Source organism: Ahaetulla prasina, chromosome 1, assembly GCF_028640845.1.
Source record: "Ahaetulla prasina isolate Xishuangbanna chromosome 1, ASM2864084v1, whole genome shotgun sequence".
NCBI lineage: Eukaryota > Metazoa > Chordata > Lepidosauria > Squamata > Colubridae > Ahaetulla > Ahaetulla prasina.
This window is the reverse complement of record NC_080539.1, coordinates 375,097,773-375,221,615: the sequence shown is the minus strand read 5'-3', so window position 1 is coordinate 375,221,615 and position 123,843 is coordinate 375,097,773. Positions and strand designations below refer to the sequence as shown.

The following is a 123,843-nucleotide window of genomic DNA, read 5'->3' as shown; positions in this document are numbered from 1 at the left end:
GCTTGCAACAAACGTCAGAAATAACAGCAGAAATAAAATGTCTCTGGAGATTCTCCGTCATCCAGGAGGTCATGGTTGTCTCAAAGGTGCTTTTGCTTTTCAAGAGGCAACTGGACTGAAGAGCGGAAGAGGCTTCTTGGATGAGAAGCAAAATGTCTTCAAAGAAAAACCAGAAAGTCCAGTTGCGTCTTGAAGGGGAAAAAAGCACCTTTGGGACAGCAGAAATAAAAGCTTCTTTCAACAACTATTGGCCCATTAATGGGAGAAAATGGCAAGAAGGTAACCAGCTGCAGGGCCGGACCTGCCAACACATAAACCACTAAAGAGAAATCGTCCTTGGCTCCATTTGTTGAGAAAGTTATAGTTTTATTAGTAAGGTGACCAATCGTCCTCCCTTAGAGGGGAAAGTCCTCCTTTTGTAAGTTCTGTCCTCTCTTGAAAAGTGTCCTCCTACATGTCCTCCTTTTCAATATTTGAAGACTAATCTGTAAATCTCCATATTTGATCAATGCCGATCCAATCCGTTGCGTGTGATGTGACGTATTTGTATTTGACATGACGATTCATCAAGGCTCGGTACAATGCGGTGAGATGCAATTATGAGACACATGCACTCCACCCAGGAGAATTGTTTTGAGAGAGTGGGCCACATGCAAGAGTGCTCTGTGTGGAAGTGGCTTTGTTTACTTCTTACCGAAACACGACACAGCACACCTGCACGCATTAGACTCACTTCTTTCTCAGTGAATATTCAATCATACACAGGTGAGCATAATGATTCACATTTTATTAATTCATTATCTATTTAATCATTTCCAAATATGTATAATTTTATTTACAAGTTTATTTGCTTATGTTTTTGCTTCGGTTTTAATAATTAATTTTATTTATTCAGTTGCTAATGATTTTTGGAAAAGTGAGAAATTGAGATTGAATTTTGATACTCTAGCTGCAGTACTTGCCGTAAAATTCAATATGAAAGATATTTCTTGTTCAGATATTTCCAGTATATTGTTAGAAGATGATACATTGACAAAAAATATTCATTCAATGAAAAAGTCCTCATTTAAACAATAATTAATAGGCATGTAAGCATAATTACAATATAAAATGTTATTGTTACAAATGTTTTTTATTATGCATTTATCATATAGTGTGTTCTGTATTATTGTTGCATTGAATAAAATGTTTCTTTTGTTTACGATATTTTTTTTTCTTCAATTTATTTGTGTCCTCCTCCTCATTGTAAAAAAGTTGGTCACCTTATTATAAGATATCAAATGTCTTGCAGGGGTGCAGAGCCAGAACTGAGATTTGCATGCCAAAATCCCTAAATTCTACTTTTCCCTCCCTTAATTTTTTATTTTTTATTTTGTCACAACAGTATATATAAGTATAAGCATGAAACAACTATATAACATATAACCATATATATAATGAAAGGAAACAATAGGACAGGAACAGTAGGCACTTTTGTGCTCTTTTTTTTTTTAATGAGCAATTTTTTTTAAATTTTTCATAATTTCCACAATTTAACCAGTGTACAGTACAATCACTTATCCAACAATCAATCCTATACTCAAATTATACTCAATCAGGGCTGCTCGACCGCCACTCCCTCCCTTAATCCTTTCTTCCCTTCTCATCCTTCTTCAACTTTCCCCACCATCCTTCTCCTCGCTTTCCTACTTCCCCACCTCTTTCCCACTTCTCACTACCATCCTTTCTAACCCTCTATCTTCTCCTTCTTCTCCTCCTCCTATCCTTTCTTCTCCCTCCCTTCTTTCCTACCTATCCATCTGCCTACCTACTTTCTTCCTTCTTTACTCCTCTTTTCTTACCCTTTCCCTTCAGGAGTGGTTACCGAGCAGTCCCGACTTTACACCATTCCAACTTGTTTAATTCTACCATTATTCCTGTACAATGGCAACCAATCAATTTTTAGTCTTCCCCTTCCCCCCATTTCCCCCCCCGAGACTTCCCAGAACAGAATACAGGGTATTGTAACTAACAAACATAATCTAAAATATAACATAAAACATATTCCATTTCACACCATCACACTATCAATTCCCTTCTTTCTTAAACTAATACATAGCAATTCCTAACTTCACTCAAAAACTAATTGATATTTTTTAATCTGATACTTATTTTGAATATAATCAATCCACTTCCTCCATTCCAAAATATATTTTTCTTGTGTACAGTCTTTCAAGTAGGCAGAAATTTTTGCCATTTCTGCTAAATTTGATACTTTACTAATCCATTCTCCAATTGTAGGTAAGTCTTCTTTCTTCCAATATTGTGCAATCAATAGTCTTGCAGCAGTTATTAAATTCAAAATCAGTTTTGTCTCTATAACAGTGCAATCTGGAATTATTCCTAATAAAAAAAAACTGTGGAACAAACTTGATCTTCTTTTTCAAAATGTTCTGCATAATCCACCATATTTTAATCCAAAAGGCTTTAACTTTTTTGCAAGTCCACCATATATGATAATAGGTAGCATCCTCACAATCACATCTCCAACATTTTGCTTTCACATTTGGATACATACATGAAAGTTTTTTAGGATCTAAATGCCATCTATAAAACATTTTATAAAAATTTTCTCTTAAATTTTGTGCTTGCGTGAATTTAACATTCCTCACCCAAATTTTTCCCCATGTTTCTAACATTATAGGTTGTTGAAAATTTTGTGCCCATTTTACCATACAATCTTTAACCAACTCCATTTCTGAATCAATTTCAACCAATACATTATATAATCTCTTTATATGCTGTTGACCTTGATCTTTTATTTGTTTTACCAAATTATCATCACTTTGCCTTATACCAATTTTCTGATCTATTTTCCATCTAGATTGCAATTGTCCATACTGGAACCATGTATAATTTCTCCCTTCATCCCTCAATTTCTCCCTAGATTTTAACTGTAATTCCCCTTTTTCCATAGTCAAAAGCTCTTTGTAAGTGATAACCTCCATTTTTTGTAATATATTTATATTCTCTATCATATGTCTGGGGATGGTCCATATTGGTATCTTTCCATCTAACTTATATTGATATTTTTTCCAAACCCTCAACAAAGCACTTCTGACCATATTATTCTTAAATGTCTTATCAATTTTCTTGTCATATATTACAAGTTCCATAGCTCTATATTGTACCAAAACAATTTCATCATCAACTTTATCCATTTTACTTTGAACTGCCTCAATCTTATTTTCCAATTTTAAATTAACTTTCTTTATTTCTTCTACTTCCTGCTCCAGTAAAATCACATCTGATGTCAGACCCTGTACTGCTGACACCAAACCTTCTTTGACTTCTTTATCTCCAATTTGAATTTCTAGCATCTGTTTTTTCATCTCTGACATTTCTTCTGTAATTAATTTAAACTTATCTTCTATCTGGGAAGTTTGCCAATTCATAGCATCGTTAAGAGATTCTTTCATAAAATCTTTCAGATTATCCTGAAGTGCTTCCAAATTTAGTGATTTTGTATCTGCTGTATGTGCTGGAGAGACTCCCGGTGTTGATGTTCCTGGGGTTTTTGTAACAGTTGACTTTAATTGTTTTGCTGCCATCTCTTAAAATTTCTCTTTAACTTAATGTTAAAGTGTGGGAGATAGGGAGATAGGGCGGTATAAAAGTATGAATAATAAATAAATAAATAAATAAATAAATAAATGTTACGTATAAATCTTCTAAGTCTTTTTTTTTAAAAAAACAGTCTCAGTATCTCTTCTCCCTTCTCATTACAATGTTTTAAAAAATCTCCAGCTGACCTTCAGCAATAAACAGCAGACAGTGAGAATTGTAACACTTTCGTTTTCAACTGGGTAGCTCATTAAAGAACAACCACCATTTTCACTTTAAAGTCAACTCCAAAACTTAAAAAAAAAATAACAGGGAATTGATTAATTACTTGCTTTTATAATTAGAGCTCTCCTGTTTCTGTTCAGTCCGGTATTTTCTTCTTTAAGTTAAAATTGGTCCCGGCAGTTGGTCGCGGCAATTAGGTCTGCCGAAGCAGGAAGAAAAGCCTCAGATCTGGAGCACTTTGAAGTTCTGAGGGGGCTTAACCCTTCGAGCCCCCTGGTGTCTTCCAGGAGCTCTAGGGAAGCTCTACCTCTGCTTCTTTTGCTCTCCTCCGCTTCTTCTCCCGAAGAGGGGGAATTTCAAACCACTGGACAGCAGATTGTCGCTGTCTTAGCAGTCCAACACAATCCAGAGGTTGGTGACCAAAAAGATCACCTCCATTGCCAACGGAGCCAACTAGGAAGTCCGGCACTTTTGTGCTGTTATGCACGCCCCTTATAGTCCTCTATAACAGTGGTCACCAACTGGTGGTCCATGAGAAAATTTTGGTGGTCCGCAGAAAAATTATTTGCATTTTTTATATTGCACTAAATCAGGGGTTTAGTCGCCAAGACACTTCCAATTTTACATGGGAGAAAACCCGAAAAACCAAAGACCTACATACAAACATCCGCAAAAACCTCAGAAAACATATATAGATATAGATATAGATATAGATATAGATATATAGATATAGATATATAATATAAATATATAAGTATATATTATTATTATATAATAAGGGGCATGATATATATATTTTATTTATTTTTTATTTTTATTTATTTATTGGATTTTTATACCGCCCTTCTCCCGAAGGACTCAGGGCGGTTCACAGCCAAGATAAAACAGCAATAATATACACATAAAACAATAGTTAAAAAACTTATTAGATATAAGGCCAGATTAAAACATTTAAAACTGTAAAAAAACCCATAAAATTTATATCAAATATTAAAAGCTATTTAAAATTCCTATGCCAGTCCTGCGCGAATAAACAGATAAGTCTTCAACTTGCGGCAGAAGGTCCGAAGGTCAGGCAGTTGACGAAGTCCAGGAGGAAGTTCATTCCAGAAAGTGGGAGCCCCCACAGAGAAGGCCCTTCCCCTGGGGGCCACCAGCCAACATTGCTTGGTGGACGGCACCCTGAGAAGTCCCTCTCTGTGTGAGCGTACGGGTCGGTGGGAGGCATTCGGTAGCAGTAGGCGGTCCCGTAAGTACCCTGGCCCTAAGTCATGGAGCGCTTTAAAGGTAGTAATCAAAACCTTGAAGTGCACCCAAAAGACCACAGGTAGCCAGTGCAGCCTGCGCAACTGGCGGATCAGGCGAACTTGATAAAAAGCTCTCCTGGAAACGGTCGTCAAGTGATCTTCAAAAGACAACCGCCCATTCAGGAGAACACCCAAGTTGCGCACCCCCTCCATCGGGGCCAATGATTCGCCCCCAACAGTCAGCCGCGGCTGCAGCTGACTGTACCGGGGTGCCGGCATCCACAGCCACTCCGTCTTGGAGGGATTGAGCCTGAGCCTGTTTCTCCCCATCCAGACCCGTACGGCTTCCAGACACTGGGACAGTACTTCGATAGCTTCATTGGGGTGGCCTGGGGTGGAGAAGTACAGCTGCGTATCATCAGCGTACAGCCCAAAGCCATTGATGATCTCACCCAGCGGCTTCATATAAATGTTGAACAGGAGAGGCGAGAGAATCGACCCCTGCGGCACCCCACACGTGAGGCGCCTCGCGGTCGATCTCTGCCCCCCTGCCAACACCGTCTGCGACTGGTCAGAGAGATAGGAGGAGAACCACCGATAAATGGTGCCTCCCACTCCCAAACTCCCCAGCCGGTGCAGCAAGATACCATGGTCGATGGTATCAAAAGCCGCTGAGAGGTCTAATAGGACCAGGGCAGAGGAACAACCCCTGTCCCTGGCCCTCCAGAGATCATCAACCAACGCGACCAAAGCCGTCTCCGTACTGTATCCGGGCCGAAAGCCGGACTGGAACAGGTCTAGATAGACCGTTTCATCCAGGTATTGGGGTAATTGACGTGCCACCACACTCTCTACAACCTTCACCACAAAGCAAAGGTTGGAGACCGGACGATAATTTCCCAAAACAGCTGGGTCCAGGGAAGGCTTCTTGAGGAGGGGTCTCACCACCGCCTCTTTCAAGGCAGCAGGGAAAACCCCTTCCAACAAAGAAGCATTGATAATCCCCCAGAGCCAGCCTCGTGTCATCTCCTGCGTGGCCAGCACCAACCAGGAGGGGCACGGGTCCAGTAAACATGTGGTGGCATTCAACCTCCCCAACAACCTGTCCATGTCCTCGGGAGTCACAGGGTCAAATCCATCCCAAACAGTCTCAGCAAGACGAGTCTCCGACCTCTCACCTGGATCTACCCAATTTTGATCCAACCCATCCCGAAGCTGAACGATTTTATCGTATAGATAACCACTAAACTCCTCAGCTCGGCCCTGTAAGGGGTCCTCCCACACCTCCTGTTGAAGGAGAGAGCGGGTCACCCGAAACAGGGCGGCCGGGCGGTTATCTGCCGATGCAATGAGGGAGGAAACGTAAAAACGCTTCGCTTTCCTCAATGCCACTAGGTAAGTCCTACTATAAGACCTAACTAGTATCCAGTCAGCTTCGGAATGGCTGGATCTCCAGGCACTCTCTAGGCATCTTCTCCGGTGTTTCATCTCCCACAGCTCCTCGGAGAACCAAGGAGCTGGTTGAGATCTACGCCGGGTTAGAGGCCGCAAAGGCACGACCCGGTCTAAAGCACCAGCTGCAGCCAGTTCCCAGGCCGCAACTAGTTCTTCAGCCGTGCCATGGGCCAGATTCTCAGGGAACAGCCCAAGCTCCATCAGGAACCTCTCCGGGTCCATCAGGCACTTGGGACGGAACCAACGTATTGGTCCCGTCTCCCTGTGGTGTTGAGTGGCGGTCTGAAAGTCCAGGAGAAGGAGAAAATGATCTGACCATGACAAAGGCTCGGTCACTAAATCTCCTAAATCCAGATCATTTAACCACTGTCCAGAGATAAAAATCAGATCCAGTGTGCCTCCCCCAATGTGAGTAGGGCCATCAACTATTTGTGTCAGGTCCAAGGCCGTCATGGAGGCCATGAACTCCCGGGCCGCCGTCGATGACAAGCCGGTCGATGGCAAGTTGAAGTCCCCCATGACCATAAGTCTGGGGGTCTCAACCACCACCCCGGCAAGCACCTCCAACAGCTCGGGCAGGGCTGTAGTCACGCAGCAAGGAGCCTGGTACGTGATCAACAAGCCCATCTGAACCCTATGACCCCACTTCACAAAGAGGGATATCCAGCCCCTTATTTCCTCCCATTGCTGACACCCTTAGTCTTACCCTTTGGCAAGAAAAACCAGAAGGACACACATAGACTAGGTGAAACCAGGCTTAATAGCAGTAACTGTGAGAAGGATCTTGGAATCTAAGTGGACAACCAGCTAAATTGTCAGCCCTGGAGACCATCTTTTTCTTTGGATCTTCAGGGCTGCCACATTTAGAGCTGTGGGAAACTGGGAGGGGGGAATTGCATGGAGTTGTAGAGATATCTAGCCATAATATTCTTTTCTCTGGGAGTCAAGGACATTCTGCCCTGCACTTGGAATGGTGCGACTGGGGAGGCATCTCCAGTTGGGACGGTACATTGATTGGACCATGTGATGGACATGTGAGTGCAGGAAAAGGGACTTGGACTTACTTTTGGGTGGGGAAAACCTGGAAGTTTTCAGATTCGGGTTTTCCCAGGTGTGTCAATATGACATCTCTAATAAAATGGAACTTTGAGGAACTTCTAGCCTTCATTGGGGATGTAACTTGGAACCTTGACATAAATATGAGCCAACAGTGTCCAGCGGCAGCCAAAAAAGCCAATGCAATCCTAAATTGCATTAACAGAGGGATACAATCAAGATCAAGTGAGGTACTAATACCACTCTATAAAGCCTTAGTAAGACCACACCTAGAATATTGCATCCAGTTTTGGTCACCACACTATAAAAAAGATGTTGACATTCTAGAAAAAGCACAAAGAAGAGCAACCAGGAGGATTAGGGGACTGGAGACTAAAAGATACAATGAATGGTTGCAGGAACTGGGCCTGGCTAGTCTAGTGAATAGAAGGACCAGGGAAGACATGAGAGCAGTCTTCCAATATCTGAGGGGCTGCCACAGAGAGGAGGAAGGGGGTCAAGCTATTTTCCAAGGTACCTGAAGGTCAGACTAGGAATAATAGATGGAAAGTGATGAAAGAGAGATTCAACCTGGAAATAAGTATTAATTTTCTGTGAGTGAGAACAATCAACCAATGAACAGAAGTTGCCTTTTGAAGTTGTGGGAGCTTCATCACTGGAAGCTTTCAAGAAGAGATTGGACTGCCATTTGTCAGAAATAGTGTAGGGTCTCCTGCTTGGGCAGGGGGTTGGACTACATGACCTACAAGGTCCCTTCCAACTCTATTAATCTGTTATCTGTTACCCCCACCCATGTCAAATCGAGTTGAAGCAAGATGTTTTCAGAATGGTCCCTTCAAGCATAGGCTAATATGCAGCTGCCTTCTTCTCACAGCCAGGCTAACCTTGAAGCAGCGTCTCAGGGAGATACAGAGGCATTCCCCTTCCCATCCACCCTTCCCAGAATTCAATGCAGACAGTCATCACACGGCAGCGAAACGCACAAACAAGCACTAGGTGGCAGCTGACAAAGTGAAACTGCTTAACTCATTTCTTTCATCCGTCTTTACACAAAAGAAAAAAACAACCACCAGTCCAACCTATCAAAAAATAATTCCATAAAATGCAGATTAGGAATAGAATAGAATAGAATTTTATTGGCCAAGTGTGATTGGACACACAAGGAATTTGTCTTTTATTTATTTATTTATTTATTTATTTATTTGATTTTTATATCGCCCTTCTCCCGAAGGACTCAGGGCGGTGTACAAGCAAGATAAAAACATACAATGTACAAGTTAAAATGCATTTAAAAAACTTATTTTAAATTAGCCTGAAAAAATTAAAATATGCCGTGAACTAAAAACCCCATTTAAAATTAATCAAATTTACAAAATTTAAGATTAAAATTCAATTCAAGCCAGCCCTGCGCGAATAAAAAGGTGTGTCTTCAGTTCGCGACGAAATGTCCGAAGGTCAGGTATTTGGCGTAAGCTCGGGGGAAGTTCGTTCCAGAGGGTAGGTGCTCCTACAGAGAAGGCCCTTCCCCTGGGGGCCGCCAGCCGATATTGTTTGGCGGACGGCACCCTGAGAAGTCCCTCTCTGTGAGAGCGTACGGGACGGTGGGAGGCATGTGGTAACAGCAGGCGATCCCGTAAGTACCCAGGCCCTAAGCCATGGAGCGCTTTAAAGGTCGTAACCAACACCTTAAAGTGCACTCGAAAGGCCACAGGTAGCCAGTGCAGTCTGCGCAGGAGCGGTGTTACGTGTGAGCTCCGCGTAGCTCCCTCTATCACCCGCGCAGCTGCATTCTGGACTAACTGAAGCCTCCGAGTGCACTTCAAGGGGAGCCCCATGTAGAGAGCATTACAATAATCTAAGCGAGAGGTAACGAGCGCATGAGTGACCGTGCACAAGGCATCCCAATCAAGGAAGGGGCGCAACTGCCGAACCAGGCGAACCTGGTGGAAGGCCCTCCTGGAGACGGCCGTCAAATGGTCTTCAAGCGACAGCCGATCATCCAGGAGGACACCTAAGTTGCGCACCCTATCCTTTGGGGCCAGTGACTCGCCTCCAACAGTCAGCCGCGGCTGCAGCTGGCTGAATCGGGATGCCCGCATCCACAGCCACTCCGTCTTGGAGGGATTAAGCTTGAGCCTGTTTCTCCCCATCCAGACCCGTACGGCTTCCAAACACCGGGGCAGCACTTCAACAACTTCATTGGGGTGGCCCGGGGTGGAAAAGTACAGCTGGGTGTCATCAGCGTACTGCTGGTATCTCACCCCGAAGCCACTGATGATCTCACCCAACGGCTTCATATAGATGTTGAACAGCAGGGGCGAGAGAATCGACCCCTGCGGGACCCCACAAGTGAGGCACCTCGCGGTCGACCTCTGCCCCCCTGTCAACACCGTCTGCGACCGGTCGGAGAGATAGGAGGAGAACCACCGATACACCGTGCCTCCCACTCCCAATCCCTCCAGCCGGCGCAGCAAGATACCATGGTCGATGGTATCGAAAGCCGCTGAGAGGTCTAATAGGACCAGGGCAGAGGAATAACCCCTGTCCCTGGCCCTCCAGAGATCATCCACCAATGCGACCAAAGCTGTCTCCGTGCTGTATCCGGGTCGGAAGCCGGACTGGAACGGGTCTAGATAGACATCTTCATCCAGGTATTGGGGTAGCTGTCGCGCCACAGCACTCTCTACAACCTTCGCGACAAAGCGAAGGTTGGAGACTGGACGATAATTACCCAAAATAGCTGGGTCCAGGGAGGGCTTCTTAAGGAGGGGTCTCAACACCGCCTCTTTCAAGGCGGCAGGGAAAACCCCTTCCAACAAAGAAGCGTTGATAATCCTCTGGAGCCAGCCTCGTGTCACCTCCTGAGTGGCCAGTACCAGCCAGGAAGGGCACAGGTCCAGTAAACATGTCGTGGCGTGAAGCCTTCCCAACCACCTGTCCACATCCTCGGGGGCCACAGGGTCAAACTCATCCCAAAGAGACTCAACAAGACGTGCCTCCTCTCCCTCGCTTGGATCATCCCAATTTCGGTCGAGGCCGTCCTGGAGCTGAGCGATTTTATCGTATAGATAACCACTAAACTCCTCGGCTCGTCCCTGCAGAGGGTCATCCCGCACCTCCTGGTGAAGGAGGGAGCGGGTCACCAGCTGGGGCGGCGGGCGGTTATCTGCCGACGCAATGAGGGTGGAGGCGTAAGAACGCCTCGCCTCCCTCATTGCCACTAGGTAGGTCCTAGAATAGGACCTAACTAGTGTCCGATCAGCTTCGGAGCGGCTGGACCTCCAGATGCTCTCTAGGCGTCTCCTCCGGCGTTTCATCTCCCTCAGTCCCTCGGAGAACCAAGGGGCCGGGCGAGATCTGCGCCGGGTCAGTCGTGCCGCGGGACAGATCCTCAGGGAATGGCCCAAGCTCCGTCAGGAACCTCTCAGGGTCCATCAGGCGCCTGGGACGGAACCAACGTGTAGGGTCCGTCTCCCTGCGATGGTGAGTGGCGGTTCGGAAGTCTAGGCGAAGGAGGAAATGATCGGACCATGACATAGGTTCTGTTACTAAATCATCTAATACCAGATCATTTAACCACTGTCCAGAGATATAAATCAAATCCAGCGTGCCTCCCCCCATGTGCGTAGGGCCATCATTTACTCGAATCAGGTCCAAGGCCGTCATGGAAGCCTGGAACTCCCGAGCTGCCATCGATAACAAGCCAACTGATGGCAGGTTGAAATCCCCCATGACTATAAGTCTGGGGGTCTCAACCGCCACAGCCGCAAGTACCTCCAACAGCTCAGGCAGGGCTGTGGTCACGTAGCAAGGAGCCAGGTACGCGATCACCAAGCCCAACTGATTCCTATGGCCCCACCGCACATAGAGGGATTCACAGCCGGCAATCTGAGGAACAGTGGCCTCCCTCGGCTCTAGATCTTCCTTAATAACAACCGCCACCCCCCCACCCCTACCTTGGGCCCTCGGCTGATGAAATGCTCGGAAACCTGGAGGACACAACAACAAGGGGAACCCCCCCCCCTCTGGGCCCAACCAGGTTTCCGTAATGCCCATAAGGTCCGCGGACTCCCCCTGAATAAGGTCGCAAATCAGGGGAGCCTTATTGACCACGGACCGGGCATTACATAACATCAGCCGAAGATCCAAGCTCTGAGGATCGAAGCCGCCCGAGGAACGGGTAGGGACTGAGGGGCCGGAGCACGTGATCGCTTTCAAACATCGAACACGTGCTCCCAACACTCGATACGAACCCCCCCCATATCTGTCTCTCCCACTTACTGTACAGATCGAACAACCCTCTGGTCCTGGAACAACGCCCTCCCCCCCTGCCTTCGGACCAGGTGAAGTAATGTCGCGAACTAGCACAGGGGCTGGATCCCTCCCCCCCCCAACCCAGACCCGTCAGTTTCCCTCCCCCCCTTAAAATTTCCATTAAAACTCCCACTTAAAAAACGGTTAAAACAATTAATTAAAAATCCCCTAAGCCTCCTAGATTTAGCATGCCAACTCTCGGGGTTCCAAAACCCGTCCTCAAGGTGGGCCCTCGGTAGTGAGGAGGGCCAAATCTGCGAGAGAGGGGAGTCTCGCAGGGCAAGAAGGTCCGCAGTAGAAAATCTCCGCATAATAAAATTATGGTGCGATTAGCAGCCCATCCAGATGTCATTACAGCAGAAGTTCCACGACTAGCAGAGTAGGCCGTGGCTCCAGATAAGCTAGCCACTCTCCTCCTAGCCAGTCCGTTCAGCCTAGATGTTAAAAAAGTTAATGTAGGCCTTGATGTCGAAAGACGATATGGACCAAAACTCCATACCGAGCTACTCTGGTTCTTCAGGATTTAGTCTTAGTCTTAGTCTCAGTCTTAATGAGGGCCACCGCTACCACCATCTCGGGCCAAACTGTAGAGGGTCTAAAAGAGGGCCAGCCTCGCCTCCGACTCCCTCCTCAATAGGCTGGACCCTCCAGATGACTCGTCAGACCCTCTACTTCTCCCACGTCCGATACTCTCCTCTCTGGTGTCGATGGAAAAGCCCTCCGGCGCTGATGAAAAAAAACCTTCAGCCCCCGGAGTGGGGGGGGGGAAAGTCCGCGGCCGCTGCTGCCCCCGAACCCGGAAGCCATGCCGCGACCGCTGCGGCCACCACCCCAAACAGAAGGCCAAGGGAAACGCCAAGGGAACACCATGGGAAAGTATCCGGCCATTTCCTGTCCGGCGACGCTGGAAAAGCCCGCAGCTCCTGGGGGGGGCCGCCGCCAGACCCAAAAGCCATGCCATGCCGCGGCGGCCGCCCCAGCAAAAAGCCGAGGGCAGCACCGAAGGAAACATTGTGGGGAAAGCGTCTGACCATCCACTCTCCGGCTTGGTGCATATGCTCTCAGTGTACATAAAAGAAAAGATACCTTCATCAAGGTACAACATTTACAACACAATTGATGGTCAGTATATCAATATAAATCATAAGGATTGCCAGCAACAAGTTATAGTCATACAGTCATAAGTGGAAAGAGATTGGTGATGGGAACTATGAGAAGATTAATAGTAGTGCAGATTCAGTAAATAGTCTGACAGTGTTGAGGGAATTATTTGTTTAGCAGAGTGATGGCCTTCGGGAAAAAACTGTTCTTGTGTCTAGTTGTTCTGGTGTGCAGTGCTCTATAGCGTCGTTTTGAGGGTAGGAGTTGAAACAGTTTATGTCCAGGATGCGAGGGATCTGCAAATATTTTCACGGCCCTCTTCTTGATTCGTGCAGTATACAGGTCCTCAATGGAAGGCAAGTTGGTAGCAATTATTTTTCTGCAGTTCTAATTATCCTCTGAAGTCTGTGCTTTTCTTGTTGGGTTGCAGAACCGAACCAGACAGTTATAGAGGTGCAAATGACAGACTCAATAATTCCTCTGTAGAACTGGATCAGCAGCTCCTTGGGCAGTTTGAGCTTACTGAGTTGGCGCAGAAAGAACATTCTTTGTTGTCCTTTTTTAATGATGTTTTTTATGTTAGCTGTCCATTTGAGATCTTGCGATATGATAGAACCCAGAAATTTGAAGGTTTCTACTGTTGATACTGTGTTGTCAAGTATTGTGAGAGGTGGAAGTATGGAAGGGTTTCTCCTAAAGTCTACCACCATTTCTATGGTTTTGAGTGTGTTCAGTTCCAGATTGTTTTGGTTGCACCACAAGGCTAGTCGTTCGACCTCTTGTCTGTATGCGGATTCGTCATTGTCTCGAATTAGACCAATCACTGTTGTGTCATCTGCGAACTTCAGTAGCTTAACAGATGGATCATTGGAGATGCAGTCATTGGTATACAGAGAGAAGAGAAGTGGGGAGAGCACACAGCCTTGGGGGGCCCCTGTGCTAATTGTACAGGTATTTGATGTGATCTTGCTTAGCTTCACCTGCTGCTTCCTGTTTGTTAGGAAGCTTGTGATCCACTTACAAGTCTGTTCCGGTACCTGCAGCTGGTTTAGCTTAGTTAGAAGAATGTCTGGAATGATGGTATTGAATGCTGAACTAAAGTCTACAAAAAGGACCCTTGCATAGGTCTTTGGAGACTCAAGATGTTGTAGGATGTGGTGCAGAGCCATATTAACAGCATCATCTGTTGATCTATTTGCTCGGTATGCAAATTGCAAGGGGTCTAACAGCGGATCTGTTATATCTGCTGTTAGACCCCTTATATATAACGACCCCTTATATATAACGGATATATCCGTTATATCCGCTGTTATATCCGCATTTTCATATAATGTTTTTCTTTCACTCTCTCCCATACTGTTAACAAACCATTCCTTACATAATGTCTCTGGAAGTATCCATGTATCCTGTTTTTGCCATACCATGGAAAAGCATACCAACCTAGTTGCAAATCATGTCCTTCCAAAATCAATATCTATTTCTCAGTAAAATCCATTCTTTAACCCAATTTAACATTGCCGCTTGGTGATAAAGTTCCCAATTTGGTAGGCCGAACCCTCCTCTAGTTCTAGAATCATGAAGCAATTTAAAATTAATTCTTGCTTTTTTTCCTTGCCATATATATATATCCACATCATTTTGTTCAAATTTTCAAAGTATTTTTTCTCCAACTTTATCGGAATCGTTTGAAAGAAAAACAAAATTCTTGGTAATATGTTCATTTTAATTAACGCTATTCTTCCCATTAGTGATAATAGCAAATTTTTCCATTTTTCCAAATCTATTTCAATTTGATTTCTCAGTCTGTAGTAATTGTTTTCCTTCACAATAATAAACCTTGAAGTTAATTGGATGCCCAAGTATTTCACTTTCTTCACTATTTGAATATCTAACTTGTTTCTTTTGCTTTTCTCTCATATTTTTAACTATAATTTTTGTCTTATCTTTATTAATTTTCAGTCCTGCTACTTTCCCATATTCCTCTATTTGTTCAATTAACTTTGGGCACCTTTCTGTTGGTTCTTCCATAATAAATACTAAATCATCTGCAAACGCTTGTAGTTTATATTCTTGTCTTTTGATTTTCATTCCTTTTATTTTTTTATTTTTATTTGAATTTATATCCCGCCCTTCTCCGAAGACTCAGGGCAGCTTACATTGTGTAAGGCAAGATATTTCTTTATCTTGTCTTATTTTTCTGTTTAAGATTTCTAAAGTCAAGATAAATAATAATGGAGAGAGCAGACATCCTTGTCTGGTTCCTTTTCTAATACCCACTTTTTCTGTCATTTCACCATTTACTATTACCTTTGCCGATTGATCTTTATATATAGTTTTAACCATATTAATAAACCTATCCCCAAAGTCCATCTTTTGTAGTTGTATAGTCATAAATTGCCAATCTACATTGTCAAACGCTTTCTGTGCATCTAAAAATAACAATGCCATTTGTTTCTCTGAATGTGCTTCATAGTATTCCAATGTATCCAATGTAATTCGTATATTATCTCTAATCTGTTTTTTAGGTAAAAAACCATTCTGATCTGAATGTATAAATTCATTTAACAACCTCTTCAATCTTTCCGGCATAATTGATGCAAATATTTTATAGTCTGCATTTAATAGTGAAATTGGTCTATAATTCTTTATTTGTTGTAAATCTGATTCTTCTTTTGGAAAAGAGTTACATATGCCTCCATCCACGAGTTCAGAACCTTGGCTTCTATTAATAAGTCATTAAATACTTGTAACATAATAGGGTTTCCTGCATGGGCAGGGGGTTGGACTAGAAGGCCTCCAAGGTCCCTTCCAACTCTGTTGTTGTTGTTACTTTGTTACATCTTGCAGCTTTTTATATAATTCTGCTGGTAGTCCATCTGGTCCCGGGGTTTTACCATTCTTCTGCTTTTTAATTCCCTCCATCAATTCCATCATCGATATTCTTTCTTCTAATGCCTTTTTAAATTTCTCTGGAATTTTAGGGATCATCACTTTTTCCAAGTATTGTTCTATTTTCCCTTCTGGCACCTTCTCTTGTTGATATAAATGTTTATAGTACTTCTTAATTATTATTTTCTTTTCCTCATTTTGATAACATATCTTTTCGTCTTGATCTAGTAACTGGTTTATCAATTTCCTTCTTTCCTTCTTCATTTTCTATGCCAGCCACCTTCCTGGCTTATCTGCATTTTCAAAAAAAATTGCTTTGTTGATTTTATTTTATTTGCCAGGTCTTCATTTTCTATTAAGTTCGATTTATGTTTTTGCAAGTCCATCAAATTTTTAATTTTTTTGTCCTGAGGACTTTTTTGCAGATTTCTCTAATTTCTTATATTCCTTCTCCAACTTCTTTTGAGTTTGTCTATTTTGTTTGTTCCTTTTTCCTATGTATTTCATTGCCAGTCCTCTTATATATGCTTTACTAGTATCCCATATGTTTTGTAATGCTGTATCTTCTTTTCTATTTTCTGATTAATTGTTCTGTCAGGAAATTTCTCCTTAGTTCCAGGTTGTTTCTCCCCTTGGTTAGTTTCCATCTGTTGCTTCTTGTCCAGTTATTAATCCATCCAGTGGTGATGTTGTTTAACCCACATTTTTCTATCTTATCAAGTTGTAGAATGTGGTCTACTTAATTAAGTGCCTTATTGAAATGGAAGTAAATTATGTCCACAGCATTTGGCTGGTCCGCTAATTTTGTCACTTTGTCAAAGAATGCAATAAGATTTGTCTGGCATGATCTGTTTTTGACAAACCCATGTTGGCTTTTGGTTACTACTTTGTTTGCTACTAGATGTTTGGTGATTCGTTGCTTGATAATCTTTTCCAGAATCTTCCCAGGTATTGAGGTCAGGCTCACTGGTCTGTAGTTTTCTGGGTCTGTTTATTTCCATTTTTGAAGATGGGAACTACATCAGCTCTTTTCCAGTCCTCTGGCAGTTCCTGGGATGCTCCAGGATCTTTGAAAGACAAAGTTCAGTGGTTCTGATATATGTCTGCCAGTCCTTCAGAACCTTTATTTATTTATTTTATTTATTTATTAGATTTATGTTGCCGCCTATTTGCCCATGGTGACTCAAGGCATCCTACAGAATATAAAAAACCACATTTAAAAAACAGTAAAACTCATTTAAAAAATCAAATAAATTAATGTAATAAAATCACCCCTGACCCCCACCTACCCAGGCCCGCTGGCAGAACCAGGTCTCCAGCACCTTCCGGAAAAGAATTAGGGTGGAGGCCGTTCTAATCTCTGGGGGAATGAGGTTCCAGAGAGAGGGAGCCACCACGGAGAAGGCCCTTCTTCTGGGTCCCACCAGGTATATCTCCCTTGGGGATGGGACCCGCAGCATTCCCTGCCTCCCCACTCTAATGGGTTGGGTAGATGTGATCGGCAAGAGATGGTCCCTCAGATCACCTGGACCCAAGCCATGAAGGGCTTCAAAGGTGACAATCAGCACCTTGAATTGCACCCGGAAGCAAATCGGCAGCCAATGCAGCTCCTGCAAGAAGGGTGATATATGTGCACAAAACCGTGCAGGCTACTGCATTTTGCACCAACCAGAGCTTCCGGATGCTCTTCAAGGGCAGCCCCATGTAGAGCGCATTGCAATAGTCAAGATGGGAAGTGACTAAGGCATGAGTGACTGTGAGTAGGGATTGTTAGTCCAGGAAAGGGCGTAACTGGCGCACAATTTGCAGTTGTGTGAAGGCCCTCCTGGCCACAACCATCACCTGTTCTTCGAGCAGGAGTCGTGAGTCCAGGAGAAGCCCCAGATTACGCACAGGGTCTGTTTGGGGTAGTACCACCCCATCCAAGACCAAAGATAGCAATTCTCCCTGAGCCAATGAACCCCAAAACCAGAGCCACTCGGTCGTTCAGGGTTTAGTTTCAACCTATTGCTCCCCATCCAATCCCTAACAGCCTCCAGGCACTGCGAGAGGAGGACACGGCATCACTTAACTAAGGGTATAATCCATCTGGTCCTGGTGGTTTGAACTCAGGTATTCTCGGGTGTTCTCTTACCATTTTCTTGTTTATTTTGACTTGCATTCCTAATCTACATTTTATGGTGGTTTTTTTAATAAGGTCTATTTATTTTTTCTTTTGTGTAAAGATGGATGCAAAAAATGAGTTAAGCAATTTCACTTCCTCGCTACTGCTTGTCACCTTCTTGCCATTTTCTCCCATTAATGGACCAATCGTTTCCTTGATTTTTTTCCTTGTTTTTTACTTTGAAAGCTTTTGTTTTTGCTGTCATTTCTGATAATTTTTGCAATAGTTCATTTTGAGCCTTAGTTTTCCTGTAGGTTTGGGCTATGTGCAAATATTCTGCCTTAGTTACTTGCCCCTCTTTCTACTTTTTATACTTGTCTTTTTTATCTTTTGGTTTATCAGAGAGTTCTTTGTGCAGCCAGGCTGGTTTCTTTTGAGGTTTTTTTTTCTTCATTGGAATTATGCTGGACTGGGCTTTTATAATCTCACTTTTCAAAGTTTCCCAAGCTTCTTGGGTTGTTTTTCCCTTGAGGATTCTCATCCAATCTTAAAGTCCAAGACTCCAGTTTGATTTCATGGTCCCTCCCCCTCAAAGTTCCTGTGACTTCAACACTTGTTAGAGAGAATTAGTGAGAATTAAGTCCAGTATGACTAACCCTCTAGGTCCCTTCTCTACCTTTTGGGAGACAAAATTTGTTTGCTAGGTTTTTCAGGAACCTGTTTGATCTTCCGCTTGGTGCAAAGTTTGTCTCCGGGTTGCTGTCAGGATAGTTAAAATCCCCCATTGTGGTGTTTTTCCTACATACCTTAGTTTACTGATTAGCAAAAAGTTCATCTAGTTCCTCTGTTTGCTTGGTTTGGTGGCTTATAATATACCCCTATGGTAATATTTTTCTCCCTTTTATATTGACCCAAATCCATTCAAGATGGTTTTCATCACTGTTCTGCTGTATTTCTGTAGAAATATAGTTATTTCTCATATATACTGCAACTCCACCTCCTCTTTTATTAGGTCTAGTTTTCTTTAAACGATCTAAATTCCTCTAGCTGTATATTCCATTCATGGGTTTCATCCCACCAAAGTTTCCGTAATTGAAATGATATCATATCATGTACTTGGATTTCAAGTTCACCCTGTTTGTTCCTCATACTTTGCGTGTTGGTGTACAGTCACCCAAGTCCTTTGTGACTGACCCTGTGTTTGCGCTTTACGTAATCTGCTTTGTGTCTGAGGTCCCCTACTTCCTTACCTCCTGTTTGATCAGGGCACGTGATACGGTGAACACGATCAAAAGCCAGGCCTTCCTTGAGAGCAAAGTTGATATTCTTAACCACACAAACATTTGTGGTAGAAGTGCTGATGACCAGATTAGTTTCTTTTAGGGACAAAAATGTTCTGAATCAATTAACTCTCTGACTCTGTTATGCAGTTTAAATGTTTCTCCAGGAAACCCCTGAATTTAGTATTGAGTAAGTGAGTCTCTTTCTTTGAGGGATGCAAACATCGTGACTAATATAACCAAACCCTTCCCCTTTACAACACTCCTTTAGCCACCCCTTGAATTCCGCTACAAGCCGGCCTTTTCTTTTTTGCTCCTTATACGCGGGTGAAACCTCTGGCTAGACTGATCCCGCAGCCTTTCCTCCCAAGGGGATCCTGGCAAACTCACAAGATTCATTTCTCTCACCATGTACCATGTATACCTCCGAAGAAGACTGTGCTGTTTCTCTGTGTCATATAATATATGTGGGTAGATGCATAATTTTGAATGTATTTATTTGTTTATTTAATCAAGCTTATGTATATTGGAGGGAGAAGGCCAGACAAGGAAGAATGGATGGAAACTGAACAAGGAGAGATTCAACCTGGAAATAAAGAGAATTTTTTCTGACAGTGAGAAGAATCAACCCATGGAACAGAAGTTGCCTTCAGAAGTTGTGGGAGCTTCATCCCTGGAAGCTTTCAAGAAGAGACTGGACTGCCCTCTGTCAGAAATGCTGTAGGGTCTCCTGCTTGGGTGGGAGGGTTGGACTAGATGACCTACAAGGTCCCTTCCAGCTCTGTTAATCTGTAATCACAGTCCTTGCTGGCATTCTTGACTGACTCAAGAAGTGGCACTTGTCTCAGAACCCTCCCCTCACAGCCCCTCTTCCAAGACCTCCGCCTCCTTTCCTGAATTGGCCTCTCTTACGATTGAGTCACCAGCCAGCCTGGTGGCTGCTCTTTTTAGATCCTCTGCTCCCCTCGTGTGGCTGATTTGCAACACCTGGTTCACACCTTCCCTTGTCCAAGGTAACTTCTTCCTCCCACAGTTTCTTGCTCAGTTAAGCACAGGTAGTCCTCGACTTGCAACTGTTCATTTAGTGACCGTTCAAACTCACAACAGCATTGAAAACAGTGGCTTGTGACCGTTTTTTAGACTTACAACCGTTGTAACATTCCCGTGGTCACGTGATCATCTCATGCTTCCATGGGGAGGCCACTTAACAACTGTGTTATTAACTAAACAACTACAATGATTCGCTTAACAGCTGTGGCAAGAAGGGTCATAAAATGGGACAAAATTCACTTAACAAATTTTTCAGTTAACAAGATAAATTTTGGGCTTAAGTACGTCGAGGAATACCTGTACCACCGTCATTACAAACAGGTGAACCTGCCACCCTTGCTATCCCTATTAAGTTCAGGTTACTATGTGGTTATCTCTCTGACATCCATTTGATTGGGACGGTATAAGGCCTTCTGCTTTGGGCAGAAGTTTGGACTAGATGACTTCTAGTTCTATGATTCTAAGGGTCTTGCATCTATTATGCAGGGACATAATAGATACAAGGCGTCCTGTTTATGGCCTGCCGCTCTCACTCTGCCAAGTCCCACCATGGCCCTCACTACCCTCCTCCTGCGGGGTCTCGGTGGGAGAGGAGGCCGATAGTGGGGCAGCTCAGTAAAACATTCTGGCTGAGCGGCTTACCTAATTTCAGCCTGGAGAGCAGCACAAACTAACACTTCGACACGAGCAGCTACTCCATGTAAACTGGCAATCTGTTTACAAACAGGACAGCACCCAGACGTAAAAAGCAGACCACGAAAAACAGCTGCAAAAAAAGGCTTGCCCTGAACTAAACCAGACATTCTGAAATAAAATTGCCGTCACTTAACAAGGATGAACTCAGCGTCCTCAATGGAAGTGCATCCGCATGGAGGGAGTTTATGCAGCAGGGCATCCCAGGGCTCTGTTTTAGGCCCAGGACTCTTCAGCGTCTATATATAAGGAGAAAATTCTGGAAAATAAAATACAACAATATTTGGAACAATCTGAACTCTCTAAAGTATAAATAAATGTAAAAAAAATATAAATGTAATATAATATAATAACAACAAATAATAACAAATAAACAAATAATAACAAATATAAATGTAAAAAAAAAGTACCTGAAACAGTTAACAGAAGTGGGTAAGAGATAAAAGAATAATAAAATGGGTTAGTGGCAGAATTTTATAAACAATTAAACCCAGTGATGTTGGAAGTTTATAATGAAGTTCTGCAAGAAGCAAAAATACCAAATTCATGGATGGAAGCAAATATTACTCTTATACCGAAAGACGATTCATACTTAACAGATAAACTATAAACTATAGGCCAATATCTCTATTGAATGCGGATTACAAAATATATGCTTCAATAATAGCAGAGAGATTAAAAAGGTTCTTGAACGAATTTATACATTTAGACCAGAATGGATTTTTGCCAAAGAGACAGATTAAAAATAACATGAGAATGAATTTAAATACATTGGGGTGTTATGAAATACACCCTGGAAAACAAATGGCGTTGATTTTTCTAGATGCACAGAAAGCATTCAACAACATTAATTGGCAATTTATGTTATTACAACTAAAACATATGAACTTCGTGGAGAGATTTATTAATACGATTAAAGCACAAACAATCAGCTAAGGGGATGGTCAATGGGGACATGATGGAGAACTTTGATATTAAAAAAGGCACCAGACCGGGATATCCACTGTTCCCGCTGCTATTTATACTGACTCTGGAGGTCTTAGGAATATTTGACAAGATGAAGAAATAAAACGAAAGGAAATAAAAAAGAAATATAAGCTACAGGCGTTTGCAGATGACTTGGTCTTTATATTGGAAGACTTATTACAAACTGGACTGAAATTAATCAGAAAGATAAAAGAATATGGGGAAGTTGCAGGACTGAAAATAAATAAAGACAAGACAAAGATTTTAATTAAAAATCTTTCCATCAAAAAGTGTTGATGGAAAGAATTGATACACAGATAGTTAAAGTGAAGTACCTAAGAATACAATTAACAACAAAATGTGAAACAATTAAAGAGGACAACTATATGAAACTGATGCGACAAATCAAAGTTCCGGTAGATTTGGAGAAATGGAAAGATCTGCAACTCTCATTAAGAGGAAGAAGAGCTACTATAAAAATGAACATTTTACCAAGACTATTATATTTATTCCAAACAATTCCAATAAAATTGGGGGGAAATATTTTGAAGAACTAAATAAAATAATATCAAGATATATTTGGTTAGGGGAAAAAGCAAAAATAGGTTTGAAAATGTTGCAAGACTCCAAAAAAAAGAGGGGGCTTTGGGCTGCCAGATTGGGAATTGTACTACCAGGTCTCGGTACTTACATGGGTGAAAGAAAGGATCAATTTGAGGCATAAAAGACTATTAACTTTAGAAGGACACGACAATAAAATAGGTCGGCATGCTTTTTTATGGTATGGCAAGAATAAGATACATACTGTAGTTACTTTCAAAGAGATTATGTTAGAAATGCATTGTTATTAGAATGCTTTAAAAGAAAAGAACAACACTACTTGAAAATACCAGTCTGGCTTTCCACAATGGAAGCATTGATACATCCTAATGTCATTAATATGGAAAAAATAGTAAGACATAAAGATATTTTGAATGAAAAAGGGAAATTAAAAACCAAGCAGAAATTAGTAGTCAAGGGATGGACATCACATGGTGGCCACAAATGCAGATACAATCTCAATATGAGAAAGATGCTAAAATGTATGGTTTCAATAAAGAATTAACAAAATTGGACCAGATATTAACTGGAATGGATGAAAAACTAATAAAGAAAATATACTGTTACTTACTAGGTATTAAACTTGAAAGTGAGCAGGTAAAGGAGACAATGATTGTTTGGGCTAAAAATTTTGAATATCCAATAGAATTAGATGACTGACTGAAATTGTGGGATACAAATGTTAAATGTCAACTGCATATAAAGAAAATCTGTATAAAATGTCCTATAGGTGGCATTTTGCACCCACAAGACTGACAAAAATGTATAAAGACAGATCCGCTAAATGTTGGAAGTGCAATCAAACAATGGTTAAATGATAAAGCAGCGTATAGACTTGAAACCAGAGATATTTTTATTGGAGATTCTACTGGAAAAATATGATAAAAAGACTATGATTTTACACATACTAACTGCAACCAGAATTGTATTGGCACAGCAATGGAAGAACGATGAGATCCCGACAGATGAGTGTAATTAAGAAAATATTAAAATGTGCAGAAATGGATAGACCAACGCTTTCTATTAAGGACAAAGAAAAAACTGAATATTTTTTTATATGGGACCTATTTTATCAATAGTTAGACAATGGGGGGACATAAAAAGAATAAATGCTAAAATGGAGATTTGTTAAAGTAGTTAAATTAAATATTATGGTTATTATACTATTAATGTTAGTGTGATGAATACTATTGTAAACATTTTGATTTGATTTGGTTGGAAGGGACCTTGCAGGTCATCTAGTCCAACCCCCTGCCCAAGCACCCCCCCATAGGAAAGATTTCTGGGTCTCCTCTGGGTATGGGTAGGGATTACAAACTGGCTTTCTGCCAGGGGGGCTTTGGGGGCTCAGAGGCAGGCCCAGAGGGGCGCCCGGAGGGCTGATTTGTATCCATCCCGGGATGTGGGCCATCTTTTGTTTACTTATGACATCCTGTCTGCCCCACCTGATCAGTAGACTCCAGGCAGCTTTCCAAACTCTGTAACCACAATAAGACATTGAAGGATTAGTTTAAAAGTATCCACAGCAGCATTAAAAGAGATCTCCCAGCGCAAACACCAGGGCCTGGAGGGCAGCTGGAGTGCCAGCCTGGAGTCCCGGAGGGCCCGTTGCTTGAAAGCAGCTGGCAAAGGCAGGCGAAGATCTGCTTCTAAGGGTGGCAATTCTGGGCAGAGCTGGCAAGGAGCCAGGTGGAGTCTGGAGAGGCACGGCCTCTGTCTTGCTGGGTATCAGCCTCCCCCCCCCCCCCCGCAATCATCTATAAGTGGGGAAGGGTAACCAAGTGTCTCCAACTGGGTCCTTGGTCAAGAGGCCCTGCTGGGTCTTCTTCATCTAGCCAGGCCATCTTTCCTCCAACTGAGCCCTGGGGCACCCTTCCTAGGAGGTTCTCCCCCAATTTCCAAGAAGAGAAAGATCCACCCTAAAACCGTCCCTCCCATCCCTCATTCTTGCAGATAAATGTGGTGGTGGGCATCAGATGACGTGGAGGACAGCAGGGCTGGGTTGGCCCATCCGGATCCTGAGGAAGATCAAGGGCAGATGGGCAGGTCTGACTCTGGTCCAATCCCACACCTGGTCCTAAAGGGACCTGGAGAACCGATTCAGTGATGCCAGAAATAACAGAATATCAGAGTTGAAGGGACCTTGGAGGTCTTCTAGCCCACTCCCCACTGCTCAGGCAGGAGACCCCATACCAGTCCAGACAAATGGCTGTCCAGTCTCTTCTTAAAAACCTCCAGGGATGGAGCACTCACCACCTCTGGTTAATTGTTAGGAAATTTCTTGTTTCTCTCCTTGATGAGTTTCCATCCGTTGCAATCTTGTCCTGCCTTCAGGTGCTTTGGAGAATAGCTGTTGACCCCCGTCCTCTCTGTGGAAGCCCCTCAGCCATGGGGACACTGCTATCCTGTCAGGGTTCAGGAAGTACCAAAAGGGGCCTCTAGCGCCCGGCTTCACTGCAACACCCTGGACACCCCCTCCTCCCGCCAGAGCAATTGAGGTCTGAATGAAGGGCTGCCCCCACCAACACCCCCTGCTCCTCACAATCCTGGGAGGGGGTGACGGACTGCAGGTAAAGGAGGGGCTCCCCTGGGGTGGCCCCGTACCCTAAAGGTGAAACACAGGCTTGGTTCTTGGTGCTCTGGAGGAGGAGAGCTTGCCTGACCCTGGGGGTTTCCAGCCTGGCTCAGCCCCTGCCGGACATCGGACCTTCGTCCTCCCCTGAAGCCAAGACAGCCCCCCCTCTTTCCCCAGGAGTTGCTACAAGATATTAATTTGTGCATTGCAGACAGGAAAATGGTCAACAGATGGGGCATTTAATTATTTCAGCTATGTTCATATCTTAATTGAATTGCATATCTTGATTAAGATACAAATTGTGTATCTTAAATTGAACCAACATCACCGAGACCTTAAATGCGACTTTTTTTGTTTTGTTTACATTTATACCCCGCCCTTCTCCGAAGACTCAGGGCGGCTTACAATGTATAGGGCAATAGTCTCATTCTATTTGTATATATTTACAAAGTCAACTTATTGCCCCCCCAACAATCTGGGTCCTCATTTTACCTACCTTATAAAGGATGGAAGGCTGAGTCAACCTTGGGCCGGGCTCGAACCTGCAGTAATTGCAGGCTTTGTGTTCTTAATAACAGGCCTTACCAGGCAGAGCTAAACCGGCCCTTTGTCCTGGCTCAGCTGCATTTGGTAGTGCTACATGTGTCCAAAAGGGGGCGCTATTGTCATTTGCAAGACCCTGGAAGCTGCTTTTCAGATCTGTCTGAATTTACTATTATATTGAACACATAACATGAATTTACAGTTGCATTTATAGCCTTTTTTGAGGGGGGGAAGGATGTTTATATTATATTATTGGTTGTCTTTTATACTATGGTTTATCTATTGCTGTGTACCATCCAGAGTTACCTTGTGGTGAGATCTCTTTCTTTTTTTCTTGGAAACATTTATATAGCCGTTCATCTCCAGAGAACTCTGTGTGGCCCCCAATAAAAAGGAGGTCTGAAAAAGCGGAGGCCTGGCAAATCTCAGGGGGCAGAGGCGCTGCCCTACAAAAGGCGCCCTCCCAGCTTCCATCAGAGGGCAATGCTTGGGAGTCGGACCCAGGAGCACGTCCAACCTCACTGATCCCGTAGGATGGGCAGAGCTCCATAGGAAAAGGTGGTGCCGCAGGCAGCCTGGCCCTGGGCCACGCAGGGCTTTCAACGTAATCCCAGGCCATAGAAACAAGTGGGGCAAAGCTTCCCCTCCTCCCCCTCGGGGCATCCATTCTGACAGCCAAGGATCTGCTCCCCCTGCAGCTCTCTCGTGGGGGGAGAAGCAGGACTCTCTCTGCCCAGAGGGGAGGAAGCCTGGAGAGACAGAGGGCACTGCTCATAGGAAGAGAGGCCTTTGCCCACAGCCGGACAAGCCCCAGAGGGGACCCTCCCTGTCTTTCTCTGGCTGTAAAGGAGGCGGGGGGTGGGTAGGTGGGGGAATTGTGCTTACAGATTTGCAAGAGGCAGGTAGTTTGGCTCCCTATCAAGTGGAATTTGCTCTGGAAATTGCTAGTCCTCATTCTGTTGGCTCTTCCTAAGGCCTTGGAGAACACCTGGCTCTGTCCCCGGAGGCATCCCATTTCCTGGTTACATTCACATCTAAGTGGGTTTTTTTCCTCCAAGAAGCAACAGGACTTTCCTTGGGTTTTCTCTGAAAACATTTCGCTCGTTCCTTCGCAGTTTTAATGAAGCTTCTTGGATGAGAAGCAAAATGTTTTCCAAGAGGAAAGTTATAGTTGCCCGTCACTGCTCTTATTACTCAGGACGAGGCCTTTGGCCTCTATGTCTCTCTTCAGTTTCCTTCCAAAACTTTCCCCAAAGAGTCCCCCAGACACCCTCCTTGCTCTGCCATTTCCATGTCCTCGAAATGGCTGCCAAATAAGACGGTCCAGGTGCCTGGAGCGCTTCTCAGGGTGGAACCTGCCAGGCTTACCTTCCCAGGGGCTCTCAGAAGTCACCTTCCGCAATGCCCAGCCCTCCCCCGGATGGGGACTAAAGTCCACCTCGGAGAGAGTCACAGAGCGTAAACAGTGGGATCCGGGTCTGGGGCTGCGCCTCGCCCTCCTGCCTGCGCAAGGTAACAGCCGGGCACCTCCACCCTCTTTCCAGGCTGCAGGCTGCCATCCTTCAGGTTCAGAGAGGCAACTCAACGTGAAACCTCTCCTTTCATCCGAAGCAAGAAAGATCATAAAATAAATAACTACCTTTTATTGGAAGAGTACATAAGGACAAGGTCATAAAAGACGCAATGAAAGTGGAGAAAAGGTTCCATGGGGCCAACCTGCCACTGTTGCTCCAGCCCTTCGCTTCAGCTGAGCCCTTAAAGGGCAACCAGGAACTAGCCAGTTCAGTTGCACAACTTCTTCAGGGCCCCAGGAATGGGGCAAGGGAGGGAGGGAGGGAGAGAGATGGTGCGCAAACCAGGGAAACACCCAGATGCCCTCATAATTTCCAGAGGAAGCCCAGGTTGGTAGCACCGTTCTTATTCTTTCATCAGTCCCCAAAAGAGGGGATGGCACCCCCCAATTGAGGGTTGCCCCTCCGGAAAAGCAGTTCCCTGAGGATCAAGAGGCCCCCTGCACTTGGAGAGAAATCTGGCCAGGTTGGCCGAGCAACGCAACACCAGGCCCTGGCCTTGCTCCTGGATGGGGGACAGGCCCCGCCCCGCCCAGAGGGACCCCTGCCCAAGATAGCCTGCGCCTCCCCCCACTGGCCACGAAGGCAACAACGCAAAAGCTGTGGAGATGCACTTTCCATCAATGGGCGGATGGGCAAAGACCCTGTGGTTGTGGTTCAGCCTTCTGGTTCAAAAGGGGGCAGGGGACCGGAAGAACTGCCCCACCCCTTACAGAAGGCAAGAGACCGATGGAGGTAGAGTAGAGCCAGGTGGGGAAGCTCTACAGGGAAAAGGCAGTGTCCCTGCAGCTGGGGGCGGGGGCAGAGCCTATGCCAGGATGTAACACCCCCCACACACACATCCTCCCACAACTCTGGTCCACCTAAGTCAGGACCTGGCCCCCTCCCCAGAGCTCCTCCTGGCCTTTCCTGGCAGCTGAAGAGACTTTGCTTGTTCTCCAAAGAGGAGGGGCCCCCAACTGAGCTGCCCCCCAGACAGAAAGGTGAGCACCAGAGGCACATTCTGGCACCTGAGAGATTGGAGAGAGCAGGTGGGGACAAAGCCCTCCAGCGGAGTCTGGACACCCACCCAGAGGGGCTTTGTGGGCTGGCCTCTCTGCTACCCAGTTGCAAAGGGAAGGGGGGGGCTTGCCTTACACAACTCTGAGCAGAGTTGGCCTGGGTGGCCCCTCCGCCTGCCTCAGGAGGAAACCAGGCTGGAGCTAGAATTCCCTTGAGGAAGAGGGACCAACTAGGCACTACAATCAGTGCACATCAGTCTGACTTGAGAGGCTGTGAGGCTCACACCCATTTGTGGCTTATCTTCTGGGAGGGGGGTGGGACCCAGCAGGTGGTCATGTCCCCTCCCCCACGAGAACACTGACCCATGACCCTCCCCCCAGAGCCAGGCTCGTCCACTGTCCAGGAAGGGATCTGGGGGAGTTCGTCATTGCAGGATGGATTTGGGCAACAGGAACCGGCCACCCTCCACGGATCCTGTGGCCAGCAGGTAACGAGGCAGGGCTGCCCAATTCCCAAGACATTGCCAGCCCTGGGTTCCATGCCAGTTTTATGCCAGAGCTCCCAAAGCCTCTCTTGCATTTTGCAGGAAGGGAGCGGGTGGGGCAGATTGTCCAAGCCAAACCCCTGGTCAAAACCCCTGCAGCAAGAGTGTTTTGGGCCCTTCCAGACCAGGGCAGCCCCCTCCCCCAGCGGGCAGGAGCATCTCCTCCTCATGACGCCTCACAAACTCTGGTAAATCTCCACCTTTTTCCCGCAGACCAAGTCCGGCTGGTGGATGGCTTCCCACATCACCAGCATCTCGTAGGGCACAAACCGGTGCACCAGGAGCAGCTCCTTGTAGTAGCAGGGGTCAAAGGACTCCAGCTTGGAGGAAGGCACTCTCACGCCCACCGTCCGCATGCCTATGTGTGAGGCAGGCGCCAGCCCCGCTTTCTCCAGGCACATGCCCAGGTAGACATCGTCAATGGGGAACAGCTGGATGCCCAACGCCTGCTGGTAGATGGCGTGGCAGGTGTAGCCGGACATCAGCAGCCCCCCACCCCCGCAGTAGGGCGGGTAGGACTTGGAGGAGGTGACCTGCTCAGGCACGTAGTACTTGCTCCACTTCTCACGGATGGGGCCCACGTTGGTGATGAGGTGGCCTACAAAAAGGTGCTGGTCCCCTGCGCCGGGCACCCCCAGCAGGTAGTGAGCCATGTTGTCGGTGTTGGCGAAGACGTCATCGTCCCCGTTGAATACGAAGCGGACACCTGGGCAGCGGCTTTCCAGCCAGGCATGGAAGAGCACCTGCTTGAGGGTGAGGTTGAAGAAGCTGTCCACAAAGTGCCACTGCAGCACGTCGCCATGCTCCCCATGCTCCAGGCGCAGCAGCTGGTTGAGCTTGCGCGCCTCCCGGGCATTGGCCGCCACGCCAGACAGGAAGACGCGCCGGATCTGGACTCCGGCAAACATGCGCTCCTGTCCCCAGGTTTTGCGGATGATCTCGCGGCGCTCATAGTTGGCCGGGGAGGACTTGATGGCCAGCAGCAGGAAGACTTGGTGGGAGGCCTCAGGGGCACCGCACTTCTCAGGCAGGTCGAGCAGCAGCGGGAAGGCCCTGCAGTGGCGGTAGCGCAGGAAGTCCTTGATGTGGTCAGGCAGCTCAGCGAAGCCGGAGATGTTGGCCACGGAGGCGTTCTGCCGGCACTCGGGAAGAGGCTCTGGGGCTCTGGGGCTGGCGGCTGTGGGGGGCGCCGGGGTTTCTGCCACTTCCAGGAGGGGGCTGCTCTTGTGCGAGTGGAGGAGGAAGAGCAGGCAGCTGAACCCGACCACGCTGAGGACGAGGGTTTCCACTTTGTAACACCAGCGTCCTCGTGGCATCGTGACCTGAAAAAGAAGCCGGGGAAGAGGGAGGCTCAACCCACCGCCAGGCGTCTTGCATCACCCAGCTGCAGGACACGGTTGGAAGAGTAAAAGCATCCGGAAAAGTTCACATATATGCAATTAAGATGTCTTTAAGCTGCTAAGACACCAAATTATCATTGTCTCGATGAAAACAGCCCAGAAGCTATGGGGAGCTGACAGAGTCCCTCCACCCACAGAATTTATTGTGCAGAGAGAGAGAGAGAGAGAGAGAGAGAGAGAGACCCAGCCGCACCCGGGGCGTCTCCCAGGAGCCTCTCCTTTGCCCGGGGGCCTCCCTCGCCTCCCCCTCCCCACGGAAACCAAGGTGCAGCAGCAGCAGCACCTGCCCCAGAGAGGAGTGGGGGGAGAGCTATGCCAGTGGGTGCTGCGTTCTCCTCCTTCCAGGGACTCTCCTGGGCACCAGAAGCCACAGCCCAAACCGGGGTCCCCCTCACCTGTTCTGCTTTTTGCTCCCCGGAGGTTTCCTGGCACGGAAAGAGGGCACAATCAGCTGTGGGAAGGGGGGCCGTGGGGGAGGAAGGGGGGCTGGCTGGAGCTCTCACCTGTCTGGGGGACGTTTGGGGGGGCAGAGGTGGCTCAGAGAGAGGGGAGCAGATGGGGAGAAGGGAAGAGTAGCTGGCATGCAGTCCTTAAAAAGTAATACTTCGGGTTGGACTAGAAGACCTCTGAGGTCCCTTCCAGCTCTATTCCGACTGAAGTAATTTTAAGCCACTCAAATCCCCTGGGGGGAAAAATGTCAGCTTCATCTCATGCTTAGAGCAAAAGGCAGAACCCTCGGATTACAGCCTATTCATTTAGCAATGGTTCAATGTTACAATTTAATAAAGGATTGTATGATAAAATGGGCACAAAATATTCAAGAACCAATATTTTTGGAAACGGGAAAAACTTTGGGTTAGAAATGTTAAATTTACGCAAGCACAGAATTTGAGGGAAAATTTTTATAAAATGTTTTATAGGTGGCACATAGACCCTAAGAAATTATCATGTATGTATCCAGATATACAAGCGAAATGTTGGAGATGTAATTGTGATGATGCTACATATTTTCATATTTGGTGGACTTGTAAGATTAAGGTTTTTTGGATAAGGATCTGGTGGATTATACAAAATGTTTTGAAAAAGAAGATAAAGTTCCTACCACAATTTTTCTTATTGGGAATTATTACGGACTGTACAGTAATTGAGACTAAGTTGATTTTAAATTTAATAACAGCAGCAAGACTACTGATAGGACAATAATGGGGGGGGAAAAGAGTTATCTACAATAGAAGAATGGATATTGAAAGTTGCTAATTTGGCTGAGATGGATAAAATCTCAGCCTTTTTGAAAGACGTTACACAAGAAAAATATCTAACTGAATGGAAAAAATGGATTGAATATACGCAAAATAGATATCAGATTAAGAGATATCAGATTGCTTTTGAATGATTAGGATGTATTTATCTTTGATTTGTATGGGGGAAGTTAGGATTTGAGAAGAAGGGGCGGATTATAATTTGTGTTAGGGAAAATTTAGCGAATGATTGGTTTTTCTTTTGAACTATACCTTGTGTTTGTACTGGGAAGTCGGGGTGGGGGGTGGGGGAGGGAGGAGGTGGTTTTGGAGGGAGGGGGGAGGGGAGGGAGGAGGGAGGGGGGGAAAGGGGGGTGAAAATTTTTGTAAAAAAAAATTTAATGTTTTTTTTAATTGAAAAACGTGACTTACGACAGGTCCTCGTATTTGCGACCATCAGAGCACTCCTCCCCTGACAATCACATGATCAGAATTTGGGCATTTGGCCCCAGCCTGCCCTTACAGTGAATGCAGCGTCCCTGGGAGGTCCTGTAATTTGTGACCTTCTCGACTGGCTTCATTTAAGGACCCCATGATTCACTTAACAACTGCTTGCTTAGCAACGGAAATTCTGCTTCCAATTTCGGACATAAGTTGAGGATTGCCTGCATATGATAGTATTAATGTATCTTCATGGTTGGCCTGTCATAAGGAGCATTCCGGCTCCTTTTTTTTTTCGTTTTGAGAAAAAAACCAATATACTGCGCTTTAGCATTGTCCCAGACAGACCCAACTTGGGGCTGAAAGAAATCGGTGAGGCTGCTAATGAGAATCGGGATAGAGCTGGAAGAGCCTTGGAGGTCTTCTAGACTAACCCCTTTCACAAGGAGAGGCTCAATGAGACACTGCTGGCACCCCTGGGCCAGTCCGTGGACGCAACCACACAAGAGCTCGGATGAGGTTGGGCTGCTGCCAAAGAGCAAAAGGTTCCCTTCAGCCCCTGATACATTTCGGGCTCCATCACCAGGCAGGCGAGTGGGAGAACAGCCCCTCCCCGCCACCCAGACCCCCTCCCCTCCCTTCCTCTCCTCCGGGGCCTGCTCTGAAGGAAGGTCTGCCATTTGTGTGTGGGGGGGTGTACGCAGGCAGTCCTCAACTTATGACGGTTCACGTAGTGACCGTTCGAAGTTTCAACAGCGACTTATTGCCATTTTTCATGCTTATGACCCTTGCAGCATCCTCCACGATGGTCCCACCATCAAAATTGAGACGCTTGGGAACCAACTCCTGTTTATGATGGTCGGGGTGTCCGTGTGTGTGTGTGTCACGTGACCCCCTTTTGCCACCTTCTGACAAGCAAAGTCCATGGGAAAGCCAGATTCACTTAACGACCATGTTCCTAACTTAACAACTGCAGCAATTCATTTAATGGCGGTGGCAAGAAACGTCGTAAAATGGGCAAAGCTCACTTAACAAACGTTTCACTTAGCAACATGAATTTTGGGCTCAATTGTGGTCATAAGTTGAGGACTACATAGACACATATACACACGCACAAGCCTATATATATATGTACATAAATACATGTCTCCCCCCAGAAAGGGCTGAAGGAAGAAGGCCCACTAGTGGCCGAGAGGAGGCAGAGAGGTTCTGCCTGCCTCAACCCACAAGAGACAGGGACTCCCAGCAGAGGGGAAGACCCCAATCCTGGGCAGGAGGGCAGCTGCAAGGGGCAGCAAGGGCACCAGGGTGGCTCTGCCAAGCCACAAGGCCTGTGTTTACGTTCTGGGAAGTCAAGAGGAATCCAGAGGCACAGGGCCTGGGTGGGGGTGGGACTAGATGATCTCTCGGACACCCTCCAGACCTTCCTCCCATGAGGAGAAAGCCAAGCTCTCTGGATGCCCACAAGGGCACGGCCCCCTTTCTCTCCTTCTGGAGGGGAGGGCCTGGGTTTTGGTCCCGGGGGGGGGGCTTGAACTCTGGAGGAAAAGAGCTCTTGGGCAGAGGGCTGCGGCACTCTCCCCTCCAGGGTCTTCGGGGGGGCCTTGGATTCTCCAGGACTTTATCTCTGCAAGACCCCCGAAAGGGTGACCTAAAATCACATGTGTGTGGGGGGGGGAATTGAAGGTCGGGGCACCTGGGTTTCAGGAGGGCACTGAAGTGGAAGGCAGGAGAAACAGAAACCCCGCCCCAGCTGCCAAAGAGGCCCAGAGCAACCCAGGGAGGGGGACCAGCAGCAGCAACAGGAGGGCAGGGCAGGGAGTTGGAGAGCGGGTGCAACCCACTCTGTGTGTGTGTGTATGCACACACATCTCTCCCCCACCCACACCCAGGGGAGAGGGTATTTGATATTTTCAGGGCTGGCCCCAGTAGTGCCAGGAGAGGCTTCAAGAGCTCTCGGTCTCTGGCGTGGTGCCCTGACCACACCCTGCGCAGATGCTGCGGTTGCTCTGCGTGTCACCAGATAGCTGGGGGTGCCCCCACCCTCGCCGAAAGCCTCACCCACGAGCAGAGTTTCCACACCATGCGCAGAGGGCTCCTCCAAGCATCACCACCAGCGATGCTTGGTGGCAGAGCCGGTCTGGCCAGGAAGGCAGATGGGCAGCAGCAGCCGCCGCCGAGGGAGCCTCAGGCAGAGCACAGAAAACTTTCCACCTGCCAGGCCGTGTCTCCCCCATCCCCCCCCCCATCTGACCTTCCCCTTGGCCTGACCTTCCCCCCCCACCCCCCGGCCTGACCCCCGCCGCGGGCTGGATGAGTTTCCAGCCTGATCCAAGGCAGCCCTCGCATGGCCCTCGGGCACAAGATAAATACATCCCCAACTTCCGACCATAATCAAGCCCACAATTTATGTTGTTAAGTGAGTTTTCCCCCATTTTACTACCTTTCTTGCCACGGTTGTTAAGTGAATCTGGCTTCCCCATGGACTTTGCTTGTCAGAGGGTCGCAAAAGGAGATCACGCGACCCTGGGTACTGCAACCGTCATAGGTAAGAGTCAGTTGCCAAGCGTCCTGGGGAGGATCCAGACAGATCAAAGGGAGCAGTAATTCACCTGTGGAATTTTCCCCCTCCCCACCCCGTGAGGGAGGGTCTCCAACAAGGGTGGGACTCATGGGGGTTGTGGGGATGGGTGGGGTGAAGGCCATCTGCTGGGAGAGACCGGTGGGCAGTGGAAGGTGGGCCACGGGGAGGAGAGGCCGATGGGCTACCTGGTCCTGGGGTCCCACTCAGCTTCTCTTCTGATGTTTTGTTCTCATTTTAAAGCCAAACCATCAATATATTGGAGGGGGGGAGGAGAGTGAGGAAGGGGAAGGAGGGGGGTGCAAGGTGTTGACCTCTTTACCCCTTTGGGATTTTGTACACACACACGCGCGCACACACACACACACCCCTATCCAGGTTGCAGATTCCACCTGAACATTTTTCCAAAATAAAAGGGAGGGCTACAAATGCCTCCCTTTGGCCAATGTGCTGACACCAAGCCTTTGCATGGGGTGGGCTCCATGGCCTCAGGAGGCCCCTGCACCTCCAGCATTCTGATGGGCCGAAGAAGCCTCATTCCTCACTGTTGTAACAACTTCTCTGTGCACCTTGAAGGCCGAATGGTGCACCAGCTGCCTCCTGGGGATTTCCTGGCTCTCCTCTCCTTTCCGGCCCCCTTCACACCCTCCAAGGACAGAAGTCCCCAGCTGCCACTCAGCCCTCCCACCCCCCACCCCCAAAAAGCAGCAGTCCCTGAACCAGGAAGCCTCTGCAGCAGGGAGTGACCCAAGGAAGAGCAGAGGAGCTAGAGTGATCCCCCCCCAAAGCTCCCAGACCCTCTGCAGCTGATCTCCAAGACCTTTGGGAGACCTCTGAAGGTCAGTGGCCCTAAGGCAGATCCAGGAGCGGGTGGGGGACATCTTGGGAATGCTTCCTGCTGATACGGGCGGGCAGGGCGGTGGGGGGGAAGATACAACCCAAAGCAGGCCCCTTCCTGTGGCAGCAGGGAGAAAAGAAAACCTGTTCTGCACGGCCTACTCTGGGATTCTCATTTCCCCTGAGGATCAAAGTCCCTGGTTTTTTTTATAAAAAGTTTATTTTATAAACAAACAAACATTTAGTACATCAGTCATTCCTTCCGTGTTCCTCCTTGTCTCCCTTCTCCAAACCAAACAACTTTCCCACCGCTTCTCACCTCCCTCAAAGGAGCAACCCAGGTCTCCTGTGCAGGGGGGAGGGGGCCTCTGGGACTGCTTCTCCCCCACCCCAAAGGAAACAACTTCTAAAGCTGTGCTTTGGGGGCGTCTAACTTTGGCAAAGTTACAACTTCTGGACTTCAGCTCGCTGGGGAATTCTGGGAGCTGAAGTCCACAAGTCTTAAAGTTGCCAGAGTTGGAGACCACCCCATCCGCCTGTTCTAAAGCACAGAAGCACACCTCCCTTCTTTGAATCAATGGGGGGGGCTGAATCTGGAGTCTGGGGGAGCATTGAGCCTCTTCAGGTGTGAAGGCCAAGGCCTTGGCATGCGCATCTTGCCAATCTGGCTGCCATTGTCCTGTCCTTGAGCTGCACTCAAAACACACACAACTTGGCCTAAAGCTATTTATTGTAGAGGTGATGGTGCTGAAAGGAGTCGGAGGGTGCAACTCCACACACACACCCTGTCTTGTCAATTAGACCTTCCTTTATTTTCAAATCAGCTATTCGAATGCAAAGATTCAAATGTAAAGCCACTTCCTATTTGCAGAAAATTGCACATTTACTTGAAGAAAGTAGCAAAAGGGAAGTTGGTCAGCAGCTGAGAGAGGGGAGTTCTCCTTGGCCATTCTGCCAGGCTCCCCCGCACTTTCTTCTGGGCAGGCGCTGATGGCTGCAGGGACCCTCATCGTTGGGGCTCTGGGGAAGGGACCTTCCTGAGAGGGGACCCTGCCTTATGGCAGCAGAGCGGAAGGGACCCTGCCTCCCACAGGGGAGTCTCAGAAACTGATAGTGGGGCAGCCCCCCCACTTCACTCTTTTCTCCGCAGAACAAACCGTGCAAAGCAGCGGAAACCTGATTGCCAGAGGAAGTGTTGCAAACCTCCGAATCTAGTTTTTCTTAGTAAGACAAATTGTCACGACCAACAACAACACGCAGGATAATCTTTTCCTCTGGAACAAAACCACCAGTTGTTCTATGTTCTTAAAGAACAAAACAAAAGTAATTTGAGCTTTTCGTTATTCCTCGGGGACTTAAAACAAGGCAAAGTCACTTTTTCCGGAGGTTCGAAGGGTGGGCGAGGCCAGGCCGAATGCCACCTTCCCTCCAATTTACAGAGAAAGTGACCAACAGGATTATCTGCTCCTGATTCCAGGTTTTAGCAGGCAGACTGTGGCCCTGGAGGTTCCTGCCTGGCCCCAGCGCTGGGGTGGGGGCGGGGGCGACCGTCTTCCTTCCCATCTGGGGGGAGCCGGACCCTCCCAGACATTGGATTTCAAAGCCCATCAAGCAGCATGGCCAAAGTGGGAGGGGGGCTGGAGTTAAACAATCCTGGGGGAGGGGGTACAAGCGCCCGCTCCTTCATCGGAGGGGGGCCAGTTTTTCAGTCCTTACTCTCAGACCCTCCCGCCTCACAAGGCTGTTGTTGCGGGAAAATAGAAGCACGAAAGAGCGCTGGACACGTTTGCCCGCTTGAGTTATTTGTAAAAATAATGAAGCCTGGATTCAAACAAACAAACAAACAACCCTTGACACACAAACCACAACCTCCGCAATCCCTTCCCGCCTTTGGGAAGCATCGCAGCCCGCCCCCTCCCCGCGAAGCGCGGCTTGGCCAGCAAAAGCCCCCTCCCCTCCAGCCACCAATGGGGGGATTCAGGGCTCCGACGAGCCTCGGGTCCGTTCCGTCGATGGAGTCGGCGCCCCGCAACCAGCCCCGGGTCGCCCAATCGGCCGGTAAAGCCGGCCGGCCCGAGGGGGCTTCCGCGGCTGCTCCGACCCCGGGACGAGGGTCCCGCGCTCCGCCCACCGGCCCAAACACTCCGCTTGCCTGACCGTGCCCGCCGCCTCCCCGGCCAGAAGCCCGCCCGGCCCGCCGAGGGAAGAGCAGCCGCGGCGGGGGCTCTCCGGCAGGCGCGCGCCTCTTGCCGGCGGGGATGATGGGGGCTGGAGTGGCCGCCTTACCTGCAGGCGCCGCTCCCGCCCGCTCCCTCCGGCGCCGCAGCTGTTCTCACCTGGCAAGAGGGGGCGGGGCCGGGGCTCGCAGGTTCCCTCGGCTGGCTCCGCCCCGAAGGCTCCGACCCCGGCCCGGGCGCCCAGGCGCGGCGGAAGGGGCGCCGGCGGAGCCGTCCAGGCTGGGGTCCCGTGGGCAGGGAGCCGCCCCGTCGCGGCCCTCCGCGTGGGACAGGCAGCCCGAGGGGGAGCCGTGGCCGCCCGGCCCGCCCTGCGCTTTGCTCTCCCGCGGGGCCTCGGAACGGGCAGGACGGCTTCAGCTTGGACGGCGCCGGAGGGCTTTGACTCCGGCAGGACCGTTCGGGGCCCTGGTCGGGCAGCTCCAGTGCCCCCCGCGGCTGGAGAGGTTCTGCCGCCTCCCTCCCGGCCCTGAGTCAGCCCTGAGGTGGCAGCAGCCGCCCGACCAGCCTTTCCTGCTGGGCCTCCTGCCGAAGATGCTCTCCTGCTCCCCGGAGACTTCCTGGCTGTGTCCGCCCACCACCCACCCCCCAAAATCCAGAGAGGGTTCTAAGGAGGAGGCAGCCTAGAGTGCCGAGCTGGAGCCCCGAAGACCCAGCCTCTGCCCGCCCCCACCTCCACCTCCTCTTTCCACCTCCCTCCCCCTTTTGCTTCCCCCCAGTCCTTCAGGCCCTTCCAGCCTTTCCAGGGATGGGCAGCAGCCTGTTGCCCCCCACCGGTGGCCATTTTGTCACTTCCGTTGTGTCTCTGGGCTTCGGGTTGCATTATTGTGTGATGCAACCCTTGATGGTGGCTAATGTCACCTGTGCTTTGTGTCATCTTTGCCCAGAGGGCAGGGTGCTCGGGTGTGGCTCTGGACGGGGTGAGCCTCAGAGCCAGGAAAGAACAGGATGCCTCCAAAGTGGGAGAAGATTCTTAAAAGCTGGCAGGTTGGGGGTTCCCAAAATATTTGAGGGAGAGAAGTACCGGTGGATGGAAGTAGCTGCTAGAACCTCGCCTGGTCCAGAAGACTCTGTAAGCGCAAACCACAGGTGACTATTGATCGGGTAAGCAGGAACAAATTTGGGGAGTGGTGCCCTGTGACCATGGAAAGTAAAGTTAGGGAAGGCTGTGGGTGTTCCCTCTTGTCCTGGACTTTGGATAAAAGGGTTGCTAGGTTGGGTCCACCAAGAATCCTAGCATCCTAGGGTTGGAAGGGTCAGGGGAGGTCTTCTAGTCCAACCCCTGCTGGCTGGAGGTTCCTTGTGACCTCAGCAGTGGGTCAGCTAACAGGCTCCCTTGACAGGCAGACAGGATCCTCCATTGTCTCTCCAGTCACCCTGAGAGGTCAGGAGGGAGGTCTTGCCCCCCCCCAATACTGACAAAAGTCCTCCCCACCCCCCCATCCCCGGATTTAGCCTTTGGCCTTTGCTCTGACACCAAAACTCACCTGCGTGAGAATCTAACCTCAACCAGGAAGGGAGGTCAGACTGATGCAGCCGCTGGAAATCCAGGAAGGGCGGGAGATTCTGTGAAAGGAGAGGGATAAAGCGGGGAGGGGGGGGAGATGCGTGGAGGGTGGGAAGCAGGAAGGCAAAGACAAAAGAGAAGCTGGAGTGGGAGGGGCTGCCCCCTTTCAGGAAGAAAGAGGAAACTAGAGAACTGCCTGCTTGACACCGATAGCAGCCATCGGGCTAGTTCTGGGCACAACGGTCCAGCCCGAAACTGGACTGGAAGGAAGTGGGGCGAGGCCCCATGTAGAAGGTTGAAGGACCTGCGGATGGAGGGGTGGGGGGAGAGGCTCTGCCAATAGCTGACAAGGCTCAGCTTTGTCACTCTGGAAGGCAGGGCCAGAACCAGAAGGTGACAGGCACAAGGAAGGGGAAGTCATAAAGTGGCAACTGGCAACCAGGGGAACAGGCTGCCACATGACGTGGCCTCCATCCCCAGAGGTTGGAGGGCCATCCATTGGAGGGGCCCGAGTGGAGCTTGGCCGGAGCATGGGCCAGACTAGATGACCTCTAAGATTCCCTGCAACTCTGCTAAGCAGCAACTGAGGAGGGAAAGCTACAGCTGCTGGCGGGAATGCAGGTCTCAGCCGTGGCCCAGACCTTGCTCCTCACCCCATCTTAATGGGGGGCGGGGGGAAGCCTGACCTTCCGGGTGGGCTGTGTAGAGGGGAGAACCAACCTAGGACAAGGAGAGAAACGACCTAGAATTAAGGAGATTCTTGAGAACAATTAACCAGTGGAATGGCTCACCTTCAGAAGTCGTGGGTGCTGCATCCCTGGAGAGTTTGAAGAAGAGGCTGGACTGGCACTTGTCTGGAATGGGATAAGTTCTCTTCTGCTCAAGCAGGAGATTGGACTAGATGACCTCAAGGTCCCTTCCAACTCTCTTACTCTTAGAGAACCCAAGGGAAGAAGAAGAAATGTGGCATTTTGGTAACTGCAGAGGTGACCTCATCGAGGGATGGGGGGGGCAAGGAGGGCAAACAGCATGGATACTAGTAGCCCGCCCTGCCAACCTTGCTTTGGGGGCAGGTGGCCTCCCCTGGAGCCCTTTTGCGAGGGTCCGGCTTCTTTCCCAGTGGTTCCCTGCTGATCTGGGTGTCAACCGAATCCTCCGGGATCTCTTCTTGACTGTTCGTCCCTTTGGCTCTGCCTTTGGGTCTCTGCCTATCTGCTTGATGGCTGAATGCCAAACTTCCGGGAACACTTGGCTAATTCTGGATTTCCTTGATCAAAAGATTAGTATTTTCGCAGCTTGAAACGTGGTTGAAGGAAGTTCTGTTTGGTGATTAAAGATCCCTTTTAAGTGTTGCAGGATCCAACCTGGATGGATCACTGGGACCAAAGGTTTATTCTTCTGAGCTTCAGAGCCTTCGGGGTTCAGCACAAGTCTGAAAGCTCAGAAGACAAAACTCTAGTCCAGGTTCAAGACCCACCCAGATTGGATCCTGCCACATTATCCTGGGACCACGTCAATTTGCCTTCATTTCAGGCGTTTTTGCCACGTCCGTCTCCTGGCTGGGGGGGGCATCCATCTCCCATCTGTCTGTCCCCTCATCCTGGCCTGGTTAGGGGGTCTCTTCACTTGACCAAGAGGGGCTTTTTGTGGGCTCATGTACAACAGTGACTTCTTATTCCTGTTTTGCAGAATTGCACCTTTCTAAGGCTTTGGGGAAGTGAATCTGCCTTGGATTAACAGTCTTAGTTTCTGAACCGTTTAGCTGACTTTTTGCCTTTATTTAGACTTCTTGAGGCAAATTTTCTGAAGTTGTTAGCATTTGCTCTCCTCCTCAGAAAAAGGGCAATTCTAGGAAAGAGTGAGCCCCCCCCTTCAGAAATGGGGTGTGTGTGTCCTGTGAGAAATTGCTTCAAGAAACAATTTTTGTGGGAGTGGGTCCTACTTGCCACTCGGGCTGAAGGGGCAGCTGAGCCTCCTGCAAGGAAAGCCTCAAGAGGAGCGGCGTAGCAAATCCACTTAATTTTAATGGCTTCATATTTATCTTTTTAGCTTCTGCAAGCCACCTAGAGTTGCCTTTTTGGTGTGATGGGGGATCTATAAATTGAATGATTAAAAGGCTCAGTGCATCCTTAAACAAGCCTTGATTCCCCGCTAACTGATTCCAGGTCTTACTGTCTCCAAGTTAATTGCACCCCAATAAAATAGTAACAAGTGTAACCGCCTCCCCCCTTAGAGCACACCAGGGGAGTGAGGCCGTGCTTCCTTTTCTTGGGACCCCTCCCCCGTCCCTTTTACGTGGGCTTCTCCAAGGGAAGTTTTTCCCCAACCCCACCCAGAAGGCCACTTCCAAGCGCTTCCTGAAAGGAAGGGAGGGTTTGGGTGTGTCTGTCTGTCTGTCTGTCTGTCTGTCGGTTCTATGGGCGTGGCTTGGTGGGGGTGGTAATGCAACAGGGTGGGCGTCGCCACCTTTTTTTTACTTTTAAAAGCATTTTTTTGGCTTTAAAAGAAAAGAAAAAAGCCTCAGATGATCAGGCAACTCAGCTGGGATCATCATAGGAGCCTTTTAAAAGCATTTTTTCTACAGCCTCACCTTTTTTTTTCTTTTAACAGTTAAAAAAAAAACCCTCTGATGATCACGCGGCTCAGCTGGGCATGGGGAGGGGAGGGATTTTTGCTACCGGTTCTCCAAACCCTCCGCCATCGCTACTGGATCCGGTGATCCGGTCCAAACCGGGAACATTTCACCCGCCTTTGAGGTCTTCTAGTCCAGCCCCCTGCTCAAGGAGCCTCAAAAACTTTGGAGCACCCACAACTTCTGGAGGGAAGTCATTTCACTGATGAATTGTTCTCACCACTAGGATATTCCTCCTTAATTCTAGGTTGGTTAGTTTCCACCCGTTGCTTCTTGTTCTACCCTCAGGTGCTTTGGAGAACAGCCCGACTCCCTCTTCTTTGTGGCAGCCCCTGAGATATTGGAAGACTGCTATCCTGTCTCCCCTAGTCCTTCTTTTCATTAAAGTAGGCATACCCAGTTCCAGCAACCGTTCTTCATGTTTCAGCCTCCGGCTTCCTAACCTTCCTGGTTGCTCTTCTCTGCACTCTTTCTAGGGTCTCAACGTCTTTTTTGTTTTACACGGTGCCAACCAAGACTGGAGGCCCTATATTCCAAGGGTGGCCTTACCAAGGCCTCATAAAGAGGGACTAACCCTTCCCGTGATCTCTGCTGGGTTCTAGGCTGGATCTAAGCGTGGCTGGCGCTGCCTCTTGACTCGGGACCAGGGCAGCCTGTGGCGTTTCTTCTCTCGGAGCTTCGCAGAGCCTCTGCTTTCCATGAAAAGCTACTTCTCAGCTTAGAAAAAGGCCACCTCTTTTTAGGAAAGCAATGACGAAAACCGAGAAAGATCTGTACCTGCATTGCTTGAATTTCTTCCTATTGATACTCGTGCCCGGCTGGGGTGGGTGCCTGGCACTGCCCTCAGTTGCTGTACGGCCCAATCCCTCCCCCTCCCAGGGGCCCAACTGGGAAGTCTCCTCTTTTATCGTTATCAAGGAACGCCAGAGTGCCTTTGTGGCTTCTTCAGCCCCAGGGTGCTGTACATTTCCTGTCCAAGCCAGGCAGGACGCCAGCAGCACCGCTGAAGCCGAATGGCCAATTTCTGCAGCTCCAATCCTTTCACTAAATAACCCTCAGGGTCTTCTTAAGAGCTGCCCCCCCCCACATCACATGAGACCCATCTTTTTTTCCTAAGCGTACACCGCCTTCCATTAAATTACGGTCCACTTATGACCACAACTGTGAACAGAATTTCCATTGGTAAGCAAGGTGGTCATTAAGTGAACTGTGCCCAATTTTATGACCTTTTTTTGCCAAGTGAACCCCTTCAGCTGTTACGTGAACCAAGCAGTCATTAAGCGGATCCCCCATTGACTTCGCTTGTTGGAAGCAGGCCGGGGGGGGAGGTCATAAGGGGCGACCCAGAGAAGTTGCTGCCGCCCTAAGGATATGTCGGTCGCCAAGCACCCAGGCTTTGATCACGTGACTGTGGGGAATGCTGACGGTCATATATGCGAGGACGAATGCCTGCCAGTGGAGTTCCACTTGCACTTGAGAATCACCGCAGAGGCTCCGTTTTCCTTAGAAAAACAAACCTGTTTATTAAAAGACCAAGGTTCCCCCAGGCGCCCCACTTCTCTTCGGCTGCTTCCCAAGTGGGGCAGGGCCCACCGGCCACATTTTGAAAGACGGATGGAGAATCGGAACCGAAGTGGAGGGAGGGAGAATGGCTGACCGGGGGCAGCTTCCAGGCTGTCCAAGTCACGTCCTCTTCTGACCTCTCAGGCCTCCAGCGTGGCTCCCCCCCCCAGTGTTTAAAATCCAGGCAAAAAATAATTTAAAACACACAAATATATTATTTTTGTCTCCCAGAAGAGTTAAGAGAGAAAAGTTCCCAGGGCCGCCAATGTTCAGGAGCCGGCGAGATAAATTCCTGATGGGGGGAGGAGAAAAGAAGGGGATGTCACAATCAAAACAGTACTCAAAAGGTGGGATCCCCACCCCTAACTTTGCCTCCCCTCCCCTCTCGCCAAGGCTGCTGCCCTGCAGGGAAACCTGGCTTGTAGAAGACCCCCCCCCGAGGATCTGGGGGTCTTTTCTTGACCGCAATAAGAAGCGGGCCTTGGCCAACGGAGTGGTCAACGCCATCGCAACAATGTCTTCTTCTACTCTGCCTGGCTGGAACCACACAAGGCTTGGTGCCCAGTTCTGGGCGCCCCCTTGAAAGGGCTCCCCAGATGGGCAGGGACTGGGGAACCGAGCTCATGCAAGAGAAGGGAGGATCCGAAGGCCTGGGCTGACAAAGAATCGAAAGATGGGTGGGGGGGGCAAGGGGGTGTCCACTGGAGGGAGGGGTCCAGGCTAAGGGGCCACGTCCCATCGGATGGGAGGGAGCAGACTCTGCAAGGGGGAAGCACAGTAAAAGACCCAGGGGTACATCAAGTCTGCCCTTTCAAGCTTATTTTAATTTTAATTTCATTTTATTTTAGCCTGATGATGGACATGTGTTTATCGCAAGCACATTTAAACTCGGTTACAGGTAGTCCTCAACTTACAACAGCTTGTTTAGTGAATGTTCAAAGTTATGAGGCCACTGAAAAAAGTGACTTATGACCGTTTTTCTCACTTATGACCATTGCAACCTCCCCATGGTCATGTGATCAAAATTCAGACACTTGGCAACTGGTTCACATTTATGACGGTCGCAGGGGGGGAGTCACACGATCCCCTTTCGCGACCTTCTGACAAGCAAAGTCCATGAGGGGAGAGGGATTCATTTAACGACCATGCGACCTAACGTAACTGCAGTGATTCACTTAGCAACTGTGGCATGAAAGGTCGTAAAATGGGGCAAAACATGCTCAACAGCTGCCTTGCTTAGCTATGGAAATTTTGGCCTCTGTTGCGGTCGTAAGTCAAGGACTACCTGCACTGACGATTGAAACCCTCCCACCCCCTCTCTCCGCTGGAAGTTGCTCCCAACCTTCCACAGCTTTCTATAGAGGAAACCCTATTTTCTAAAATGGCTTCTGAACGTCCCTCCTGTCGGTTTGAGGTTCTGCCCCCCCTCTGCCCACTGCGGGGTCCTGGATTCCTGCCTGGGGTATCTCCCCCTCCCCCACCTGGGCAGAGCTGGAGAGAGGCTGGAGACTCCGAGGCGAGAGGCTGTTGTGGATACCAGAGCTCCCTGGGCGCCTGGTTCAGGCTCCAAGCTAGAGACAGGGAGGGCACCATGCCAGCTGAGCAGCCTCGGCTTCTCTCTCTCTCTGCCTTAGGAAGGAGCACAATTCTGACATTTTGCCAGGAAACCCACAGGGACTTGTGCCGGCAGTTGCCAGGAGCCGTGACGGACTCAAGGGGTCAAAGGAAAAAGAATAAAATCAGCCAAACCCCCCAATTGTTAGGGGTTTCACTTCCTCGCTTTAAAGCAGGGCTGCCAACCTTGTAGTCTCTATGACTTGTGGATTTGGGGTTGTGTGCAAAGAGCACCCAGGGACTGGGTGGGTCCGTGTCTCTCTCTCTCTCTCTCTCTGTGGGATTACTAGCTGGAGGGAGGGAAAGGACAGTGATGTATCTCAAATCACAGTGGGCACGCTGAAGGGATCTTTGCGGGTGACCCTGGCAGGGGCAGAGATGGCTGGATCCTGCCCAGGTTATAGGGTCTCCTGCTTGAACAGGGGATTGGAGCAGATGAATAGAATAGAATAACAGAGTTGGAAGGGACCTTGGAGGTCTTCTAGTCCAACCCCCTGCTTAGGCAGGAAACCCTACACCATTTCAGACAAATGGTTATCCAACAGCATTCACAACTTCTGGAGGCAAGTTGTTCCACTGATTAATTGTCAGGAAATTTCTCCTTAGTTCCAGGTTGCTTCTCTCCTTGATTAGTTTCCATCCGTTGCTTCTTGTCCTGCCTTCAGGTGCTTTGGAGAATAGCTTGACTCCCTCTTCTTTGTGGCAGCCCCTGAGCTATTGGAACACAGCTATCATGTCTCCCCTAGTCCTTCTTTTCATTAAACTAGACATACCCAGTTCCTGCAACCGTTCTCTATAAGTTTTAGCCTCCAGTCCCCTCATCATCTTTGTGGCTCTTCTCTGCACTCTTTCCATAGTCTAAGCATCTTTTTTACATCGTGGCAACCAAAACTGGATGCCGTATTCCAAGGGTGGCCTGACTAAGGCATTATAAAGTGGTATGAACACTTCACGTGATCTTGATTCTATCCCTCTGTTTATGCAGCGCAGAACTGTGTTGGCTTTTTTGGCAGCTGCTGCACATGGATGTTTGTCCACTAGGACTCCAAGATCCCTCTCACAGTTACTACTATTGGGCAAGGTTCCACATATACTGTACTGCAATATGACCTCCTCTGTTATTCTAAATGTCTATGGAGATTCTCAGTCCTCCAGGTCATGGCTGCCCCAAAGGTGCTTTTCCAGGAGGCAACTGGATTTTCCGATTTTTTGAAGACGCCCAGGATGCCCACCTGCCAGCCGAGAGAGCCTGTTTGGGTGAGAGGGCCCCTCAGTGGCAGCCCAGCTCCCTCACCTGTGGCAAACCTCTTCTTCACCAGTGACATCCGGTAGCCGCTGCCCACCAGCTCCACGTCGGCTCCTGAGACGGTGCTGCCCTCACTGGTGAACTGGGCAGCCACTGGGGTGGGTCTGCTGGGGCCGTCCAAGGGCTCCCAGCTGGCCAGGAGGCGGCCGGACCCTGAGGGTGGGGAGAGAGGAAGGTGAAGGGGTGCTTGCTTCACCCTCCTGCCCTGCCCGCAGTTGAGGAAGGCCAGCCACTCACCTCCCTGGCCCTGGGTGCTGGGCACGTCTAGAAGCCGCCAGAGCAGGCGCTTCTCCTCCAGGTTCCTGCAGGGGGCGACACAGGGGTGCTCTGGATCAGGGCTCTCCAACCTTAGTAACTGTAAGGTTTGTGGCTGAGGAACTCTGGGAGTTGAAGTCCACAAGCCTTAAAGTTACTAAGATTGGAGACCCCTGCTCTGGATGCAGCTGCCAGGGATGTGAAACCCAACACCCCCACCCCCACCCATATACTGCAATCCTAGTTCTCTGGGAACAGCCCTCTGACTGGGCTGCTCACCCTGGTCTCAGGGTGCCCGGCACTCGTGCTGGGACGAGCTGCGGTCTTTGGCCACCCCTCAATTAGAGGAGGGGGACGGGAGATACAGTGAGGCATCACCCCCACCCCACCCCCAGTTCCAATTTTGTTCCTGTGTGAAGAATCCAGCTTGATAACCGAGGATCAAAATTCTCCCCCAAACTCCACCCTGGGTCTGAAGGGGCCAAAACACCATGAAGGGTCTCTGGGGCAAAGCAGTAAAATGAAAGAAATAATAAAAGAAAACCAGGGTCCCGGCTGCAAAGAGGGGAGTCCTGGTGGAGGAGAGGCCGGGAGTCGGGCAAGGGAGACGGTCAGGGGCCCAAAGGGAAAGCCAGGCCCCCTCTGCCATCTTCAGGAAAAGCCCACTCCAGCCTGGCCTTGGCCTCTCTCCAGGGCAGCCCCGGGAAGGGGGGGAGGGGAGACCCGCTGGGGCCCATCCGTGTGACGGCTGGCAGGGCTCCTGCCCTGGATCTGGCCAAGGGGGAAGGTCGCCCCTTTGCCCAGCCTGAGGGCCATCTGGGATGTCCGCAGCTACAGCTGCCAGCTATGCCAATCTGCCTCCTCCTCGGTTGCCAGGGGCAGCAGCTCTCTGGCAGGAAACCTGGGGATTAGCCGGGCTGGTAATGAACCCCTCGGGGCCTCTTGAAGCCCTTCCTCTGCCAGCTGCCGAGTCTCGCCCAGGTGCTGCCTCCACCGGCCCCCTAACCCTTAATGCCATCCCCTTGCGCCTCCCTCCCCCACTTACCAGCAGGCCTTGGGTTGGGGCTGGACGTTGGCCACGGGCTCCTCGATGGGCAGCAGCACCTGTACGTTGGTGAGGGCCACGGCCGAGGCCAAGGCGGAGGCATTGTAGCGGTAGTCCACACTCACCCGGGTGGCCTCCGAGCCACACTCCCAGCTGACTGACAGCTGCAGCGGGGCCCATTCCTGCCCCTGCCGGGAGTACTGTGGGTGGCAAGGAGGGGGCGTGGGTCAGGGACACACGTGTGCGTCTATGTGTTTGTGCATCACACCCCTGCCCCCTCCCACCCATCTTTCCAGCCTCCGGGAGGTCAGGGGCCACAATCCCAAGTGCCAAGCAAGCAGGGGGAATGGCTGGGAGTTCTTGGAACTGTAGTCCAAAAGGACAGGAGGTCCCTGTCATAGCCCCAGATATCCATGGGGAGGGAAGGGTCCCCCGGGGGCCACAGGCACCCCCTGGCCTTAATGCACCCGCTAGAACCCCCCAAGAATTTCCCCCCTCATCATCTTAACCAGGGAACGTACCACCCACAATCACACCCACACCCCCAGAGTACATTTCATCAAAAAGCAAGGTTAATTGTTTTCTGAGGGTGGAAGTTCCTGGCTGACCACGAGCAATGTCGGACGTGGTTAGTCCTTGGATGGGAGACCACCAGGAGAAACACCCCAAGTGGCCCAGCCCCCTTCCCCGTGTTACTTCCAGGAAACCTCACCAAGGCCTCCCCTTTGCACCCTGGGCACATCAGTACAGGGAGGGGTCCAAACACACACCCCCTTCTGGGTTGCTGTGGCCTCCCGCCACGGTCAGCCTGGGGAGGTCAGCGGACAGAGAGCCACCCCAACCCTTGCAACTCTGGGTGCCGAAGGCTTTGGACCCCCAGCTGACTGCTCCCCCCCGCCCCCCCCACCCCCTGGCCAGCGCAGCCTCACCTGGTATCTGAGCAGGGTCACGTTGTAATATGGGGCAGCCCCTGACTGCTCAGCTTGCTTCTGGAGGTGCCCAGTCAGGGCGGCCATGTTAAGCCAGAAGTCTCTGCTGCTGGGGTCGCTCTGCGAGGAGTCACTGGGGGAGGGGGGCGGGAGAGACCGTGGGTGGGTGGGGTCGGTTTCACCAGCCAGATTCCGGTTGCAATAGCCCCCCTCCCGTCTCCCTAGCCCCCTCCAACCTCTACGCCTGCCAGGGGCTTCCGGAGCTTCCCCATCATTCTCCCCCCCCCCGGTCCTCCCCAGCCCCACGGCGGCCAGCCCCTCCTCCCTGCAGGCACCTGAAGAGCAGGCTGGCGTTGGGCAGGAACTGCTCGATGGGCGCCGTGTGCAGCAAGCGGAAGCTGAGGACCGGGGGGGCCGGGGCGCTGCTGAAAACCCGGATGATGCCCGCCGGGAAGGACATGGTCAGCTCCCCGGTCACCTTGACGAGGCAGCTGCGGAGACAGGGAGGGGCCCGTGGGGAGCTGCATCGTCTTCAACCCGCCCAGCACTGAACAGGGCAGAGGCCGCGGCTGGCTGGCGGAGGCTCCCGGTGCACCCCACGAGCAAGGCAGGAAAGGCCCCTTCTGCCCAGGGGCCCGCAAGCGAGGTGGAAGAATTTGGGGCCTCCAGAAAGAATTTGGGGTCAGAGGGAAGACTGGGGGTCTCAGTGGGTTACTCAATCAGCTGAAGGTGGAACCTGTGCAAGGTCAGGGAAGGGGCACCTGCAGCCCACTGCCCACCCCAGCATGCTTGCAGGCACTCCAGCAGGAAAGGCTCCAGAACCCCATGGACCCCCCCCACTTTCTCCCCCTCCGCCACCCAGTACCTGTCTGCGTTCTGCCCCTTGAAGTAAGCGTGGATGTACTCCGTGAAGGCTGTGGCCACGGGCAGGGCCCCCTGGGAGCCCAGGACCACGGGGGAGGGCCCACGGGAGACGCCTGGCACGGAAGGAAAGAGAGAAGGAGAGCCCTCAGCCCAGGCGGAGGGTCCTGCCACGCTTCCCCCCCTCCTGGCCAGAGAAGACCTACCCAGGGCTGGTGGCGGCGGCTGCTGGCTGGCCGTGAAGAGGCCACGTGGCTCAGTCAGGGCGGAGGTGCTTTGGGACGAGGTCAGAGCGGACAGTGGGGCAGGGCTGAAGGACCGGGGCTGGGGGAGAAAGAGAGATCAGCCACGGGGGCGCCAAGAGCGCCCTGCCCCCACTCCTCTGCAGGGCAGGAGTCCATCCAGCCCCCAGACCTCGCTGGAGGAGAACCTTCAGCATCGGGGCTTAGCAGGGGGGTCCCGGTGCCCAGCCCCATAACAGCTGGGGCTCTATCGATGGATCCCTGCAGCCAAGATGCCCCCCGCTGGCACGAGAGAGCAAAGGAGCACCCGGAGGGCCTGCAGAGAGCACAGGGCTGGTGGGCATTTGGGCTCAGCGGGCACAGGTGACGCCACGGCCCAGGACTGGCTTGGCTGCCCCTTCTTGGATTCCCAGCTGTGCCTGTACTGGGCAAGGCCACTTGAAGAGCCCACCTGCACACCCAGCAGGAGGCCGCACCACTCACCGTCTCGCCCCCAAGGCTGGTGGCCGACATGGCCGAGGCTCTCTTGGAGAGGGTTCGCCGAACAGGAGCTGCCGTGTGGGGCCAGGCATGTGGGGCCGAAGGGGGAAAGGCAGCTGCGGGTCAAAGGGAGGGGGCAACTGAAGGGGCACGGCAGACGGGGTGCCCCCTCCCCACCCAAAGTGAGAGCAGCTTCCTCCCAGCCCCAGAAAGCCTCCCACACCCACTCCCAGAAGCAGCATTGCCAACGTCCACCGGGTTGCCCCCAGTGGAAGGCAGTTCCGCCTGTTTGTGAATGCTGTTCCTCTTTCCCCAAATGCCGGGATTTGCACCCAGAGCACGAAGGGGCCGAGAGCTGCTGCTGCTGCTGCTGCTCTTTGCCCTCTGCACAGGGCCTGAACCCAGGTTGCAGGGAGACTGCTCTCCAGGGGACAGCCCCCCCCCCAACTGAATGGACAAGCCTGAGAGGCTCTCTCGTGGCCCCCAGGCAGAAGGGGGCCAGGCACTGCAGGGGGAGGAGCTCTGGAGGGGCAAAACTCCACCCCTTCTGTCTCTCTCTTGCTGCAACCCACCCGCTCTTCCAGCCACCTGGAGCCCCAGCCTCCTACTCACTGTGCTCAGAGGAGGCATCGGAGGCAGAGGGGCCCCTGCTGTCCAGGTCACGGCCCCGGGGAGCCCAGGGGGAGGGGCTGGTGGAGTCCCCGCTGCTGAGGGGGGCCGGAGAGGAGGAGGAGGAGGAAGCTGAGTTGGAGGAGAGGCAGCTGTCGCGCTCCCCAGTCCGAGGGGCCCCGTCTGAGGCTGCCGGGCTCCGAGGCCGGGACACCCAAAGCCGCCGACCCCCCAACCCAGCCTCCGAGGAGAAGAGGTCAGGGGAGCAGGCAGAGAAGGCCCGGGCCCCTGCAGGGGGCCATGAGGCCCCGGATCCTGCCCAGTCTGGCTCTGCCCCGAAGCGGGCATCCTGGGGGGCCGAGGGCTGGGGCAGCCAGGGGTTAGCTCTGTCCTCGGGCAGAATGGCCCCGCGGCTGCCCCGGAACGTGATGGCCCCCTTGGGGGTCCTTTGGCCCGTGGGGCTCAGGGGCGTGGCCGGTCGGGAGCTCCACAGCCGGGAATCTGGGGAGGGCCCCATGGCCAGGTGGGGGGGGGAGTCCAGGCCAGAGTCTTCCACGTTCTCGGGGGAGGAGGAGGAGAAGGGGGAGGGGCTGGAGGCCAGCAGGTAGGCTCGGGGGGCTGTGGGGAGACAGAAGGAGAGCGAGCAGAGGGTTAATACAGAGTCTGGGGCTGCAGTGCCCACCCCAGCAGCCGAAAGAGCAGCGATGTTGGGGTGCAGAGGCTGATGGGGCTGCTGTCCCCACTGGAACAAGGAGGCCAACACGGAGCAGCCTCACCCCCGCCACACTCCCGTTCCCTGTGCCCCACCTGCAGGGGTAGCCCTAGATTAGACCTCCCCCTCAAATCCACTGATCTGTCTCCCTTGCAGCCCTAAAGCTCCCCTGCCAGGATGTCTCTGCAGCGGGCATCAGGCATGGGCAACCCCCACAGCGATCTATCAATCAAATTAGGTCACCCTCCTGCCTCCCCCACCGCGGTTCCTTTGCCCAGCGCCAGGGCAGACCTGCTCCCCTGCGTGGCAGTCTGGGCACCAGGATGCCCCCGTGCCCAGATCCAGGAGGGGCTGCCGCTCTGCTGGCTCTCTCTGGCTCAGCCAGCTGCTGTGAAAAGGGTCTGTGGGGCAGGAAGCGGAGACTGCAGCTGGAAGGAACCGCTGGCACAAACGGGCCCAAAAGCCTTGAATTCTCCAGCCCTGGAAACAGGACTTGCTCCCAGGGATCCCTTGGGGGGCCACAGACTTTCCCAGGCCGGAGCTCAGCTGGCACCTCACCCCACCCGTCCGTCCTTTCACTAAAGAAAGGTGGCATCGGGGGGGGGGGGGCTCGAGGCAGAAGAGGAGCATCCACACCCATCCCAGGTAAGGAGGAGGCTCCAGGTCAGCAGCTGGGACCGGCAGCTCTGGCCATGAGGGCAGATTTCTCCTGCAGCTCAGCTGGGCCAGGAGCACTGCGGCTCAAGGGCTGAGCTGGCAGCTGGGACCGAGCGGGAGAGCGAGCACCACGCCCAGCCAGCGCAGGCCAGCGAGGGAAGCAAGAGCCCGTTCCCCGGGGGCAGGCCTGGGCATCCGAGACTTCCGGCCCTGGTCACCTCACTGCTTTCCTGACCCAAGGGAGATGGGGACCACCCAGGCCCCTGGTTGGGGAAGGGCCGTGCTGCCACTGGGCACTGCCTGCTGTTCGCTCCCAGGCTGAGTGGCGTCCCGACCTCAGAAGACAGACGGGCAAGGCTCCCCTCGGCTGGCAGAGTCCCCCAGCCCCCTTTCACTGTCATCACTGGACGGTGAACCTCCATGGACAGCAGCAGTTTCCTCTTCCCGGTGACAAGCAGCGAGGGTGAGTCCCCTGAAAGGATGGCCGCAGGGCAGGGAGCCCCTCCCCTCCCCTCCCCGCTTTCAAAACCTCTTCCTCATACTTGCATACATGGAAGAGACCCGCAAGACCCGCGAGGGGAACACACACCCCTCTTTCGCCTGCGTCAGAGCAACATTTCCGGCTGTCAGAAAAGGCCTTCCCAAAATGAGTCATGGCAGGCCAAAACGGGTTGGTCCTGTTATGTCCATCCCCCCCCCTCCCCCCCCCCCCCCCGGGCCCTGGAAGGCCAAAAAATACTAGGAGGAAGCCAATTGGTTCTTCACCCATCATAATAAAAACGGGCTTTGATTGTGTTGGTGGAAGGAGAAGGGAAGAACCCACATCCAGGACAGAGAAGCAGGCTGGCTGCATCCCCTCCCCTTATTCATGCAAAGCTTCTCATTCCCCTTTTTCCTTGTTCCAAAAGGATCTTGACAGACTTGAACAAAGGGCCCCATCCAGCAGCGTGAAGTTTAATTCAATGGAGAAAAGCAAAGGTTTACGCTTAGGAAGGAAACACCAAAGGTGCAAGGACAGACCAGGCCAGTGATGGCACCCGGTGCCCAAACCGGAACGTGCACGGCCAGAGCGCCAGAAACTCAAAGACCAGCTGGCGATGGCGCTCATGCCCACAGAAAGGGCTCTGCGTGGCCCCTCTGGCATGCGTGCCGTAGCTTCGCCATCATGGGACTAGGCGAAACCCGCCTCCAAAACCGTCACTGCGAGAGGGGCCTTGGACAACCCCTTGAATGTGAGCCTGCAGCAGCTGCTGCCAAACAAGCTACTGCAATACAATCCTGGGTTGCATAAATGGAGGCATAGAATCAAAACCATGTGAAGTAAGCTTTAGTAAGGCCACACCTGGAATCCTACATCCAGTTTTGGTCACGTTACAGAAATCATGTTGGAAAAAATACAGAGAAGAGCAACGAGGATGATTAAAGGCCTGAAGACTAAAACATATGAAGAACGGTTGGAAGAATTGGGAAATAGGGAAAAGGAGGCGTGGCGGGACATGATGGCAGTGTGCCAATATCTCAGGGGCTGCCCCAAAGAAGAGGGGGTCAAGCCATCCTCCAAAGCTCCAAAAAGCAGAACAAGAAACAATGAATGGAAACTAATCAAGGAGAGAAGCAATCTGGAATTAAGGAGAAATTTCCTAACAGTGAGGACAATTAACCAGTGGAACAGCTTGCCACCAGAAGCTGTGGGTGCTCCAACACTGGAAGCTTTCAAGAAGAGACTGGACGGTCTCCTGCTTGAGCAGGGGGTTGGACTAGAAGACCTCCAAGGTCCCTTCCAGCTCTATTCTGATTCTGAATCAGCCTCTATGTGGAATAGCTGTCAAGGAAGCTGGACCGGGAGAAGATGAGCAGGGCTTGGGAACTGGTGCCACAGCCTGCGCTGGGCTCTCATGACTCTAATGGCCGAAGACGCACCGGATCTGCAAGAAGGGAAGTCCAAGAGCAGAGAAGGAAGGGACGTAAAAGAAGGACTGAGAAGGCCCCCCCCCCGAAGGTCCACAGGCAGAGCAAGCACCCTCAGGGTCCTCAGTGAAGTTACCCAAAGGGCGCAGAGTTTCCGTCTCTTGGGGTCAGCCACGGACAGCGGAGGAACCGGATGTCAAGAGACCCGCCACAGACGGCAGATAAAACAGCCGCGAAGGCCTCGGAAGGAGGCTCAGATGCCTCCTGAATTGGGGAAGTTCCCCCCTGGCCCTCCATGGAGAGGAAGGCTGGGCTTTGAAGGAGAGGAAGAGGATGGAGGCCTCTGGACACTGGGGTTGGACAGCAGCCCCAGAATCCCAGGGACGGCCAAGCAGACCAAAGAGCCCTTGAACAAGCAATCCGGAGGGCTCCCATCCTCCTTCGTCGGACGCCTCAGGTCACTTCTCTGCCCTCTGCCAGGCCACTCAGGGGCCACCCCACATACTTCCCTCGGATGCCCTCCTGCAGTTTTTCTGCTCTTTCCTATTTTTTGCCTCTTTGCACCAAAACTGCTCCAGGCTGAAGACGTGACCTGGGTGAGCACAGCAGCCCCACCCGACCCATCTGGTTCCCCTCTCTCTCCTGACTGAAGGCCCTGCTGGGCTGGAGGGCTTTGGGGAAGCTGCAGCTGCTGGACCCAGCCCACTCCCCGCTCTGCAAAGACCCCCCGCTCCAAAGGGGGACTCACCTGTGAAGGCTTCGTTTTCAAAGGCCGACTCCAGGGGAGGCCCAAACAAGGCGCTGGCCGGAAGGGCCTCTGGCTTACTTTTACTGTCACAGCTGGAAAAAGAGAAGGCGGGGAGGGGGAGGGGGGCAGAGAAAAGACCCCTGTCATTCCTGGAAGGCCTCAGCAGACCCAGCCCCTCCCCAGGGGGCTTGGCTGGGCGGCTGGCATTTTCTTTCTAGCCTTTCCTGGGAAAAAGGAGACGAGGGTGGAGGGGCAGGAGGAAACTCCTCAAGGGCCAAGGAAGGACCCCTACCCTATTTGGCTTCCTTAGCATTGCCTACCCACCACCCCGGGAAGTCAGGTTAATTCCAAGGTTTCTTCCTGTTGGGAATGCTGCTGCAAACAAGTCTCCTGATAAGATCGCTCTTGACTACCCCCCCCAGCACACAATGCCCCCCCCCGCCCACAATGACAACTCCCCAATCCCCAGAGCAAACAAGCAAGCTGGCACCAAGCCGGCCCACCTGCAGCCAACCTCCTGGGTGCTACCCCAGGTGCCAGTGCAGAGGTGGCTATCTGAGATGCTGGCATACCTGTTCATCCGGGGCACCAGGTTGGGGGTCACAGCGCTCCCTGGTCTACCACCTGCCGAAGGAGGGCAAGAAAGGGGCAAAACACAAAGGTCAGAGGGTGGAGGGATCCCTGCCCCACGGATCCTCCCCATCCCCCTGCTCTTGAGGCCTTACCTCGCTCTCCTGCGCCTGGGGCTGGGCCAGTGTCAGTGGGCACCACAGCAGCCGAAGGGAAGGTTTTCAAGTGCCCTGAAAGGAGAGAGGGGCACCCCCGAGTCTGGGTTGCAGGTCAGCAGGTCCAGAGAGAGGTCAGCACCTCCCCAGGCCACAGAAGGAGCCCCCTCTGGGGCGGCTGGAGCCCGGCCAAGGTCAGGAAAGACCCAATTGGCCGAGGCTCGCAGCTCCTCACTTGGGGGAGGCACCCAAGAACCCTCTTCGCACCGACACCCGGCTCACACTTTCCGGCTGTGTGGTTCATCGTGTGGCTTGTACAACGAGGGTCTGCCCTGCAAGCCTGGCGGATCAACTCCCCAGAGCAGCCCTCGATGGACCAACCCCACCCACTGCAGGGGCTCAGAGAGGGAGGGCCACTTACTGGAGGAATGTCTCTTCATGGTGCCCTGCAGAACAGAAGAGAATGGGAGCGGGTCAGGAGCACAAGGCCATCCACCGCTGCCCCTCACCCACCTTGCCACCACAGCATAGGGCACATGGGGTGTGTGCTTCTGGGCCCTCCTCCAGGATAAGCAGGGAAGGGGGAGGGAATGGGGGCCCACCCTGGTATCCCTGGCTGCAGCCCCTGCCCCGCTCACCCCCACGCAGGGCGGCAGGATGAGGCTGCCCACTGAGGCCTTCAGCTGCTCCGTAGCGGCCGAGGTGGCGGCACTGCCCACTCGCTCAGGCGGCTGGATGGGCTTGATCCGGATATAGAATTTGGGCGGGTCCTCATCATCGTAGTCTGAGTCACTGGAAGAGCAGAAGCGGCTGCTATGTTCGCGTGGAGCCCAGTCAAGGAAAGCGATGGTTGGGGGAGGGTCTGGGGGGGAGGGAAGACGGGGATCTTTGGAAAACGGCTGGGGGTAGGCCTCCCTTCCCCAAGGGGCTTCCTCCGAGGTCAGCTTCAGTGCCCCCCTCTGAGACAGGCAGGAAATGGGGGTCCCTCTGCTCACTTGTACGGTGACCCCTGCACCTTCTGGGGCTCCTCTCGCCCCCAAATCAAGCCCCACATCCAGACCCCATTTCCCTAGATCCACTCCCGCCTCCCGCCTGCCCTCAATGCCCCTCCAAGGATATCGTTCTGGTTCATTTCGGGCCGGACGGTGAAGCCTTCCTCGTCCACCTCAGGGGGCTGTGGAGAGAAAACATGGCTGGGGAGGATGCTATACAGACCCCCCCCCAAATGACACAGGGAGGGGTGGGCAGCCCAAGACATGGGGGGGCAAGAAGCCCTTGGGAACGGGGTTCTTGGCAGCTCTGGGACCTCCGCCTCGGCAAAGCCCACCACTCAGCTGCACCGCCTTGGAGGCCTGTCCTCACCCCTGAATCTGCCTCCGGAGACTCCCTGGGGAGAAAGGGGGAGAAGGGGTCAGTGGGGCGTGGGGGGCTGTACAGCCAGGATCGAGGCAGAGGGGGGCATCCATACTCACCCCGAGTCCCGCCCGCGCTCCTTGCGCCCGAGTCCGGGAATGCGGAAGGCTTTGCTGCGGCTGCGCTTGGGTCCTGGGGGGGACGCAGGGGGGGGGGCTTTTCAGGGGCAGGAGAAAAAATGGGGGACCCTTGACTAGGGGGAGCCTGCCGGGGCAGAGCTGCTTGATTGGGGGACAGGCAAGGGCCCCCCAAGGAACACAGCTGAATCCAAGGGGGCCCCCAGAAGCCACTTGGTGAGGGGGAGGGGGAGGAAGGGGCCCCCGGGCAGCCCAAGGATCAGGTGCCTGAAATTCGGTGGAAGGGATGGGGGGCAGATGCCTGCCTCTGCCAGGTCCACCCCCAAAATCCGAGCCAGACGTACTTGCCTTCCTGTGAGGAGGACATCACGCTCAGTTCCTCCAGGTCCAGGGGCCCTGAGGGTGGCAGAGAAAAGCCTGAGGTGAGGCAGGGGGGCAGACCCCCCCAAGTTACTCCCCCGCCCCAAGTACTACTTCAAGGCATGTGGCCCGCCAGCCCCTCCTTCCCCACAGATGCCTTCATGTCCATCACTAGTAAGAGATGGGATGCCTGGGGGCCCCAGAGGCCCTTTCCCTTGGGGTCCTTAGTCTCCTGGACGTGGTCACTGCCTGCCCACCCACCCAGCGTCCACCCGTCCCCTCCCTTTCCACCTGCCTCTACTGCAGAGGCCCCGGGGATCTGAGGGCCCAACCAGCAGGGCTCGGGGCGGCTGCCCAGGGGTGTCAGGGCCTCTCACCTGGCGGGTGGCAGCCGGTGCCCTTGCTCTCGGCAAAGTTGCGTAGCAGCGTCTCCACCCCAATGTTCTCCATGTTCTGCTTGAATTCCTCCTGCACCTGAGCAGGGGAGGGAAGGGGACCCTCCTGAGGCCCCCAGAAGGATTCCAGGTATCCCTGAGGGGGGGGGGGACAACACCTGCCCACCCTTCGGCCCCACCACTGATGGATCCTGCATTCAGAGAGCCCTTGGGAGAAGGCAGCAAGTCTCCCCTCCCCCAGCCTATTTTCCCCTGCGGGGTCCCTCGTTCAGGGAAGACCCCCCCCCCAATGAGAAGGTCCTTCTGGTTGGCTGCCTCCTGCCACCACTTGGAGTGGGCAAGAAAGAAAGAGTGGCACCATCCGCGGGGGTGGGGGGGCGCCTCTGCAGGCTTGGATTGTAATTCCATAACCCCCCACCCAATGGGGGTCTGCAGAGCACTTGCAGGCCGGGGGGGTGGGGTGGGGGGGTCACCTAACGCAGTGAGGCCCCCCTGGCAGGTTTGGCCAGAACCGCCCTCCTGTGACCTGGGAGCCCCTCGGAACCCCAACCTGCCCACCTGCCCAATCTGGACGTGGGTGTCCTCCACCGAGTGGATGTAGGAGCCGACCAGGGACTTCAGGTGCTGCAGGTGAGACTCCTCCACCTCCTGGAACCGCTGCATGGGGGGGGGGGGCAGGAGAAGGGCTGTGGGTCTGGCAGGGGGGCAGAACCCTCCGAATATTGCTTGGGCAGACCTCATGCCTGCAACACAGGGGGAGGGGCAAGCCGCGCCCCCACCAGACCAAGTCTACACTGGGCTGCTCTGCACCCCCGAGTTCCTTGGAGGCCCCGTTCCGAGCTTGGAGCTTTCCCTATCTCTTCTGTGACCCACAAGGGTGGGGCGTAGAGAGCAACCCAGACACCCCCCACCCCCCGAGGGCCTTTCCTCATCAGCATAAACGGAGCAGAATCGGGAGGCCCAACAAAGTCCCCCCCTTGCAAGGGAGATGGCACCAGTCAGCCCCCTCTGCCAACAGTGGGCTGGCCTTGGTGTGAATCCCACCCAGCTGGGCCCATTCTGCACCCTCTCCTTACCACGGCCGAGTCCAGCATCTTCTGCTCAAAGTCGGCACGGGCCGCGTTGTACTTCTCCACGGTGCGCCGCAAAGCGTCCACGGCCTTTCGGGACTTCAGTTCTGCCTTGGTGGGGGACACACAGGGGGAGGGGCAAAGTCAGGGCAAGGCCCCGCCCTCTTAGTGTCCCTCCCACTGACCACGCCCCCTTTTCCTCCCTCCAGCCAGGGAACCAGAGAACCAAAGCAAGGCTGGCTATTGTGGCCATTGGCCTCGGCAACTGCCCCCCCACCGGGGTCTCAGGAGGAGGGGTGCAGGACAGGACCCCCACTCACCTTGTCCATCTCCTTCTGGCTGGCCCCCTCCCTGCGTAGCCTCTCCAGCTCCTGGCATCGGCTGTGGAAGGCCTCCTTGGCCTTGGGCAGGTGCTGGGCGGCCCCTTGAAGCTGCTGGACGGCCTCCAGGGTCCCGGCCACTTCGTCCTTCGACTGACCGGGGGAGGAAGAGGAACAGAACTCATGGCCCTTCTTCACGCTTCTGGCTTGGGGAGGGACCCCACCCGGCCCCCACTGGAGCCCCAGAGGATCTGGCAGGGTTAGGTCAGAGAGCCCAGGGCCCGATTGCTTGGCCAGTCTCTTGGGGGGGGGGGAGGCTCGCAAAGAGATGTGTCCTCCTCCCACCCCCAGAGAACTTGGCAGGGGGTCACCTTTCTGTGGGCTCGCAGCTGCTCCTCCCCGTAGCGGCTGATCTCCTTGATGAGGTCCTGCAGCTTCTTCACCAGCTCAGCGTGGCACAGTGCCAGCTTGTCCGAGGAGATGCGGAAGACCTCCCAGAGGGGGGCAAAGGTCCTGGGGGGGCACACCAGGAGCACCTGAATCTCTGCCCCGACGTCCTCCAGAGGGGTCTTCCGCCCTGCCTCCCACCCTGCTCAAATGCCAGGAGCCTGGCTCTGCAGGCTGCCCAGGAGGGCACGTAACTGGCAACCGTGGCCACAGGCACTCTCCCCACACGCCATCGCAAATGAGGATGGAGCAGCCCCCCCAGGCTCCCCCCCCACCAAGAATGCCCCAGGCTCTCCTCACCCCAGCTGGGTGCTGTTGCCGGCCATCTTGGACATCTTGACCATGGACTTGGCATAGGCCTCCTCCACAGCCGCCCTTAGCAGGAGGGAGAGAGAGTGAGAGGCCACCGTCACCCCTGTGTCCCTGAAACGGGCTGTGACCGGAAGGACAGGCACTACAGAGCCCATGCTTCCCTGCTCTCACTGGCAGATGGGGCAGGGCCTCCCTCGGACCAGCCTCTTGAGGATCCCGCCAGGCACCCCACCCCCACTTTCAGATTTTATCCTTGCAAGGTAGGTTAGCAGAGTGGCTGGCCAGAGTCTACGGATGTAGGACTTGAACCCGCCTCTGTCCGTTCTGCCTGCCCAGGCACCTAGCCCCATGGGCTGCATTAACCTCCCCATCTCTGCAGGTTTCTCCTGGAGCCCTTCTGAAGCTCGGCCTCTGGGGCTGGGCCCCCTTTGGCTAAGCATGGCCAAGCCTGCCGGTTCTCTCTTAGGGGCCAAAAAACAGGTATTATTTGGATGAGTCTGAACTCTGGCACTGATGAAGGAAAGCTCCATTAAAATCTATTCCTCCGCTTTCAAAGGAAAAATGCCAGTTGTGGAATTCTGGGAGTTGAAGTCCACAAGTCCTAAAGTGGCCACTGTTGGAGACTCCTGCTGTTTTGAAGCAGCGTACAAGCAGATTTGCACTCTGCACATGCTCTGGTCAGCTCCCACATCCCGAGGGAAAGTTACTCCGTTCTGATTTTAGCAGAGAAACCTCCAGGGCAGCCTTTCCCCAGTTCGGGGGGGGGGGGCAAGGGGCAGGAATTCCCAGCAGGAAACTTGAACCCACGTCCAGCCGTCCCCAGTTGCCAACATTTGCACTGAGCTGCCAGGCTGTACCAGACCTGATGGGGTCAGTAAAGAGCCACAGCTCCCTCTGGTGGGCAAGAGGAGGAACTCAGCACTTAGTAAGGCCTGGCTCTCAGGAGGGGAGGGGGAAAACCAGCTGGGCGAAATTGGGGGGGGAAGGCTACCCAGATAGGCCCCTCAGAGGCCCTCAGCCCCATGGGCCACCAGATCCCTGGATCGCTGGAGCGATGCAGGGCGGCACGTCCTTGGCCATGGGTCATGTTCCAGAGGGGCCCAGGGCAAAGTAACTGGGCTGCCCCAAAGCCCATGAGAGACCCCCATGCCTGGCAGCTTTCTCCAGGGCCTGGAAGCAAATTCTTCCGCCTTCCTTGGGCTGCCAGCTGGGCCAGGGTGGGTTGTTTTCTCCATTTTGCAACTGCAGCTACAGACTCTAGCAAAGGGGGCAGAAGCACATGAGTTGGGGGCTGCCTAGGACCCCCCAGGCTCTGGTTTCGCAACTGGATTCTGCTACTCATTTTTTACCCTCATGCCAGAAATAAGCCCAAAAGGCCAATTCTTGACTTAAAGCCATTCGTTTAACTATCACCTGAAGATACAGTGGCATTGAAAGCAGTGATCTACAGCTGGTCCTCGCACTTATAACTGTTGTTGAGGACCGTGTGATTAAAATGTGGGCGCTAGGCAATCTGCATGTATTTACGATGCCCGTGTGTATGTGTGTGCATGTGTGTGTGTCTGTGTGTGTGAGACGTGATCACCATTGGTGACCTTCCCAATTGGCTTCCAACCAACAGAGTGAGTGGCGGGAGCTCCTTAACGACTGCAGTGTCACAATAACCAAGTTTGTAAAATCAGGCAATTAACAGCTGCCTCATTTAGCGACAGAAATTCTGGTCCCAATGGGGCTGGTAAGTGGAGAAATGCCCGTAATCAGCCCCCCCAGGTTAGAAAAAACCCAACTTCCCTTTAAACAAAGGAAACTCCCCCAAAGAGGAAAGGCAGCGCTGAAGGACTTCCCTTCCCATCACCTGCAGTTGCTATCTCCCTTGCCGACCCCTGCAGCCCCAGAGGCTGGGAAAACACACAGCCCCCCACACGTTCAAAGCTACCCCCTCTTGAGACCGTGAGAAAGCAGGCCCGGGGTTCACCCCCCGCCCCCCCAAAAAGTTCTCGTAACAGCTCAGCTCCCCATTTCTTCTGGATTCACCTAATTTCCACTTCTGGTTTCTTTCAGCCACTTTCTCCTGGATGTCTTTCATTGGGATTTTGGGAGCTGCCAGGAACTGTGGCTGAAAAGCAGGGATGGCCGATGCCAGCTAGACTTGAATTCGGCTTCCAAGGTTTAGGGCTTTGACTTGAAGGCTCAGGTGCAGATTTAGCCCCCACGCTGCCATTTAGGTCTTGCGAGAAATACTCCTCAAAAGCTGAGAAGCATTTGGAGGTTCTTAAGTCACTCAGGTCATGATTGTCCCAGCCGTGATTCCTGTTTTTCCTTGGAAAACAAAGGAAGTCCAGCTGCCTTGGGATCTAGAATGGAAGGGACTTGGAAGGGACCTTGGAGGTCTTCTAGTCCAGCCCCCTGCTCAAGCAGGAGAACCTGCACCATTTCAGATAAGTGACTGTCTAGTCGCTTCTTAAAAGCCTCCAGTGATGGAGCAGCCACAACTCCTGGTGGCAAGCTGTTCCACTGATTAATTGTTCTCACTGTCAGGAAGTTTCTCCTCAATGCCAGGTCGCTTCTCTCATTCATTTGTTTCCAACCATTCCTTCTTCTCCTGCGTTCAGGTGCTTTGGAGAATAATTTGACTCCCTCCTCTTTGGGGCAGCCCCTCAAATATTGGAATCTTGCTATCATGTCCCCCCCCCCACATTCTTCTTTCCTTTAGACTAGCCAAACCCATATCCTGCAGCCATTCTTCATATGGTTTAGTCTCCAGGCCTCTGATCATCTTCGTTGCTCTTCTCTGAAAGTTTTCCAAAGTCTCAACATCTTTTTTTGTAGTATGGTGACCAAAATTGGTTGTGGTATTTCAAATGTAGCGGTATAAAGCTTGAAGGCTCCGAGAGGCCACTTGGGGGCAGCAGAGAGCGAGCCAGATTTTCTGGAGCGGCTCTTAACAATAAACACCCTGGGTGGGTTTTCTGGGGTCTAGAAGGGGATGGAAACCAGGCAAGGGAGATGTTCTCTGGGGACTAACCCTCCCGCCTTGTGCCAGTCAGCCCCCACCCCAGCCAGCCAGTTACATCCTCCAGGGAAAAGCAATAAGCTAACAGGCTCCAGGTCTACAGGACAACCGCTCCTAAATGGCCAGCCAGCATTCTGGGGGATGTAGTCCAAAGCCCAGAGGGTGGTGGGAGGGGCACGGCCCTCCCAGGGTGGGGAAAGGGGCGGGGCAAAGGGGGCAAGGGGCGCAGTCTGCCATACCTCTCCCGCACGAAGTCCGCCAGCTCCTTGGCCGAGATTTGCCCATGTTTCATGTTGTGATAAAGGACATCGAATCCCTGGTTCTTCTCTCCCTGCAGGGTGGGGAGAGAACGGAGACAGGAAAGTCAGGGGCCACACTGGAATCCAGGGAGGGGGTCTTCCCAAGCTGTCCTGATGCCCCCACTCCCAGGCCCCTCCCAAGGCGGAGCTCTCCACCAACTTGCAGACAAGGGTTGCAGGGGGAGCAAAGGAACCCCGCTGCCCACTGATGGGAGCAAGGCTGGCTGGGGAATCCTGGGAGTTGAAGTCTGCACACCTTCCAGCTGCCAAGGCTGAGAGGCCTGTCCCCAGGCTGTGTTGGAGTACAAGTCCCCTCTTCCCCAGCCGTTAGCCCAGATGGAAGGAGTGGGGGTGGGGAACCAAACAGTAAAGCAGGGGCTCTCCCTCCCCAGAGATTTCCAGAGGGAGATTGAGAATGGGGTTCTGCTGGCTGTTCTTCAGGAATTTGGGGGCTGAATGGATGTCCCCCAAGCCTACCACAATAGGAACCCCACTGATAACAGCCACTTCCCAAGGACCACCCCCCACCGAAAGAGGCTGCGGGGGGAGGGCTGGAGGGACTGGGTGAGTCTTCTGTGCATTCAGAGTCCCTTGCCCAAGAGAGCTGGCGTGGGGTAGCGTCTGCCAAGCACCCAGGGAGGCCTGCCCCACAGCTCTGGCCCCGCCTTCCTGGCCCCAGAGCAGAGGGCGCCTCCCAGCAGCCGGACTGGAGCCTCCCATGCCAGCCAGTGCCAGTCACTGAGCAAACAAGCATCACTGCTGTGACACCCTAGAGGAGACCAGGGCAGGGAGCCCACCCTGGCACCCGCTGGGGAGTGGGGTGGGTGGGCTGGGCGCAGGGGGTGGGCACAGCAAACCCCCAAGGAAGCTTCAGGGCTGACAACTGAATCTGTTTGGGCCACTTAAAGATGAAATGAAGGTAACCGGCAGGCAAGAACAGATCCTTTCCGCTTGGCATCAGGGCTGCAAGGATCTTTCCGGGATCTTTTGGGAAGAGGAAAGGAATTCCCAATGTGGAGAGAAGCACCAAATTCCCCGAATCCCAAGGAAAACCAGAGCCAAAACACTGCTTCCAAATATTGAAAAGGCTTCCCAGCACCGACTTCCTCTGCAAGCAGGAGGGGAAGGGGCTTTGGCCACCCCACACTGGCAGGCGGGGGCTTCACACCCCAGTGAATCCAGCCCCCACCCAGCCTCAACAGCTGCACAAGCCTGGAGGGGACAGAGCAAGGAAGCCCCCTGCCCTCTCCGCCTGATGCTGTGCAGCTGAGGGTGGCTAGCCCCCTCCAATATGGCTCAGGGCTGGGGCCCGAAGGCATGCAAGCAATGCCCCCCCCCCCCCGCTGGACTGCCCCCCTCCCTCCCGCTTCCCTTTCAACCACTTTTGATGGCAAGGGCTCCAAGGATGAGGCTCTGGGTGCAAATCAGCCCACGTGGACTCAATTCGGCCCCCTTCGCAATCACCAGCCCCTCGGCTTTCCTCAGACATTGTCCAGTTGATCAGTATCCTTCCTCAACCGGGGAGTCCGGCTAGCGCAGAGCAGAGCAGGAGGGGAAGCCCTCCTCCCCGGACGCAGCCCAGGACTGCTCGGCTACTGACCAAACAGAGAGTTTTGCCGGTCCAGCTTCCCCTCCCCACCCGTCCTCCCGCCTGCCTTTGCTTCTTCCTCCCCCACAAAGGGAGAATGGGAAGAGGTTCCTCCCCTTCCCCCACTTCTCTGGGCCCTCTTTGTATTCCCTTTTTGGCCAGAGTGAATCTTTAAAACTGGGTTTCTTCCCATCAGTGAGAACTAGAAACTTGCCTGAGGCCCTTGCGCAAGGCTCAGTGGGACACAGGATGTGGGGAGAGCTTCAGAACTGAGGCAGCCTCAGGGCGCCACTTTCGCTTTGAAGAAAGCTGGCGTGGCGTCCCATGTGGCAATGGAGGGCACCTCCTTCAGTGGGGACGGGTGCTGCCCACAGCTGCCTTCCCAGATCAGGTTGGATTGCAGCTGCCATAGGGCAAGTGGGGCCACCCTGCTGTGGAACCACAAGACACCCCCCCCCGCCCCGGGCCCTCCTTTCCCCTCCTGCCCAGAAGGGATCCTTCTGGGCAGCCATGAGAAGATCCCCAGAGAGAATCCGAGCCCTGCAAAAGGGTGGGGAGGGAGGGGGGCGCAGCTCAGTTCCCTCCAAGCCAGCAATTGGGCTCCGTGCCAGTCCCCACACATGCCAAGCCCCCTTGCTGAAATGCAGCAGGGCAGCCTCGAGAGGGTTTCAGGTCTGCTGGGGAGGGGACTTAGTCCCAACGGTCTCCCCAGCTCCTTTTGCCACCCCACTTCTTTCGAGGAGCCTCAGGCTCGCTAAGGCCTTGGCACTGCCATCCTGGGGCACCAGCTGGAGGGCAGAAAAGTCGGGGGGGGGCACGAGGGATTCTCCTTACCCAGAAGTGCTCTGCAAAGTAAGACATGGTGGGGGCAGGGCAGTCAGGCCTCGTTCAGCTCCTGGAAACCTGGGGGAGGAAGACTCGGGTGAGGCAGGGGGTCTCCAAAGACAGCTCAGAAGCGCTCCGAAGGACCCCTGGACCCCAAAGCAAAGCGGCCAGGCCAGGGAGACCCGGATGTTGCAGGATCACCCTGAGAACTCTTGCTCCCCTTGCCCAGGGAGGCCCATGAGGAAGGGGCCCCTGCTGAAGGGGGTTGGGGACCGCTGCAGAAGAGGCTCCTCTGCATCAAGGGGGCTACCTCATCCCAGCCTCATAGCTCTGTCCCTCACCCTCCTCGCCCCCCCTCCTGCACCCATCCATGCTCCTCCCGTGGCTCCCTTCTCCCAGGGCAGCCTCAGGGCCTCCAAGGGGCTCCTGCCTTCAGGGCTGCAATTGGGGGCCACGGTGAAGCAGCTGGAAGGGAGGGCCTGGCCTGGCATCCCTGCCTCCAAGACAGGAGCTCCACTGCCATTTCCTGCCACAGGAAAGGTGGCAGAAGCTGGGCATCTTCCCTTACCCTCCCCCACCCCCCAGCTCTTCCTCTGCACGCCAGGCCACTGCTTGCAGCTGGGGGACCGTTTCTGGGGTTGCACACACACACACACCCAGCAATGCAGGCGGGAGCAAAACAGGAAGTTATTTCAGAGGACGCATCTCATTCTTTCCACTTCAAATGGAGGGGTGGAGTGGCACATTTGTGCCCCTCCATTGCCCCATCCCCATCCCATATCTTCCAAGAATGCCTGGCAGTGGCATCGTGGCTCAGGCCCCTCTGCCTTCCCCCAGCCTTGAAGGAGGGGGCTTTGGCTACTCACCTGTGTCTGGGTCATGCTCTCGCTGGCAGCAACTGACCGGACCGTCTCCCTGCTGGGGTGGGGGGGGCAGAGAGGAAAGGTTTGAGGGGGGGCAGCCAGGCAGGGACTGAAAAGCTACTTCCTGAGAGGCGTTTCCTCCTCTGGCTTTGCAGCTGCCCCATGGGCTCCCCTCCCATAGTAAAAGCCCCCCCATCTGCACCTGAGCCCCTGGATGGGGAAGAGGGGGCTCTGCTCAACCCTGGGAGTGGCTGGGGGTGGCATGGGATGGGACTCTTTCAAAAACGTTTATTATTATTTTAGGTCTTTTTATCCCATCTTCATTATGTGCATACTTCTTAAAAAAACTTTCCATTAATATAGCAGAACCCCTAAGCATAATCTTTGATAAAGCCTTCACTACCAGTTCCCTTCCCAAACTTTGGTCACTAGCCACAGTCATCCCCATCTTCAAAAAAGGAGACCCCAGTTTAGTCGGAAATTACAGACCGATCTCTTTGTGCTGCGTCACCTGCAAAGTCATGGAATCAATCATCAACTAATACATTACCTCACACTTAGAAACTAACAACCTACTCTCCAATAAACAATTTGGTTTCCAGAAAAAATTATCATGTAACTTACAACTACTCCACTGTAAAAACATATGGACTACAAATCTTGATCAAGGCAAAACAATAGATGCAATCTACATAGACTTCTGCAAAGCTTTTGACTCAGTAGTACACGATAAACTTCTCCTAAAACTAAAATCCTATGGCATCTCAGGACCCCTTCACAAATGGATATCTGCTTTTCTGTCTAACAGACAACAAGTGGTCAAAATTGGCAATGCTTTATCAAATCCTGTTCCTGTCAAGAGTGGCGTTCCTCAAGGCAGCGTCCTTGGACCAACACTCTTCATACTATACATTAATGATCTTTGTGACCATATCTCAAGTAATTGTGTTCTCTTTGCTGACGATGTCAAACTATTTAACACCACAGACAATACAAAAAGACCTTGATCTAAAACTTGGTTTAGATCTAAAGCTTGGTCTAAAACTTGGCAAATCTCAACCAGCAAATGCTCAACCAGCAAATGCTCAGTCTTACATATAGGAAAAAAGAACCCAAACACTAAGTACATACTAGATGGACATTACCTTAGAGATGACCCCATTCCTGTTAAAGACCTCGGAGTTTTCATGTCAAATGATCTAAGTGCCAAAGCCCACTGCAACTACATAGCAAAAAAAGCTCTAAGAGTTGTAAACCTAATCTTGCGTAGTTTCTTTTCCAAAAACACCACACTACTAACCAGAGCATATAAAACATTTGCTAGACCAATTCTAGAATTCAGCTCACCTGTTTGGAACCCTCACCACATCTCTGACATCAATACAATTGAACGTGTCCAGAAATATTTTACAAGAAGAGTTCTCCATTCCTCTGAAAACAACAAAATACCTTATCCCACCAGACTTGAAATCCTAGGCTTAGAAAACTTGGAACTCCGTCGCCTACGACAAGACCTAAGTTTAACTCACAGAATCATCTATTGTAATGTCCTTCCTGTTAAAGACTACTTCAGCTTCAATTGCAATAATACTAGAGCAACCAATAGATTTAAACTTAATGTCAACCGCTTTAATCTAGATTGCAGAAAATATGTAACAGAATCATCAGTGCTTGGAATACTTTACCTGACTCTGTGGTCTCTTCCCATAATCCTAAACTCTTCAACCAAAAACTTTCCACTATTGACCTCACCCCATTCCTAAGAGGACCATAAGGGGTGTGCATAAGCGCACAAACATGCCTACCGTTCCTGTCCTATTGTTTTTCTTTTTTTCTTCCTATATACATATATGCTTATACCTCCTTATATTTACCCATATATGTGTTTATATATTATATACTCTTTTTGTATGACACCTACATATATTGTTATGACAAAATAAATAAATAAATAAATAAAAATAAATTATGTTTATGAATAACTCAAGGCAGCGAACACATCTAATACACCTTCCTCCACCTCCCATTTTCCCCACCACCACCCTGTGAGGTGGGATGGACTAAGACTGAGGGGCCTAAAACGGGACTAGAACTCTCAGCCTCCCACTCTAGGAGGAGCTTTGCATTGAGTAGCATTTGGAAGCTGGAGGTAGTGGTGCATAGGCATTGTGGTGCTCTTCCTGGCACTCTCTTCATGCCACTGCTCTGTGATGGGCTCCTGGCAGTTGGGGGGGGCTACTGCCTAAACCCCATGCCCAGAAGAGGTTCCCCACCGGATCGAGGAGGGTGCCGTGTTTAGGCCCTCCCCACTCAGCGATGCCACCTCACGGTCCCTCCTTCCGTCCTGGCCGCTGGGGGGCCTTTGGGTACTTGGGCTATGTGTTAGTTGGCAGCTGTTTCTTACTGGGTGCAAAGTGGCCCCTGGCCGAGAGAGACCCAGGGGCCCCACCAAGAGATGGTTGATTTGTTCTTCGCTGCTTTTATTCCTTTCTTTGCCACCCAGGAGGGGGATGGATGGCCACATAAGTGCTCCGATCAATCAATCAATCAGACCGGATGCTGGGCTCGGCCTCTGCCCATCTGCTGGGCAGGAAGCTGTGCCTGAACAGACATCGTACTTCACCCAGGTTGGATTTGCACAACCGCTGGGCACAAATGGCACCAGCTGCGTTCATGTCACAGGCAGCACCCGATGGCCGCAAACTGGCCAGACTTTTGGTCTCTCTGGGAGGGCGATGCTTAACCATTGGGTTGGGGGTCAAGACCTCACTTTCTCCCCATGTCTCCAATGGGGAGGGGGCTCATTCACTGGTTCAAGCTGGCCAAACTGGGGGTGGGGGCCCCTGGCAGTGCAGGGCTGGTTGCCAGCACTCTCCCCAAAGGCCGAGAGGCCATTAATAGCAGCCGAGCAAATTCCAGGATTGAGGAAGAGGGGCACTTTAGGGGAAGGGGAATTTTAGGGAAAGCCTGTGGGGGAGGGGAGATGATCCCTGGCATCGATCCATCCTGAGAATTTACTCCACAACTTCCACAACCCCCCCCCCTTCACACTGCAGCCATAAATCCCCAAAGGTGAGATTGACTATAACTTGTTGCTGGCAATCCTTATGATTTATATTGATATATTGACCATCAATTGTGTTGTAAATGTTGTACCTTGATGAACGTATCTTTTCTTTTATGTACACTGAGAGCATATGCACCAAGACAAATTCCTTGTGTGTCCAATCACACTTGGCCAATAAAAATTCTATTCTATTCTATTCTATTCAGCTACCAACTTGCTCCCAGGTTTCAGCACGTGGGAGCCCCCCAAAAAGCAGAGCTGCAGATCATCTCGGCCCCTTCCTTTCGCCCCCAAGGGAGAAGCAAACGCTCCCACTGGCTGCGTGGGGCACAGGGGGATATCCCAGCCCCCTCTCTTGGAAACATAGCTGCCCCCCACAAAGCATGCCCACACTGGCAAAGCAGGTGAAGCGATGCCCGCAGGAAGGTCCATGTAGCTCTCCTGCCAAGCTGCCCAAGAGTTGTGCCCGAAAGCCTCCTAGGGCGAAAACAGGACCTGCGGGGGGTGGGGGGAGTCCAGGCTGTAGCAGCTCTTACCCCTCCCCCTTTCAGGCAGGCAGGCAGGCAGGCGGTAGCATGCAGCACCCACAGCACTTTGGGAGCAGCCCCACAAAAGTGCCCTGTGCAGAGGATGGAAGCCAAGTTGAGGGACCTCTAAGCCTGCTTGCTGGACACACAACTGGCCGGCCACATACCACCACATGGCTCAACGTCTGGAGCATGAAAACAGAACAACAGAATGGGAAGGAACCTTGGAGGTCTTCTAGTCCAAGCAGGAGCCCCTATCCCATTCTGGACAAATGGCCCCTTTCTCTCCTTCCTCTTCTTAAAAGCCTCCAATGATGGAGCACTCACAACTTCTGGGGGGAAGCAGTTCCATTGGTTGATGGTTCTCACTGTCGGAAAATTCCTTAGTTTTAGGTTGCTTCTCTCCTTGGTTAGTGTCCATCCGTTGCTTCTTGTCCTGCCATCAGAGTTAGGGTTAAGGCAGCTGGGGAGGGCGGCTAGGGATGGCATTGCCAAGCCACAAGGCCTGTGTTTACATTCTGAGGACTCATGAGGAATTCAGAGAGATGGGAACTGAACAGGTGTGGACTAAATGATCTTCAGGATACCCTCCAGGCCTTCATTCATAAAAAAAAATTCTATTCCATGAGGTGGTAAAGGCCCAGAGAAAGGCCATGGTGACGGAGGGGGTTGTGCCAGGCTCTCTGGATGCCCACAGGGGCACAACCCCCCTTTTTTCCTTCTGGAGGGGAGGGCCCAGTGCCTGGGTTTCAGTCTTGGGGGGCCTTCAGTTTAATGCTGGAGAAATCCTCTGGAGGAGAAAATCTCTTGGGCAGAGGTGTGCAGCCCCTTTCCCTGGGCAGTCTTCGGGGGAGGTTGTGCAGCCTTCAGTCTGATATTAATGTGCTAAACCTGGTATGCAATTATTTTAAGTTTCCTCACCAGATTTGGTGGGTTTTCTGCTTCAAACAAAGAGGAACAGGACCCCCCAATTGGGTGGAGGATTTGGCTGTGGCCTTTGGGTCACGGTGCCCATCTCCCCTGGGGCAATGCTGCAGCCAACAGCCAAGATGCCCTTCTGGGCTAGCACCAGGCACAGCCTACCCCCCACAGGCACCCTCATTCTTAGCAGAAACCTTGGGGGGTGGGCTTCCGACCACAGGAAATGCCACGTGAGTCAGAGCCGGAGACAAAGGAGGCCCATTCGTTCCTGGGACGGTCCTGCCCAAATGGAGGACCTCAAAGAGAAAGGGCCCCACTTGAAAAGCTGCCATTTTGCATCTCCCTGGCCTGGAGGAGCTCCGAGGGGCCCCGGGGCCCTTTCAGAACAAGGGTGCCTGCCTCCTTCCACGCCTTGGGCTCCTCAGCCGTGGAGGTGAAGTGCCATGAAATTTGGAAGGTAAGCCTAGTTGAATGCCACGGCTACTCTCCTCCTTCTCCAGCTTTCCCTAAACTGGGCTGGGTCTTGTCCACTGGAGCTCAGGGGCCACAGTCTGCCTGTCCTGCTGACCAGCAGCTCCCTTTCAGCGGGTATCTGTCCCTCCCACCAGCAGAGGCTGGGACGGGCAGAGAATGTCTGAAGGGAGGCTCTGGGTGCAGCCAGGCTTTCTCCCCCCCCCCCCTTGCTCCAGAATCTCTAAAGTAACAGCTTCTTCCAAGGTGGCATCAGACTCGCTGCTCAGAGGGCAGAGCTGCTGGGGGCAGAGATCGGCAAAACCCTGTCCCAGCAACCGCACAGCCCTTCTCCCCCACTCAGTAATGGGGAAGGGCACAGTCTTCACGCAGTCAGAAGACAGCAAAGCAATGCCCCAAAGCAGAAGCAGAACTGTCCACCCTCCCCCACTTCAACCAGGGGGCCAAGCTGGAGTTCCCCTGTCCACCCCCAGCTCAGGGGCAGGCAGGACCAGAAACAATTCGGGGGGGGGGGCATTGCTTCTCAGCTTCAGAGCCTCTCAGATGGGGGAGCCTTTCCCCACCTATCTACCCCAAAGTTCCCCAGAGGAGGAAGGGGGCGGCTTCAGGAGACGAAGGCCGGGCCCAGAAGAGTTTTTTGTAGGGCAGCTGCTCAGAGCAGACTGCCCTTGCACATGGAGGCTCTGCTATCAGCCCCTCTTGCTAAGCCCTAAGTGTCCTTGAGGGTACAAAGGGCACTCGCTGGCAGGGCCTGTGGGACCGGACTGGAGCTCCCATCCTCCCTGCCTCCCGCCTGTTTCCAATATGTGGCACGTTACGCACCCACAACACACGGCTCCGTTTCCAGCACCAAAAGCCTCCACTTCCCCAAATTAAACATCTTCAAGGCGGCATTGGTGCTTTTCATCGGCCTTTTCCACCCAGCCGAGAAGGGCCCTTCTCCGCCCGATCCGCCGGCCAGCAGCCCTGCAGAGGAGCCCCAGCAGAGCTCGACCCCCAGGCCGGGGTAGGGGGCTGGAGGGGCTGGGGAGGAAGCCAAGCGCCCCAACTGCCGTCTCGGCCCCTCCAGGAGAGGCTCCCTGCCCGCGGCGCCTCCGCAGGCCGACCCGGCGTCTAAATTCCCCTCTTATCTCTCGGGCCGGACCTTTGGCTGGACACGCGGCAGCCCCTCCTCCCCCCGCCCAGAGGCCCACGGGGCTTTCGCACAGGTGGCCGGGAAGCTCTGCGCAGGACCCCCGGCCCCGATTCCTGTCGAGGCACCTGCAGCGGAAGGCCTCCCCGCAGCCGCGCCGCGCTTCCCGCGACTCCGAATCAGCCCCCGCCGCTCAGGACTACCGCGCCATCCCCCCAAGCCCGGTCCGGGAACGGGGGCCGCGATGTCGCCCCCTCCCGCAGGGCGAGGCTGGCTGGCGGCAGGAAAGCGGCGCCCTCCGGGGAAGGAAGCGACGCCCCCAGAAAGGCTCCGGGGCGCCAGACCCAGCCCCCGCAACGCAGGCAGGAAGCCTCTGCGGGGATCCGAGAGCGAGCCCCCGCCGGCACCACCCTCCCCAAGACCTGCGGCCTCCGCCGCTCCCCGCATTGGCACCGCAATAAACAGGCGGCTCCGCGCGTGGATCCCTCTCCCTGCTTCCTCCCACCCCCCACCCCCCACTTCGGGGGCCGCAGGATCCCCCTCCCCCTGTGTCCGGGAGGGGCCGAGCGGGGGGGGCGGGGGGGCGCACTGACCTTCCGCGCTCCTTCGCATCGCGCACCTGCCTCGCCCGCCTCCGCCGCCCAAGGACCCCCCCGCCGAGGAGGGGCGGGCGGGGCTTACGCGGACCTGGGCGGGGGCAGAACGGAAGGGAGGTCGGCCCTGATTGGCTGCCGCGCGCGCCGCCGAGCTACGGCTCCTCTCCCTCCCGCGGGCTCATTTGCATGTTTAAAGCGGCAGCGTCCGCGTTTCTCTGGGCAGCTGCTGCGCAGCGCGATTCTCGCGGGCGCCGAGCCGGCGCGGACGGGGCGCCCCTCGCGGCGGCTCCTTCCCAGAGGAGGGAAGGGGCAGAGAGGCTGCCCGGCCCGGAAAGCCCCGAGGTCGGCCCGCCCGAGACCTCCTTCAGAGGTTGCCGCGACTCCCGTGAGGCCGGCTCCGCCCCGAGACGGGACGAGGCTGCCCTCGGCGGGGGTTAGGATGGGGGAGGCCGCCCCTGCCCGAGAGGCTCCTCCGTGGGGACCCCGCAGGGAAAGGGCTGCCTTCCCCCAGCAATCGTCCTGGCTGTCTCCCCGCGCAACCCACCCGGCATCGTTTTGCGGCGGGTCCCGGGAGGGAAGCAGGCCGGGGTTCATGGGGGGGGGGGTAGCTCCATCCACCGGGCACCCTTGAGCCCCCCTCCCTCATCCGGGGCGCCGTTCCCGTTGCTCCCTCACCTTACGGGACGTCCTCCCAAACTCACTCCGATGCAGCCCCTCCCCCGGGGGTCCCATAGGCTTTGGTTTAGTGCACCAGAGATGCTTCCCAAACCGTATCTTTTCCAGGCAGTTGCCATGACGACACATCTACTCCATCCTCCCCGTTGTGCAACCAATGGCAACGGAGGCAGCTGATTTGGGGAGGGGGACGCAGGCGGGAACAAGGCAGCGTCTCCAGCAGGGATTTGCCCTCCAGTAGGAATCATGGGGCGAGAAGGCGACCTGCAGCCCTGGAAAACGAGGCCACTTAGCCGGAAGTCCCAAAGGGAGCCCCCCCCCCCCGTCCCCCATTCCCTGCCCACTGCCAGGCCTCCGGTTCCCCTCCCTGGTCAACTCCACCAGGTGGCACACAGCCTCCCTCCATCTCTCGGTGCTCTGCTGGTGGCCGACAGAGAAGCTTGACCTCCACAGGGCCACCCACACGTACAGCCCCCCCCCTCCCCACAGTGACCTGTGATCCAAGTGTGGGAGAGATCGTCTGCATCCTGGCAGGTCAGGAAGGGAGCTCCTTCCCCAGGTCCCTCGGGCAGGATCCCAAACACCCAGCGTCACCCAGCCAAACCATGCCTTTGGTGAGGGGGCCGCATTCCAAGCCATCTGCCCGGTCCAATGTGAGGGCTGGGGGTGTGTGCAGGTGCTAGGCCCCACAGGAGGGCCGTAAGCCCAGACTTCCCTCCAGAGAAGCCGTGGGACTTGGTGGCTTGGCAGTGCCTGAAGGGGCACAGAGATTCACGAGACATGTTGAGCTATGTACTTCTTTTAATGGTTTAATAGAATTCAACACAGGTGTGCATTTGTGTGTGTACACACATAACATTTGTGTATCACGGGGTTAACTGTAATGGCTACAACAACCACATCCTTTTTTCCCTACAGCTGGGAGAGGTCAGCTGAGGCCAGGGAGAGGGGGACCCCCAGGTGGCCAGCCAGCCAGCCCTCCTTCCCCCGCCCTCATCTGCCAGGCTTTCATACAAAGGTGGTGGAAACATTCCCCCTCCCCAAAATACTTCTAGACACACATCATGCTGATACAAAAGACAGGGCTGACCCCAGACGCAGAAGGGAATATGGGGTGGGGGGGAGACAAGCAAAGGGCAGGCCCACCCAACCTCCCACACAGGAGGCCAGCCTATAAATTATAAACCTTCCATATGCTAACAGTTTGGGTGGGGTTTTTTAGAAAAAAAATATAAAACGCATAAAAAAACCACATTTCCTTCCTTAGAAAAATGAAAGATTTAGTGTCACATTGCAAGGGGTTTATTTTCCCCAAGTTTCCTTCAAACGTTAAAAGGAGGGGGGGTGGTCTTTCCAGAGCTGCAGAAAGGCCCCGGAGGAGGCGCCATGGCCTGGATTTGGGCCTTTGTGGCTGAAGTCTCCAGAAAAACTGCCCAACCCTCCAAGGTTTTGAACATAAAAGAGGTAGAAGTCTGAAGTGGGCGGCTGAAGGGGGGGGGGATCAGCTGGGAATGTTTGACACCCTGCCCCCAGCCTCCCCAGGAAAGAGCCAGATGCAAAGCCACTCCTCTGCAAACTTCAGGAGGGCTGGAGCCCCCCCCCCCAAATCGCATTCTCTTCTCCCCTGGGGAGGCCCGAAAGGATCACCTGCCACTCCACAGCTCTCTGCGAATAGGGAGGCAGAGCCAATGGGAACCGGGGGGAGGGGGGGCAGGAGGGGCCAGTACAAGATGCTCTCACTGGACCCTGTGCTGTCCAGCTGCATGAACAACGGGACTCTTCCCAGAGACAAAGGGTGGGCTGCTCCAGGCGGGGAGACACCTAGACCCACATCAGAGGGGTGGGTGGGGAAAGAGGAGAAGCAGCCCCCCAACCATGCCACGGGTGGGAGCCACAGCCGGGCCTCTCCTGGGCCCCCTCCACCTCCCTGGGCTGGAGAGAAGCTGTGGTGGTGAACATGCAAACAAACCAGACAAATGGGGAGGGGGGGATGCAATTCTCCACTGGGGCCCCCGTCCCCCCCAGAAGGCAGAGGGCTCTTTTGGCATGAAGCACAGCTTTGGAAGGAAGTGACTCTTCCTGCATCAGCCGGCTCATCAAGGTGGGGGGGAGCAGGAGCCTCCCCAGGGCTCCCCACCCCACCCACCCCCCGGCCTCAGTTCCAGTCCTGCTCAGAACTCCACTTTGCAGGCAGGGAAGGTCTCGTCCTGCATGGCCACGGTGCTGTTACTGCCCAGGACAGTCACGCCCAGCTCCTGCTGCCGCTCCAGCGTCTCCGTGTACCACTCGTGCATGACCAGCGAGTCGAAGGTCGGGATGAGGGTCACCTGAGCAGGGGGCAGAGAGGAAGAGGCTTTACTTTTCACCCCTCGAGGGCCCAGGCCCCGCTTGTCCTGCACCCGTTCCCGTTAGGGCGCTCGGACGGGAAGGGGGCCCATCCTGGCCACTGGGAGACCCAGCGGGAAAGGCTGGATGCCCCCTCCTCCTCTTCTGAACTGCCAGAGTCCCCCGCAGAGGACCCCTCCTCTCTGCACGGGTTCCCTTTAACAACGCTCAGCTTGGGCAGAAATGGAGGACCACAGCTCAGCGGACAGCTGCTTCCTAATCTGACCCCAGGTGGCTTGAAAGCCTCAGAATGGAGGGCAGGGACCAGACGGTCACTTCACCCCCTCCCCCTCCTCCAGCCCAGCTCTCCTCCTTTGTCACCAGAGCCCTCCTCTTCCCAGTTTCCCTTTGGGGAGGAGACAAATTATTGGGTCTTCTGTGAGATCAGAGTCTTCTGGAGTTTAGGGTGGGGGTGTCTTCTAAATCCCAGTGATTGAACACTGGAGTGTCTCCCCACAACTACCCAGGGCAGGAATTCAACAGGGGGAAACATGCAGCTCTGACTTTGGATAGGGGGAAGGGATCCGGGTCTCTTGGATGACCACCAGCTGGGCCCCAAAGGTCTATTACGAGGAGGACCCAGTCTGGGCTCTGGGCTGCCTCGGTCAGAGCCCCATTTGACGTCCTTGTTCCCTTCTGAGAACCCCACTCAGAGGGAAGATGGGCCGAGGGAACCAGGTGCCAAGGACGGCCATAGAGGTGGAGGGCCTTGGGACATTCAGTCTGCAGAAGAGGGAAAGGCCAGCCCCTTCCGATATCCCACAGGAGAGCGAGAGAGTCTGCAGGACCAGGGCAAGGGATTAAAAGGAGGAGGAAACGGTTCAGGCCTGAACTCAGTCCCCTCCCCCCTCCTCACGGCTGTGGGAACTAGGGGCGGGGGCTCTCGGCAGGGATCAAGACCCTCCTCAGCCTGCGCCCCTCACAATCCTCGGGCAGCAGGTGTGCCAGCTTAGGCCCCATGCAGGCGGCAGAGAAGCTCCCTCCCGGACCCTACCTGGGTGTCGTGGGCCCACTGCTGCTTCCCCAAGAGCAGGGCATCCAGGATGCCCCGCAGGACGCTCTCCTTCAGGTGGTCCTCCCCGCTGATGACGTAGCACTGGGAGCGGACGCAGCGGAAGAAGTCCTCGTCCACCTTCTGGGCGCTGGCCGAGCCCGGCAGGTAGGCCAGCTCCAGGTACACTGGGCAGCGTGGCAGGCTGGGACGGGCCCCTGCAGAGGAAGAAGAGGACGAGGCGGATGGGGAGCAAAGGTCCAAGCACCGGGGATGCCACAAATGCCCCCAGCTGAGCCTCAGACCCCCCACCTGGGACCCCCCCCCCGACTTTGGGCCATTGACTTCCCTCCCCTCTGAGCAGCTGTAGGGATAACCCCCAAAAGGGGGTTACTCAAAAGCCTTCACAGCAGGCGAGTAAGCAAGCAATGCCCGGCCTCAGCCGACCGGTCGTGAAAACCAAAAGAAAGGCCAAAGCCTAGAGAAATGGCCCTGGACAAGACTGCGGGGTCCAGCTCCAGGTCCTAAGCGAGGAGGGGAGCCTAAGGCCAAGGCCAACGGGAAATGGCCGAAACAGATCAGGCGCCTCCTAATTCACAAAGGGCAGGGCACAATTCGGTTCTCAAAGGGGCTCTCGGCGGAAAAGCAGTCTGAGCCCCCCAGATTCCTGGCCTGCCTACCTGGCAGGGCTGTCGTTGGGCACCTACTCTGAGTCGGGAAGGGCAACACTTACCTGCTGGGGTGGCTCTTCCTCCCCCCGGGAGAGGCCGGGCATTTGCGCTCCGTTGGACGAAGGCCAGCCGGTTGTCCCCGCTAGCACGAGAGTTTGGGGGGTCGCTTCTGCCAGGGACCGGCAGCCGGGCTCTCTCCCCCACGCTGGCCGAGGAAGGCTTTGGCCGGGCATTGGGAGCAGCGGCTTTGAGGGCATCTGCTTTGGGAGGGGCCGAAGCCCCCCGCGATGAGGCTCGCTTGGCTTTGGCGGCCCCTTCTCTCTCGGGGTCCACCATGCAGATGCCCGGCTGGGCAGGGAGAGGGCAGGGGTCTTTCAGGACGGCTGGGAGCGGGTCACGGGCCTGGGCTAGGCTCTCCGGGTCATCGTCCGAGTCCAGTCCACCGTCAGCTGTAAGAGAAGGGCACTCTTCCATGGCAGGCGGGGCATCCGAGTCAGAGAGGGTGGGGAGCGATTCGCTGAAGGACGTTGGCGGGGTCTCGTCCAGCAGAGGGTGGGATCGGCGGGCTCGAGGCCCCTTCCTGTGCAATGGGGGCTTAGCCAGTTCCTGGGAGAAGTCACTGCTGTTGGACATGTCCCGGGGGCTGAAGTTGGCCGAGGGGGACCTGTCTGACTTGGGGTGCTCAAACTCACAAGGGGACACCAGGCAGAGATCCACGTCATGGGGGGAATCCGACCGCCGGCCGGATCTGGGCAGGACCTGACCATCCAGGCGCTGGGGGTGACAGGAGAGGATGGGCAGGGACATCCCGCTCTTCCCTAATGCAGGCTCGGGGTCTGGGGTGAGCCCCCCGACCTGCATGCCTTCTCCTTCCTCCTGGGGGAATTCACTCACGGGCGGCAGGAGCTGCTCAAAGGAGATCGAGAGCGATTCGTCTACCTCGGTGGAGTGGGGGGAGCCCACTTCAGCCGGCAGCGAGGGGGTGGTGGTGAGTGTGGGGGAGACATCGTGGAGGTCGTCCCGAAAGAGGCTCGGGGAGAGGCAGCTGGGGGGCTTCTCCTGGGAAGAGCTAGAGTTGTCGTGCGAGGCTCGGGGACCAGGGACAGTGCCATCGGGCCTCCAGGGATTGCCGAGGGCCACGGGCTCCTCCTCCATGGCCACGTCCTCCATGGGGGAGTGGTGGGAAGGCGTGCGCCCTGCGCTGGCGGGGGACATCATCTCCAGGGTCTTTTCTTCAGAGCTGCCGCCGGCATCCTCCGTGTCCGGGCAGTGATTGAGCTGGGGTTGAAGGTCAGTCGGGGACAGTTCCAGGTTGATGCTCTGATCGCTCTTGGGAGTCTTGACCAGCGGGGAGGGGGGCCCAATCCATTTCAAAGGCGAGCCAGCTTCCAGATGCCGGAAAGGCTGAGGGCTCTCTGGGCCCAAGCCATTCTGGGCGGGCTCCAGGCCGTTTCTTTGGCAGTCCACGCTGCGTAGCAGGGAAGGCCTCAGCTGGCTCTCGGCCAGGTCAACGGGCTGATCTGACCCCTGCCCTGCCATCCCTGCCTGGCGGGAGCCCCCACGCAGTTTCTCCTGCATGTCCTTCTCTGAGGATGAGGAGGGGGGCTTAGACCCCTCCGAGAGGCCACCTTTGGTGCCACTCGAGGGCTTCCCAGGGGTCTCCTTCAGCAACTTGCTCTTTGGCCTCTCCAGCTCCTTTTTTGGAGCAGGAATCGTCTTTTTGAAAGTGCCCACTTTGGTGGGCGGCCTTTTCACCTCTGCGCTTGGCATTCTCCGCAGCTCTCTTGTGGGCAGCTTGGCTGCCTTGTCCTCCAGCTTCCCCTCCTTCTTGGTCTCCTCTCGCTTGGCTGTCTCCCTCCTGGGCAGCCTCCCCTCTTTCCTGGCTACCTCCTTCTCCTGAGGAGCCTCTTCCTTTGGCAGCACCTTCTTCCCCTCTTTCTTGGCCCCCGACTTCTCCTTCAGCTGCTTGGGCCTCGCATCCTGCCTGCTCTTCTCCGCCGAGGGCTCCTTCTTCAGCTGGGCCCCCCTGGCCTTTTCCTCCTCAAAGCTGCCCTTGGAGGCCTCGCTGGGCGCCCTGGGCTGGAGCTTTGGCTCCTTCCTCTCCTTGGATTCGGTCAGGCTGAGCCGAGAGCTGGACTTGAGGCTCTCCTGACTCTCTGCCCTCTTGTGCCTGGCTTGGGAGATGGAGAGAGAGTCCATGTCCTTCTGAGTGACCACAGGGTGCTTGAGGAACTCCAAATGTTTGACCTTCTCCAGCCCTTCTAAGATCCTGGCCTGGGGAGTGCAGCCTGGGAACAAGACCCGGACGATTTTTTCAGTGGGGCTCACCGGGTGCCAGATGAGGAGAGCGCAGATGGAGGTCAGGCACTGTAGGGGCAGCTCCAGCCCCTTGGGGTGGCCGTTCCCACACCACTGCTGCATCAGGAACTCCAGCTCCCGGCTGCCCTTCACCGGGTGCAGCACATACATCTCCAGGCGCCCCACGCCCATCTTCTGAAAGAGGATGGTGGGCTCTGTCCTGGGAGTGGCTTCCCGGGAAAGCGGCTTGGGCCGAATGCCCAGTTTGTGCAGGTACTGCAGAGTCAGGCTGGCCTCGTCGCAGCTCTTCAAGACGCCGGAATCCCCTTCGATGTCTTTCAGCTTCTCCGAGGCGTTGAGGAAGACCACCCCCAGCTCTGGCGAGATGAGGTTCTTCACCCAGTCATCCACCTGGGAGCTCTGGGAGGAAGGGTCCTCCTCCGTTTCGGCCAGCTTCCGCTGAAGCAGGCTGTTCACTCCAGGCAGACTGTCGGTCCCCACGTGGGTCACCAAGATGGAATCGATACGGTCCAGGTGACGCACCAGTTTCCAGAAGGAGGACCGAGGGTTGGATCCCCCGTTCACCAGGAGGTTGAAGCCGTTGACTGCGAAGAAGGCCGAGTCGCCTCGCCCCCCAGGAAAGATATAGCAGCAGGGCTTGGAGAGCTTCAGGAAGCCAACTGTGCTAGGGGGCTCCAGGAGGTCAAAGGGGGACAGGGGCTCCAGGGACTCCGAAAGGTACTCCATGAACTCCTGCAGCCCCTCCATCTGGGGCAGCACACAGCTGGGGTTGAAGTGCAGGTCTATGAAGTCCAAGAGGTTGTGCTGGCTGAGGCGGGGGTCTTTCCATTCCCCAAAGTCTGGGCAGATCACGGTCAAGCTGGCTTTGGCAGAGGGGTCGGCTGAGCTGAGCAGCTCCCCAACCTGGAAGAGGAGGAGGAGGAGGAGGGGGAGTCAGGGGGGGAAGGGAGTTTAAAACCCCTCCACAAAGAGGCCTTTCTCTGAACGGCGCCAATTTGTGGGGTGCCTCTTCCTCACACAACGCGTGAAGGGAGGAAAACCCAAGATTGCATTTACAGCTCAAGAGCCAATGGAGCCTGGTTCTCCCCCCTCCCCCCCACTTCAACCCTACACTCATTTTGGGGTGCTCTGTTCTGCTTTGGGACACAGGGTGGTGGTTTGGGGCAGGTACTCTGGGACCTCGTGGCACCAGGCCGCCTGGGGAGAAGAGGGTGGAGGTGATACACCCCCACCCCCCATTTTCTCTTCTTGAGGCTAAACAGCCCCATCGGACTTCAGGGGGCTTTGCCTCAATCTTCCCGATCTTCTGTATTGCCCATTTCTAAGTGCTTCCCAGCTTGTCCAAAACTTCTTTAAAATGTGGGACTATGCGATCCTTAAGGGTTGTCAGCTGGAAGCCTCACTTCTCATTATTTGGAAGCTGCATTTTTGCTGCTAGAGTCGAATGTGGGCCATGTGTCTTTGCAGAAGAAGCTGAGAGCGAGCCTGCAGTCAGTGGGTATTTCCACAAGTCCTGTGACCCGGCCAGGGATCTGGGCCCCACCCTGCACTTCCAAATTGGATTTCTGCTCTCTAAACCAAGAACTGCATCTTTGTTTTTTGCCAACATTTATTCTTTTAGTTTAAAATGGCCCATTTTAAACTCTGCTTCTCGTCTCCTTAGCTGCCCCAGGCCCTTGGTGCCATCTGCGGGTTCCGTTTGCTTTGCTTTGCATTTTCATCCAAGAGATAACATATTGAGGTGCTAAGCAGCACGCGCCCATCATCCACTGCCTTCCCTGGCCCAGCATGCCTTCCCCACCAGCCCCACTGCTCGGGAACCAGCCAAATCCCTCCCTGCCCTCCTGGCTGCCCCATTCAGCACCCGGGTGAGGCCGAGCCGCACCTCTTTGTCTGCAAAGACCTGGATGAAGTCTCGCAAGGAGAAGGAGCCCATCTGCAGCACCAGCTCCCCCGTCTCCTCAATGCAGGGCCCGGCAAAGATCAGCAGCTTGTGGCGCGAAGGGTCGGTGATCAGGTTACGGAGCTGCAGGGGGAGAGAAAGGAAAGGGGAAATGGGGCAAGCGGAGAAGCCCCCTCCCTCCATAGCCCTGAAGCACAGGCCTCAACCAGAGCAGCCTGGCTCTTCCTGGCAGCCGTTCATCAAAAAGAGGCTCCAGCGAGACCTTGGCAGGGCTTGGCTTTGGCCACGTAATTTACTGGCCCAATTCCGTGGTCTGGGCTGAATGAGGTGCCCTCCGTCCATAGTGGGGGGGGCGCCAGCCTTGCCAGGAGGGAGGGGAGTTGCAAGGCTCCTCACGCCTAGAGGGGCCAGGCTGTGGGGAGGGTGGGTCCCATCCTTCTCATCCCCCTCTGCCAGGCTAGAGGCACCAAGTGCCTGGGAAGAGAGCGAGAGCAGCTTTTGTCCAAGACGAGACTGGGGAAATGGCCCGAGGGAGGCCGTGCGGGTGGTCCTCCCCAAAGCCCCTTCTGGGGAGTTTTCCTGCTTCTCTTTCGGCAGCCGCAGAGCCCTCCTGAATTGCTCAGACCTCCTTTCACGCCCCGCCCTCCATCTCAAACCCTCTGCCGAGATGGGGACCACCACAACGAAGCGGCAGCTCTGGGTCCGATGGCCCTCCAGCCTGAGCTCTGCCCCAGGAAGACTTTGCTCTGCTGCTCACCTCATCACAGATGGATTTGTCTGAAGGGTTCAGCAACACTAAGGTTTCCAGCACATCGCCACGATGGTGGAGGGCACGCTGACCTGCAGAGGAGGACAGAAGGCAGGGGCTTGAAAGGCAGGGAGGAGGCGAGGCAGAACCCCAGTCTTCCCCTGGCCCAGGAGAGTCCCCCCGCAGCACAAAGACACTCCCCCCCCCAGAAAGATTTATTCTTGGTTGGATGAGCCGTCCTAAGAGGGAGAGGCCGCCTGGGCAGCTGCCAAGGAGGAACCCAGAAAGCCTCAGAAAAGCTCAGGGCACAGAGTAGAGCGCCAAGCTCCAGAGGGACAGAAGGTCCCCAGCCTGCAAGGATACGGGAAAGGGATGGCTGGGAAACTGCAAAGCAGCTTGGAGGGAGAGGCAGGGAGACAGAGAGGGGGGCGGGGGGCTCTTCTATTCTTCGTTGGGGGGTGTTACTTGGAACCCTGACATTCAGCTCAAAGAGGTTCACCCAGCATCGGACTTCCAAGCAGCAGCAGCCAGTCTGATGCACTCTGAGAGTCCACCAACAAAGGGCACCAGAGCAGCGACCAAGTAGCTGGCCCCAAATGTGGCCATTAAACAAGGAATGTTTGTACTTAACAGTCTTGCGGGGGAGGGGGCCGACTCTAGGACCCTGACCCAAAAGGAGACCGGCACCTCCCAGATAGCTCCAAGTGGAAGGGGATGACAAAACATTCCACATTTGTCTCTGATGCGATTGTTGAAAGGGGGGGGGGGGGCACTGTTTCAGTCACTCTGTGAGTCTGTGGAGCTCAAAATAACCATTCCAGTATTGAGTTCACAACCCTTCTGGAATGGCCAAGCTGGCCTGTTTCAAACCCAGATGGGAAGTTTAATTTCGACTGCTTGGCTCATCACACAACATTTGGTCTCTTGCTGATATCCAGAGCGTATTACTAGGACAGAAAGTCTGAAAACACAGTTTGGTTAACTAGAAGAACATGCTAAAAATTTATGAAAGTGAGTATTATTCTGTTACTTGAATTCAAGCATCCAGTGAAATTGATCAGCAAAAGACTCAGAACAGAGTATTATGGGGAGGGAGGGAGGGAGGGAGGGAAGGAAGGAAGGAAGGAAGGAAGGAAGGAAGGAAGGAAGGAAGGAAGGAAGGAAGGAAGGAAGGAAGGAAGGAAGGAAGGAAGGAAAAAGGGAGGGAGGCCCCAGAAAGAACAGCTGCCTGTTCTATGTAAGCAGCTGACCAGGGAGTGGCCAAAAGCTCTCAACAGAGCAGTTTTGTTTCTCAGTTAAAGAAAAGTTTGCTTTCTCGGGCAAAACCCAGCCATGCCCGGGGGGAGGGGGGGGGGCAGAGGTTAAGTCAAGGAAGCCATTCTTCAGTTGCTCTTTCGAGCACGTGGCCACTGCCAGGCCAAAGCCAGACTACGCCACGATTTCAAGACCGTGAATGCAGCCATCTGCAAGACTCTGCAGCCATCCAGCAGAGGGGAGCCTGCACTGCAGCGACTGTTCTGCTAGCAGAGTCTAGTCTGCGGTCTGCACCCTCTGCCCAGGCTAGTTTGGGCCACAGGGGCCACCAGGTGGGTCTGGCAGAGAAGGGCTGCTTTCACAAGACAGGGGAAACTGGCCTGACCCCTAGAGACTATTCAGAGAAAGCAGACGCTACCGGCCCTACAGCCAAGGAAAGGAGCCCCCTAATCACACAGAGGCTGCCAGGCGCTGCGCTGGCCTTCTGCTGTAGCCAAGGTTTCCTCCCTTCCAGATGGGCAGCTGCTCCTCCAGAGAGCAGCAGATCTGAGACAGGAGAGGCGGCAGGAGGAGAGGGGAACCCTGTCTGAGGAAGGCCTTCGAGATGCCGGATCCAGGAGGGTTCAAACGTGACCCGACCCGTGAAAGGGTGAAGTCATGGGACTAACCCATGGGCCAATGGCAGGGACAAAAAGCCAGGGAAACAGGACAGCCACACTGGCCAGCCCACAACCCCAGTGCAGCGCCCCAGACACACCACCCAGGTTGCTCCTGCTCTGGGAAGCATGCTCGGCCTCCAGGAGGAAGTGATCTGGCTGCTGGGCGAGGCAAAGGCCCAGGTAAGACAGGAGAGAAGAGCTGATAGGCACTTCCACCAGCACCACCCCGGTTGCCTGTCCAAAATAAAGAAGGTCCAGAGAACAGATGGGACCCACTCCAGGCCCCTTTCTGCTGATCAGGTGCCCCTGCCGGGGAGACAAGCAGGCCCAGGGCAGACAAGCCGAGGCTCTCCCCAGGTAACATGGGGGGCTAAACGAAGCCAGATGACGTAGAAAGCCCTCCTCCCTGCACTCAGAGGTCGGCTGATGGGAAGAGAGGGGCACCCTAGGCGGAATTGGGGGGTACAGAAGAGGTACACAGCAACGATGCAAAAAGCTAACTTGTTAAACAAGAACCAAAACAGTCCAAACCCACAAAAGGTATCAATGTGGACAGTGAGAAAGCAACGCCATCCAAGCCACAGCTGTACAGCAAGTGCCCAACACAGAATGCCAGACCACCCCCCCAGCACAGGACAACTGGGCCAGTTATTCCGAGAAGGAGGAAGAGAGCTCTTCCTTCACCACCTCCCTCCCTCCTTCCTCTCCGCAGCCCCCTTGAAAGGCAGGTTGGGCCGAGATGGAACCGGATCCTTTGCTAGAAGGAAAGAAGGGAGGGAGGGAGGGAGAGAAGAGGCAGGCAGAGGGAACCAGCTGAAAGATTTCGCAAGCACAAATAGACACCCTGTGTTCTTGCCACAGTGATACAAAAACATTGGGTACTTCCAGGTGCAGAATAGCAAACTGGCCCATTTTCAATTGAGCGGAGACGCCCAAAGCAAGCGTCAAAAGGCCAGAGAGTCGCCCTGTCCTACAGGACCTCTCTGGGTGAAGAGAGGACAAGAGGTCAACCACTTATGTGCCCAAAGGCAGCTCCTCACAATGAGGCAGCAGGACAGGGGTTTCCCACAGATCTGAACACGGAAAAATGAAAGGAATCTTCATGCTCTCAACTGTGGCGGAGTCTTTTAAAGGACCCCGAGTTCACTATCCACACTTTCTAATCACTTCTGGAATTCCCCTATTTAACTAGATCTTCAAAAGGCGAAGTTTGAAAAGCCCCGATGAGTTTCCCTCTGGTCTCAAACAAAAATAAAGTTAACTATAACTTTAAGAAACAGAAACAAAGAAGAAAAAAAACTGAGAAAGAATTTAAGAAAGAAAAACAATGCACTAAGGGGCCAGAAAAATTTGCTAAAAGCTTTGGGGAAATGTTGTGGTCCGTCAGCAGCCGATGGTGTTGGTGGCGGAATCAGACAGTGATGAGGCGGAGGCGAGGCCAGGGCCATCGAGAAATGGGGTGTGGACTCCAGAGCCTCCAGGGCCTGAGAGTAGTGAGAGTGAGGTGCCGACTCCAGAGCCTCCAGAGGCCGAGAGTAGCGAGGAGGAGGAGGAAGAACTGGGGAAGCCTGTCCCTCATGCCTGAATGAGAAGAGCTGCCAAGAGGCAGGAGCAGCTCAAGCAGAGAGGTCACTTCGGGGGTAGGGCCAAGAGATAATTGGCCCCTCCCATAAGGTTTAAAAGGAGACCAGCATCGGTGTCTCAGTTTGCCGGAAAACAACGTTGGAGCTGCGCTCGTCCCATTCTCTGCTCTGGATGTTTCTCCGAGAAGACCTTGGCAGTTCTCCATTCTCTACTCAAGACGCTTATCTGCAAAGGACTTTGGCAAATATCTAAATTGGACCAGGTTGAAAATAATGAGAGTTTTCTGTAAGAAGCCTTTGCTTTCTTTTGAGTTTCACGACGTTGGGAATGGGTCAATTCCCAGCTGCTCGAATAAAGTTTATTTTCATTAAGGACTGTGTTTGTTGCTACCTGCTCGTGTCTGGATCACAACAGGAGAAGTTAATTTAACAAACAATACCTTTGTGCAAATACCATTTAGTTTAAGAATTGATATTCAAACCTTTCGAACAAAGCCACCCAGAGTCATCTTGTAGAAGAGGTGGCATCAAAATTTAATAAATAAATAAATGCACTTCAGAAATTAGACATTGAAGGCAACTAAAGACTTCAGGCAAGAAAAGAAAAGAAAATCTGCCTCTCATTTTTTAACTGCAGAGTAAGGATTCTTCAAAATTACCTCTACAGGCACACACAAAACCGTAGAAATGGTGGTAGACTTTAGGAGAAACCCTTCCATACTTCCACCTCTCACGATACTAGACAACACAGTATCAACAGTAGAAACCTTCAAATTTCTAGGTTCTATCATATCGCAAGATCTAAAATGGACAGCTAACATCAATAACGTCATCAAAAAAGGACAACAAAGAATGTTCTTTCTGTGCCAACTCAGAAAACTCAAATTGCCCAAGGAGCTGCTGATCCAATTCTACAGAGGAATTATTGAGTGTGTCATCTGCACCTCTATAACTGTCTGGTTTGGTTCTGCAACCCAACAAGAAAGACACAGACTTCAGAGGATAATTAGAACTGCAGAAAAAATAATTGCTACCAACTTGCCTTCCATTGAGGACCTGTATACTGCACGAATCAAGAAGACGGCCGTAAAAATATTTACAGATCCCTCGCATCCTGGACATAAACTTGTTTCAACTCCTACCCTCAAAACGACGCTATAGAGCACTGCACACCAGAACAACTAGACACAAGAACAGTTTTTTCCCGAAGGCCATCACTCTGCTAAACAAATAATTCCCTCAACACTGTCAAACTATTTACTGAATCTGCACTACTATTAATCTTCTCATCGTTCCCATCACCAATCTCTTTCCACTTATGACTGTATAACTGTAACTTTGTTGCTTGTATCCTTATGATTTATACTGACAGTTTCCTGATTGCTTATTTGTAGCCTATGACTATCATTAAGTGTTGTAAGTGTTGTACCTTGATGAAGATATTTTTTCTATTTACACTGAGAGCCTATGCACCAAGACAAATTCCTTGTGTGTCCAATCACACTTGGCCAATAAAAAATTCTATTCTATTCTATTCTATTCTATTCTATTCTATTCTATTCTATTCTATTCTATTCTATTCTATTCTAGTCTAGTCTAGTCTAGTCTAGTCTATTTTATTCTATTCTATTCTAAATGATGGGTAATGGGTGAAATTCATTCAAGGCACTTTTGAAGAGTGGGGACAGAAACGTGTAGCTACAGTGGCAAAAATAGTGTTTCCTTATATGAATATGTTTTATTTACAAAAGAAGAAAGGATAGTTGTCATAGAAAATGTTTGGAAAGAAACATTTGAATGTTACAAATGAAGAGACAAAACAAGCTTATGGAGGTTTATAAAAAAAAATTTGGATTAGAGAATAAAGTGGAAGTACAAAAGGCAAGCCAAGATTTACAGATGGATAGATGAATGGAAGGAAGGAAGGAAGGAAGGAAGGAAGGAAGGAAGGAAGGAAGGAAGATCAAAACAGCATCTAAATGGATCAAAGGCTCAGGCTGATAGAAGCAAAAGCAAGGAATTTAAAGCTGACTGGCTTAGCCAGGGTTAAAACAAGGCATAACTCAAGGGTTTTGGCCTTTACAGGTTTTTTGCTAGCAACCAGATATTATTGATGTTTGGCTTTGCAAATGGATGAGGGGTGGGCTATAAGAAAAAAAGAAATATATGCAGACCACCTTATAAGGGGAGAGGAGAAATATTGTTTGCCTGTGATGAATTGTTGTGATGGAAACAGGAAGTCACCTTAACTATTACTCTTTTCTTTAATCTTTCTTTCCTTGCCTTTCTATCTCCTTCTTTCATTTTTTTTCTCTGAATTTTCTTCTGAATTTCAAGTTTATTTTTTAAATTTTTCAATATTTATTTTTAAAAGAGAGATGAAGACATAGACAAAAACAGTCTAGAGCAGTGGTAGTCAACCTGATCCCTACCGCCCACTAGTGGGCATTCCAGCTTTCATGGTGGACCGTAGGGGTTTTGTCCGATGCTGAAGCACTTTCCTTTTTTTTAATTTAACTGACTTTTTAAAAAAAATTCATAGCATTATTTAAAAACATTTTCATTAGGTTTTCATAAAATTCCGTGACAATTTAAATTTTTGAAAATATACTATTTGTATTGCCTGCGTATAAGTTTAGTTCACGTTACGTAAGTGAAACTAAATGGCGCTATGTTGCGACCGCAAACAAAAGAGCCTCGTCCCAGAATAGCTAGCGGATCTCCCCCCACACCACCCAGCTGTAACAGACAAGCAGAGCTGGTAGCCGGCGCCCCTCCCCAATCCACGATGCGCGAGAGGCATGCACAGACGACAATACATGGCACATTACTGTGGAACCGGTGGGCGGTTAGAAAATTTTACTACTAACAGAGATACAAAAATGGGCAGTAGGTATAAAAAGGTTGACTACCCCTGGGCTAGAGAAACAGCTACAGCATATCCCCTTCTATCTCTGCCCGCCCTGATGGACACCATTTCGGACAGCTGGCTCGGACACACCCAAACTCAAGAAGACATACATTTCCAGAGGATTGAGGGGGCGGGGGGGGGGGTGGCAATGCCAGGGCGGAAAGGACAAGGCCCCAGACATGGTCCAGATTAAGGTTTTCAAGCCCTGCCCCATACCCAGCTTGCCCTTTCCTGACAGTGAGAATGATTAACTGGTGGAACGGCTTCCCTCCAGAAGTTATTGGTGCTCGATCACTGGAGGCTTTTAGAATAACAGAGTTGGAAGAGACCTTGGAGGTCTTCTAGCCCAACCCCCTGCTTAGGCAGGAAACCCTACACCACTTCAGACAAATGGTTATCCAACAGCTTCTTAAAAACTTCCAGTGTTGGAGCATTCACAACTTCTGGAAGCAAGTTGTTCCACTGATTGTTCTCACTGTCAGGAAATTTCTTCTTAGTTCTAAGTTGTTTCTTTCCTTCTTGTCCTGCCCTCAGGTGCTTTGGAGAATAGCTTGACTCCCTTTTTTCTGTGGCCGCCCCAAGATATTGGAACACTGCTATCATGTCACCCCTGGTCCTTCTTTTCCTCAGACTAGACAAACCCAGGTCCAGCAACTGTTCTTTATGTGTTTTATGAAGAAACTGGGCAGCCATTTGTCTGGGATGGAATAAGGCTCCTGCTGAGCAGGGAGTTGGACTAGAAGACCTCCAAGGTCTCTCCAACTCTACTATTCTGCATTCCCCGGTCAGGGCGATCCTGGCAGGGCCCTGAAGGCTGCTTGGCAGGGAGCCCAGACGAGAGCAGCTGCTCAGCCATTTCCTTACCTTTCACTATATCTGAAAAAGTTGCAGAGTGGCGGGAGACGAAGAGCTTGAGCTGCTGATCAAGGTTGCAGGTGGTCAGGTCGATATCCCAAGAACGGATCCCTGCCAGAGAGAGATCAGAGAGATGCCTAAGAATCACTCTGCAACACACAAAGTGTTCCCCACCTGATGCTCCAAGCTGGGGACCAAGGGGGCATCTGTGGAGATTGCTGCAGCCCCAAGGCAGGCACCCCACCAGGCCCCTCTGGCTGGCACTGCCCTCCCCTTCCCCACAAGCTCACCCTGAAATGATGGAGGCGGCCAATGGGGCCTTGGTGGGTCAGGTATTTCGTAACCCTGCTGGGCAGATGGCTTTGCCCCGCCCCCTCCATCCCCAATTTCAGAGAAATGAGGTTAGCTGAAGAGGAAGCCCAAACACCGGCAGGCAGGCAGGCAGGCAGGATTCTAAGCCCGGCATATCAGACCAAGGAGCAAGCTGTGTTTCTGGCTGTTTCTGGGCCACTTGGCAGCCTGTACAACTGGAACCTGCACTGACCATATAAGGCCCTCCAGGCGTCTCCATGGCCCTCTGGGAGCAGAAGAGCAGACACCAAGGATCCCGTTTTCTATGGAACTCTGGACCAGGATACACAGGCAGTCTCGACTCAACAACCCCGGGACACCGCATCTGTCATAAATACATGCCGGCTGCCAAGCGTCCAAGTTTGAATCACATGCCGTGGGAATGCTGCAACGGCTGGCTGTGTGAAAAGCAGTCGTAAGTCAATTTATTCAGTGCTGTTATAACTGAGAACAGTCACTAGACGAACGGCTGTAAGTCAAGGACTTTTTCCCGCACAAGAAATCGGAAGGTTCTCTCATCTCCTACAGTTTGGTCTTCTTTTGGCTTCACCTCTGAGCATGTTAACACCGAGAAACGGTGGAGCAGTTGAAGAGGTCGAAGCAGCACAGAACCTGTGATGCTACAAAGGGCTTTGGCAGATGGGATGATTCTTTTGGAGTTAAAACTATCGGATGTGTTGGTTATCAACGCTGCTTTATATTCTAAAATAAGTAGAGCAATGGGGTCGATTTAGGCCAGATATAATGGTGAGTTTCAGGACTGGAATCTTATAATGACACTAAAGAGCTATTTTTTTTTTCTTGCTTATTCTGTTTAATCACCATAACATATGCAGGTTTTTTTGCTGCATAGTCATTAGAGTATCTTCTTTGATGTTTCACAAAAAAAAAAAGAAACCTAAAAAATAGGATACTTGCAATTCTTTTAAACAAAGACGATGGCTATGATTACTTCAAATCTAGCGTGACTTGGAAAACCAAAGTCAGCCAAATTTATAAAAAAAAAGAAGTAAACCAGTTCAGATCTCCAGAAATAAGAGTCTTTGCAACTCCAGCACATGGGCATCCTTAGGGGCTTCTCCTCCGTCCTACAGGCTTCCCTAGAGCCACACTTTGGGGCAAATTTGGACATCTGCTCTGGAATGAAGTCCAAAAAATCAAGAGCTGAGAGACTCCACACTGAACCAAGCGCAGCATGGGCTCCCGGGAGGCTTTCAAAAACAGACCGGACAACCAATGACATTAACCTAGTTTGGGTAATAAAGCATCTGCAAGAAAACAAGCCCTCAGAGCAGACAACCGCTTGACTGGGATGGCGTACGGCTCTTGCCTTGGGTTGGACTAGAAGGCCTCCAGATGAAACCATCTCGATATTGTTTCATGTCGCTTGCAATGAAAAGCAAAGGGTTTCTAAGACGAGGAGAGATCCACCCAGCTGCCCAGCAAAGGGCCTTCTCACCTCCTAGGTGGGGATGATTTAAAAGCTGGGGAGGGGAAGGGGGCTGTAGCTACCTGCAATATTGCTGAGGCTGCCACTTGAGGCTTCTTTGGCCTCTTTTGAATGGAGGAAGTGCAGAGGCGAAATCCCAGACAGGTTTCAACCTCTGTTCTCAGGCCAGCGTAAGATGCCCCGGACAGGAGAGGAAAGCCCGGAACTGGTTTCTGACTCTGGCTTCCTGTTGGGAGTCAGGACAGAGGAAGCAGAGCAGAAAAAGGGAACTATTTCTCCGAGGGAGAAAACCTGCTCCAACACAGCCACCGCTCTTCATTTTTTCTTCATTTGCTGCCTGTGTGTGAAGTTGCAAAGAGGCCAGAAAGACTCTCCTTGTGAGCTGCAGCCCAACAGAAAAAGTATCACCTCTCAGAATTTGAAAAAAATAAGAGAAAAGGAAAGCCAGATATATTGTTTTCTATTTCCAATGGGAGAATTCTACATCTCTTTAAAGCTTTTTAAATTTTCCAATTCAAAATGAGTCTTTTCAACCATGTGTCAGGTTTTGAACATTTCTGGCAAGTTCAGGCGGGGCATGTGATGCCGTGTGTCCGCGGCGGGGGGGGCGGGGGGGGGCGCAGGCCCAGCCCCTCTGCTCTGCACATCAGCTTCTCCCAAAGCCAAAGCTGTGCAGAAAAGGCAGCCGACGTCCCCAAGTTGCAACACAGACCCTGGGAAGCCCCCAGACAGTTCTGGAGCCACTCACTGCAGGCTCTCTCGCAATGGGAAAGACTCATGGTCTAGGACTTGGATGGGAGTTTCCCCAGGCCCAATGCCCGTGTGATTTGATAACGTAACACAGCATAACCGTGGTCAGTCTACCCAGAGAGCACCAAGCTCCTGGCATCCAGAGCCACCCTGAAGGAAAAGCCCTACATACGAAAAGCAGGTGAGCCGGCAGACACCCGTTCAGGGCCACCCATCTTCTGCTTGCTTGAGAAGGCCTGGAAGCACGAAGGGCGTGTGGCCTGATTGGGGTGTGGGGGGGTGGAGGAACTAATCTTAGTGCTGCAGAACACATGACCCGATTCTGCACTGCAGTCCTGCGGGTGGAAACACTGACAGGGCTGCCCTAAGTGTCCATCGGAGCGGAAGCCCCCAAGTCCAGCCACGTCATTCCAGAATAGGACAAAGGGGCGAATCCTGTCTCAGAGGCGAGGTGAGCCAAGCCAAGCCTGGGAGGAGATGCTGGAGGTTGCCAGGATGACCACTGACTGCCGCCTCCCTGCGCCTTTAGCCCTGCTTCAGGTGCTTGCCAGAATGAAACAATGGGGTGTGAATTCATTAGATAAAAAATAAAAACTGGCTTTAGGTGTCCCTGAGGCTCTTTGTCCTTCCTTGACCACCCCAAGCCTTGGGGTTAAGGAGGCCTGAGGAGCTTTATTCAAGCTGGGAGAGGAATCAGCTCCTTAGGCCTCTTCAACTCCAAGGCTTGGGGGTGTTTTACTCTGACAAGCCCCTGAAGCTAGTAGCCTTTAAATATATTAGTCACGTCAAGGCCACTTCCGGACGGGACTGGTCGGCCAAGCACCATCTTCTGGACTTGAGGTGGAATGAAACCACTGTAAGTGGCACCATTAGGGCCAAATCCTGGGGTGGTCAAACACAGTCAAGCCGGACAAAGGAAGAGCCCCCTTGATATCCAGCAGCCACCATGACCACAGCCCAGGCGGAAGCCTAGCAAAACATCCCGATCGTTCAGCCGAGTCTGGAGGTGCCAGGCAGGACTTTCTGGGTCTTCTTTCCCAGAAATGGGGCGTGTGAGAAGGGCCTGCAATTCTGCAAATCTCCACAGCCAATCTCCAGCAGCCTACCCAGAAAGCAGGGCCCACAAAGGATCTGGGGCCTGCCTACGCAGCAAACAAACACAAAACAAAATCCAGAGGAGATTTGGCTTAAGCTCAGTTTATGGCATTATTAGAAACTGGACTTAGGAGAGGCTAAAAAAGAGCTGTCCGTTTTAGTGCTAACATATCTTTAAACCCAGCCGAACTCCTAATCCACAAAGCAAAGCAAACGAGGGTTGCATGTTGACCATAGAATATTTAGAAAGCTGCAGGTTGACAACACAACAGGAAGACGTTACTGCAACACCACATGGCCTCCTGCCTCTCAACAAGGCTGTCGGAATACATTGTACAAAAGGAGCCCATTTATCGTTTAGCTTTTCCTGTAGTCTGCACTCAACCCAAGGTAAATACCACCTGGAACTGGGGTAGTGTATAAAGCAGCCCTATTATTCACAGCCGTTATCCCCAGCTTCTGCCTCTGAAGCCAAACCTCATGTGTAACAGCCAGGCATTTGGAGAACTTGTTTACCAATCTGAGGTGAAGGAAAGTTGCAACGTTTTGTCACCTTTAAGAAAAGAATCTGGGCTCATTGTGAATCTTAGCTCCTGGATTATGTCGTTTTCTGCTTGATTGTTTGTCTGGTAGAAATCCCTGCTTCTCTGAATGTGGGAGAGGACAGGTTCTCATCGTTTTGTTTCCTTCTTAGCTTTTTTATTTTCTCATCAAAGGTCTGTAAACATGACTTATCTCTGTGTGTCTGTTGATGGCTAATTTGTCTGAATGCCAAGCTGCCAGACATTCCCAGGCATTTTTTTATTTAGCTGGTCTAGGAGAAAACGGGACAACTTGGCATGGCCTGCTGCAGGACAAACTTGCTACGGGACAATTTAACAATTCTATTTAATTATTTAAAACAAAAATTATTTTAACTTTTGCCATTCACATTTCATTCTGTCCCTCCTTTTGCATCCTTTAATGATTCTATTCCACCATTTCTTTGATATTAGTGTAACTCTTGTCCTGCAGTGAGTTGGCCACGGCAAATTGTCATAGACCCGGTCTAGGATGCTTTCCTTTTTCTGGTGTTCTGGGTTGCTGTGGTGCATTTCTGCCCTGGGAAGTTCGGTTGTTACTTTGACAACCAAACAACTTGTGGGCTGTTTTTCAATAAACTTGGGGTTTCTAGTTTGTCGTTATTCCCTCTACAGAAAAGGGTATCCAGGAAGGCAGCGTCTCACTTTCTTCTTCTCCTGTCAATTTTATTCCTTTGAAGAGGTTGTTGACTGTTTCATGGGTCTTCCCTGTCTTTCTTGTTATGACAAAGGTGTGGTCTACCCACCCATGCTTCTGGTTGTGTGCCAAGGAACGCTATGGTTTCCAGAGGATACGTTACAGACCCAGCTGTGAGTCCTGAGAGTGGTGACCCCAGGGGCATCCCCCGATTTGTGGGTGCGCTTGTCCAGGAAACGTAGAGGCCAGGAGGCCGATGTGGGCCATGATTTCGGCCTTAACACATTTGCTCACCTCAGGGGTGTTGTGCGGTGCTGCGGCCATGGAGTCTTTCACTAATTCTGAATCCAGAGACGTAAAGAGTGCCGTGACATCGAACGAAGCCATCATTTCATCTTCTTCTATTTTTAGGTCTTTGGTTTTCTGGAGGGATTGCGGTGGGGAGTTGAGAAATATTCCCCCACCCCCATGAGATGTCCAACTTTTGCAACTTCTTTCTCTATGTTGTATGTTGGAGTCCCTGCTACCCTTTCAACTGAATGATAGCAATAGCACTTAGACTTATATAACACTTCGCAGAGCTTTCCATCCCTCTCTGAGCAGTTCATGGAGTCAGCCTGTTGCCCCCAAAAATCTGGCTCCTCATTTTACCGACCTCAGAAGAAGGATGGAAGGCTGAGTCAACCTTGAGCCTGATGAGATTTGAACTGCTGAAAATGCAGGCAGCCGGCAGTCAGCAGAAGTAGCCTGCAGTATTGCACTCTAACCACTGCACCACCATGGCTCTTTGATGAAGCTTGCAGTGCTTGTGTATTTGGGGGCGCCCACAGGAGCTGGGGAGAATGGGCCCACTGTTCTTGTGGGAGTCATCTGAGTTTTCCTGGCTAGGTTGCCAAGACTTCTCATGATCAGATTACACATTAATGTATAGAAAACACGTGGAACAAAGGCTTGAACATAGGAGAGGCAGAAGCAACTGTTGCCCAGGGACAGAGAGGGCTGATTGCTTTTCACCTCCTTTATGGAAACAGTGAAAGGATTTCAGCGATAAACCCAAATCAGTAGCCCTAAAAAAAAAAAAAAAGGCTTGGAGAGAAATTGCTAAAACAAGTTTGATGAGAAGGAATAGAGCAGCTTAGCTCTGTATCTCCAAATTACGTAATGCTCGCTGCTCAGGGCAGTCTCCCGGCTTAGGAGAGCTGGCCCACCAAGACCATGGCTTGCAAGGCTCCAGATGAAAACACCCACCGGGAGCTCCAGAAACTGGGAGAGGGAAGCATTCGAGGACAGGCCTCCCGGCTGCCCTGGGGGACAGCGACCTTCACCGGCTCAGGCACTGGATCCCTTCCTTCCCTGGGACTGCCATGGTGGGTTCTTGTCTGCTTGTGCGTTTTGTCCTGTCCAGTTAGCCTTGTCTCCTGGCAACTGCCTGGATTAGTCCTGGCAGTATTCTCGATAAGATTGAAGGGCTCTGCCACTGCTTCCTTCCTGGAGCTGAGAGATTGTCTGGGCCAAGGTCACCCAGCTAGCTTTGTGCCTCAGGTGGGAGTAGACCTCACCGTCTCCCAGTTTCTAGCCTGAGTTTCAAGGCAGTGCCACCTTCCTCGTTTCCTCCGGCAAGGATTACTGAATATAACTCATGCTTCCTTGCAGAACCATCTCCTTGATGAGCTCCTGGCAGCCTGTGGAGGAATTCAGCTATTGGCACCCAGGAACAAGTGCCCGGAAACCACAATGACCTTTCCTGAGGGCATCCCTTCTCTTCTGTTTGGCCTGCGTGGGGTCCAGCGATGACCATCCTCGCGTACTTCTTTGTGGGTCACCAGAGCCTCTGTTCTCTGTATTTGGCAGACAGAGCCAAGGGTGCTCGCTCCCCCGGTGAGGCTGCCGCTTTCCCTGCCTTCCACAAAGGGAGCAGAATCCGACCCCTTCGTCTCAGCCTTACTTTCCAAGGACTTTCCACATGGGAGCCTGGCCTCCTTATCCAAGGCCAAAGAGGGTTCCTTGCCTAGAGGTCTTATGCCTGCCCCCATGCAGCAGAATACATCCCACCCGTCAAGAGGCTCTGGGCCTTCTCCTCCACTACGGGGCCAGTCCCACAATGGCTGGCTCAGGGCATGGAGGTGGTGAGCCCAAAGGCATTCAAAGTAACAGGCCAAGAGATGGCTGACACGTCCACCCAATGCTGGCCTCCAAGTTGAGACCGATGCCATTAACCAGGCCGCCTGTTTCCCACAAGGAGCCCGCTGCTTTTGGGAAAGAAATGCAGCCCCCGAGGAACCTGCTTGGGGCATCTGCCACAGAGGAGCTCTTCAAGAGGGCCTCCCTGCCCGATTCACACCACTGCAAGAGGTCCCACCAGCTTTGGGACCCCTCCCTTCAAGAAGCCGCCCTGGCTTAGCTAGAGGGAGGAAGGAGCAGGAATGGTGCCCGGGAGCTCAATCAGGGCCTTAAGAGCATCTCTGAACGAAGAGAGAGGAGGCTCCTCTGAGGCATCCAGCAGCAGTTTAACCACTTTTTATTCCCACAGAGATTGATGCCAGCATCAATAAAACCAACCAGAAAGCAGACGGACAGAGACGACAGAGACGGGCTTTTGGGATTAGGAGCCTAGCCGCCAAGGCAGCCTGAGCAGCTGCCCAGGACGGAGATCAAAGAGCAGCTGTTGCCTTGAAAACTGGAACCCAAACCCAGCAGCCTTGTAGCCACCCCGGCTCCAGATGCTTTTCAAGGGAGAGGAATGCTGGCCTCCTCAGTCAGGGATTCTTCCCTTTCGCAAGGGGCTTCCACTGGCCCTCCCTTCTACTTCACCCACCCACCCTCCCACTGCCTGCCCTTTTCAGAAGAGGCTCAAGGATTGGTGGTTCTAACAATAGTTGCAAGGGACTTGCACAAAGTCCACCCTGTGCAAAGCAAATAGACCACATGTCTTCCATCTTCCATTCCTTTTCCTCCGCTGTGAGAAATTCTCCTGTTTCTTCAGCAAATGAAAAGCCAGGCCCGTCCAAATCCAAACAAGAACCCGAAGCCACAACCGTGGCGTCTTCCTGGCAAAAGGTGAAAGCAAGGCTCCCATCCCCTCCACAGAAGAGGCTCATCCCAACAGGTGCGCACCTGGCCCTGGCTCTTGGCCTGCTCGCACCCTGCCAAGGTGACTCAGGTGCACCGGGAAAACAAAAGCAGCCTTCCAGCTTGGGGGAACCTCCCTCTCCTCGGGGAGGGAAAGCAGCAATTGGGAGCAATTTGCTACCTTGAAAACAATCCCAGAAGGAAAGGTGTTGCCAGGCTCTCCTCCAAGAACCGCCAGCTACTAATTTTGGTTTTGCTTGGCTGGGATCATCCCCCTTTCTGCTGCTGGGCTGCGACACTTGGAGGAAAGGGCTTCTTTATGCAGCCCCAGCAGGAGGCCAGCACAAGGTCCAAGTAGACTCACCGCTTCAAGGACAAGTCACCATCCCAACAAAGGCCAAGGCCCTGGTGCTGCCCTCTTCCCCACCATTATTGCAGCAAAGAGGACCGGTGGAGCTGCCACAAATGGAAAAGCCAACAAATAGCAAGGACAGCCCCAAGAGCTGGAAATTGGAGTGGGGGAGCCCCGTATTACTCAGAGGACGTTCTCTTTGAGAAGTCCTGAGCAACACATGATCTCTCCTTTTCCCACCCAAAAAATACTGGTTGCAACAATTTGCTCTCCTTTAAAAAAAAAATAGAGAAAGCAACTGCTTTTCCAGCACCTCAAATGGCCAAGAAAGGCAACTCCTGCGGCCTTTCAAAGGGGCGCACGGAGGCCCCAAGGGAGCGCAAGCCTTTCCATTCTGCCCCTCCAGGGGACCCAGGCGTTGTGACATCCACAGATCACACAGAGATGAGATCACACAGCAGGGCCAGGAATGGCAAAGGCAGTTCTGACCTCAACTTCCTCAGGCACCAACTGCTCTTTATTCTCTGTGTCCAGCTCGTTTCCTTGCAGGAAGCCTAGCCGGGCCTCTCCTCTGTCCTCCAGCATCCTTTGCACCCTCAAAAGGGCTCCTTCTATCCATGGAGATGCTGGCTGGCCTCTGCCTCCAGCCAAACTATGGGGGACTATCAGGGAGACAGACCCCAAATCCTGTGGGGAAGTTCAGGAAATCAGCGCTCTTTTCTGTTTATTATTTAAACCTGCGAAAGGCACCCAATTCTCAGGGTATCCAAATGGCAAATAAAACCAAAAGGCTTTCACAACCTCTGGAAATATCCCAGCCTCAGTTGCCCCTGAAGACGCTGCTGCAGCTTCTCCTCCATGCGGCCCCTCCTGAAAGCCACCCCTGGGGGGGGGGGGCAGAAGGGATGCCCCCGCCCCCCCACCATCACCTCAGATGACCCCGCAGCTCCGCCAGAACCCCTCCAAAGGGAGGAGGGAGCCCTCCACGCCCCCCCCCTTTCCCAGCCCCTGCAAAGTCCCCCTTGGACGAAGGCGAAGGGCCCCCCCAGTAGCCCCAAGGGCGGGAGAGAGGCGGGGGGGCTTGTTTCGCCCTCCGCCCACCCACCCCGCTCGGCCCTTTGTTCCAGGCCCTCGTGGAGGAATCTCCCCACCCCGAGAAGCCCCAACCCCTCGCAGCCCAGGAAGGAAGGGCCACCCTGGGAGAAGCCAGGGCTCCCACTACCCGCCCGTAAGACCCCCAGGGCCGCTCCGCCCGGCCTCTGGCTCCTCCCCTGCAAGGAGGGCGGGGTCCCGCTGCTCCCCTTCCGCCCCGAGGCCGCCGCCGCCGCCGCTTCTCCTTCGGCTTCCCTGGGGGGCGGCAGTGGAAGGGCGCACCGACTCCAAACCCCCCGCCCCAGCCCCCACTTCCGGCGCCCCCTCACCCGCTCTGACGGCCGCCAGCACCGCCCTGCGCAGCCCCGGCCGGCCGCCCCCGGCGCCGAAGACCACCACCAGCGAGAAGCGCTCCGAGGGCGGCGCCAGCGGCGTGGAGGCAGCAGCCGCGAGGGGGGCCATGGAGAGGCTGCCCCGGACGCCGCCGCCTCCGGCTCCTCCGGCCGCCACAGCTGCCGCCATCTTGGTTGGCGCCTCCGAGGCGTCCGTTAGCCACGCCCAGCCGCCGGGCCCGCCAGCGCCCTCTCACAGGCCCCGCCCCTTGCGCTGCAGCCCGCCAATCATCGACCGAGAGGGGCGGCTGGGCGTGGCCACGGGGGGCCGCCGTTGGAAGCGCCGGGGGAGGAGCTGGAGGGGGAAACCGCGCCTCTGAGCGCGGGCAGAGTGCCCTGCTGATGCCGGCCAGACCCAGCGGGACAGGAGGAAATGCGCAAAAGGATGGAAGCGTTGATGTTCCTGAGGGTTTTCTGCGGAGTCTGAAAGTAGGCGCGCATCTGCGGTGGTTTTTGCAGTCTGGAGCAGCAACACCCTCCCGAAGAGGGATCTGAACCCGAGGGCGCCCTCTGTGCATGTGCAGAGTTTCTCCGTGGGATCTTCAGGAGGGTTGCCTGAGGCTGAGGGAATAAATCTCCCTGCCCCGCCTTGGCTCCCCTGGGCCAAAAGTTTGGTTGTGACCTGAGGTTGGGCCAAAAGTTTGGTTGTGACCCTCCTCTCAATCTCTGCCCGGGTGGAGAGACCTGTTCTCTCTGAGCATGCAGAGTGTTTTCCCCAGAACATCTGAGGGATTTTTAAAAGAAAGTGCCCTCTGGAAACACCGTTTGCAGAAAGGTTGTTCTTGGCCATGTGCAGAGTGTCCTTTCTGAGCAAACTAAAGGGGGCTCAGTTGGGGAGGAAGAGGAGAGCCACTTGTTCTGCAGGAAACGCAATGAGGGCCCATGTAAAGAGCTTTTTTCTCCCAGGCTTATTTATTTATTTATTTATAATTATATTTCTATACTGCACCATCTCCTGGAGGACTCAGGGCGGTTTACAGCCAATATTAAAATACCCACACCAATACAATATAAATATAATAAATAACAATATTTAAAAACAATTAAAAACAAATATTTACTGGCCGAATCACTAAAACGGTCAAAGACCGATTAAAACCCATTAAAATTTCGCTAAAATATGTCTTAGGCTAGTCCCGCTCGGTGAAATAATAAAGTCTTCAGTTCACGTTTGAAGGCCTGGAGGTCGGGGAGTTGGCGTAACCCCGGAGGTAGCTCGTTCCATAGGGCCGGTGCCGCCACAGAGAAGACCCTCCCCCTGGGTGCCGCCAACCTACATTGTTTGGTCGACGGCACCCTGAGGAGGCCCGCTCTGTGGGAGCGCACAGGTCGTTGGGAGGCAATCGGTGGCAGAAGGCGGTCTCGCAAATACCCCGGTCCTAAGCCATGGAGCGCTTTAAAGGTGGTAACCAGCACCTTGAATCGCACCCGGAAGGCTACTGGCAGCTAGTGCAGGCCGCGTAGGATGGGTGTTATATGGGAGCAATGCGGTGCCCCCTCTATCACCCGCGCGGCTGCATTCTGGACTAGCTGGAGCCTCCTGGTGCTCTTCAAGGGGAGCCCCATGTAGAGAGCATTGCAATAGTCCAGGCGGGAAGTGACGAGGGCGTGAGTGACCGTGCGTAAGGAGTCCCGATCAAGGAAGGGGCGCAACTGGCGAATCAGGTGAACCTGATAAAATGTTCCCCCGGCGACAGCCGTCAAGTGTTCTTCTAAAGACAGCCGATCGTCCAGGAGAACGCCTAAGTTGCACACTTCCCCCCCCAACAGTCAGCGATGGCGTAAGCTGACTGTACCGGGACGCCGGAACCCACAGCCACTCAGTTTTGGAGGGGTTGAGCTGGAGCCTGTTCTTCCCCATCTACTTTCTTATGGAAAAGAAAGCACTCTGCGCCTGTGCATTTCGGTGGATAAAAGAATCGCCCGCCCCGCCCCCAAGCAAAACATAAAGCCAACGCCTTCAACAGAAGAAGTTGGGAATGCCTTCAAGAGAGGCTAGCTGGGCCCTCTGGCCTCCTCCTTGGATGGAAGGGAGGTGCCACCTTGCCCCCCCCCCCCACACACACACCAGCCTCCCCTCTGCCTGTAAGGGGGCTGCAGCCTTCATTTGCAGTCCAGCCCTCCCCTTCCTCCTCCCTCCCAGGTGCTTGTGACTTCCCCCCCTTCCCCAGGGCTATAAAGCCCCTCTGAGGACTAACCACTTGCTAGCACCTGGAAGCCTAGGTGGGACTAGGGATGACGAGGATGGCAATGTTCTGCCTCTTCATCTTCTGGGCCCTGCCTGCTGAGGCCCAGGCCTAGACTTCTTGGTCAGTGGAGCTGAGCCAGAAGGCAGGACTAGGCCCAAGGAATAAGGGGAGGGGGCTGAGTGGGGGGGGAGCCTTCTGTGTCCTCCCAGCTGCAGGTAGAGAAGGTGCCCTTGCCCCAGGGGAAGAGCTGGGGAGGGGAGGCAGATTTCATCTGCCCAGTAGCTGTGCTCACCCTGGGCACTTCTGGGGGCGAGGCTGCTTATCCCCCCCTTCCCATTAATGGGGCCTTTTGCTCCTTTAAGGGAATTAACCAACCGGTGTGCCATGCAGCCTTATATGCAACTGTTTGGAGGCATCAAATTTAAATGTTCTACTTAACTGGCAGCTTTTGCATATTCCGAATTTTTTTCTGCTGATATTTTTAATAGTCTGGTTTTGCATGAAGATTGCTCTTGAGCAGTGGGGAGGGAGGGAGGCAGAAAGTCCGGGTGTCTTTGGTGATCTCTGAGCAAGTGACGTTTTCTTGCACTTTCATCACTCAAACTAGGTAACTTCAGTGCTATTAAGGAGTGGGTTTACGTAAACAAAAAACCCCTCCTTTCTGGCACTGATGACATTACCTAGTTTGGCCAATGAAACATCTGCAAGAAAACCACCAGGCAGAGAGACCACCGGGGATCCCTCGGCTCAACCCTGAGCAGCAAAGATTCTCCTCGATGGGAACCAGAGATCTGCGTCTTGTGCCTCAGGTGGCCCTTGTGCATTTTCACAAGTGCATTTTCACTGCATTGCTTTCACGTGAAGCTGTTCTGGGGAGGAGAGGCTGCTTCTGCCTTGGGGAGCCCCAGGTAAGGCAGGGTGGGGGGGCCTGGCAGCTCCAGCAAGCACAGGTTTAGCTAGGTTTTCCGAGGGCAGCCAGCCTGAGGAGGCCTGGGGTCTTCTCCCCACTTCTAAGCAATGGAGGGGGTTGGGAAAAGCACTTTAAGAGGCTGGCGGGGAAAATGGATGGGGCTTTCCAGACGCTGCCCCTGTTGCCTGGGTCCCTAGAGCATGTCTGTCCCTGACCTGGTTCACCTTGCAGGGCAGATGGGAGGGGCCAAGGCCCCCAATTCAGCCAAGCTGTTGCATCTTCACCCCCCAGATCCCACAGGGGCACCCCCCATCCCCCATCTGCTGAAGAACAACTTCGCCTTTGGGACCTCGGTGTCCTTTCAGCCAGGTGGCTATGTGACTGTGACGGATGATACACCAAGGCGCAGGTAAGAATGGGGCTCATGGCACAGGGTGGGAGAGGGCTTTGCTGGGGCCGTCTCCCCATCTAGCTGCACAAACGGAGCATGCACACGGTCACTGCTTGTGCAAGTAGGGATCGCGCCCACTCGCCCACTTCCATGGCTCAGTTCCAAACAGCTCAAGGCTAGATAGTGGGCTGCGGCCTGGGGGTTGGAGACCCTGTAATGTATTTTGAACTTTAAGAGGGAATTTTGGGCGGGAAAATTGCACGTTGCTGATTGGTTGAAGCCTCAACCAAAAGAGTATTTAAAGAGGGGTTTTCGCCGGTTGTGCTTGCTGGGGTCACAATAAACTAAAGAGCTGTTGTCACTCACTGGTCTCCTGCCTCTTCATTGCCCGAACTTAACAGACCCCTTGTCTAGGGGTTGAACAGGGTTGGCCTAGAAGACCTGCAAAGTTTCCTCCAGCTCTGTTATTCTGTTAATGGATGTGCCCTTTCTGCAGAGGCGGCAGCGTTCGACGCCTGGGGCACCAGAGGTGGTTTTTCCCCCTGGGGAGCATTTGACAGGACAGAGAGCCGAGGAGACTGTGCTTTGGAGAGGGAGTGGAGGTGTGGAGGCATTCTCGGCCGGTTGGGGGAAGCGGATGTAGGCCCCGCTGACTGGACCGGGGGCAGTGGCCAGTGCCTGGCCGTTTTTCGGCGGATGGCAGTGGCAGCGCCTGAAGAGGGGGTTATCCCCCAAAAAAGATCACGGTTAGTTGGGGCGAGGCGTGGGTTTGGACTCCGCCCCCCAAGGACTTGACGAGTCTCTGAAATCGGCTGATGCATGGGGAGGTGCCCCCCCGCCACTTTGGTGTTGGAGGTGGTGTGGTGTCGATGGCGGTGATAGTAACGCCGTCTCCCCCCCCACATGGCCTTCTTAAGGCCTATTTTACCGTCATCTATGTCATCTTTGTCATCATGCACTTTTACTCCACCTTTTGGATTATTTCATCTTTTGAACATCTTTGGACCTTCTTTTCTCACCCTCGGACTATTACACTCTTGTCTCCCGGTTTGAAACCTACCATGTAATATTATATCTGCATTACCACCGTATTTAAAGACTGGTTTGGGACTGGATTTGTCCATCTCCATATATTTCCGAGATGTATCTAAGGACGCAACTTCTCAGTCTGCGAGATTCCCCCCTCTTGCGGACATGGCCCTCTACGTTATCGAAGGCCTACCTTGACGACGGATTTTGGAATCCCGAGAGGTGGCATGCGGCTAAAAAGAGCCTTTGGGGATTTTTAAATAGGGAATTTTTAAGGGTAGGGAGGGTAAGGGCGGGTGTTGGGGGAAACCCGTCGGGGAGGGTATGTCCAGTCCTAGCGCGCGCTCACGGCATTACTTTAGTTGGTCCGAAGACAGGGAGGGAGGGGAGTGTTCAGAGCAGAGAGTGTCATTCCATCTGTACGGTAAGTGGGAGAGGCAGATATGGCGGAGGCAAGGGGCCGTATCATTCTTCGGGAGCACGTGTTCGATGTTTAAAGGCGATCACGTGCTCCAGCCCCTCAGTCCTTACTCGTTCCCCGGATGGTCAGGATCCTCAGAGCTTGGGTCTGAGGCTGATGCTTTGCAATGCCCGGTCCGTGGTTAATAAGGCTCCCCTGATTTGTGATCTTATTCAGAGGGAGTCCGCGGACTTTATGGGCATTATGGAGACCTGGTTGGGCACAGAGGGGGGTGTACCCCTGGTTGAATTGTGCCCTCCGGGTTTCCGCGCATTCCATCAGCCAAGGGCCCAAGGTAGGGGGGGGTTGGCGGTTGTGATTAAAGAGAGTCTGGAGCCGAGGGAGTCCACTGTACCTCAGATAGCTGGTTGTGAATCCCTCCTTGTGAAGTGGGGCCATCGGAATCAGATGGGTCTGTTGATCACGTACCTGGCTCCTTGCTGCGTGACTACAGCCCTACCTGAGCTACTAGAGGTGCTTGCTGGGGTGGCGGTTGAGACTCCCAGACTTTTGGTCTTGGGGGATTTCAACTTGCTTGTTGAGGTTATTTGGGATGAGTTTGATTCTGTGGGTCCCGAGGACGTGGACAGGTTGCTGGGGAGGTTACATGCAACTACATGTTTACTGGATCCGTGCCCTTCCTGGTTAGTGCTGGCTGCTCAGGAAGTGACACGAGGCTGGCTCCAGGGGATTATAAATGCTTCTTTGTTGGAAGGGGTTTTCCCCGCCGCCTTGAAAGAGGCGGTGGTGAGACCCCTCCTTAAGAAGCCTTCCCTGGACCCAGCTATTTTGGGGAATTACCGGCCAGTCTCCAACCTTCGCTTTGTGGCGAAGGTTGTAGAGAGTGTGGTTGCATGGCAGCTCCCTCGGCACCTGGATGAAGCTGTCTATCTAGACCCATTCCAGTCCGGCCTCCGACCCCGTTATAGCACGGAGACGGCTTTGGTCGCGTTGGTGGATGACCTCTGGAGGGCCAGGGATAGGGGTTGCTCCTCTGCCTTGGTCCTATTAGATCTCTCAGCGGCTTTTGATACCATCGACCATGGTATCCTGCTGCGCCAGTTGGAGGGATTGGGAGTGGGAGGCACCGTTTATTGGTGGTTCTCCTCCTATCTCTCTGACCGGTCACAGACGGTGTTGACAGGGGGCAGAGGTCGTCCGCGAGGCGCCTCACTTGTGGGGTGCCTCAGGGGTCGATTCTCTCGCCTACCCTGTTCAACATCTATATGAAGCCGCTGGGCGAGGTCATCAGTGGTTTCGGGGTGAGTTATCATCTGTACGCTGACGATACTCAGCTGTACTTTTCCACCCCGGACCACCCCAATGAAGCTATCGAAGTGCTGTCCCGGTGCCTGGAAGCCGTACGGGTCTGGATGGGGAGAAACAGACTCAAGCTCAATCCCTCCAAGACGGAGTGGCTATGGATGCCGGCACCCCGGTACAGTCAGCTGCACCCGCAGCTGACTGTTGGGGGCGAGTTAGTGGCCCCAAAGGAGGTGGTTCGCAACTTGGGCGTCCTCTTGGATGGACGGCTGTCCTTTGATGAACATCTGGCAGCCGTCTCCAGGAGGGCCTTTTACCAAGTTCGCTTGGTCTGCCAGTTGCGTCCCTTCCTTGACCGGGATGCCTTATGCACAGTCACTCACGCTCTGGTTACGTCTCGGTTGGATTATTGCAATGCTCTCTACATGGGGCTGCCCTTGAGGTGCACCCGGAGGCTACAGTTAGTCCAGAACGCGGCTGCGCGAGTAGTAACGGGAGCCGCTCGTGGCTCCCATGTAACATCACTGCTCCGCAGTCTGCACTGGCTTCCTGTGGTCTTTCGGGTGCGCTTCAAGATTTTGGTTACCACCTTTAAAAAAATTTAAAATTTAAATTTTTAAACATTGGCCTTTTTGTAATATGTTTTTTTTTAAATTTTGATTTTAATTGTATATATATTGTGTTTTATTTAGGCTGTACACCGCCCTGAGTCCTTCGGGAGAAGGGCGGTATAAAAATTTGATAAATAAATAAATAAAAATAAATAAATCAGGAGCTCACTCTGCTCTGGTCCAGCCATCCTCAAGACCCCTCTCCTCCTGGCCAGAGTGGCTCTGATGGTGACCAGAGGAGAAGCCAGGGAAGGGGCTGCAGACGTTGAGTCTTGAAACCCTCCCTGGCAGCCCTGAATGGCCCAGAAGGTCTGCCTTCTTCCAGAGGGGAGGAATTGTGGAAAAGAAGAGCAGCGCAGGAGCCCCTCATTCAGGGGCCTGACCTGCCTGGAATGCTCAGAGTGCCTAGGGGAGCCCCCCCAAAAGAGGCTTTCCAGATCTGAAAGAACTCCGGAACACCCTTGATGGACAGAGTGCCCCCCCCATCGCAGCTGGCCCCAGGAAGCAGCCGTGGCTGCCCCCAAGCCAGCGCTGTGACCCCAAAGGCCAGGGAGCTGGGACGGGCTTGTAGGCTAGGCTGGAGGGACCGGCAGCTCCTCCCCCACCAGGACAGGAGCTACCGGACCACCGTGCAGATCGAAGGTGCCCAGCTGGATGGGCAGAAGACCACCTACAAGGATTAACAGATTAACAGAGTTGGAAGGGACCTTATAGGTCATTTAGTCCAACCCCCTGCTCAAACAGGAGACCCTACACCATTTCTGACAAATGGCAGTCCAATCTTTTCCTGAAAGTCTCAAGTGATGAAGCTCTCACAACTTCTGAAGGCAACTTCTGTTCCACTGGTTGATTCTTCTCACTGTCAGAATTTTTTCCTTATTTCCAGATTGAATTTCTCCTTGGTCAGTTTCCATCCATTGTTCCTTGTCTGACCTTCAGGTGCTTTGGAAAACAGCTTGATCCCCTCGTCTCTGTGGCAGTCCCTCAAATATTGGAACACTGCTATCATGTCACCTCTGGTCCTTCTCGTCACTAGACTAGCCATGCCCAGTTCCTCTAACTGTTCTTCATATGTTTTAGTCTCCAGTCCCCTAATCATCCTGGTTGCTCTCCTCTGCACTTTTTCTAAAGTCTCAACATCTTTCTTATAATGTGCTGACCAAAACTGGATGCAATACTCTAGATGTGGTCTTACTAGGGCTTTATAGAGCGGTATTAGTACCTCACTTAATCTTGATTGTATCCCTCTGTTAATGCAATTTAGGATTGCAGTGGCTTTTTTAGCAGCTGCTGCACACTGCTGGCTCATAGTTAGCTGGTTGTCCACTAAGACTTCAAAATCCCTCTCACAGCCACCACTATTAAGCCTGTTTTCCCCCAGTTTATATGTGTACTTTTGGTTTTTCTTACCTAAGTGTAAGACTTTACTTTTCTCTACACTGAATTTCATTTTGTTACATAGGGCCCAGTGTTCACGTCTGTCAAGATCCATCTGGATCTTGATCCTATCTAGGGTGTTAGCTATTTCTGCCAGCCTAGTATCTGTAAATATGGTGAGTTCCCCTAATATTCCCTTAGTCGCATTAAAACTCCTCTGCCTTGGCTTCCGTTGGCGCCACCTTCTTCGCTGAGTTCCTAATTAAGGGGCTCCGTACTGAACATCGTAAAAGCCAGGAAAAGCCGGCTTTAATCTCTCTCCCTGGATGAAAGGGTGAGATAAGAGCTGCGGGGGAGTGGTAGACCTCCCCAGGGGCTTTGTTTTTTATTAAACAGAGCCCTGAGGGTCAAGTCCCATAAATCATCCTGCCATAAGCTCCGACTTCAGTGCGCTCCTGCAAAAGCAGGAAAAGAAGAAAGTGTCCATCTCTGCTAATTGTCTTATCTTTATGGATCTCTATAAGCAGACGGAATGAGCACGAGTGAACAACTATTGGATTGCAAGTATTTTTGATTTCCTGACTTCTACCCTTTTAAAAAGAGAAACTTTTTTTTTCTTTGTTTCAACTGATTCTTTAAGATGGCGCCTGAAAGGGAGTGAAAGTAAAGAATGGAATTTTAAACAGCCTGTGTAACTAAGAAGATAAGAAACGTTATGTGTGGATTCTAATGAAGTGAAGTGAGCTCTCCTATACTTAAAGGGGAAAAGAGAAGTTTCTAGACTTATATTTTGTGACTCTTAAAAACTGAAATGGCTACTAAACCACCTAAGACTGGGGGTAGAAGGGGTTCTGAACCAGCTTTAGAAGATTTGATTAAAGAGCAAGGGAAAGTGTTTGAAGAAAGGTTTAAGGAGATTATGGATAATAATGAGAAAATAAGAGAAGAAATAAAAGAGAATAATAAAAAAATAAGAGAAGATATCTTAATGGCTTTTCAAGGTTTGGCAAAAAGACTGGAGGTGGTGGAGGAGGAGGTGCAAGAAATTGCTCAGTCAAATCAGCAAATAGAAAATAGAATGGGGGGAATGCAAATCAAATTGGACAAAAATGAAGATCAAGTGGTGGTGATGCAGTATAGAATGATGGAAGGAGCTCTGAGAATTAGGGGCTTGAATGAGGAGAAAGGGGAAGATTTAAAAAAAAAATTATCAGAAGCTCTGGCTGAACTTATTGAACTTGATCCACAAGAGGTTGCTTATCAAATTGACAAAATTTATAGAGTTAATTCCTGGATTGCTAGGCATAAGAAACTTCCTAGAGACATTGTGGTTTATTTTTTGAAAAGAACAGTGAGGAATCAAATTTTGCAAGTTGCTTTTCAGAAAAACTTGAAAATAGGAGAACAGGAGCTGAAGGTTTTGAAAGAGATTCCTCCCAAGATGTTAAGGGATAGAAAGGACTTTACATTTTTTACACAAGAACTTAAGAAATACCAGATTCAATTTAGATGGGAGGTTCCAGTTGGTTTGACAGTGTATTATCAAGGAAGGAGATATCGTATTGATACAGTGCTTAAGGCCAAAGATTTTCTTTCTACCGTGCTGAAACTTGAAGTAGAAATAATAGAAAAAAGAATTCAAGAGACTCAAATGGGTGTGGAAGCTGAGGTGATTCCAGTGATGTTACCGTCTGAGGAACAACCACAAGAACAAAGACTGATGAGGGGAGTCCTTAAGCGTAAAGAAAAGGAGCAACAAACTCAAAGTAAAGTTCAGGATTCTGCTACAGAAGCGGTGGGAGGAGCACGGCCGAAGATACGGGAGGACGATCTTCAGCTGATTGCTCAAAAGCTTCAGCAGGCCAGTAATGGCAAATAAAATCTTGACTTGGAATGTCAATGGTTTGAATTCAGCTCAGAAGAGAAGAAAAATATTTCATTATTTGAAACAATTTAGAAATGATGTAATTTGCTTACAAGAAACGCATATTAAACTATCAGATCAAAAGTACTTAATAAACTCAAAGTTAGGTAAACATTTTGTTGCTTCAGCTTTGGAGAAAAAACATGGCATAGTGGTTTATTTGAGAAAAGATATACCAGCCAAGTTAATAGAGGCAGATATTCACGGAAGATATATTGCTATTGAACTTACAATAGAAACAAAAAGGACCCTCTTGTTTGGTATATATGCACCCAATCAGCAACAAGAAAAATTTTATAGAATGTTGTATGATAAGTTGATTCTATGGGATTATAAATCGTGTATTGTATTGGGAGATTGGAATGGAGTAATAGATACACGAAAGGACAAGAGAATTTTTTCTAAGAAGATACCTGCACATGCAAAGCTGCCTAAATCCTTTTTTGACATGATAGAAGATTTTGAGTTGAGAGATGTATGGAGACTACGGAATTTGGAGGAAAGAGACTATACTTTTTTCTCTGATAGGCATCAATCCTTCTCACGTATTGATTTTATTTTAATTTCTAATGATTTGCTTTTTAGGGTGAAGAAAACTAAGATATTTCCAAGATGTTTGTCCGATCATAGTCCTGTTTGGATGGAATTGCAATATGCAAAAGAAGGTAGAAGAACTTGGAGATTAAATGAAAATTTGTTTAGATATCAGGATAATGTAATTCAATGTAAAAAGCAGATGAAAGAATTTTTTGATTATAATTTGAATAATGAAACATCGATAGAAATGATTTGGGACTAATAAAGCTTTTATGAGAGGTGTATTAATATATATTAATAATAGACAGAGATATAAACAACAAAGACAGCGTAGGTATCTAGAAGAGGAAATTTATAAGAAACAACAATTATTAATACATAACCCGCATGATCAAAAACTTAAAGATGCAATAAAGTTATTACAGAATCAATTTAATATGATAATGGCTGATCAGGTGGCAACAAATATACAATATGCCAAACATAATACTTTTTGTAATGCAAATAGACCTGGTAGGTGGTTAGCATACACCTTAAGGAAAAGACAAAAACAACGTACTATAGAAAAAATAGAATATAAAGGCAAAGAGAGATATCAACAGGATAAAATTAAAAAAGCTTTTTTAGAATATTATACAAATTTATATCTTAAAGATAATATATTGAACAGGGATATTGATAACTATTTGAAGGAATATAAGGTTAAAAATTTAACTTTAGAACAAACGGATGAATTGAATCGGCCTATAACCTCTGAAGAAATTATTTTGGTAATTAAACAATTAAAAATGGGGAAAACTCCTGGTACGGATGGACTTACAGTTAGTTATTATAGGAATTTACAGGATGAGATGTTAGGTCCACTTAAGGAATTATTTAATCAGATACAATTAGGAGGGGGAATTCCCCCCTCATGGAGAACCTCTTTTATTTCATTGATACCAAAAGAGGAACAGGATTGTTCTAAACCTGGGAACTATAGGCCAATCTCACTTTTAAATAATGATTATAAGATTTTTGTTAAAATAATAGCTAATAGATTAATGTTGATTTTGCAGCGAAGAATTCATAATGATCAATCTGGATTTATAAAAGGGAGACAGATGAGGAATAATGTTAGGCAGATTGTTAATTTACTGGAGTATTTAGAAAAGAAAAATTTTATTCCAGCAGCATTTATCTTTCTCGATGCAGAGAAAGCTTTTGATCGATTGCATTGGGATTTTTTATTTAAATTAATAGAAAAGATGCAATTTGGAGATGGTTTTACAAGAATAATTAGGGCAATTTATGGAGAGCAAACAGCACAGATTATAATCAATGGTAGCTTAACAGAACCTTTTAAGATTGTGAAAGGAACAAGACAGGGATGTCCTTTATCACCATTATTGTTTATTTTAACTCTAGAACCATTATTGGATAAAATACGAGAAGTAAAGGAGATAGAGGGAATTAGAGTTAGGCTACATGAATATAAACTAAAAGCTTTTGCAGATGACCTGGTGATTACTTTAACAAACCCTATAAATTCTAGTAAATCTTTGTTGGAAATAATTGATCAATATGGGAAGGTTTCAGGGTTTAAGGTAAATCAGAAAAAGACAAAAGTGATAATAAAAAATATGGCCACACAACAGAAAGAAAAACTAGAGGAAATAACAGGATTTGAAATTGTAAAGAAGGTTAAATACTTAGGGGTTTATATTACATCATCAAATGTGAAATTGTATAAGAATAACTATGAGGTTTTATGGCAAAAAGTTCAGAAGGAGTTAATTGTTTGGAAAAAATTGCAATTATCTTTGCTGGGGAGAATTGCTGCTATTAAAATGAATGTTTTACCTAGATTTTTATTCCTCTTTCAGATGATACCAATAATTAAGAAAGATAAGAATCTTGAGGAATGGCAGAAGGGAATTAACAAATTTATATGGGAAGGTAAAAAAGCTAGGGTTAAAATGAAAATAATTCAAGATTCTCGGGAAAGGGGAGGTTTAAAAATGCCCAATTTTAAATTATACTATGAAGCAGCTGCTCTCTCTGCAATAAGTGATTGGTTTAATTTAACAGAGGAAAGAATTTTGAATATAGAAGGTTATGACTTGCTATATGGATGGCATGCATATTTAATTTATGACAAAAAAGTGGATAAGGCCTTTAAAAATCATGTGCTAAGAACTGCTCTTCTACGTGTTTGGAAAAAATACTCTTATAAACTAAATTATAAGGTTCCTATATGGGCAAGTCCTAGACATACAATAGAGAATATAAATATAGAACAGAATCAGGAAATGATTACATATAAAGATCTTTTGTATACTGAAAGAGGTAATTTGCAATTAAAATCTCTGCACGTATTAAAAGAGGAAGGGAAAAATTATACTTGGTTTCAATATGAGCAACTACGTGCTAGATGGAAGGAAGATCAGAAAATTGGTATAGAGCAGAACGAGGGAAGTTTGGTAAAGCAAATTAGAAATCAGTCTCAGGAGCATATAAAGAGATTGTATAATGTGTTACTTGAAATAGATTCTGAAAGGGACTTGGTAAAGGACTGTATGATAAAGTGGGCACAAAATTTTCAGGAGCCAATATTATTGGAAACTTGGGAAAAAAATTGGGTTAGAAATGTTAAATTCACGCAGACACAGAATTTGAGGGAAAATTTTTATAAAATGTTTTATAGATGGCATTTAGATCCTAAAAAATTATCGTGTATGTATCCAGATATGCAAGCAAAATGTTGGAGATGTAATTGTGATGACGCTACATATTTTCACATTTGGTGGACTTGTAAGGATATAAAGGCCTTTTGGATAAAAATTTGATGGATTTTACAAAATGTTTTGAAAAAGAAGATAAAGTTCCTGCCGCAATTTTTTTTGTTGGGTTATTACGGATTGTACAGTAATTGAGACTAAATTGATTTTAAATTTAATAACAGCAGCAAGATTACTAATAGGACAATACTGGAAGAAAAAAGAAGTACCTACAATAGAAGAATGGATATTGAAGGTTGCCAATTTGGCTGAGATGGCGAAGATATCAGCCTTTTTGAAAGACAATACGCAAGAAAGATACTTAAAGGAATGGAAAAAATGGATTGACTATATTCAACGTAGATATCAGACTAAGAGTTATCAGACTGTTTTTGAATGATTATGATGTATTATTTTTGATTGTTTTCGGGGGAAGTTAGGAATTGATGATTGTAGGGGTATAATTAAGTTGGGATGAAATTTTTTTAGCATATGTTATATAGTTATTTTTAACTATACCTTGTGTTTGTTCCGGGAAGTCGGGGGTTGTGAAGGGAAGGGGAGAGGCGGGGGGAAGGGGGGGGGAAATTTTGTGAAACTTTTTGAATAAAAAAAAAACAAAAAACAAAAAAAAACTCCTCTGCCTTCAATTTTCCTAACAAATATATGCTCACTTGCAAATAAGATGGATGAAATACTCCTCTTAAACAAATACTATTCTGATTTTCGCAATTCAGCAGTCCTATGCTTCTCTGAAACCTGGTTAAATGAATCAATTGAAAATAGCAGCCTGAACGTTCCAGGATTTCAAATTGAACGATCAGACAAGATTCCAGAAACATCTGGTAAAAAGAAAGGAGGAGGCTTATGCTTATATATTAATAGAACCTGGTGTCAAGATTTTAACATAATTTACAAATTCTGTGACAACAATTTAGAGACTCTAATTATGAACTGCAAACCTTACTATTCGCCTCGTGAATTTTCCTCATTTCTTCTAATTGCTGTTTATGTCCCACCACAAGCCTGTGTAAACAAGGCATTACGAACTCTAGCTGACCAAATCATGGAGGCTGAAGCCAAACACCCTGATTCACTGGCCATTGTTTTGGGAGATCTAAACAAGGCAAACTTAAGGAAAGAACTACCAAAATACTTTCAGCATGTCAATTGTCCCACCAGAGGCAAGAATACTCTAGACCACTGCTACACAACACTAAAAGATGCCTATCGGTCTTTACCACGTGCAGCTGTAGGACACTCTAATCATTGCATGATTCACCTTGTACCTGCTTACAGGCAAAGACTTAAAGCCACAAAACCAATAATTAAGTCAGTGAAAACCTGGACGGAGGAATCAGAATTAAAGCTACAGGCATGTTTTGACTGCACTGATTGGAATATTTTTAAAGATACCTCTGCAGACCTGGATGAACTCACAGATAATGTAACATCATATGTCAGCTTCTGTGAAGACCTATGTGTACCTACAAGAAACTTGCGAATACACAGTAACAACAAACCTTGGTTTACACCTAAACTTAAGCAGCTACGACATTCCAAAGAGGAAGCCTACAGAAAAGGTGATAAAATGCTGTACACCGCCCTGAGTCCTTCGGGAGAAGGGCGGTATAAAAATCAAATAAATAAATAAATAAATAAACAAACAATCAGGCCAGAAATGCACTAACAAGGGAGATAAGAGCAGCAAAAAGAAGCTACTCTGAAAAGCTAAAGAATCAGTTTTCAGCAAATGAACCAGCAAACATGTGGAAAACTCTTAAAAATATCACCGGCTATGGCAAACCTCCTTCCCAGGCTGAAGGTAATCAACAACTGGCAGATGACCTGAATGAGTTTTACTGCAGGTTTGAAAGGAAACTACAGCCACCTATCTCCACAACCCCCATCTCAGACACACCAACAACAGCCAAGCCTCCTACAACTGACCCCATTTCATTGGGTTCACAATTCCTAGTGATCACAGAAAAGGAAGTGCAGGACCTATTTCACAGACAAAAGCCAGGAAAAGCTTCAGGCCCAGACAAGATAACTCCTTCTTGCTTAAAAGTCTGTGCTGACCAATTGGCCCCCATCTTCACCCATATTTTCAATAAATCACTAGAGATGTGTTATGTTCCTTCTTGCTTCAAACGCTCTACCATCATCCCAGTGCCGAAGAAGCCCACCATCAAGGAACTGAATGACTACAGACCAGTTGCTTTAACATCTGTAGTCATGAAAACCTTTGAAAGGCTAGTGCTTTCCTACCTGAAAACCATCACGGATCCGCTGTTAGACCCCTTGCAATTTGCATACCGAAAAAATAGATCAACAGATGATGCTGTTAATATGGCTCTGCACTACATCCTACAACATCTTGAATCTCCAAAGACCTATGCAAGGGTCCTTTTTGTAGACTTTAGTTCAGCATTCAATACCATCATTCCAGACATTCTTCTAACTAAGCTAAACCAGCTACAGGTACCGGAACAGACTTGTAAGTGGATCACAAGCTTCCTAACAAACAGGAAGCAGCAGGTGAAGCTAAGCAAGATCACATCAAATACCTGTACAATTAGCACAGGGGCCCCCCAAGGCTGGGTGCTCTCCCCACTTCTCTTCTCTCTGTATACCAATGACTGCATCTCCAATGATCCATCTGTTAAGCTACTGAAGTTCGCAGATGACACAACAGTGATTGGTCACATTCGAGACAATGACGAATCCGCATATAGACGAGAGGTCAAACGACTAGCCTTGTGGTGCAACCAAAACAATCTGGAACTGAACACACTCAAAACCGTAGAAATGGTGGTAGACTTTAGGAGAAACCCTTCCATACTTCCACCTCTCACAATACTAGACAACACAGTATCAACAGTAGAAACCTTCAAATTTCTGGGTTCTATCATATCGCAAGATCTCAAATGGACAGCTAACATCAAAACATCATTAAAGGACAACAAAGAATGTTCTTTCTGCGCCAACTCAGTAAGCTCAAACTGCCCAAGGAGCTGCTGATCCAATTCTACAGAGGAATTATTGAGTCTGTCATTTGCACCTCTATAACTGTCTGGTTGGTTCTGCAACCCAACAAGAAAAACACAGACTTCAGAGGATAATTAGAACTGCAGAAAAATAATTGCTACCAACCTGCCTTCCATTGAGGACCTGTATACTGCAGAATCAAGAAGAGGGCCGTGAAAATATTTGCAGATCCCTCGCATCCTGGACATAAACTGTTTCAACTCCTACCCTCAAAACGACGCTATAGAGCACTGCACACCAGAACAACTAGACACAAGAACAGTTTTTTCCCGAAGGCCATCACTCTGCTAAACAAATAATTCCCTCAACACTGTCAGACTATTTACTGAATCTGCACTACTATTAATCGTTTCATAGTTCCCATCGCCAATCTCTTTCCACTTATGACTGTATGACTATAACTTGTTGCTGGCAATCCTTATGATTTATATTGATATATTGATCATCAATTGTGTTGTAAATGTTGTACCTTGATGAAGGTATCTTTTCTTTTATGTACACTGAGAGCATATGCACCAAGACAAATTCCTTGTGTGTCCAATCACACTTGGCCAATAAAAAAAATTCTATTCTATTCTATCTAAGTCGTTTATGAAGATATTGAAGAGTACTAGGCCGAAGACGAAATCTTGTGGCACCCCACTGCTTACTTCTCCCCATTTAGACATAGACCCATTAAGGACTACTCGTTGAGTACGGTTTGTCAGCCAGTTGTGAATCCATCTGGTGGTTTTTATTTATTTTTATTTATTTATTATTAAATTTTTATACCGCCCTTCTCCCGAAGGACTCAGGGCGGTTTACAGCCATAGTAAAAACAAAAGCAATATACACATAAAACCATAATTAAAAAACTTATTACACAAATGGCCGAATTAAAACATTTAGAATAAAACCCCATGAATTATAAAATATTAAAACATTAAAACTAAAATAAAATCCTATTAAAATCCTATCCCAGTCCTGCGCGAACAAACAAATAGGTCTTCAGCTCGCGGCGGAAAGTCCGTAGGTCCGGCAGTTGCCGAAGTCCAGGGGGAAGTTCATTCCAAAGGGTGGGAGCCCCCACAGAGAAGGCCCTCCCCCTGGGGGCCACCAGCCGACATTGCTTGGCGGACAGCACCCTAAGGAGTCCCTCTCTGTGCGAGCGTACAGGTCGGTGGGAGGCATTCGGTAACAGCAGGCGGTCCCGTAAGTACCCTGGCCCTAAGCCATGGAGCGCTTTAAAGGTAGTCACCAACACCTTGAAGTGCACCCGAAAGACCACAGGTAGCCAGTGCAGACTGCGCAGGAGTGGTGTTACATGGGAGCAACGTGTGGCTCCCACTATCACCCGCGCAGCTGCATTCTGAACCAACTGGAGTCTCCGGGTACTCTTCAAGGGGAGCCTCATGTAGAGAGCATTGCAGTAGTCCAAGCGAGAGGTAACCAGAGCATGAGTGACCGTGCATAAGGCATCCCGGTCAAGGAAGGGGCACAGCTGCAAACCAGGCGAACCTGGTAAAAAGTCCTCCTGGCGACGGTCGTCAGATGATCTTCGAAAGACAACCGCCCATCCAGGAGGACACCCAAGTTGCGCACCCTTTCCACTGGGGCCAATGATTCGCCCCCAACAGTCAGCCGCGGCTGCAGCTGACTGTACCGAGGTGCTGGCATCCACAGCCACTCCGTCTTGGAGGGATTGAGTTTGAGCCTGTTTCTCCCCATCCAGACCCGTTGTCGTGTCCCACTCCTCCGCTGACGGCCGGGTCAGGGAAATCCGAATCAGGCTTGCCTCTGCAGCTCTGCCCAAAGTCCTAGCAAAGTCCTCAGAGAAGGCAGGAGACCAGTAAGTGACTTCAGCAAGATAAGTTCGACTTTTGCCTGACTCAGAGACTGCCAGAAAGCAGATCCTTTATATAGGCCATGGGGTGTGGCTCCATGACTCAGCACTCATTAAGGCCTGCCCCTCCCTTCCCTCTGTTGCCTCCGCCTATCCAATCTTCTGATGCGAGGGTCACTCCAATCAGCTGTTGGTAATAAACCCTCCTCAGGCTCACATGCTGTGGAGGAGGGGGAGGGGTCTAGCTGCTCCGTTTGCCTGGGCATGGAGTCAGGGCTGGGGCAGGGAGATTCTCCTTCTTCTGCAGTTTGTGTGGGCATGGAGCCAGGACTGGGACCGGGAGGCATACATTCCTCCGTGTTCGGGAGCAGGTAAGAAGGCCCCGGCTGCTCTAAGGGCGGGCAAGACACAACACCCGTACAGCTTCCAGACACCGGGACAACACTTCAATGGCTTCATTGGGATGGCTTGGGGTGGAAAAGTACAGCTGCGTATCATCAGCGTACAGTTGGTACCTCACCCCAAAGCCATTGATGATCTCACCCAGCAGCTTCATATAGATGTTGAACAGGAGAGGCAAGAGAATCGACCCCTGCGGCACCCCACATGTGAGGGGCCTCACGGTCGATCTCTGCCCTCCTGCCAACACTGTCTGCGACCGGTCAGAGAGATAGGAGGAGAACCACCGATAAACGGTGCCTCCCACTCCCAAACTCCCTAACCGGTGCAGCAAGATACTATGGTCGATGGTATCAAAAGCCGCTGAGAGATCTAATAGGACCAAGGCAGAGGAGCAACCCCTGGCCCTGGACCTCCAGAGATCATCAACATAGTGGTGAAGCTATCCCACTTTTTTGTAGATTACGAAGAAGTAGGTTGTGGTCTACTTTGTCGAATGCCTTGCTGAAGTCTTATGTATATTATGTATAGTATTTTGCTGGTCTAGTAATTTAGTCACTATGTTGAAGAATGAAATCTTCAAAAAAGGGCGGGGGGAGGGGGAAAGGGAGGGGCGAGAGGGGAGATAATTGTTAAAAAAATATTTTATTGTAAAACTTTTTCAATTAAAAAAAAGGGGGGGGGGAGAAACAGATCCAGGAAACTACAGACCTATCAGCCTGACCTCAATACCAGGGAAGATTCTGGAAAAGATAATCAAGCAACGAATCACCAAACACCTAGTAGCAAACAAAGTAGTAACCAAAAGCCAACATGGGTTTGTCAGAAACAGATCATGCCAGACTAATCTTATCGCATTCTTTGACAAAGTGACAAAATTAGTGGACCAGAGGAATGCTGTCAGTATGATTTACTTGGACTTCATTAAAGCATTTGATAAAGTAGACCACGACCTACTACTAGATAAAGTAGAAAAATGTGGGTTAGACAGCACCACCACCAGATGGATTCATAACTGGCTGACCAACTGCACTCAACGTGTAGTCCTCAACCGAACTACATGCACATGGAGGGAAGTATGCAGTGGAGTACCCCAAGGCTCTGTTTTAGGCCCAGTACTCTTCAACATCTTCATCAATGACTTGGACGAGGGGATAGATAGTACCACTGACTCAGTGGTACACGACAAACTTCTCCTCAAACTAGAATCCTAGGGCATCTCCGGACCCCTCCACAATTGGATAACAGCGTTTCTGTCAGACAACAAGTGGTCAAAATAGGCAGTGCCCTATCAAAACCTGTTCCTGTCAATAGTGGCGTTCCCCAAGGCAGTGTCCTTGGACCAACTCTCTTCATATTATACATTAATGATCTCTGTGACCATATTAAAAATAGTGTTCTCTTTGCTGATGATGTCAAACTATTTAACACTACCAACAATACAGCTACCCTTCAAAAAGACCTTGACTTTGTGTCAGAATGGTCTAAAACCTGGCAACTCCAAATCTCAACCAGCAAATGCTCTGTTTTACACATTGGAAAAAAGAATCTAAACACTAAATACAAACTTGATGGACATTATCTTACAGATGACCCCCACCCTGTCAAAGACCTTGGAGTCTTCATATCCAATGACCTAAGTGGCAAAGCCCACTGCAACTACATCGCAAAAAAGGCATTAAGAGTTGTAAACCTAATCTTACGTAGCTTCTTCTCCAGAAACACTATACTACTAACCAGAGCTTACAAAACATTTGCTCAACCAATTCTTGAATACAGCTCGCCTGTCTGGAACCCATACCACATTTCAGACATCAATACAATTGAACATGTCCAGAAATATTTTACAAGAAGAGTTCTCCACTCCTCTGAATACAACAAAATACCTTATGCCACCAGACTTGAAATCCTGGGATTAGAAAACTTAGAATTCCGCCGCCTCCGACAGGACCTGTGTTTAACTCATAGAATCATCTATTGCAATGTCCTTCCTGTTGAAGACTACTTCAGCTTCAATCACAACAATACAAGAGCAAACAGTAGATTTAAACTTAATGTTAACTGCTTGCAGAAAATATGACTTCAGTAACAGAGTTGTTAATGCTTGGAATACACTACCTGACTCTGTAGTCTCTTCTCAAAGTCCCCAAAGCTTCAACCAAAAACTGTCTACTATTGACCTCACCCCTTTCCTAAGAGGTCTATAAGGGGCGTGCATAAGAGCACAAACGTGCCTACCGTTCCTGTCGTACTGTTGCTTCATGCTTATGCTTATGTATGATGTTATGACAAATAAATAAATTAAAAAAATAAATAGATGGAGAACTCATCAGATTTGCAGATGACACCAAGCTGGCAGGAATAGCCAACATTCCAGAAGATAGGCTCAAGATAGGCTCAAAGTGCCTACCGTTCCTGTCCTATTGTTACCTTTCATTATATAACATAACATAACATCAGAGTTGGAAGGGACCTTGGAGGCCTTCTAGTCCAACCCCCTGCCCAGGCAGGAAACCCTACACCATCTCAGTCAGATGGTTATCCAACATTTTCTTAAAAATTTCCAGTGTTGGAGCATTCACAACTTCTGAAGGCAAGTCGTTCCACTTATTAATTGTTCTAACTGTCAGGAAATTTCTCCTTAGTTCTAAGTTGCTTCTTTCCTTGATCAGTTTCCACCCATTGCTTCTTGTTCTACCCTCAGGTGCTCTGGAGAACAGCCCAACTCCCACTTCTCTGTGGCAGCCCCTGAGATATTGGAACACTGCTATCATGTCTCCCTAGTCCTTCTTTTGTTAAACTAGACATACCCAGTTCCTGCAACCGTTCTTCATATGTTTTATCCTCCAGTCCCTAATCATCTTTGTTGCTCTTCTCTGCACTCTTTCTAGAGTCTCAACATCTTTTTACATCGTGGCGACCAAAACTGGATGCAATATTCCAAGTGTGGCCTTACCAAGGCATTATAAAGTGGTACTAGCACTTCACGTGATCTTGATTCTATCCTCTGTTTATGCAGCCCAGAACTGTGTTGGCTTTTTAACAGCTGCTGCACTGCTGGCTCATATCTAGATGGTTATCCACTAGGACTCCAAGATCCCTCTCACAGGTACTACTATTGAGCAAGGTACCACATATACGGTACTGGTGCATTTTGTTTTTGGCCTAAATGTAGAACCTTACTTTTTCACTGTTGAATTTCATTTTGTTAGATAGCGCCCAATGTTCAAGTCTGTCAAGATCTTTCTGTAACTTGAGCCTATCTTCTGGAGTGTTGGCTATTCCTGCCAGCTTGGTGTCATCTGCAAATTTGATGAGTTCCCCATCTATCCCCTCGTCCAAGTCATTGATGAAGATGTTGAAGAGTACTGGGCCTAAAACAGAGCCTTGGGGTACTCCACTGCATACTTCCCTCCATGTGGATGTAGTTCCGTTGAGGACTACACGTTGAGTGCGGTTGGTCAGCCAGTTACGAATCCATCTGGTGGTGGTGCTGTCTAACCCACATTTTTCTACTTTATCTAGTAGTAGGTTATGGTCTACTTTATCAAATGCTTTACTGAAGTCCAAGTAAATTATATCAACAGCATTCCTCTGGTCTACTAATTTTGTCATTTTGTCAAAGAATGCGATAAGATTAGTCTGGCATGATCTGTTTTTGACAAACCCATGTTGGCTTTTGGTTATTACTTTGTTTGCTTCTAGGTGTTCAAATTAATACTTCTAGGTACTATATACTTCTAGGTGTATCAAATTAATACTTTTGCTTATATATATATACATATTTTAGCCTATATTTTATATTTTATACATATTCTAGCCTATATATATGCTTATATGGTGGTGTTGTTTTTATGACAATATTTGCATATACTGTTGTGCAAAATAAAAAAAAGATACAGAAGGATACAGAAGGATCTTGACAGATATGAACATTGGGCACTATCTAACAAAATGAAATGCAACAGTGAAAAAAGTAAGGTTCTACATTTAGGGGAAAAAACAAAATGCACAGGTACTGTATATGTGGTGCTTTGTCTCGGCTTGTCGACCCCAGGTCTGTGGCTCCACGAAAGACCAGCAGCCAAAGGTGGGATGCAGAGCTTTAATTAACAACCACAGCCGGAATGTAGAATGCAAGTAACAGGATCAAAGTCAGCACTGAAAGCAGTCGTTTCTCAGTGCTATTTATACATTCCTTCCATGTTAAGCCACTATCCGGCAGCTAAGATCACCCCTCCATCAGCTGTTTGTCGGATTTTGAGCTTTCTGCCTTCTTTGGAGCATCTTCGCTTCCCCAGCGCATTCCAGGACGTCATCAGACCAGACACCTTTCTTTCATTGTGGCTGCCTCGGGTGTCTCGCAGATGCTGCCCACCGCCCGGACTAACTCCCACCGCCATCCCAGGAGTCATTACAGGTAGTTGATGCGGCTGCATCTCCCCCTCTCCCCCCACTGGATGTTGAGTCCCGGCCAGGGCTTAACAAGCAACTGCCCTCTACCAGGGGTCTACCTGGAAGGGAGAAAGCAGAGGGGTTAGTGTTGTTAGTAATGTATCCCGCCCCCCCTGGCTTATTTGGGTATTTACGATGAAAATAGCTTAGTAGTCGTGCGGTGTGGATGTTTGGAGCCGCCGCCCAAGTAGCATTGGTGAATGGGTACCCCTTCCATTGTACTAAATATTGGACCTTTCCCCTAGGTAGTCTGGAGTCCAATGTTTTATCTATCACATAGTGATCCATGTGTAGTGGTCCTGGTGGATCCGGGAGGTCACTGATCCGTTCAGCTGCTACGGGTTTCAACAAGCTACTGTGGAAGACAGGGTGTATCAGGGGTGGCAGCTTTAATGCAACTGACACAGGGTTGATCACTCGGGTAATTTTAAACAGTCCCAGATATTTTGGACCCAGTTTTTTACTTGGCATTCTGAGCTTCAGGTATTTTGTGGACAGGTAAACTCGGTCCCCCACCTGAAATGGTTTATGGTCTGCCCTTTTCTTGTCTGCTTGCACTTTATATTCCTCTGCAGCCTTCTGTAAGTCTGTCTTTACTCTAGGCCACACCATGCGGATTCTTTCTGCCCACCCAGTCGGGGTTTCTATGCTTTGGGGTTCTGGGATCACCAGGAAGTCCATACCATATACCACCTGGAATGGGGAAATGCACCAGGCTTGTGGTGCATCGTGTTGTTATAGGGCACCTCCGCAAACGGTAGGAGGCTTGACCAATCTGATTGCTGGCATGACACGTAGCACCATAGGTAACATTCCACCATAGCATTGGCTCATTCGGCCGCTCCGTTGGTGCTGGGGTGGAACGCCGAACTGAGCCCTTCCGTTGAGCCGATCAACCACATGAA

General features: G+C 51.3%; 3 protein-coding genes across 7 annotated transcripts; all 3 read right to left on the bottom strand.

Annotated features, from left to right (window-relative positions):
* Nucleotides 1-27,329: 27,329 nt before the first annotated feature.
* On the bottom strand, nucleotides 27,330-39,871 carry B3GNT3 (UDP-GlcNAc:betaGal beta-1,3-N-acetylglucosaminyltransferase 3). The gene is made up of 4 exons (XM_058163592.1): nucleotides 39,848-39,871; nucleotides 39,037-39,115; nucleotides 37,602-38,113; nucleotides 27,330-30,140 (listed from the first exon to the last, which is right to left on the bottom strand). The coding sequence occupies exons 1-4, from the start codon at nucleotides 39,869-39,871 to the stop codon at nucleotides 28,995-28,997; spliced, it is 1,761 nt and encodes a 586-aa protein (XP_058019575.1). The 3' UTR covers nucleotides 27,330-28,994.
* Nucleotides 39,872-43,191: 3,320 nt separating this feature from the next.
* On the bottom strand, nucleotides 43,192-73,097 carry FCHO1 (FCH and mu domain containing endocytic adaptor 1). 4 transcript variants are annotated; one of them, XM_058163663.1, is made up of 29 exons: nucleotides 73,036-73,075; nucleotides 66,328-66,379; nucleotides 65,471-65,539; nucleotides 62,989-63,080; nucleotides 59,725-59,799; nucleotides 59,349-59,490; nucleotides 58,978-59,130; nucleotides 58,664-58,768; nucleotides 58,146-58,244; nucleotides 57,570-57,693; nucleotides 57,181-57,228; nucleotides 56,815-56,887; nucleotides 56,705-56,729; nucleotides 56,462-56,516; nucleotides 55,981-56,165; nucleotides 55,764-55,788; nucleotides 55,343-55,417; nucleotides 55,190-55,241; nucleotides 54,618-54,709; nucleotides 50,596-51,210; nucleotides 49,987-50,099; nucleotides 49,468-49,585; nucleotides 49,266-49,377; nucleotides 48,736-48,891; nucleotides 48,401-48,533; nucleotides 47,472-47,671; nucleotides 46,409-46,473; nucleotides 46,160-46,324; nucleotides 43,192-43,543 (listed from the first exon to the last, which is right to left on the bottom strand). In XM_058163663.1, the coding sequence occupies exons 3-29, from the start codon at nucleotides 65,495-65,497 to the stop codon at nucleotides 43,521-43,523; spliced, it is 3,147 nt and encodes a 1,048-aa protein (XP_058019646.1). In that variant the 5' UTR covers nucleotides 65,498-65,539; nucleotides 66,328-66,379; nucleotides 73,036-73,075; the 3' UTR covers nucleotides 43,192-43,520. The 4 variants fall into 4 exon arrangements, with proteins under 4 accessions (XP_058019646.1, XP_058019643.1, XP_058019645.1 ...); XM_058163660.1 differs by having other exon boundaries at nucleotides 49,266-49,585; nucleotides 73,036-73,097; XM_058163662.1 differs by having other exon boundaries at nucleotides 49,266-49,585; nucleotides 57,570-57,666.
* A 1,399-nt stretch (nucleotides 73,098-74,496) lies between these two features.
* On the bottom strand, nucleotides 74,497-99,915 carry MAP1S (microtubule associated protein 1S). 2 transcript variants are annotated; one of them, XM_058163658.1, is made up of 7 exons: nucleotides 99,699-99,915; nucleotides 90,002-90,103; nucleotides 82,740-82,822; nucleotides 81,965-82,105; nucleotides 77,823-80,982; nucleotides 77,093-77,307; nucleotides 74,497-76,040 (listed from the first exon to the last, which is right to left on the bottom strand). In XM_058163658.1, exons 1-7 carry the CDS (start codon nucleotides 99,889-99,891, stop codon nucleotides 75,885-75,887), a joined length of 4,050 nt encoding a protein of 1,349 aa, XP_058019641.1. In that variant the 5' UTR covers nucleotides 99,892-99,915; the 3' UTR covers nucleotides 74,497-75,884. The 2 variants fall into 2 exon arrangements, with proteins under 2 accessions (XP_058019641.1, XP_058019642.1); XM_058163659.1 differs by lacking the exon at nucleotides 90,002-90,103.
* Between the last annotated feature and the right edge of the window lie 23,928 nt (nucleotides 99,916-123,843).

What these genes read in the sequence shown, in the direction of transcription:
- B3GNT3 (XM_058163592.1), bottom strand. Translation starts at nt 39,871, where the DNA reads ATGCAGCACCCACGACTTCTGAAG. An exon ending in AGCACCCACGACTTCTGAAG is followed by an intron (nt 39,116 to 39,847) that starts GTGAGCCATTCC and finishes CTCCTTTCACAG; the next exon opens with AATCTCCCGCCCTTCCTGGA. An exon ending in GAGGTTAGATTCTCACGCAG is followed by an intron (nt 38,114 to 39,036) that starts GTGAGTTTTGGT and finishes GGGCGGACACAG; the next exon opens with CCAGGAAGTCTCCGGGGAGC.
- MAP1S (XM_058163658.1), bottom strand. Translation starts at nt 99,891, where the DNA reads ATGGCGGCAGCTGTGGCGGCCGGAGGAGCCGGAGGCGGCGGCGTCCGG. An exon ending in GCTGGCGGCCGTCAGAGCGG is followed by an intron (nt 90,104 to 99,698) that starts GTGAGGGGGCGC and finishes TCTCTCTGGCAG; the next exon opens with GGATCCGTTCTTGGGATATC. An exon ending in ACAAATCCATCTGTGATGAG is followed by an intron (nt 82,106 to 82,739) that starts GTGAGCAGCAGA and finishes CTCCCCCTGCAG; the next exon opens with CTCCGTAACCTGATCACCGA.
- FCHO1 (XM_058163660.1), bottom strand. Translation starts at nt 65,497, where the DNA reads ATGTCTTACTTTGCAGAGCACTTCTGG. An exon ending in AGCTGCGAGCCCACAGAAAG is followed by an intron (nt 59,131 to 59,348) that starts GTGACCCCCTGC and finishes TCCCCCGGTCAG; the next exon opens with TCGAAGGACGAAGTGGCCGG. An exon ending in CCCAGGCGCAGGAGAGCGAG is followed by an intron (nt 55,242 to 55,342) that starts GTAAGGCCTCAA and finishes CTCCTTCGGCAG; the next exon opens with GTGGTAGACCAGGGAGCGCT.